Genomic DNA, 144179 nt, shown 5'->3' with positions numbered 1-144179 from the left:
CATCCCTCACCCTAGCATCCCCTCACCCTAGCATCCTAGCATCCCTCACCCTAGCATCCCTCATCCTAGCATCCCTCAACCTAGCATGCATCACCCTAGCATCCCTCACCCTAGCATCCCTCACCCTAGCACCCTAGCATCCCTCACCCTAGCATCCCTCACCCTAGCATCCCTCACCCTAGCACCCTAGCATCCCCTCACCCTAGCATCCCTCACCCAAGCATCCCTCACCCTAGCACCCTAGCATCCCTCACCCTAGCATCCCTCACCCTAGCATCCATCAGTAAACAAATTCCATATTTTCAGAGAGACGTAAATGCATTTTTCCCACTGTCCCGTGCGAGGTGTTACCACCCTTGTGTCCAGGAGACACAAGACACATTTCCCCTTACCTCCTCCAGTGATGGGTTACATTTTGTCAAGCAACCGTATTTTTTTTTTTTCCCACATAATTTTAGGACCGATGATAAGAGTCATTTTCTACCGTAGTTAAATATGATAATAGTTCATCGGGAAAGATTGGGTCGGGTGCTTGGCTCTTATATTACCTGGATATTTTTTTTTTCCACTCGAATAGTGACTTAAGTCATAATTACCTGTTTTGTTTATTCTATTTTTTTTTCCTTTTTTTGTTTTTTCCTTTTTTTTTTTTTCCTCTGGGAATTGTTTGATGACAATCAGTCGTCCTATCTGGTCTGATGGTTACTGTTATCTGACGTGAAGAGTAAGGCGTCACTTGGGGTTATGACCGGGTTGTTGCTGGTGGGGTTATGACCGGGTTCTTGCTGGTGGGGTTATGATCAGGTTAGTACTAGGGTTTTGTTGGAGTTAGTGCTGGGGTTATGATGTGGTTGGTGCTGGGGTTATGATGTGGTTGGTGCTGGGGTTTTGTTGGAGTTAGTGCTGGGGTTATGATGTGGTTGGTGCTGGGGTTATGATGTGGTTGGTGCTGGGGTTATGATGTGGTTGGTGCTGGGGTTATGATGTGGTTGGTGCTGGGGTTATGATGTGGTTGGTGCTGGGGTTATGATGTGGTTGGTGCTGGGGTTATGATGTGGTTGGTGCTGGGGTTATGATGTGGTTAGTGCTGGGGTTATGATGTGGTTGGTGCTGGGGTTATGATGTGGTGGGTGCTGGGGTTATGATGTGGTTGGTGCTGGGGTTATGATGTGGTTGGTGCTGGGGTTATGATGTGGTTGGTGCTGGGGTTATGATGTGGTGGGTGCTGGGGTTATGATGTGGTTGGTGCTGGGGTTATGATGTGGTTGGTGCTGGGGTTATGATGTGGTTGGTGCTGGGGTTATGATGTGGTTGGTGCTGGGGTTATGATGTGGTTGGTGCTGGGGTTATGATGTGGTTGGTACTGGGGTTATGATGTGGTTGGTACTGGGGTTATGATGTGGTTGGTGCTGGAGTTATGATGTGGTTGATGCTGGGGTTATGATGTGGTTGGTGCTGGGGTTATGATGTGGTTGGTGCTGGGGTTATGATGTGGTTGGGGTTATGGTTGTGAGGCGATGATGAGGATAATATGTGTTTCTTAATTGGGGTTTTACGGCGTAGCTGATGGGGAGGTTATGATGGGGTTATGAGATGAGGGCTGGGGTTCTGGTGGCCCCAGGCGTGGGGTTAGGTGTAGGTGGGGTACGTCTCTGATGTGTCATTAAGGATCAAAATCTTACCCTGGACTTCACAAGGATACGCTAATTAGCATGTCTAATTACCGTCCTAAGGGTGATTAACAAGGATGATTGACCGAAATTTACTTCTTGGATCGACATGATGTGTACGCCATTATGACGTGTGTGACCCCACACACACAACCCCTTCAAGTTGACCTTTTATTGACCTTGATTTAACCTTTGTTGACCCGTCGAGGTCACAGCATTGGAAGAGGGTCACAAAGTTGAAAACAGGTCATATATATATATATATATATATATATATATATATATATATATATATATATATATATATATATATATATATATGTATATATATATATATATATATATATATATATATATATATATATATATATATATATATATATATATATATATATATATATATATATATATATATATATATCCTCCCCTCTCGTTTATAATTTTCCAAAAGAAGGAACAGAGAAGGGGGGCAAGTGAGGATATTCCCTCAAAGGCTCAGTTCTCTGTTCTTAACGCTACCTCGCTCACGCGGGAAATGGCGAATAGTATAATATATATATATATATATATATATATATATATATATATATATATATATATATATATATATATATATATATATATATTTATCAAAATACCTCCCACCACCACCCCCACTGCCACCCAGCCACCCTCACCACCGCCCACCACCCCCACCGCCACCCAGCCACCCCCACCGCCGCCCAGCCACCCCCACCGCCGCCCAGCCACCCCCACCGCCACCCAGCCACCCCCACCGCCGCCCAGCCACCTCCACCGCCGCCCAGCCACCTCCACCGCCGCCCAGCCACCCCCACCGCCACCCAGCCACCCCCACCGCCGCCCAGCCACCTCCACCGCCACCCAGCCACCCCCACCGCCACCCAGCCACCCCCACCGCCGCCCAGCCACCTCCACCGCCGCCCAGCCACCCCCACCGCCGCCCAGCCACCCCCACCGCCCAGCCACCGCCACCCAGCCACCCCCACCGCCACCCAGCCACCCCCACCGCCGCCCAGCCACCCCTACCGCCGCCCAGCCACCCCCACCGCCGCCCAGCCACCCCCACCGCCGCCCAGCCACCCCCACCGCCACCCAGCCACCTCCACCGCCGCCCAGCCACCCTCACCACCGCCCAGCTACCCCCACCGCCACCCAGCCACCCTCACCGCCGTCCAGCCACCCCCACCGCCGTCCAGCCACCCCCACCGCCGCCCAGCCACCCCCACCGCCACCCAGCCACCTCCACCGCCGCCCAGCCACCCTCACCACCGCCCAGCTACCCCCACCGCCACCCAGCCACCCTCACCACCGCCCAGCTACCCCCACCGCCGCCCAGCCACCCTCACCACCGCCCAGCTACCCCCACCGCCGCCCAGCCACCCTCACCACCGCCCAGCTACCCCCACCGCCACCCAGCCACCCTCACCACCGCCCAGCTACCCCCACCGCCGCCCAGCCACCCTCACCACCGTTAACTTCCAACACTACCGGAGTGTGAGCCATGTCTGCCGGCCAGTGTGACTAACGAGATGTTCTTGTAGTAGTCACTTTATATATATAGTGTCCCCCCCCCCCCGGCCTCCCCTGGGCCAGGCCTCCCTCCTCCCCCGTACGTATAGCTCCCCTGGGGGAGATGGGGAGGTAAGGCTGGGCTGGGGTCGGGGAGGAGAGACACACACACACAGGAAGGCTGGAGGGAAAGTGACTGATGAAGCGATGATGTTGCCCCCTGGGGGACCCGGGGGACCAGGGCCCGGGGGGGGGGGGTGGACACTGTGGGGGTCGCTCACAACCCCGAGGGAGGAGGGGTTGTTGTTGTTGTTGTTGTTGTTGTTGTTGTTGTTGTTGTTGTTGTTATAGGGAGGTTGTGGGTTAATGTTGACCCCCCTCTCCCCTCCCCCCTCTCCCCCTCTCTCCTCCCCCAGGGGGGGGGAGGTGTTGTAAGAGGTTGTAGTTATTAAGGGCGAGGTTGTTTCTTCGTAAACAACCTTCCAGGCATTGTGGAATTATCCCCCTGGTTCTTGAGTCTTAGAACGCAGCTTACGCGGCGGATGAGCGCGTTCTAACCAGGCACTGCAGAGCTCAGGTGAGCGCGTTCTAACCAGGCACTGCAGAGCTCAGGTGAGCGCGTTCTAACCAGGCACTGCAGAGCTCAGGTGAGCGCGTTCTAACCAGGCACTGCAGAGCTCAGGTGAGCGCGTTCTAACCAGGCACTGCAGAGCTCAGGTGAGCGCGTTCTAACCAGGCACTTCAGAGCTCTGGTGAGCGCGTTCTAACCAGGCACTGCAGAGCTCACGTGAGCGCGTTCTAACCAGGCACTGCAGAGCTCAGGTGAGCGCGTTCTAACCAGGCACTGCAGAGCTCAGGTGAGCGCGTTCTAACCAGGCACTGCAGAGCTCAGGTGAGCGCGTTCTAACCAGGCACTGCAGAGCTCAGGTGAGCGCGTTCTAACCAGGCACTGCAGAGCTCTGGTGAGCGCGTTCTAACCAGGCACTGCAGAGCTCAGGTGAGCGCGTTCTAACCAGGCACTGCAGAACTCAGGTGAGCGCGTTCTAACCAGACGTAAGGCAGTGAGAACTCCCCCCCCCCCCTAGCGCGACAGGGTGGCAGACAGCGATATGTGAACCAGAGAAATGGGGAGATGAAACGTGGGGAGAGGGGGGGAGGGGAGAATGACGAAGTGCGGTGGGAGGAAACATGAAGAAGGTTGGGGAGAGGAAGGGTGAAGAATACAGGGAGGATGATACACAACGCTGGGGGAGAATGACGAAAAGTGTGGGAGGGAGAGCATTGTGGGGAGATAACCTGGGGAGAATGACGAAAAGTGTGGGAGGGAGAGCATTGTGGGGAGATAACCTGGGGAGAATGACGAAAAGTGTGGGAGGGAGAGCATTGTGGGGAGATAACCTGGGGAGAATGACGAAAAGTGTGGGAGGGAGAGCATTGTGGGGAGATAACCTGGGGTGAATGACGAAAAGTGTGGGAGGGAGAGCATTGTGGGGAGATAACCTGGGGTGAATGACGAAAAGTGTGGGAGGGAGAGCATTGTGGGGAGATAACCTGGGGAGAATGACGAAAAGTGTGGGAGGGAGAGCATTGTGGGGAGATAACCTGGGGAGAATGACTAAATGGAACAGTCGAGGATAACATGGGGGTAAAGGAGAACCCTCCCCACCTCTCTCTCTCTCTCTCTCTCTCTCTCTCTCTCTCTCTCTCTCTCTCTCTCTCTCTCTCTCTCTCCCTCCCTCTCTCTCTCCCCCCCCCCCTCTCTCTCTCTCTCTCTCTCTCTCTCTCTCTCTCTCTCTCTCTCTCTCTCTCTCTCCCTCTCTCTCTCTCTCCCTCTCCCTCTCTCTCTCTCTCTCTCTCCCACATACAGACGACATGAGCAGACACGACGGGCGTCGCTTCCTTGAATATCTTATGTGTGGTTCAGATGTCTCTGTGCCATTGATTATGACTCTCACTGCCTCCCCCTCTCACCTCCCTCTCACTGCCCTCTCCCACTCACTTTAATTACCCCCATCCCCCCTCTCACATCCCTTTCATTACCCTCCCAAGGCCCTTTAGTGCCCTCTCACTCCCCTTTGATTACCCTCTTATTGCCCTTTCGCAAACCTCTCGTTACCTTATCTCACTCCTCTCTCATTGCCCTCTCCCACCCCTCTCGCACCCCTCTCATTCCTCTCTCTCTCACCCCTCTCGTTACCTTATCTCACTCCCCTCTCATTGCCCTCTCCCGCCCCTCTCACACCCCTCTCATTCCTCACTCACCCCTCTCATTAGCCTTTCACACCCCCTCTCATTGCCCTCTCCCACCCCTCTCACCCCCCTCTCATTGCCCTCTCACACCCCTCTCAATGTTTCCTAACTCCTCTCTCAATGCCTCCTCGCTGGCTCGCTGCACCTCCCGTTTCTCTCATCTCTCAAGCTCTCTCTTTCTCCTTTCCCACATTCTCATCGTGCTCTCTCTCTCTCTCTTCTCTCTCTCTCTCTCTCTCTCTCTCTCTCTCTCTCTCTCTCTCTCTCTCTCTCTCTCTCCATGCTTCGATCTGGCTTCCAGTGTAGTATTCTTATTTTTATCAACAGACATTACTCAGTTGGTGAGAGAGAGAGAGAGAGAGAGAGAGAGAGAGAGAGAGAGAGAGAGAGAGAGAGAGAGAGAGAGAGGATGGATGAAATATCTGGTACGTAAAGAGAAAGAGAATATATATATATATATATATATATATATATATATATATATATATATATATATATATATATATATATATATATATATACCAAACGTCAGATGGAGGAGCAGACAATAGAAGATCAACACCAAACAATCCATCCGTTCGACGCTCGGGAAATATTTTTCCGGCGGTGACGTCACCGCGCCGTGTCGTGACGTCATGGAGTCACCATGGCAACGGTTGGATGCGTCTCTTGGTCGCCATGGGAATGGCTCATGTGTTCCGTGAATGAAACGATGAATAAGTACCATTCATGACCCAGCAGTGAGGATGTAGATGGGTGACTCAACGACTCATTCATGAGTTTTAAACTTAATTACCTAATGTATTGATGCGATACAGTAGGTATTCAAGTCCACCAATACGTATGCATGAATACAGTACTGATCAAGACTGCTGTATTAATGGGATACAGTAGGTTGTATTTTTGCAAGGTGTTCTTGTGTTTATAGCTTTGGGATGAGGTCTTGGCAGGAGGATGAGGCGTTTCAGAGTTTGGAAAGCCATCTTAACAACCTCGTAAGTTATTACGAGGCGTGAGAGGCCATCACCAACACCTGGGAACAACCAGGTTGTGTCCTGCTCACAACCTGCCACACCAGGTTGTGTCCTGCTCACAACCTGCCACACCAGGTTGTGTCCTGCTCACAACCTGCCATACCAGGTTGTGTCCTGCTCACAACCTGCCACACCAGGTTGTGTCCTGCTCACAACCTGCCACACCAGGTTGTGTCCTGCTCACAACCTGCCACACCAGGATGTGTCCTGCTCACAACCTGCCACACCAGGTTGTGTCCTGCTCACAACCTGCCACACCAGGTCGTGTCCTGCTCACAACCTGCCACACCAGGTTGTGGAACCCCTCCTATCTTCTCTCGTCTTTGACAACTGAACTTTTTAAAGAATATATTTAAATATATGAGATTATCATCCACCAACTGTGTATTTTATAATCGTTTTTTTTTCTTTCCTTCACTCATTAGAACACTGATTATAGTCGTATTAATCAACCAATGTCACCGGATCAGGCACGACCATTAACAGCAAGAAGGGATGACCTTTAACTGGGCCCTTCCTGACCACTCGAATGTAAGGAGACTCCGGTTAATAAAAGTTCGGGACGTCTTTTGAGGTTCCGAGGCGACTCGTCCAGACCTTATTGTCAGGGAAGGTGTGGGGGTGTGTGTGGGTGTGGGGGTTGGGTAGGGGGTTATGTGAGGTGGGAACAAAGGGGAGATGAAGGGGTTAAGGGGCGTGTCTCAGTGGACGGAAGTGGGGAAACGGAAGCGAAGGGAGTTGAAGGGAAGCGTGTCTGATGTTTGAGGAAGATTGTGGGGAGGGAAAGGCTATGTGTGTGTGTAGGTGTAGGTGTCGGTGTAAGATATACATGGAAAAGAAGACACACACACACACACACACACACACACACACACACACACACACACACACACACACGTAGCAGACATCATACATAATTTCGCTAAGTATATTGTTCGTAGCGATCGAGAGACGTGGGCAGTACAGAGTGTAAAACTCTCTCCTCATCACACACAAATAGTAACACCACCATCAAGCCATTGTCAGATCACCATCACTATTATTCTGACGCCTAGTAGTAAATAGATACATGAAATTAAACGTCATGTAACGAGCCAGTTCTCCCTAGCAGCTGTTGCCAGGCCTCTCAGAACTCAGCTGACCTTCGACTTAGCTTGACAGTTTGTTTACATTGCGTCAGCTGTGTAGCATGCCATCCCAAGGCCCCCTGGCCCATCCCAGAACACCGAATCTATACATTATGAAGATGATCTTCCCTTTTCAATTGATGTAGACCTGCTTGCCATTTTGTAAATGCTATTTAGTGCTAGTTTGAACTTTTTTTTTTAACGCCCCAGATCTTGGTATGAACCAGCATTTACAGTGGAGAGCCCCAGGTCCTGGAATGAACCACCCGGTACATTGGACAGCCCCAGTTCTTGGAATGAACCACCCGGTACATTGGACAGCCCCAGGGCCTGGAATGAACCACCCGGTACATTGGACAGCCCCAGTTCTTGGAATGAACCACCCGGTACATTGGACAGCCCCAGGGCCTGGAATGAACCACCCGGTACATTGGACAGCCCCAGTTCCTGGAATGAACCACCCGGTACATTGGACAGCCCCAGTTCTTGGAATGAACCACCCGGCACATTGGACAGCCCCAGTTCCTGGAATGAAGCAGCATTTACATTGGACAGCCCCAGTTCTTGGAATGAACCACCCGGTACATTGGACAGCCCCAGTTCTTGGAATGAACCACCCGGTACAATAGAGAGCCCCTTTCACACAGACTCCAACCTGGAACTAAGAAGCATTTGTGTTTCAGCAGCACCCGCCACGACCACGTACCTACGTATGTTTGTATTGATCTCCAGGGTTTCGTCTGAGACCTTCTCTCACTTATGGAGTCCGGTTTTACCTGCTACTGGAAGTAGCGCAGCCTTAAGAGCTCCAGGAGTTACTGGATAAAGGATCAAGGAGTATCATCAGGACCCTTTGAAGAAAGAGGTTTTAAGCCTTTATATATATATATATATATATATATATATATATATATATATAAACATCGTTGCTGAAGGCAAAAACCTGAGCTGAAAATTTCGGCCCAGAGGTTGGAAATTGGTAACCCGATATGGAATGAGGTGCCACTGATTGCCATCGATCCTCGGTGACAAAAGAACATCGAGAAAATGTTTTGGAAAAAGATTGAGCCCTAGTGTCGGCCCGGAAACCCCATCTGAGGAGGAGATGTCTGTTGACGCTTTGGTTGTAGATAGTGATAGGTAAACGCTGGTTATGGATGCCAGAAGCGATTTACGAGTGACAAATGAGAGAGAAATGGTCTCTATACGGGTAATCTGAGGAAGATGTATCCCCTTCTACTACTGTGAAACTAATGAGTTCACTCATTGGTCCGCTGATGGAGTGTTAGTAAGCCTGCACGCCATTGGCTGGGTAAAAGGACATCCAATAAGCCTGCTTACCATTGGTCCTCTGGAAGGATATAGTAAGCCTGCACGCTACTGGCTACCTAGAAGGAGATCTAGTAAGCCTGCATCTCATTGGTTTTCTAAAAGCAGATCTAGAACACGGCAACCAATGGGTTAAGGGTTTCCTCCACTATGAGGCTTCGAACACTATTATGAGGCTTCGATGCCAGACGTGCAAAAGTCATACTGAGCCTCACACCTCACTAAAGCTTCAGTGTGTGATGAGAGCAATGACTTATGTGATGACAGTGGTAACCTTATGTGATCACAATGGTAAACTTATGTGATCACAATGGTAAACTTATGTGATCACAATGGTAACCTTATGCGATTACAATGGTAACCTTATGTGATCACAATGGTAACCTTATGTGATGACGATGGTAACCTTATGTGATCACAATGGTAACCTTATGTGATCACAATGGTAACCTTATGTGATCACAGTGGTAACCTTATGTGATCACAGTGGTAAACTTATGTGATGACGATGGTAACCTTATGTGATCACAATGGTAACCTTATGTGATGACGATGGTAACCTTATGTGATCACAATGGTAACCTTATGCGATTACAATGGTAACCTTATGTGATGACGATGGTAACCTTATGTGATTACAATGGTAACCTTATGTGATCACAATGGTAACCTTATGTGATCACAATGGTAACCTTATGTGATCACAATGGTAACCTTATGTGATCACAATGGTAACCTTATGTGATCACAATGGTAACCTTATGTGATCACAATGGTAAACTTATGACAGTGGTAACCTTAAGTTGTGACAATGGTAACTCTATGTGATGACTGATAACTGTATGTGATGACTGATAGCTCTATGTGATGACTGATAGCTCTATGTGATGACTGATAGCTCTATGTGATGACAGTGATAACTCTCATGTGGTGACGGGCAAAGATGATCAACCATGATGTTAAATTCGAGTAAAACCTCCGCCTCTCTGAACTTGATAAAAGATGGCGGACCTGAAAGATAAACGTAAACAAAACATTTACCTGCTGGAGAAGGGGTCGTCCTCCGGGGCGTTTGAGTAGGAGGGAAGTGTTTGGCATCTTAGTGCCTCGTCCTCAAGGGCGTTTGAGTAGGAGGGAAAGGTTTAGCATCTTAGTGCCTCGTCCTCAGGGGCGTTTGAGTAGGAGGGAAAGGTTTAGCATCTTAGTGCCTCGTCCTCAAGGGCGTTTGAGTAGGAGGGAAAGGTTTGGCATCTTAGTGCCTCGTCCTCAGGGGCGTTTGAGTAGGAGGGAAAGGTTTGGGATCTTGTGCCTCGCTCCTTGACAACCTCACTCTGCCCCCTTCCACCCACGCCTGGCGCCCTGATGGGTAAAGTGGGGCACACCCTCGTCCAGGAACCTCCCACTCCGAAGGAGTCCAGCTTTCCCAGCTACTGATTGCAGTGCAGTCTCTTAAGACGGAGGGCCCCGCCTCCCCTCCTGTTATCAACGGGGCCCCTTGGCCCTTCGGTAACGGACGTGGCTTAAGACTTAACGGTAAACAGAAGAATCGTAACGGATGTTGCGTCATTTACAACAGATTTCTGTTTAAAGTCAAACGTTTGAATTCAAATATAACGGTCTTACGGACAGATACAACAACGGAGTCCAAGACAGTTTCAAAAGAGTTTCCAACGGATTTAACGGTTTTTTCTTCTTCTATATCGAATATATAACGTTTTTTTTTCTTGAAGATTCTGTTTCCTGTGGGTGAGGTCGGACTGAATTTCGATGAAGCAGGGAACCATAATTCAGGGTTAACGAGGCTCACGTGTCATAGTTAACCAGTGTGATGACTTACACAAAGACCCTGAGTCATCTTGTGAGAAAGAGAGAGAGAGATAGATAGATAGGGGAAAAAAAGAACATAAACTCTCTCTCTCTCTCTCTCTCTCTCTCTCTCTCTCTCTCTCTCTCTCTCTCTCTCCCTCTCCCTCTCCCTCCCTCCCTCCCTCCCTCTCTCTCTCTCTCTCTCTCTCTCTCTCTCTCTCTCTCTCTCTCTCTCTCTCTCTCGTTCCCCCCTCTCTCTCTCTCTGTCTCTCTCTCTGTCTCTCTCTCTCTCTCTCTCTCTCTCTCTCTCTCTCTCTCTCTCTCTCTCTCTCTCTCTCTCTCTCTCTCTCTCTCTCTCCCCCTCACCGTAACCAGCTCCACCGTCTCTCCGTCAACTCACTTACTGAAGCAAAATTCCATTACAGAAGTTCCCTCCACACACACACAAAAAAGAAAGATTCCTCGATTTCTCTTTAAAGTTACCCTGCCACAGTGGCTAGGGGAAGGGGAGGAGAAAGGGTAGGGGAAGGGAAGGGGAGGGAGGAAGGGGAGGAGACCCCTTTCTCCTCCTTCCTGGATGGGTTCCACCATTCTGCCACAGTGGCTAGGGGTGGGGGGGAGGGGGGACTCCTTCCCTATAGGGGACAAGTCCAGTTGACCTCCTTCCTTTCCAACGGCGAGGCACCTTTCTTAGGATGACCCAAGACATGACCTCTCCAGATTCGATGGTTGGAGATCTACCTATAATCATTCATGAACAGATAAGATTCCTTCATCAAGTTATAGCTTTAATCTTCGTCATGGCTGATGGTGGTTAGGGTATATCTTGCTGGGGGAAGTGTTAAGACATCCATTGCTGACCTACTAAGATAGTTGTTGGTGCTGCTGTCTTACTTGGGTGTTGACAGACTTTAAGTAAATCCCCTACGCTCCTCGAGTATGGTGGCTTGGCCTTGACCTGACCATAAAGGGTGAGATAAGATCTTAAGGAGTCATACTCAGGATTCGCACCGTCGTACTCAAGTGTCATATTGTCGTACTCGCTGGTCGTACCGTCGTGCTCAAGGGTCTTATTGTCGTACTCACTGGTCGCACCGTCGTGCTCAAGGGTCGTATTGTCGTACTCACTGGTCGTACCGTCGTGCTCAAGGATCATATCTTCGTACTGATCGTACCGTCGTGCTCAAGGGTCGTATCGTCGTACTCATTGGTCGTGCCGTCGTACTCATTGGTCGTGCCGTCGTACTCAAGGGTCATACCGTCGTGTTCAAGGGTCAATGAATTACGATGGTAAAATGCTCAACTTCAAAAGACTAAGTACTTCATAACCGTCAGATGCTTTTGTGTATGTAATGAAACTCCTAACCAGTTAACAGGACTGTGTGATGGAGCTGTGAGAAGTTCGAACTCACTAGAAAGGAGGGATCGAAGTCTGGAACTCTCCCACCAGAAAGTTGGGGTTGTGGACGAACCATGAATCTGTTGGCGAAAAACGCCAGGAAATTACATTTTAAGGCAGGAAGTCCGTGGATCCTCGCCCCCCGTGTGTGTCTTTGTTCCTAGGGATGGCTCACTTAGCTGTCCCCCTCCTAGCGCCTAGCAGTCTGGCTTAGCTGTCTGCCAGCGCCCACCAATCACAGACTCAACTGTTGTCTCTCTGCACCTAGCAATCTAACTCAGCTGTCACCCAGCGCATGTGTCACACTCGACTGTCTTCTCGCACCGGAGTATCTGATTTGGCTATTTCCTAGTCTCCAACCTAACCTCACCTCAACATAGACTGCAGGAGATAGACGACAGACGTGAAGGAGGAACCCCCCCTGGGGAAATATGGATCAGGCATCCTATAGAGGAAGTCCTTTGCTGCCAGGAGGCTGGAGGAGCCCCGCGGGGATCCGTGTCCCAGGAGTGACGAGAATATCTTCAATGAAAACTTGGGTAAACATGGAATCCCCATATAAGGTCCGAACATTCAGAACTGGATTTGATTATGTGGTAGACGAGACGAGTTCCTGGAAGCGTCGCGCGAGAGTGTGAAAGGCCAACAGAGAGAGAGAGAGAGAGAGAGAGAGAGAGAGAGAGAGAGAGAGAGAGAGAGAGAGAGAGAGAGAGAGAGAGAGAGAGAGAGAGAGACGTAATGATGTGAGGGGAAAAAAACGGATTCGTGGGCGTGTACTGGATAATTGCGCAGGAGACCAGCTTCCTGGAGCCTTTCGTCGAAGGCAAAAGCAAGATACTGTTGTTGGTGATGATTTGACGGAGTGTGGTGTTGTTGGGGAAGGTGGTGTGAAGACAGGCTGTTGTTGGGGAAGGTGCATCGAAGACTGGCTGTTGTTGGAGAAGATGGTTAAAAGTTAAGCTGTTGTTGGGGAAGGTGCATGGAAGGCTGGCTTTTGTTGGGGAAGGTGGTTGAAAGTTAAGCTGTTGTTGGGGAAGGAGGTGTTTTGAAAGGCCAACACTTGAAGGGTCAAGGACCTCCTTGAAGGGTCGAGGATTACCTTGAAAGATCGAGGGACCAGACCATCAGGTGTGGGTCGGACCATCGTATGCGTCAGGTGTGGTTCAGATGGGTCGTGTGTCATTCCTGAGGGGGGTCCGCTTCGGGATGTGCGAGCGGACCCCCTCACACGACGTCCGTGCGTCCGTCCGTGCGTCCGTCCGTGCGTCCGTCCGTCTGTCCGTCCGTGCGTCCGTCCGTCCGTCTGTCCGTCCGTGCGTCCGTCCGTCTGTCCGTCCGTGCGTCCGTCCGTCTGTCTCTCCGTGCGTCCGTCCGTCCTGGGTGTGTGTGGGGCTGTGGGAGGACTTGATGATTACCAACGAGGGCATAAGGGTTGTGGTACTTGCTGTTGTGGTGGCGATTGTGGTAAGTGTTGGTAGTGATGGTAGGTCAGGTCAGGTCAGGTCAGGTCAGGTCACTCTTGTCTTGGATCCTATTGGTGGAAGTCAACGTGGTGGTGGCGTTGAAGACATGAATGGTGTTGGAGGCGAGGTCCCCACCAGGCATGCCACTGCACCGTGTCGTCGGCACGCAGGGAGTGTTGGGGGAGGGATGCCTCTCTCTCTCTCCCTCACCACCTTATATACCTCTCTTGCCCTCACAATACGCCCAGCGCGTGCTGAAGGACTACATTCCTGCTCCCTTCCCACGCTGAGTAGTCCTTATGGCCCTTGAGTCTCGTAGGAGAGGACCATTTTCTTTCTCCTTCGCAGACCTCACGTACCACTCCTGGCTTCACGTTACCCACGCCACAGCAGTACGTTACCCACGCCACAGCAGTACGTTACCCACGCTACAGCAGTACGTTACCCACGCCACAGCAGTACGTTACCCACGCCACAGCAGTACGTTACCCACGCCAACTCAGGACGTTACCCACACTACATAAGGACGTCACTCACACATATCTGTATGTAGGCCACACGACATATTCTTGAGCTATTCTAATCGGCCATAAATTCTGTAAGACATAATCAGTTTTGAGGATAATGATTAGACGTTTAGTTTGCCTAGTTCGTCTGATTGGACCTATCATGGATTCTTTGATGATAGACAGGAAGAGTACGACCCCATGACCCTTGGGTCACTATGCTACGACCCCTTGGATATGATGACCTGACCTTCGATTTGAAACTTGACAGTCTAGGTCACAGATGGGACTTTAACACCTAAGGGTCGTTCCGTTGTTGCTCGATTGTCGTACCGTCGAATTCAAGTGTCGTTCGTCGTGCTTAAGAGACTGCCTTTCGTCCTCTACCTATGATTCACTTCCGCTTCCATGGTTCCATCCGCTGCCAGATCCACTCCCAGATATCTAAAACACTTTACTTCCTCCAGTTTTTCTCCATTCAAACTTACCTCCCAATTGACTTGACCCTCAACCTTAGGGTTGCCATGCAGTAGACAGAAAGCAGTAGAGATATACATGAAATCACAGAGTTCCGACATACACCCAGGAGACAAGGGCTCTTGACGTCTACTGTAAATGGGCAACTGTAAGACACACTCGTCAGGTTCTAAAACCAAACTGAAAGGCGTTCTAAAAGCTCCAAAAACTGCGGGATCTGTAAGTGAACTCTGGGGGATGCCGAGAGCTTCTAAAGAGTTCAAAAGCCATGGAGATTTTTGAAGAGTTCTAGACTGTTCTGAAATGTTCATGTCTTCAAGAAATGACTAAAGATTGTCATCAAATGATTTGCATAATGTTTGGAGCCATAAAGTTCTTGGTGTTTATATCATCTCGCTGAGTTTCATCGTGAAGGTGTTCGTCAGCAAAATGTTCCCCAGGAGGGTGTTCGTCAGCAAAATGTTCCCCAGGAGGGTGTTCGTCAGCAAAATGTTCCCCTAGGAGGGTGTTCGTCAACAGTGTTCGTTAGAAGTGAGGTCCAGAGGATATTTTTCGTTGGTTGATGTGACGGTGGCGTTTAATCTCTCTCTCTCTCTCTCTCTCTCTCTCTCTCTCTCTCTCTCTCTCTCTCTCTCTCTCTCTCTCTCTCTCTCTCTCTCTCTTTCCCTCCAGTGGCAGCACAACTTCCCTTGCCTTCCGTGAGACACGATCTTGATCACATAATTAAACACGTCTCAGCATCAAAGCCCAAAACATCAGAGTCCAAGACATAATTCCACTCCAACGAAATTTCAAAAGTTTGTTATTAAATTCTTGGCCTGGAGGTTGCTACTTAATGATGATCTCCAACCTGTGGCAGCTCCCTCCTCTCTCTCTCTCTCTCTCTCTCTCTCTCTCTCTCTCTCTCTCTCTCTCTCTCTCTCTCTCTCTCTCTCACACACACACACACACACACACACATTTATATATTATGTAAGCTTACGATCCCTTGTATGGGACTCTTATAGCTTCAAGTATGCACTCCGGGCATGAGAAGGGTAAGGAGGGCTCCTTGTGGGCGTAAAGTTGTCCTCGAAGACGCTGTACTCTTTTCCGTTCACTGACTTGGATACAGCCTCGTCGAAAGTGGCCTCTCTCTCTCTCTCTCTCTCTCTCTCTCTCTCTCTCTCTCTCTCTCTCTCTCTCTCTCTCTCTGCAGTTTTACCATCTGTAGGTGGAGTTGGGCGACACGTAAATGAGCGAGAGAGAGAGAGAGAGAGAGAGAGAGAGAGAGAGAGAGAGAGAGAGAGAGAGAGAGAGAGAGAGAGAAACCGTTTTGCTGGAACGTGTCGCGGTGTCAGGTGGACCCTGGGGGGGGGGGGTCAGCTACCTGGCCAGGGAGGACCACCTCCGGTACACAATCTCGTAGAGGTCGTGGTGCCTCCTGAAGAGGGAGGGGAAGACCTCGTTGTAGATGTTGTCCAGGAGTGACGCAAGACGTGTCGTGTGTGGTAATGCGACATCCACATCAGAAGTTCTGGATAGTGTTGTATGTAGCGAGATAGTCTCCAGCTACGCATTCGTCAGGCCAAAGGGCCGCCTTCTAGACGCATCCTGGGTTGTTTTGGGGTCAGTGACTGGCGCTGGGAGGGGCCAACAACCGTCTGCACCCAGCAACAAAGATCCAAATGAAGGGGGGGTTCTTTAAGGAGGTCATGCGAAGGAAGTCTCCCGGGATAATGAGAGGTCATTAGGTGGTAATGAACCTCCTCCTTAGATCCTCAGCACTGGAGGAATGATTAACCTTTGTTGCAAGCCTTGACTGGCCCCGCCCTCCCCCAGGTCAATGACCGTTAGCCTGTTTGTGTTGAGGAGTAGTGGTCTCTACACCTGGTGCAGCTGGTGGTCATGTACAAGCGGGGTCAAGCTGCTGGTATCTTAGCTGTGACCCAAGGGTCCTGGATGTGAACCAGAGGTCATGGCTGTGACCCAGAGTTCCTAACTGTGACCTAAGGATGTTGGCTGTGACCCAGAGGTCCTGGCTGTGACCCAGAGTTCCTAACTGTGACCCAAGGATGTTGGCTGTGACCCAGAGGTCCTGGCTGTGACCCAAGGATTCCGGTCGTGACGTATGCGTCATGGCAGCCAGGAGGAACAGCTCATGTAACAGATGTGATCGGTTACCCTCCACTGTAGTCATCTCATCTCTCCCCTTCCCTCTCCCATCTACCCTTTCTTCTCCCCACCTACCTCTCTGCCCTCCAAAACTCTCCTACCCTTTCCATTCTCCCCACACCAGATTTAGTAGATGCAAAGACACCAACACCCTCTGAATGAAAGATGGATAATTACGTCATTTCTGTTACAGTAAACACGGTCGCGAAGAGTTGATCCATTTTCGAACCCCTCCATACACTCTCTCCGTCCAGCCACAGTGGAGCTGTATGGCGAAGCTTTCTTCCGGTCCGCCATTTGCTCTGAGATGCTCATGGCAGTATACTCTCTCTCTCTCTCTCTCTCTCTCTCTCTCTCTCTCTCTCTCTCTCTCTCTCTCTCTCTCTCCGGAGGGAGAGGTGAGGTGGGTTGGGAGGAGGGAACTTCTGCTTTACCGTCCTGTGTCTACCACAAATATAGTTATGGCCTCAGATAACCTCGTTACGGACCATCGGGTCCCCAGTTATCTCTCCTCCCTAGGTACACACCACACTCCCCTCCCTCCACTCCCCACACTCCCCTCCCCAACACTCTCCCCTCTTCCCGTCCCAGGCACCTTTCCTTCCTCACTTACTATCTATCCATCCCAACCCCCTCTCCCTCTCGCCTCTCCTTTCTCCCCAAAACCTTCTATTTCCCAGGAAGTCCCTAAAACCAGAATTGTGGCTTCGTGGCCTGTGATCACAACTGTGGAGCTGAGGAACACCTGAGAGGTCTGGGTTATGATTGACCTACCTGGCTGTTGGACGGGGGTAGAGCAAGCCTTTGGTGAATCTTATGAAGAAACTGAGTTTCAACACGTGAATAGAAACGAAACTTGAAGTCGTTACTTGAAGCAGGAACCAACAAGGCTCATTATTAACTCTTACCAGTCGTAAATATCAACTGATTGTACTATCTTTGGTGTGTGGGAGTTTGGAACTTCCTGAAATAAACAAAGGGTACATTTAGATATAGGCAGAGTAGGGAATAGAGTGTAGGATACAGTTCGTCTGTATAGAATGTAGCAAGATATTGTTGGTTTGCGACGTGTTGCCAACAGTGTTCACAAAGGTAGAAGAGAGAGAGAGAGAGAGAGAGAGAGAGAGAGAGAGAGAGAGAGAGAGAGAGAGAGAGAGAGAGAGAGAGAGAGAGTCAGGCATTACACCGGTCTGTCCCACACCATTCTGGCTGTGCGTCAAGCGGGTCCTGTTCTGGCTTCAGTTCATCAAAAAATTCATGGAACTGTGAGTAATGGACTTGTCCGCCTCCCGCCACTTGTTATCAACTCCCTTTCTTCTCACCTTTATATACTTCATCACGACCACAGCGTCCTACCGACCTATCTCTATGTAATGATCGTAGTTCCTGCACCTTGATGACCGTATATATATATATATATATATATATATATATATATATATATATATATATATATATATATATATATATATATAATCACAACAAACAGTTAACTTCGTGAATGAGAAACACCATTAGGAAAGGGACACACGAGAATTCTCAGCGCTTTCCTGTATCACCACATCTTCAGAGGACTCTGTAGCCAGTCCTTTGAATATTTGGTAATACGCGAAAGCTCTCAGGCTTCTCGTGTTTAGTTCTTCTAGCGCGCGCGTGTGTGTGTGTGTGTGTGTGTGTGTGTGTGTGTGTGTGTGTGTGTGTGTACTTCATCCGCAACAGTTCTTCGTATTTTTCATGGTCGCCAAACTCTACGGTGGATTTGGTCCGCATTTGACTTACTCTAGTGAAGAGGGTCGTGGCCAAACGGGTGGTAGTGCAATAATAAACATCGGATTTATATAATCTACATCGAAATACATATCTAGCCGTGTAAAATACACATTAAGGTGCACATCTGACCATATGGAACACACACACACACACACACACACACACACACACACACACACACACACACACACACCTTACATAGACCTACACACAGACACCTGTGCGATGCATGAGAAGGAAACAGACACCGCGTCCCCCACCTCCACCATGGACCACAGGACTCCTTCCCTCATCATGCAGATGAACCTCACAACCCGACGGGAATAATGCATGACACCCGGGATGTGGATTAGCTTTGTGTTGTGCCTTTGTTACGACCGTGTTGTTTCTGTGTTATACGAGTGTTATGGTTGTGAGAAGAATGCCTGATGTAGCGCAGCTGTATATGTTGAAATATATATATATATATATATATATATATATATATATATATATATATATATATATATATATATATATATATATATACAGAGAGAGAGAGAGAGAGAGAGAGAGAGAGAGAGAGAGAGAGAGAGAGAGAGAGAGAGAGAGAGATAATAGAGATACACAGTTAGATAGATAGATAGATGGATGGATGGGAAGGAGCCAAGCTATCCACCCCCCCCCTCTCTCTCTCTCTCTCTCTCTCTCTCTCTCTCTCTCTCTCTCTCTCTCTCTCCCCTGTGTATTCATGGCCTGACGCAGATGGCTTGCTGCTCACTACGTGCGTGGTGTGTGCGGCAGAAGAGTGTTTACGTGATCACGAACTCGCGAATGCCAAGAGCATTTCTGTGTCACTGTTGACACCCCCCCCCCCAACCCCCCACCCCCCACCCCAGACTGGGGGGGGAGCATAGATTCATCGTCTCGCACCAGGTCACTGGCGGCTCTGATCATTTCACATGTATTCATTGCAGAAGACATATGTGTCTCCATATCTGGTCACTGCTATGTCACGTTTTCATTTATGAATGACTTCATCTTTTCAAGCAGAGGGTCACTGCATAGAGTTTCACTGCCTCGTATGTGTGGATCACCTCACTGCTTCTGTAGAAAACTACATGAATTCACTGCCATCACATAAAAAACGAGAACCTGTGCAGTGCATCCATCATGCTAAGATTGGCTTTTAAAACCTTTTTATAACCAGTCGTGTCTGTACGGTGAATAACATGCTTGAGAATCACTGGAGATTCGAACCCTGGTCTTTCAGTCCTCCTTGAGGCAAATAGTTTCGTCAACACGGCCGTGTCGAACCCCCTTCCCCGCGTCTCCTCACAAGCGCTTGTCCAGGAACACCAACTTTCAATAGATTTCGAACTATTTGGCGAGACTCCCGGAAACGTGAGGAAGGAACGCTAATGGGGATCGTGCCTTAGATTCCTCTTTGGACTGAGGATTTGCAGGTGTGTTCAGTGCATCTGTTACCGTCAGGAATTGGCATGGGTCTGTTCCTACCTGCTCGCGGCTGTTTTGGGGGTCCAAAAGCCTTCTGAATATGAAAAGAAATGACCATATTCTATTGGATGTTTTAGCATTAATCCGATTGAAATGATGATGATCGAAACATCTGAATCGTGAGTTAGTGATCCAAGAACTTATGTTAGTCGATCTGTGAGCCATGGTAGTAACCGAGGCTTCACTTGGAATGAATCGGCGCTTCACTTGGAATAAAAGCCGATTCATAGGATCAGAACGACTCGGGTCATCAGGCCAACGTTATCTCGTAACAGAGCGATGAACCATTGTAAACCAACGACACATCTTGGTTCGAACTCACGAAGCCTTAGATAGTAATAGAGACGTTCCACATCCCGTAGGCGATATTCGAAGCCTCGATTACTGGTCTCGAGAGGACCAGATTCCAGCAATCGCTTCACGACGTAAGACCGAAGCGGATTTACTGGGATCCGAAGCCCCATGAACAGCTCCCATGGCTTCTCGTCTACCAATATAAGGGAGAGTGTGCTGGCGCAGCAGACAGGGATATATTGATGCACAGGGCGAGAGGAGGGAACGCCGAAGCCTACCTGATGTCTCGTCTGGTCTGGCCAGAGGCTGAGACATATTGGAAGATGGAGACTTAGGACGGTGAGGGATTTTGTTCTTGGCTTTCCATAAGTAGACGGACATAAGTGTTCATCATGAGTGGGGTGTGAGGGAAGTGGTGGTGATATGAGTGTCACTACTGAGGATGAAGGTGGTGCTATTAAGACACCCCTTGTGAGGAAGTGGTGGCGAGGGAGACCTCACAATGAGGGAGTGGTGTCGTTACGCCGCCCCCCCATCTATGAGGCACTCGGTGTGGCAGGAGACCATCTGCTGGGCAGGTGGAGACCCCCCTTAGGCACCATCTGTGTGAGGCACATGAGGCTTGGTGGTTGGTTTTCACCTCCTCACAGCCGTGGGAGGCCCATGAGGATTTGGGAAAGTTAAGGTAGTGGGGAGACGTGGGTGGAAGAAGTTAATGGCACGGAAAGAGAGTGGGCGAGTGGCTGTGAGAGCCAGAGAGGAGCAGGAACAGGACTGGGAGAGGCAGAGAGAGAGAGAGAGAGAGAGAGAGAGAGAGAGAGAGAGAGAGAGAGAGAGGGAGGGAGAGAAGCCTTGGGAGGCAGGGAGATGTTGGAAGAGGTCTGGAATAGAGAGGGGGATGCTTTAGGAGAGTCCTGGAAGAGGCTGAGAAGCAGTGGGAGGCTGGAAGTGGCAGAGAGAGAGAGAGAGAGAGAGAGAGAGAGAGAGAGAGAGAGAGAGAGAGGGGGGGGGAGGGGCTGGAAGGGGAGGGAGAGGTCAGGAAGAGACCTGGGAGAGGCAGAGAGAGGTCTGTGAGAGGGGCTGGAAGAAGGCTTGGGCAGAAATCCTGGGAGAGGCTCTGTGTGAGAGAGGTGGGCACCTGTGCTTAGTGCATCTCCCGACCCCCTCCTTGCTAGTGGGCAACCCACCTCCTCTAATAGTGGGCAACCCACCTCCTCCTTGCTAGTGAGCAACCCACCTCCTCTTTGATAGTGAGCAACCCACCTCCTCTTTGATAGTGGGCAACCCACCTCCTCCTTGCTAGTGAGCAACCCACCTCCTCTTTGATAGTGGGCAACCCACCTCCTCTTTGATAGTGGGCAACCCACCTCCTCTTTGATAGTGGGCAACCCACCTTCTCCTCAGCAGCAGCGTGGAAAAAAAAAATTATTTTCGAGGGTCGGGTGTGTGGGGAGGTTGGGGCGTGTGGTGTGGGGAGGAAAAGAGGGGACTCGTCCTTTAGGGGTGCTGGGCCAGGATGGTGTGGGGAGGGAGGGAGGGAGGGGTGACAGAACTGGGAGTGACAGGGGTGTTTGGAGAGCGCGACGAGGGAATAAGGCGTTGGAGGAGGTGCTTTGGAGTGAAGAATGTCCCATATTTTTTTTATTTTTTTTTTTCGGAGGCTGGGTGAGGGTCCTCTTCGTGTGTCATTCATCGAACGACGCTCACGAACATCTTTAGTCCTGTGAAAGCAAGTGTGGTTGACTGTCGTATTGTGTCATCGATCTTAGGTTCATAATATCAACTAATTTCTTCATTATCTTCAGTTTTATTTCTTTATTTTTGACGTTGGAGGCTCCAGCCATGGACTGAGTCGAACAGCTCGCAAAAATTCAGAAACCCCAGGTGTCGAACCCTCGGTACTGGGTCGGGTGTCGAACCCTCGGTACTGGGTCGGATGTCGAACCCTCGGTACTGGGTCGGATGTCGAACCCTCGGTACTGGGTCGGGTGTCGAACCCTCGGTACTGGGTCGAGTGTCGAACCCTCGGTACTGGGTCGAGTGTCGAACCCTCGGTACTGGGTCGAGTGTCGAACCCTCAGTGCTGGGTCGAGTGTCGAACCCTCGGTACTGGGTCGAGTGTCGAACCCTCGGTACTGGGTCGAGTGTCGAACCCTCGGTACTGGGTCGAGTGTCGAACCCTCGGTACCGGGTCGAGTGTCGTGGAAACCCTTCCAAACGTTCAAAAACGTTCAAAATGTTTTTGTCTTTCTCTGTAGCGTTCTTGTGTTTACCTCCGCCATTACGTAAGTCTTAGACGCTTCATATTCTAGAACAGACGACAAAAATACTCTTAATTCAGGTCAATTTAGGATGAATAGGCATTAGTAATGTCAGATATGTACATAGGTCAAAGACGTTAGTAATGGTCAGTTCTGAGTGCTGGCTTTTATACGAACTATGGCGGACGTGATTTAAGATTAAGTAATGGGAGGGAACTATGGGAGCGACGAACCATTTGGTTCCTCCCTTAGTAAAGTGTCTGAACCAAGATGGACGACCTGTGGTTCCTCACTTCACCCCCCACTCCCTCCCTCCCTCCCTCCCTCACTCCCTCCCCCTTCCCTCCCTCGCCTTCTTCCCCTACCGCCATTTGCGAAATTCGGTTTACGCCACTTAGCTCGGGTCGAATGGGTTGGCTGGATACGAAAGTAGTTTTGACAGGTCAAATAGGGCTGTTAGGCCGTTGGAACTCTTGAGACGGGGTACACCAGATAAGGTCACTGGCCTCCCACAAGACTTGAACATAAGGTCAGACAGGGTCAGTGAGGCTATACATTCCTTCAGGTAGTGAGAGATAAGGTCGCTAAGTCCCTGGATCTCCTCAGAAAAGGTCAGGGAGGTGACAGAGGCTCAACAGAACCCAGACCTGTCGTCTCCAGGCCTTACAGGAAAGGTCAAATAGGGTCACACATCCCACAGATCTCTTCTGACGTTTGGGGAGCAGGTCAGTGTGAGGTGGGAAGACTGTGAAAGAAACCTTGGAAGATTATTCCACGGTTGTAACAAAGGCTGGTTAATTAGGTCGATGAAGACGTCTCCGTCATAAAGACGTCTCCGTCATAAAGACACCTCCGTCATAAAGACGTCTCCGTCATAAAGACACCTCCGTCATAAAGACGTCTCCGTCATAAAGACGTCTCCGTCATAAAGACACCTCCGTCATAAAGACGTCTCCGTCATAAAGACGTCTCCGTCATAAAGATGTCTCCGTCATAAAGACGTCTCCGTCATAAAGACGTCTCCGTCATAAAGACGTCTCCGTCATAAAGACACCTCCGTCATAAAGACGTCTCCGTCATAAAGACACCCCCGTCATAAAGACACCTCCGTCATAAAGACACCTCCGTCATAAAGACACCCCCGTCATAAAGACACCTCCGTCATAAAGACACCCCCGTCATAAAGACACCCCCGTTATAAAGACACCTCCGTCATAAAGACACCTCCGTCATAAAGACACCCCCGTCATAAAGACACCCCCGTCATAAAGACGTCTCCGTCATAAAGACACCTCCGTCATAAAGACGACTCCGTCATAAAGACACCCCCGTCATAAAGACACCCCCGTTATAAAGACACCTCCGTCATAAAGACACCTCCGTCATAAAGACACCCCCGTCATAAAGACACCCCCGTCATAAAGACGTCTCCGTCATAAAGACACCTCCGTCATAAAGACGTCTCCGTCATAAAGACACCCCCGTCATAAAGACACCTCCGTTATAAAGACACCCCCGTCATAAAGACACCTCCGTTATAAAGACACCCCCGTCATAAAGACACCCTCGTCATAAAGACACCCCCGTCATAAAGACATCCCCGTTATAAAGACACCTCCGTTATAAAGACACCCCCGTCATAAAGACACCTCCGTTATAAAGACACCTCCGTCATAACATTCCGGCGTTATACAAGTCATAATCCAGCCTGGAATTTCTGGAAATCTACCAGGGGATAAAATGGGATGGAAGTGGGAGACCCCCAATCCAATCATTTCTTAGTTCTAATCCTATCAGCCCCGACGAGCAACCCCCCCTTCCCCCCCTCCCCCCCTCCCCCCAATCCTTCCTTCTTGATCTGCTCCCTATAGCAATTTGGACGAATTAAGCGGTGTCCACTGTAGCCGAAGGCCGCCCCCCCCCAGCGTTAAATAACGACCCACGGTTATAAGGGTTTACCTCCCTTTCTATTTAGGATTTTCTGGGGGCTCCTGCAGCTTCGAGGTCGCGCTCCACGCAGGAGCAGGGTAAGGCGGTCTCCACTGTCGGGGGTTAGGTGGTCGTCAACGAAGCTGTTTTGACATTTTGTGATTTTACATTGGTTAACGAGGACACAGCTTTGCTATTTGTGGACCGAGAGCAACTCTCTCTCTCTCTCTCTCTCTCTCTCTCTCTCTCTCTCTCTCTCTCTCTCTCTCTCTCTCTCTCTCTCTCTCTCTCTCTCTCTCTCTCTATGTAGGAGTCGTGGTACACAGCTGCTTAACCAACCACCATTTGGAAATGTCCTTGTCATCTCCTCCAGGCCTGCATCATGGGTCTGATGGTTATTATTATTGTTGTTATTATTATTATTCTCCTCTCCAACACAACCTCTATAACATCAGAACAACACAGTGTACAGATACAACCCTTGTGAACACGATCTGTGTTTATATATATCATCCCAGACACACAGTGCAACACTAGCCTCATACATGTAACCTGCAACTCAACCTATTAGTGTTGAGTCCTCCTTAAGATTTTCTGGAACACAAGTTATCAAAACATTCAAAGATACAAAGTAGAACGTAACATTGCCCCCTGGAGCAGTATGGCACACCACAACACAGGCTGGAACACCACAACACAACCTAAAATGGGAATCAGTGACGTAAAAGTCAAAGGTTCAGGGAGTGATGGACAAGGCCAGGGGTGATTATTCTCGGCTGAAGCTCACCCTACTGTAGCCCACAGCTGTATGATGTATTATGACAGATGAATGTGATGTATTATGACAGCTGTATCATGTATGTTGTATAGTTCCTCCCAAAGCTCATGTATCCCGCATGAATCTCTCCTCCTCATGTACCCCACTTGCTTCCATGTATCCCACCTACACCCGACCCATGTAATCCACTTACAACCGACCCATGTACTCCTGCCTACCAGCCAAACCCATGTACCCCACCTACACCCGACCCATGTACCCCCACCTACATCCGACCCATGTACCCCTGCCTACTAGCCAAACCCATGTACCCCACCTACACCCGACCCATGTACCCCCACCTACATCCGACCCATGTACCCCTGCCTACTAGCCAAACCCATGTATCCCACCTACACCCGACCCATGTACCCCTGCCTACTAGCCAAACCCATGTATCCCACCTACACCCGACCCATGTACACACCCCCACCTACCCACCAAGAGTCCAGGTGTGTTAATCCAGATTAACTTTTCCTGGGGCTCCCGCAGTGGACCCCGCCAGACCGTCCTGGGAGACGTACTGGGCCGCTGATTACCTCCCCCCCTCTCCCCACTCCCCCCACAAGACCGTCTTGGGCAAGGTACGAAGGCAGCTGGACAACGAAGGTGTCATGGACTCCCTTGGATCAAGGGCCGATGGTTTTGAGCGGGTGTCTTTGGGCCGGCTTCGTCCTCCTCCTTCAGGAGACCTGATGATCGTACATGTTCGATCTCCACCACAGGGCGTCTGGATCAGGACGTCCGCTTGTTGTGTTACACGCGTTATTTCCTCGACTTGTGACGTCGCTGTGTGGAACACACTGGTGGCGTTGTGGTGGCGGAGGCAGCCACTCACAAGTGCCCTCGCTGTATCGGGTGTTGTAGTTCGAAACGAACGAACCCAGTGTCGAAGAGATGTGTGTGTGTTGGTGTTTCGCGTCACTTCAAAGGCTTCCAGGGAGACAGTGGCCCTGTATTTTTCGCGTCGCAAAAGTTCTTAGTGAAGACCTGATGCTCTTTTCACTTCTAACACTCCGAAGACGCTCAAGTCCCACTTGAAATGCGACTTGGAAGACGTTTAGGAACCTATTATTTACTAGAAGCGACCCCTCCTTGGGACGTGTACATTGAACTCGTCTGACCGTTCGTTTACATCATCATCTCCTTAAGAAACTGCGATTGATATGGGTCACCCATGACCCCCATGAGAGGCTGGGGAGGAGGTACTGGTTTCTCCCCCACTGGGGATGGGAACCCATTGTGTGGCGTTATCTCCCCGAGCCAGGAAGAACCAGACCATTGCTGGGATTAATCATTTCTCAGAGGGACAAGCGTGGGTGTGGGGCCCCATCCCCTTGGGATGGTGGGGGGATGTAGAGTGTTGGTGATGGGGGTGGTTAGAGTGTTGGTGGTGGGGAAGTAGAGCGTTGGTGATGGGGGGTAGGGTTTGTTGGTTAGAGTGTTGGCGGTAGGGAGGGTTAGAATGATTGTAATAAGTTGGGGTGTTATGTTCTTGAATTTCTGTCATCTGGAAACGCATCTGAGACTCGGTACCTTCCACCAGAACATCACAGATCCGTTAACCTCTTTCGTCATGTTCTCGATACCTTGCCACACAGAACACGCCAGAGATCCGATAACGTCTTCCCAACACAGCCCAGATCCGATCGCTTACCCCATGACGCATGGCAAATCCGATAGCTGCCCCCAGAACACATCGGGGTCTCCCATAAGTCCCTTCATACATCAGTGCGATAACATCCGAGCGAGCAGATCGCCCGAGGAGACGTCTTCACTGCCTCTGGCAAGTCTGTCTGAGAAAGTGTTGACAAACAACCTTGCAGACATGTTGTTTGTCTTGTTCGACGTTAGGTTAGGTCTCGCAGGGTCCTTAATATTTTTCTTTTATCTTTTATCTGTTTCATCTGCACTTTTTTCACTGTCTTCATCCAGCTTCTTTCATTTCATTCTTGTCTCTCCGTGTATCCCGTGTATTCTCTCCCACTCTGGGTTCTGTTTCAGTCTTCATTCTTTCCGGAACCCAGTGGGTTTACCTGAAGACTGTGACGAGTTTACTGGGCCCCAGGCGGTTTACGTGTACATTACGACGAGTCTACGGGTAGCAGACATGTTTACTTGTGGACTGTGACGACTATACAGGGGGAAGAGCGATTTACCCGTAGACTTTGACGGGTCTACGGAGCCCGACCGGTTTACCTGTAGACTAAAGAATCTGTGGGGGGTCATGCCGGTTCAGCTGTAGACTGTGGCCAGTTTACAGGGGCCACCCCCACTTCTCCCTGTTGCCTACGTAGACTCAGTCTGCTAACCCACTCCGAACCAAGAAAATTCTGGAGGTTACATAAGCTCAGTAGGAGATGTACGGGGAGGACTGGACGCAGAAACATCCAGCGTAAAATTAGAGGAAATATGGTACGAAAAAAGAGCACTTTTATCAGTGGGGGAAACTTAGCTATAAGTTGATCGGGACGGAAATGAAGGGGAAAGTTTGAATTACAGAAGTTATGGGAGATGTTTTTGGTGGAGGACTAGCAGGATTTGTCTGTAGAGAAAGATTCAAACCCACACGCTTTTGTTTTTGTGTGAAGGTGTGCTTGACTTTACGAAGCGTAGCTTTAGAGTGCTTTGGAGCTGAGATGACAACAGATAAGGTTTTAATGAAAGAGGACATCATCGTAACCTGTTAATGCTCTGTCCATAATACGACAGGCATCGGATCAGAGGCGATCAAAGCCTCGACTGGGGAGACAAAGATCAGGTGAAACGGATTCAAGACTTTATTCCACAGTCACTTTAACATCTGCTACGCGTTCAGCACAGCGCGAGGCATTCCGGTCTGCGTAGGAGTATATGTTGCACTGAAAGTCAGTACAGAAGCTACGCCGAGATGGCGTCTGGGCTCTCCCTGACTGGCAGGACAAGCGCCCGGAGGGAGGGTAGAGGGAGGACGTGTGCAGGAAGAAGTAACAAGAGATAAGACTGTGGTCAGAGAGTCCTAAAGGAGCGGAAATAGTAAATGGACATTGGGATTGGCGAGGTTCTGAGTCAAAACGAAGGAAGTTGAGTGTGATGGAGGAGTTATCATGACGATCGAGAACTCAGAGCGGTGTTTTGATATTTGTTTTGGGTGATCGTAGAGGAGGGGAAGAAAAAGAGGGAGGCTCTCGGCTCTTCTGGGATCATCCGGAGGCTAGGTATTGCTTCTGGTTGATCACTGAAATCCCCTGCATACAGAATTTCAGCAGCGCTGGATGTGAAGAGAGCGATGCTACCTTGCAGTAAGTCTGAGAGTCGTAGAGTTGTGCAGAGTGGAATGAATTTAGGAGGAAAGTGCACGAAATACAGAGCAGAGTTATAGTCATATGGCCTCAGAGTTAGAGGGGTTGGGTTATCCAGATCCACGAGACGAGCGATAGGTGCCAATGGTACGATAATATACCAGGTATGGTATGATGTTCCCAGCAGGCACCTCTCACGGTGGCCAGGCATTTATGAAAGCCTGCTATGGCTTTCCCATACAGATGTACGATTACTTCATGACAGCAACTGTCAGTGTACCTTGCTACGTGCGTAGAATACCTTTATCTGGCGTAGAACAGCGCCCCTTGCTTCAGAATAGGGTCTTACTACAAGGCTCACTTAATGAATTACGTCACATAGTACTCCATGGAGGAAGTGTTGACAGAGCTGAGGTCACTAAGAAATCTATGGCAATATATTTAAACACCTACGATTATTATGTTTACATTAATTCCCCTTCCATTTAAGTACTCCCTTTTTTAAATAGCACGATACAATACAGGTGTATCTTGTTCGTGAATTACGTTACTGGTTCATATACCTCATCTGTGTCGTAATTAAAGGTTCTTTCCTTATATCTTATTTAAGATATTAGTCGTGTACGTTAAAGTACCGGCAAATGTTGGCGGGGTTGTGAAGTCTGGCGGCACTAGGCACCTCCATTCTCCTCATCCCGCCATTCCTCAGTGTCGCTCTGGACGTCGCTGGATGAGGGGCGGCGCGCGCGCTCCCGAGAGTTTTTCTTAATGTCGTTCCTCGTGCTTCACTGTACGGGAGAAGAGTGTACAAGCAGTTCGTAGGAAGCCTTAGTTACGATGGTGGTTGAGGCTGTGATGGAGTGGCGGTGTAGCGGGCAGTAGATTCGTCTGAATATCGTAAAACGTTAAATGTCAGAAATTTGAGCTTCCGGGTCGAAATTGTACCATCAGGCCAGAGTGACACCAGAAAATATAGACAAAAATATCATTTTTTTCTTCCCACGTGATATGTGTAGTGTACCACAGTGAGTCGATACTGAAGTACCTGATTTTTTCCCCCCCAAGAAGAATACATCATCTTACAGTGCCCTGAATTTACCTCTGTAAGACATAGAAATAGATCCAGAAAGAGGATATATTTATCTATCCATCGTCTTGCGCATCTGGTCGACATAGGGAGAAAGTTAGAAGCCCACGAGAGAAGAGAAAGAGCAAGTTGACTTTCGTAAACATGTGAGGAGAGTGACGTGTGTGGCCCCGAGACTGCTCCCCTCCCCTCACAACACCCCCAGCTTTCCCCTCCCTCTCCCCTCCCCTCACAACACCCCCAGCTTTCCCCTCCCTCTCCCCTCCCCTCACAACACCCCCAGCTTTCCCCTCCCTCTCCCCTCCCTCCCACCACACAACTACACCCCACACCCCCGGCCCCATTGACCCCCCGGGACCCAGGTCGTCATGGCTCGCACCTCACGACCTGTGCTGACCTCTTGCCCTGACCTTTAGGTCGTGAGCCGCCTCATCCAACCAGCCACAACCTCGCCAACACTGCCCAGGTAGGTCCACATGTCGACCTCAGCGGTGGCAGGGTGTACCTCTGTGTACACAGAACCAGTGGCTGTACCAGAGTGTACAAGTGTACCATAGTGTACCACAGAAACAGATGGGATCACACGAGCGTCAGTACACACACACACACACACACACACACACACACACACACACACACACACACACACACACAAAGATATGGACAGTGGGACTTAAAGGTTCGTATGGAGTTAGGAAGACACAAGTGTTCAGTGTATATGGAAAGGTTTCTCTCTCACTGTCCCTGAGTATTGGAAGGGACTGATACGTCACCAGTACTTGATCATAATATTCCACTTACTAACAGGGAAATTGTGAATATGATATATGATACACTAAGATGTTCATGTAATGCTCGAGTTTGACGTGTTTAGAGCAGAGATGAATGGTGGACTCAGAGAGGGAACGTGAACGTGGATACGACACAGAATTCAACATTTTATCTGGTAACGAATATTGGAAAATGGTTTACTGAATGGACTGGAAGCAGGGCATTATGGTGGAAGGTTCTGTAAAATGAAGGAATAGGGACGTGGATACATATAGTCGTATGTGATAAAGGGAAGGTTGAGAGAGAGAGAGAGAGAGAGAGAGAGAGAGAGAGAGAGAGAGAGAGAGAGAGAGAGAGAGAGAGAGAGAGAGAGGGGGGGAATTGGTTCAAGGAAAGGTGTCAAATAGCCAAGATGCTTGGCGGAACCCCAGCCATTTAGCATATGTGTTGTACAAGAGAGTAAGGGACGAATAAAGCAAGATAAGAAATGGGGATGATCCATAGATTAATTAGGAGGAAATTATCGGCGGAAGAATAGCTAATCAAACCAAGGGATTCAGAAGGAAGAGTTGTTTGGCTTGGTGTTGTGGGGGGGGGGGACAAGTTAAGAACCGAGTTCAGAATTTTGTTCTGCGTGGAAGAGGATTTAATCCCAACACCAATGACGTGCAATAGGTAGAGAGGGTCCTGGACAGCATCGGAATAGCAAGACAAGATATAAACAATATTTGAAAGATCTTGACCCATGCAGGATCTCCTGGTCCTTATGCAATGCTTCTCCGTATTTCGCTCAAGATGCGTTCCCGATACGCGTAACTAAACCCCTGAAATGTTTTAAGATGTCGGAGGGGAAGGTAAGGTGCAAAGGAAATGAAAGAAGACAAAACGACATACCTGTCTTTGAATGCGAAGACCAGCCGGAGGCACTTGACTACACACGGTGGTCTTCGTGAGGACTGTGGTCTGTAAGGCAGTGGGAAGAAAATTACAAAACAAGTGGACGCTTTCTTGTACAGGGAAGATGAAGTAAGTGAGAGCCAACATGGGTGTCAGGGAAAGTGGGTCATGTGTAACGAGAGGAAATTCGATTCGTTTTAGTCGAAAACAAAGGCTTGGTGGATTGTCTGTATCTGAACTGCCCAGAAGGCGTTCGACACTGATGAACCAAGCTGTTGGTTGGTAAAGCTGGATCTCCAGCAGGCAAGAAAAAAAAAAGATGGAGAATCAAATGAATAGATTCTATTTGTGGAGGAGAATCAAGGACTCCTCATCCCTGTGGAACTTTTTTTTTGAAGTAGGTTCAAGTCACCAGCGGCGCGTCTGAGCGTTCATGTGTGAGACCTTTGCTCGTACTGATGTACGTGAATCGCACCTACCTGAAAAAGTTTGCAGATGATGCCGTGGTCATGACGGGGACTGAAAAGCGATGGGGATTGCTTCACCTTACAAGGGGACGTAAGACGAAGTCCATAGTGGTTCTGATGCATGGTTGGCGACATTCATTATTGAAGTGAATACCCGAATAAATCTAATGAGGGCGGGACACACCACCGCAAGGAAGGCATAGATACGATTATTATCTTGCTGGACATAAGCTTCAGGAACCTACATGTGAGAGAGACGTGAGAGTCGAGACCATCTCGTTAGAAATGTATACGAGACAGGCCTCTGGTGGTTAATTATTAGAATTGCAATCAGCTACGTGGATGAGGAACTCTGCTAACCCTCACCTGGGACTGCTAGGGAAGATGGGGACATTGGAGGGGACTCCATCATGTCCTGGGACCCATGGAGTCCCATAGGAAGGCACTGGGACTTAGATATGACCCCGGGACTTGGCCCTCTTGAGTTGGTGACCTGTCTCCTTCAGGTCGTAGTTACTTATTGCTCCACAGTGGTCTTATGAAGTGTCCCAGGACGGCTCACCTCCTGAAGTGGACAGTATCCCTGGACATTTTCCCTAGGACACCCCTGGACACAGCCCTTGGACAGTTCACCTGGACCTCTCTCTTTGGACGCACCCTGGACAAAATAGTGAGACAGTTAGGTTTCTGGACAGAACCTGTTGGACACCGCCCTTCGTCCCCATCCCAGTGAAATGATCCTTGGGACTATCCCAGCCATGCCATCCCTGTACACTAGCCCTAGATAGTCCCTGTATTCAAAACTTCTCCACAAATCTGTGTACAACAAGTTTACAGAATTGAACCGCCATTTCAACAATAGCTTTAAGTTTACAGAATTGTACCGCCATTTCAACAATAGCTTTAAGTTTACAGAATTGTACCGCCATTTCAACAATAGCTTTAAGTTTACAAAATTGTACCGCCGTTTCAACAATAGCTTCTCACAATAACCATTGTCCATGATTACAGACAATGACCCTGTACAATACATTTTGAAAAATATCATCAAATAATAGTTTGAATAATACTAAGGCAGTAATAATACAACGTTCTTTGAATTGGGGGACTTTTTTTTTCTCTCATTTTTCGGACTGAAGAAAGTTTGCTTGATGGGTGTGATTGAATCGGTTGTTTACATATTTGTTTACGAATCAGTTGTATGTAAATTAGAGAGCGTTGTGAATCAGATACATGAAGTAAACTCTCTCTTTGAATTGGAAATTAACTTTTACCCACCTGACGTTTTCATTTAGTTTTTTCTAAATCGTGTCTATTAGTCATTGTTTACACATATATATATATATATATATATATATATATATATATATATATATATATATATATATATATATATATATATATATATAAGTTTTCTCAACTTGAACCCCATGTGTATAAGAAATAAGAATAGAAATATATATTTTTGTAAGAGACGAGGAAGTGAAATTTTTGAATATATGATAATCGAAAAAGTAAAGGACAATTTAGAAATGACAACAAAGTAAATGGAAATAGGGAAGAAATGGGTAATGATCGCTTCCATGAGAGTAGGCCATAGGAAATGGTACAGCATCTGGCCAGAAACGTTCGCATGTTCCAACGACTATTAAAAAACGTTCACGTATCATGATATCTGACAAGAAACGTTCCAGTCAACAACAGTTGTCCAGAAACATTCAGATATCGCTGTTTAGCCACAAACGTTCCCTCACAATCGCATCTGGCCAGAGACGTTCGCGTGGCATAACAACAAACGTTCCGAGGCTGTACTGTTAAACACAGAACAACAAATGGAAATATACACACGAGTTTTGCTTGGCGTAGTTAATCGAAACGACGCTTTTCAGGTGGAATGGAAAACGTCTGACGGGGGAAATTGCAAAGCAAACTCATAATTGAACCCGGACATTGACTTTAATGATGGTAACACGAGTGCATGATGACGAGGTGGACCTTGAAGTCTGGGATGATTGGAAGGCTGAGAGACGGTTGTATATGTGATGGAATATTGGACCATCTCTCCCCAGAGCTCCCCACCATCACCCCGTCACTGTGTTTACCTCAGCGCCATTTTGATATCATTCTCGTCAATTCTTATCGTCTTTCGTCACGTCTCTGTATTACTCACCCGTCATTCTTCCCTTCTGTTACCCATTCCTGTCCTCCGAGTCATTGCCCATCACTCACCCACTTCATTACCCATGACAAGCCACTTCCTCACCCATCACTCACCCACTTCATTACCCATGACCAGCCACTTCCTCACCCATCACTCACCCACTTCATTACCCATGACCAGCCACTTCATCACCCATCACTCACCCACTTCATTACCCATGACCAGCCACTTCCTCACCCATCACTCACCCACTTCATTACCCATGACCAGCCACTTCCTCACCCATCACTCACCCACTTCATTACCCATGACCAGCCACTTCATCACCCATCACTCACCCACCTCATTACCCATGACCAGCCACTTCATCACCCATCACTTACCCACTTCATTACCCATGACCAGCCACTTCCTCACCCATCACTCACCCACTTCGTTGCCCATTCCCTTCCGCTGCCATTTCCTACCTCCTCCCATTCGTGTTGATTCATCCCCACCCACCGGTAACTCAGATGGCCCCTCACAGCGTAACTCACAACACTTGCCACTCAGCACGACAGGTCCTGACAGTGAGTTACGTCGCTGTATCACTGGACATGATCGGGTCCAACTTTCCACCTCGAAGGGTGTCTACTTAGGTGATTAATTACCGCTTCAGTTAATCATTCAGGGTGATGACAGGTGTGGAGGGGTAATTAAGGATTATGAAAGGTATTAGGATCATTAGGATAGGCTCATTAAGGGTCATGACAACAGTAGTGTGGCCATCAAGGTTTTTGAGAGGTGGGGTAGGGTCATTGAGCGACGTGTCAGGTGTGGTAGGGGTCATTGAGCGACGTGTCAGGTGTGGTAGGGTTATTGAGCGACGTGTCAGGTGGGGTAGGGGTCATTGAGCGACGTGTCAGGTGTGGTAGGGTTATTGAGCGACGTGTCAGGTGTGGTAGGGTCATTGAGCGACGTGTCAGGTGTGGTAGGGTCATTGAGCGACGTGTCAGGTGTGGTAGGGTCATTGAGCGACGTGTCAGGTGGGGTAGGGGTCATTGAGCGACGTGTCAGGTGTGGTAGGGGTCATTGAGCGACGTGTCAGGTGTGGTAGGGTTATTGAGCGACGTGTCAGGTGTGGTAGGGGTCATTGAGCGACGTGTCAGGTGTGGTAGGGTTATTGAGCGACGTGTCAGGTGTGGTAGGGGTCATTGAGCGACGTGTCAGGTGTGGTAGGGTTATTGAGCGACGTGTCAGGTGTGGTAGGGTCATTGAGCGACGTGTCAGGTGTGGTAGGGTTATTGAGCGACGTGTCAGGTGTGGTAGGGGTCATTGAGCGACGTGTCAGGTGTGGTAGGGTTATTGAGCGACGTGTCAGGTGTGGTAGGGTCATTGAGCGACGTGTCAGGTGTGGTAGGGTCATTGAGCGACGTGTCAGGTGTGGTAGGGTTATTGAGCGTCGTGTCAGGCGTGGTAGGGTCATTGAGCGACGTGTCAGGTGTGGTAGGGTTATTGAGCGACGTGTCAGGTGTGGTAGGGGTCATTTTAAGGTCGTGACATGTGTGGTAGGGTCATTAAGGCTCATGCCAGGTATGACACAGCTTCCGCTGTCAAGGTTGAATTCATATATTCATTTGATGGGTATTATAGTGTTATACTTTAAGTTCGTAAGAACCATTTGAACATTTAAGATGTACGTGATTTTGATTCTTGGGACTTAAGATCATAAATTGGTTGGAAATTGTATCATCGTCATTGGCTTTGGTTAGACTAAAAGTCTTGTTTTATGTCGTGGTTAAGGGGGTGCGGAAGGTTAGGCAGTTGCTATCTGCAGATGACGCGTTTCTGATGGCAGATATGAGAGAAAAAGTTGGAGGAGATGGTGTCCAAGTTTGGTAGTGTGTGTGTGTGAAAGAAGGAAGCTGAGATTTGTTGTGAGTAAAAGTAAGGGAATGAATGAAAGACTGAGTTGCCGTAGCCTGAACGTGCGCGAATACGAGAGGTGTGCGTGGGATAAGGCGATTTGGAGTGATGTGGTATACAGGGGGCGACGTGCTGTAAGTGGTTTGAACCATGGTGTATGAAACGTGTCAGAGGAAACTACGGAAAGTTGTGTGAGGTTTGATTAAGAATAAGTAGCTCTGGCTTCGGTACATTACACCTGTACATGACAGATAGATAGATAGATAGATAGACCTTTCGTCTGTTCCTTGCGTTACCTCCATAATGCGGGAAACGGCGAAAACCAGTATAAGAAGAAGTGTGTAAAGCCTGTCTATCTTTTAGTGTACTTGCTATCATCAAATCAGTTCCTGTCTCCATATGGGTGTGTGAAATACACACAGTTACACACTTTTCATGAGAAATGATGTTATCGAACTATGGTCTTCGGTCTCAGACCCGGCCAGCTGTGGAAAAAATATTTTTCACGATAGAAAGAAAAGTTATTACTTTTTGTTACATCAAGCCTGCTCATTGGTCTCAAATATTCTCAAATTAGGAACGCCTGTCAGAGAGAGAGAGAGAGTTTTTTTCTCCCCAGCGCCTCAGATCTGACGAGGAAACCGAAGTTTCCCTTCATTCCAACTTTTTGGAAAAGGGTGGAAGACGGAGTGTGTGGTACCCTGCTGGTGTCTGCTGCCCTGGTAAAAGTATGGTGGAGAGAGAGAGAGAGAGAGAGAGAGAGAGAGAGAGAGAGAGAGAGAGAGAGAGGTATCATATGGCGGCCCCCATCCGCTCAAACAACATAACACAGGAATGTTCACCCTTGTATCGACCATCCATAAAGTCGCATTTTCTCGTATGTTTCCTCTCATTAATGGTCCTGCCAGACCACGCCAACCACCAGGGAAAACAGTAATTAGTGACGTCACACTGGCAGTATACTTAATTATCTCAATATCTTACTGTATCATTTCCTTGTGTTATTTTTGGAACCGCAAGGGGAACAGGAGGAGAGTTTGAACAGCTGCACAGCATCAGCAGCACCAGGTACTTCATCAACATAGCAGTAACAGCATCAACACAGCAGTGGAAGCAGCATCAACACAGCAGGAGCAGCATCAACACAGCAGTGGAAGCAGCATCAACACAGCAGTGGAAGCAGCATCAACACAGCAGTAACATCATCAACGCAGCAGTGGAAGCAGCATCAACACAGCAGGAGCAGCATCAACACAGCAGTAACATCATCAACGCAGCAGTGGAAGCAGCATCAACACAGCAGGAGCAGCATCAACACAGCAGTAACATCATCAACGCAGCAGTGGAAGCAGCATCAACACAGCAGGAGCAGCATCAACACAGCAGTAACATCATCAACGCAGCAGTGGAAGCAGCATCAACACAGCAGGAGCAGCATCAACACAGCAGTAACATCATCAACGCAGCAGTGGAAGCAGCATCAACACAGCAGTGGAAGCAGCATCAACACAGCATTGGAAGCAGCATCAACACAGCATTGGAAGCAGCATCAAACACAGCAGTGGAAGCAGCATCAACACAGCATTGGAAGCAGCATCAACACAGCATTGGAAGCAGCATCAACACAGCATTGGAAGCAGCATCAACACAGCAGTGGAAGCAGCATCAACACAGCATTGGAAGCAGCATCAACACAGCATTGGAAGCAGCATCAACACAGCAGTGGAAGCAGCATCAACACAGCAGGAACAGCATCAACACAGCATTGGAAGCAGCATCAACAGCAGCAGTAGAAGCAGTAGCAGCGGTAGCAGGAGGAGCATCAAGGAGCAGCAGTTGCCAGGGGAAGAGAATATAATCTTTAAGAGAGAGAGGAGCGATGGGAGGCGATGCTACGGTAAAGGTGTTGAACCCCTGTGTGTTCCACTCTCATTTGACCACGTTAAGACACGCTGGGTCGACTCTAACCTTAAACCCCCCATCACCACACGCCTACCAAGAACTATTAGAATGGATCGCAACAGACTTCGTGGTGAAGGTCAGAGAGAGAGAGAGAGAGAGAGAGAGAGAGAGAGAGAGAGAGAGAGAGAGAGAGAGAGAGAGAGAGAGACGAAACAATTCGTTAATGAGACACGCTTACTTCCCCCCAATTCAATTTTTTTTTTTCAAAGTTAATTCCTCGAGTTGTGAATTAAAGTCGCTCGCTAATAGTCACATTGTACCATGTTCGTGTCCTTGTGCTCGTGTGTGGCGGGCGTCACATCATTCACCGTGTTGATGTGGGGGCTTTGTTGTGAGACTAATTCCAGGGACGGACTAATTCCAGGGCCCATTCCAGGCCCCAGTCCAGGGCCCAGTCCAGGGCCCAGTTCAGGGCCCAGTCCAGGGCCCAGTCCAGGGCCCAGTTCAGGGCCCAGTCCAGGGCCCAGTTCAGGGCCCAGTTCAAGGCCCAGTCCAGGGACCGTCTGAGATGTTAGACTCATATGTTTAACCCCATCTTCTTTTGCCAAGGCAAATCATGTCGCTATAATGAGGCTATTAATTACATATCCATTAATGAAAATTTTAATTACGCCCATCCAGTAATGAGAATATTATTTACCCAGCTTTTAATAATGAGAGGATCAATTATCAGACATTCAGTAACTGGTATTGTAAATATTCATTGTCTGCAATATTCAACATTTTATGAACTGCCTTGTTTGCCCGTCACCAGGCAAACAAAGCCTCACATATCGGGCATTTTATTTGATCCATCACTAAGCAAACAAAACCTCTTACATCCAGTATCTTGTGCAGAAAACGAGAAGCTGGCCTCCACCGTAGCAAAGATAGTCAAGGGTCACTATTCTGGAAAGCATGTAGATCATGGAACCTCACGACCAGGGACGAATGAGGTAGAGGAATGTATATATAAACATGATTTATCTAGCCAGACAACCACTTAACTGCATCGTAGACGCCTCGACATTGTGGTTATCTGTCGCTCTATTATTCTCTTGCCCACAACACTGGCAACAAGACCATAAAGAAGACAGCAGTTGTTGTTGCTGGCAGACATGGAACAGTCATTGGATGAAAAATATATTGTCCACCAAGAACACGCTGTCTTTGTTCGTCTCCAGCGGTCTGGAAGGCCAACCTTGGGGCTGGAAAGAGATCTTCAGCAGTCTGGAAAGCCATTTTGGACCTAGTAAGATATTTCCAACGGTCTGGAAGGCCAATATGGACCTGGAAGAAGGAAGGTCTCTCTCCTGGAAGATATCGTGATCTTGGAACAAGGTCTTAAATGGACAAAGAGAATAATACTTTCCAGTCATGATCAATGTCTGCCATCTCCATTTTCGTAACTTAATAAATATGTTCTTTTTTTTACTCAGTTTGAGATATTTTTGTATCTTGAGACACCAGCAACTAGACTATCTATATTTTCTCTGTTAAAGTTTCACGATTTTTTAAGAGGCGTTGCTCGCCTACATCTTGTTCCAGAACTCCTCATTCCTTTCTTTGGATGGTATTCTAGAATGTACGAAAGGTGAAGAGAAAGAAAATTCCTTCAACTCCGCTTTCATTTATTGGGCTTGTATTTTCATGCGCTAAACGAACGGCATAAACGTCTAGTAGTGTGAGGGTTAACGATAATTTACATGATTATTGGAATGAATAATTGACCGAACATAGAAAGGTCATGGAAATCCATTGATTTCACTGCTGGAAGGCCATAGAATCGTAGAAAGGTCACTGGAGTCCAGTCGTCCCAAACTTGAGTCGTTAAACGTTAAAAAGGCCAGGAAAATCCATCACTTCCGTTGGTATATAATTCTCCACACCTCACAGACCCCCAGAAAAACCATGATTCCAGGAGATGGAGACTTGCCTCCAGTCATCGATTTCTCCTGGAACCATCAGATGAACTGGGGAGACAAAAGGCGACTAGGATTCGAAGCTGTTGATTCAAGGGGGACTGTAGTGGCTCAGACCACCTGGCCACTCGTCAGCCACCAAGCCTTGCTGACTCAGGCTCCAAATCCGACCCAACGAGTGTGTGAAAAAACAGAAAATTGCTGCTGGATCTCACAAGGCAGCTTTTACCGTGTTCCAGCCTTGAAAAAAAACTTACCGACATCAAACACTCTTAAAGGCGTTTTCGCCGAAGAAAAAAAAAACTTTCATTTTATTTTTATCATCGTAGCAAAACGTTCTATATCATCGTTATGAAATAGGTTCTGTCCGTTTCCGAAACACGAAACGGTTGCCATAGAGGAAACTTAAAGAGAAGCTGTTGCCACGGAGGAAACTTAACACAGGTTTTGGCATGGAGACGGGGTTCTCCTGTCTCACAGAGGGCGTACAGCAGCACCTTGCCCTCAACCTGGATAAATAGCCCATCTGTTGGCCACTGGAAAGCTCTTCCCACATCAGCATGTAGGAGGAAGAAACTGGTTCACCAGTGCAGAGGAAGGGGGTCAAGTGCTTCACCAGTCCAGAGGAAGGGGTCAAGTGCTTCACCAGTCCAGAGGAAGGGGTCAGGTGCTTCACCAGCCCTGGAAGGTCTTAGGCCAGACGATGAAGTAACCCAAATGAATATAATCCTGGACACTTAGTCTACCAGAGACGAGATGAGTGTGACCAGGGTTATTAGGATCTCATGAAAGCCACTCTTGTCTCGTTTAACACTCTCACTAACCACTCAGAACAAGCCAACCAATCAGGACAGGTCAGAGATTCTCAGTGTACTCCATTTATGCAAGTCTGGAACACAGGTTGTAATGATATTAGTAAAACACTGGCCCATTACCCCAGCTGAGTTTGAGTTGCAAGTAATGAGTCCCTTGTCGAAGTGTTTATACTTTTATACCACTTGGATGCTGGAGGCTCTCCACTCTGTTGGCATAATTAGAGACACGAAAACGTTGAGATAAACAACTGGAGTTGGGCCAGGAATGGACCGACCCTGGGGTACACAGTGGACTAGACCTGGAGTTTATAGTGGACCATAGTGGACCACACCTGGAGTATATATGGACCAGACCTGGAGTTTATAGTGGACCGCACCTGGAGTATATAGTGGACCACACCTGGAGTATATATGGACCAGACCTGGAGTTTATAGTGGACCAGACCTGGAGTATATATGGACCAGACCTGGAGTTTATAGTGGACCAGACCTGGAATATATAGTGGACCAGACCTGGAATATATAGTGGACCAGACCTGGAATATATAGTGGACCAGACCTGGTAATGAGATTCGTCTCCCGGGTCATGATGACCATGTTATTCTGTGTAAGAAAGGGTAAGAGGATCCACTTGACCTTTGACCTATCCATGGCAGTGCCTCTCTCTCTCTCTCCATCTCGGGCACTGCTTCAGCCTTTCCACTTGCTGTGAAGGCTCCCGGCAGTGTCCAAACACCAAGGGCACTGCTACAACCTGCACTGTTGCAGTGAAGAGAAGGAAAAAAAAGAATAGGAAAGTTTAGGTTGCAATAAACAATTGAAGGACATTGTTGCGTTTGAGTCCACCACATGACCCCGTCTTGCGCTTCACTTCAGTCTTTCCTGATGTCCTAGCTGTTCATCACGTGACGATATGTCCAGCTTGTGCTGGGGTGATCCTTCCTTCCTTCCTTCCTTCCTTCCTTCCTTCCTTCCTTCCTTGACTGATACCAGAACCTCGAGGTGTTATGATGACATATTCTCACACCATTTAAGATTAAGGAAAGAAACAAACATTTTCTGGAGACATTTAAAGCCTTTCTTTTTTAAATGTCTTTCATCGTGGACACGCCTGGGAAGAAGGAGACTTTTACAGCATTTTTTTTTCGTGAAGGTAAATATTGTAATTGACGGTTCTTCACAAACTTAATGGAATTCTGGGAGAAATTCCCCATTCGTCAGGCATTTTAAGAGGTGACCTGTCGTGTGGCCACCATGGTCATGTGTTTTAAAAACCTGAATGTTTTTGATGTATTTCATCTTTTACTCAGGAATATTGTGGACAGCAGCTGGAGAGACGGTCATGTAATGGACGGGGAAATAGACGGTGAAGCTGAGGAGACAGATGACCGAATCTGGTCTGGTTGACAGTAATGGTTGACGGGGAGGGACACTGATGGTATGGATAGTGCCACCGTCACTGTGGGTCAGGACAGTGCCAGCGTCACTGTAGGTCAGGACAGTGCCAGCTTTACTGTGGGTCAGGACAGTGCCAGCGTCACTGTGGGTCAGGACAGTGCCAGCGTCACTGTGGGTCAGGACAGTGCTAGCGTCACTGTGGGTCAGAACAGTGCCAGCGTCACTGTGGGTCAGGACAGTGCCAACGTCACTGTGGGTCAGGACAGTGCTAACGTCACTGCCAGCTTGGGATAATCTAGCAGGAGGATGAAGGGCTGGGGTTGTCAGTGGCCGGCTCCAGTCCTGTTAATTTCAATAATGAAGATCAGCTCCCCACACCTGCTGTGTACCTCTCATGGGGGAGGGCTACACCCGCCCATGATGGAGTGAGGGCTACACCTGCCCATGATGGAGGGAGGGCTACACCTGCCCATGATGGAGGGAGGGCTACACCCACCCATGATGGAGGGAGGGCTACACCCACCCATGATGGAGGGGGGGCTACACCCACCCATGATGGAGGGAGGGCTACACCCGCCCATGATGGAGGGAGGGCTACACCCGCCCATGATGGAGTGAGGGCTACACCCACCCATGATGGAGGGAGGGCTACACCCGCCCATGATGGAGGGAGGGCTACACCCACCCATGATGGAGGGAGGGCTACACCCGCCCATGATGGAGGGAGGGCTACACCCGCCCATGATGGAGGGAGGGCTACACCCGCCCATGATGGAGGGAGGGCTACACCCGCCCATGATGGAGGGAGGGCTACACCCGCCCATGATGGAGGGAGGGCTACACCCGCTCATGATGGAGGGAGGGCTACACCCGCTCATGATGGAGGGAGGGCTACACCCGCCCATGATGGAGGGAGGGCTACACCCGCCCATGATGGAGGGAGGGCTACACCCGCCCATGATGGAGGGAGGGCTACACCCGCCCATGATGGAGGGAGGACTATACCCGCCCAGCAGTTAATGATATTATCCTCTGTTAATTAAACCAGCAGTTAATGATATTATCCTCTGTTAATTACCCCAGCATTTGATGATATGATCCTCTGTGTTAATTACCCCAGCGGTTAATGATATTATCCTCTGTTAATTACCCCAGCATTTGATGATATGATCCTCTGTTAATTACCCCAGCAGTTAATGATATTATCCTCTGTTAATTAAACCAGCAGTTAATGATATTATCCTCTCTGTTAATTATCCCAGCAGTTAATGATATGATCCTCTCTGTTAATTACCCCAGCGGTTAATGATATTATCCTCTCTGTTAATGTTAAAATAAAATGGTTACTATTCCTATTTTGATTATTTCCATTTACAGTTTCAGATTTTTTATCTAATTAAAGCAATTAATTTGGGCTTAATTTTCGCTAATTACAGAGGTTCATTCAAAACATTGGATGATTTTGAATCATCAAATGACTAACCACTTATAGATGTATTTTGTATCATTTATTTCAGTAAAGAATGAGTTATCAGTTATAGCGAGACGTATTCTAATTGGCTGATATTAGCCAATAGCATTACTAGTGATGTTGTGTTGTGTATTATGATTGAAGAATCTATCATATTGTATTATTGTATTAGTGTACTGTATTATGGCAAACGTTCAGTTAAACTGGCTTACCATGGTTTACTTAAAGGGTCATAGTGGCTCCCTGGATGGATGGTTCATGATTAATATCACCAAACTTCAGCCTTGTTTTGAATATAACTCCGTATCCACTCAAGTATCATATTTGTATTTATGTACGTGTTGTACAAGAGCATTATGTACGTACACTCCCCCAATAAAGTATTGGTCGTTCGGGTCTGTAGTTTCTAATAATCTATAACTGGCCGAGCGAGAATATAATTTGACTTCTCTACAACCCTGATAACAGTTGTAGACTGCATCAGTGTGGCAGCGAAGTCAAACTTTAATCTCAGTCGACCAGTTGTGGATTTTTTTAGAAAATTCAGGAAGGGGTCCCGATACTTTTTTGAGTGAGTGTACTTCCGTACGTATATGTGCATTATGTATGTACCTCTTTAACCACACGAGTATTATATGCCAGTACATGTATATTACATGTACACAGTGCATGTACAGTTTGGGTACACTAAACTTTGTTTAATATTTCTGGTACATATTTGAAATACACTCTTTTAAAAATGGACTCTGAAAGCCGGAATTTATGACTTTAGATAAACAAATTGTTTAGCTGTACCGAAAAAAAAATGTGTTTGTGTAAATACACAGTGAATGAATACAGAACGTGATGTAGGGTAAGAAGTGGCGTGAAATTTACTGTTACGAAAGCCCATCAATGGTTGATGTATGACCAATTGATGGTGCTGCCATTGGTCGACGTTGGTGATGGCCATGATCACCCCATTAGCCGTTGATGTATGACCTATTAATGCTGGCTGTAATGGTCGTTATCAGTGGCTACGTAGACAGATACATCAATGGTTGATGAAGACACGTATGGCGGACGTTCTTGGACCACCAATTGGTCGTATGTCTTGGCTTGTTTAGTTATTTTGTTCATTGGTTGGCACGGGGACCAGGGAATGTAGGGGAGTGCCAAAGTGTCAGGGAGTGTAAGGGAGTATCAGGGAGTATTAGGGAGTGTAAGGGAGTGTCAGGGAGTGTAAGGGCGTGCTAGACAGTCAGGGAGTTTAGAAGTGTGTATGATGATAATGTTCTAAGTGATAATGATCTAAGAGATAGGGCCCCACGAGTGTGGAACTCCCTCCACGTACAGTTTGAATAGGTACACACACACACACACACACACACACACACACACACACACACACACACACACACACACGAATCCCGGGGTCTCCAATCTCCCCTGTTATTGTGTTGAATCTTGAATCTTTTAACCAAGAACGTCCATTCACAGATCCGAATCTTTTTACAAGGAATACAAAAAGAGTCTTTCCTGCCTGGATGATAAGAGGAACTTCAACCAAAAATGTAAATCCCCGGGAACGAATCCGCTTTTGAGAATTTGGGCCAATATTGTGTGGTCGGGAGGTAATATGGTGGGAGATGAAGGGGAGGTTATGACGGAGATGGGGAGAGTATGAGGGGAAAGGGGGAGAGTATGAGGAAGGGCGAGGAATAAAGTGTGAGGGAGATGGGGAGAGTATGAGGGGAAAGGGGGAGAGGATGAGGAAGGGCGAGGAAGAAAGTGTGAGGGAGATGGGGAGAGTATGAGGGGAAAGGGGGAGAGGATGAGGAAGGGCGAGGAAGAAAGTGTGAGGGAGATGGGGAGAGTATGAGGGGAAAGGGGGAGAGTATGAGGAAGGGCGAGGAATAAAGTGTGAGGGAGATGGGGAGAGTATGAGGGGAAAGGGGGAGAGTATGAGGAAGGGCGAGGAAGAAAGTGTGAGGGAGATGGGGAGAGTCTATAAGGGACGGGGAGAACGTTGGGGAGCAAGGGGGGGAGATAGTGCAAGGGAGAAGGAGTTGGGGGGGGTGACAATGCTGGAAGGGAGGAAGGTGCTGAGGGGGACGAAGAGAGAGAGAGAGAGAGAGAGAGAGAGAGAGAGAGAGAGAGAGAGAGAGAGAGAGAGAGAGAGAGAGAGAGAGAGACCGACCACTTGACATGGACAAACGACAAATTTAACTCAGCCAAGAGATCCCGTCTGGGCTGAGCAAGGTGGCCCAGCTGGCTCAGTCGTGTCTCCTCCCCCATTTCCCCACCACCCAACCTGGAAGGCCAGTGTGGAATTCCAGGAAACACACCTGGGTCTGACCTTCCCCAGTAAGGGGGGGGGGGGGGGGCGGGCCACCCTGACCTGTGCTGACCTGCCTGACGTGGGGGGAGGGCCACCTTGACCTGTGATGACCTGCCTGACGTGTGGGGGGAGGGCCACCCTGACCTGTGATGATGACCCTTGCTTGACCCCAGTTCTTCATGGAAGTGGTGGGAATCCTCCTTTCTGGACTGAGTGTTGCAGATGAAGAACCCTTAGGCTTTGACCAGAGGAGCCTTTGACCAGAGAAGCCTTTGACCAGAGGAGCCTTTGACCAGAGGAGCCTTTGACCAGAGAAGCCTTTGACTCGATGAGCCTTTGACTCGACGAGCCTTTGACCAGAGGAGCCTTTGACTTGACGAGCCTTTGACCAGAGGAGCCTTTGACTCGACGAGCCTTTGACCAGAGGAGCCTTTGACTCGACGAGCGTTTGACCAGAGGAGCCTTTGACTTGACGAGGCTTTGACCAGAGTAGCCCTTGACCCCGAGGGGGGTGGGATGTGGGGGGACCTTTAAGCAAAACAGCCCTTAACCCGAGCCAGCCTTCGACCCGCCACAGTGTCTCTCGACCCGGGGTCTCGTGTTCCACCATCTCTCCAGACCTGGTATTGTATGTCCTCGTCTCTCCAGTCTCCATCTTGGGCCCGAATCATAAATGAACACATTATTCTTCTTCGAATGGAAGCGTCGCTCAGCTTCCCCAGGCCCCCAGCCAGCCAGTCAAACAGACCCCTCGATCCCTCCCATTGTTCACTCCTTTACTCCGGGACGCCGGATGCAAACAAAATGCATTCAAACAATGTAAACAAGGACGCCTACCATACATTCACTGTAAACGAAGACAGTGTAAACAAAGGGAGAGGTTCTTTGTGTTCTCGTACCAGTTCAGAAATTCATACCATCACTAGTAGTGCAAACATTTCGCACCATCATCTCTAGTACAAACAGTTTTCATACCATGTCAGCTGATGCAAACAATTATACCTTTTTTTTTCAACTCGTGCAAACAAATTGTACGAGTTACAACGCATATTCGATACTTCAAAATTTGTAGTAACTTTTTCATACTTTTCTTGCGTACTTTTCTTAACCCTAACTACTTTTCATACCTTCATACTTACTTTTCCTCACCCTAACTACTTTTTGTACCTACCTAACTACTTTTCCTCAACCTAACTACCTTTTGTACCTACCTAACTCCTTTTTCTTACCCTAACTACTTTTCATACCTACATCCTTACTTTCCCCTCCTCTTGGCTACTTTTAAAACTTGCCTTACATCATTTCTATCACTCGTTAATACTTTTCATCCCTAACTCACCATTCTCCTTACCTGACCTGTTTACTAGGAGGGGTTCTACATGTCCTAGTGAGGCTATCCTACAGTTTGCCTCCAGTCCTTCACTCTCTCTTCGTCATGTGAGACAGTCTTAGGTTCCCCCGAGTCATACCCACGTCCTCCATAACTCATTTATTTTCTTAAAGTTCTCAAAAAATGAGAAGATTCAATTGTATCGTTTCTTTCGGTATGGTGAAAAAAAAAAAACCTATGGGAATATCAGACATTAGGCTGTGTGGTCGCTCAAGTATGGTAATGTGTCCTCCCAACTTTCATGTCCTGCTTTCTCTCTGCCCAGCTACAGTGTCAGTATCCCTCATGATATATTGTACACTATTTTCTCATGACTGTTCCTGGATAACTTCATGGCTGTGTTACCTTCCCATGATGTAAATTCCTGTCACTGTAAGTTACCTTAGAGAGTTTCCTCCCTCCGTACCCCACCACATACAGGGGGGGTCAGTCTTGACGTGTGTGTCCTCCTCTCTGTTGAACTGATCTTCGTTTCTCCCCATTATCTCCCCCTCATATCACCCCAGGTTGACTCCCATTCATCCGTTTCTCACACTCGGGTCATCCATGAGCTTGTGAACACGTTCAACCTTGAAGCGTCCGGTAACACAAGCGTTAACCAGTTCTTGTAAACAAAGCATTTTTTTTTATCCCCCTGGCGACTTTTCATCTAGATCAGCATTGCCATTGTGCGTTCCATGACAACAGTATTCTCGGACCGTCCCTAAGACGAGTCTCTCCTGGAATTAAAACATTTCCGACCAAAGCTGGAAATGCGTAAAGACACGTGTATATTTTCCAGGACGCTTCTGCTGGCCTGGACTCTAGACTGGAGCAGGTTGCTCTTCACATGGAATGCTTCCAGGAAGCTCCATCCAGGACTCTTCCATATCTGAACAAAATCTAATTTAAAAGTACGTCTTAGAATCTTTTTTTGTCGTTTTAGATTCTGTTTTTGTCGTCTTAGATTCTGTTTTTGTCGTCTTAGATTCTGTTTTTGTCGTCTTAGATTCTCTTTTTGTCGTCTTAGATTCTCTTTTTGTCGTCTTAGATTCTCTTTTTGTCGTCTTAGATTCTCTTGTTGTCGTCTTTGATTCTCTTTTTTGTCGTCTTAGATTCTCTTTTTGTCGTCTTAGATTCTCTTGTTGTCGTCTTAGATTCTCTTTTTGTCATCTTAGATTCTCTTCTTGTAGTCTTAGATTCTCTTTTTGTCGTCTTAGATTCTCTTTTTGTCGTCTTAGATTCTCTTTTTGTCGTCTTAGATTCTCTTTTTGTCGTCTTAGATTGTCTTTCTGTCGTCTTAGATTGTCTTTCTGTCGTCTTAGATTCTCTTGTTGTCGTCTTTGATTCTCTTTTTTGTCGTCTTAGATTCTCTTTCTGTCGTCTTAGATTCTCTTCTTGTAGTCTTAGATTCTCTTCTTGTAGTCTTAGATTCTCTTTTTGTCGTCTTAGATGGGGTACTTAATGCTCTACTGTCATACTCAGGAATGCCCCTTCTGTCATATACCTTCCCTCGTAACTTTTATATTTGTGTGTGTGTGTGTGTGTGTGTGTGTGTGTGTGTGTGTGAGAGAGTGAGAGAGAGAGAGAGAGAGAGAGAGAGAGAGAGAGAGAGAGAGAGAGAGAGAGAGAGAGAGAGAGGTTACACAACCTGACTTGCATGTTGTTACACACACACACACACAGGGATTGGGACACTTGACTTGCAAGATTGACGAGCGCTTATATTTTGCGTTCAGTCATATATTATGAGTGAAATTTACGGCGAAATAATTTTTGCGTGTAGACTAGGATGAAATTTACGAATTATGGTGCCTGATTTTGACACTTGGGTGCTTTAATGGACACGCTGAGGGGAAGAAGATGATATACGCTGGAGAGGAAAACATAAAACTTTGTTGTTAAGTTGCCAGGTTTAGTGTGTGTGTGTGTGTGTATGTGTGTGTGTGTGTGTATGTGTGTGTGTGTGAACGAGTCTGGTTTATCATATTCATATTCTGAATCACTGAAATACATTTTGGACCTTTAGTCCACTAAATCCTAATGACAGCTTCACGTAACATTGACACGTAGGGGTTAATATTCAATGACACTGACCCTGCCGGCCCTCTCTGATGAGGGCTGACCCCCTTTGACCTTTGACCCAGGGGGTTGTTGAGAAGCAGGACGGAGGTCATGACCTGTAATGACGATTCCTTCTTCTTTTTTTTTTTTTTACAATTGTACTGAGGACTTGACCTGACGCCAGGTGGGGGTCCTTGCTTTTCGAGCAACCCTGTCTCTCTCTCTCTCTCTCTCTCTCTCTCTCTCTCTCTCTCTCTCTCTCTCTCTCTCTCTCTCTCTCTCTCCTCCCTCCCTCCCTCCCTCCCTCCCTCTCTCTCTCTCTCTCTCTCTCTCTCTCTCTCTCTCTCTCTCTCTCTCTCTCTCTCTCTCTCTCTCTCTCTCTCTCTCTCTCTCTCCCCATTATTTATGCAGGTGACCTTGCCGTGTTCTCCCGTGGAGAACATCTGTTCTTCTCCCCGCCTCCTCCCTCCTCCCCCCCCCCCGTAAGGTCGTTCCATGACCTCTGTGTCCAGGGTGTTGGAGGTCGTACCTCACAACCACCCGCAGTGGTCGCTCCATAACTTGTGGGGGGGTTGTACCCCCCTCACAACCACTTGCTATAGTCCTTCTATAACTTGAAACGTCAATATGATGAGTAATATCCCATATATATATATATGGTGTGATTATTACACGAAAGTGCACTTGGGAACTTTTCGTGTTTCATTTTCACCGTGGACTCATAGGAATATATATATATATATATATATATATATATATATATATATATATATATATATATATATATATATATATATATATATTTTTTTTTTTTATTTTTTTATACTATTCGCCATTTCCCGCATTTGCGAGGTAGCGTTAAGAACAGAGGACTGGGCCTTAGAGGGAAAATCCTCACCTGGCCCCCTTCTCTGTTCCTTCTTTTGGAAAATTAAAAAAAAACGAGAGGGGAGGATTTCCAGCCACCCACTCCCTCCCCTTTCAGTCGCCTTCTACGACACGCAGGGAATACGTGGGAAGTATTCTTTCTCCCCTATCCCCAGGGATATATATATATATATATATATAATATATATATATATATATATATATATATATATATATATATATATATATATATATATATATATGTATGTATATATATATATATATATAAGGTTGGAATAATATTTTCCCAGCGATATTCATGGCTGCGACTCGGGACAAAGGTCCTTTTCTGTGACCATTTTTATGTAAATCCTCAGAGCAAAAGGCCTTTTTAGAGAAGACTTTTATACCCAATTGAACAAGAGCATTTTTGGCCACGATCGTTGTGCATAAAACTCCCTACAATGGCCTGCTTCATCAAAGGCCAACAAAAGGCTCAGGGTTTTGTGTGTCTCTCTTTTCTAAGCGTCATCTCTTGGTGGTGGTCCTGGTGGTCCTGGAGTGAGGTATGGTCTTCTTTCGTCTTCCGTTGACGTCGATTGATCATGTCTCCTTCTTCTGAGGCCAAGGATTGATCATCGATGTACTGGAGGTGCCTTCTGTATTAATCTATCTCTGGCCAAGGATTGATCATCGATGTACTGGAGGTGCCTTCTGTATTGATCTATCTCTGGCCAAGGATTGATCATCGATGTACTGGAGGTGCCTTCTGTATTACTCTATCTCTGGCCAAGGATTGATCATCGATGTACTGGAGGTGCCTTCTGTATTAATCTATCTCTGGCCAAGGATTGATCATCGATGTACTGGAGGTGCCTTCTGTATTAATCTATCTCTGGCCAAGGATTGATCATCGATGTACTGGAGGTGCCTTCTGTATTAATCTATCTCTGGCCAAGGATTCGTGATGTGCTTTCCCATTGTACAGTGCTTCCCTCGTGCCCTGGCAACACAAAGCTGAGCTGGCTATGGTTGGGTCGCCCCTGCCACCACACGACGAACCCTGGCAACACAAAGCTTACCTGACAATGGTTGGGTCGCCCCTGCCACCACACGACGAACCCTGGCAACACAAAGCTGAGCTGACAATGGTTGGGTCGCCCCTGCCACTACACGACGAACCCTGGCAACACAAAGTTTAGCTGACAATGGTTAGGTCGCCCCTGCCACCACACGACGAACCCTGGCAACACAAAGCTGAGCTGGCTATGGTTGGGTTGCCCCTGCCACCACACGACGAACCCTGGCAACACAAAGCTTACCTGACAATGGTTGGGTCGCCCCTGCCACCACACGACGAACCCTGGCAACACAAAGCTTACCTGACAATGGTTGGGTCGCCCCTGCCACCATACGAACCCTGGCAACACAAAGCTTACCTGACAATGGTTGGGTCGCCCCTGCCACCACACGACGAACCCTGGCAACACAAAGCTTACCTGACAATGGTTGGGTCGCCCCTGCCACCACACGACGAACCCTGGCAACACAAAGCTTACCTGACAATGGTTGGGTTGCCCCTGCCACTACACGACGAACCCTGGCAACACAAAGCTGAGCTGGCTATGGTTGGGTCGCCCCTGCCACCATACGACGAACCCTGGCAACACAAAGCTGAGCTGGCTATGGTTGGGTCGCCCCTGCCACCACACGACGAACCCTGGCAACACAAAGTTTAGCTGACAATGGTTAGGTCGCCCCTGCCACCACACGACGAACCCTGGCAACACAAAGCTTACCTGACAATGGTTGGGTCGCCCCTGCCACCACACGACGAACCCTGGCAACACAAAGCTGAGCTGGCTATGGCTGGGTCGCCCCTGCCACCACACGACGAACCCTGGCAACACAAAGCTTGGGTAACTAAGGTTAGGGGGGCGGGCGGGTCCTTCACTTCCACCACTTTGTTGACACTGATGACGTCACAGATGGAAGATGGCTGATCCCGGATGTAGGTGAACAAGGCCGGATCCCCATAGACATTTAATGGAGTTTTGGCTCATATATCATTGTGTATATGTGTTTGCATTAAGATCCGTAGCTCCACAGATGTTTGTATTTCTTACATTCAAATAATACCTGTAAATGTATTCCAATCCCATTATCTGTTATTTTATATGGTTTCTTTTGTATTTATAACTTTTATGATTATTGTAGAGTAAGTTTTGTGCTGTTTGTGGTGTGTTTATTTTTTTTTTTTTTGCTTATGTCCAAAACATTTCCGAAGAAAACTGGATGTGGTTCAACTTTGTTTCCTAGTATGGTATAATGTGCCATGAGCAGGATGAACGAAAACAATGGTATATATCTCTAGTGTATATATATAAAAAACTCTCTCTCTCTCTCTCTCTCTCTCTCTCTCTCTCTCTCTCTCTCTCTCTCTCTCTCTCTCTCTCTCTAGCATAATCCTCAGCTCACATCATTAAAAAAAAAAGGACTCAAAATATTGCTCTTGTTTGATACAAATATTGTTACTTCTCCACACAGAGTCAGAGAAAGTAATATTTCCTACGAGCTGTGGGCTGCTGAGCCACTGCTTATAGCTCAGCACCACCCAGAGGTCAACTGGGGTCAGGAGGAATATATATGAGTTATTAAAGGTCACTAAGGATCGCCAGGGTTGTCAAAGGTCATTAGGATTCACCCTGGTTGGTGATATTGAACACGAGGCAGTGAGGGTCATTAAGAAGCAGTATGAAGCTGCTATAAGTCATTAGGGGTCAGAATAGGTCAGTGGGTTGGAAGCAGAGAGCAGCAGGGGTCAGCCACGGTCATGAAGGTACAGAAGGTTGACCGGGGTCACCTGAGGTCAGTGGGAGAGAGGATAGGGATGGCATTCACTACAGGGGTCAACATTGATAATATAAGGTCAAGAAAACACCAATAAGGGTAAACCCAAGTCAGTACAGGTCAGCGGTAGTTAAGAGGAATGAAAAGGTCAAGCAGGGTTATATCATGATTCATCAGAGGTCATAAGAATCGGTAGATGTCATCAGGAGTTAGTTAGGTCAACGAAAGGTGAGAACAGGTCATCTTAGGTCAGACGCTGTGTCATTAAGGCATGTTCTTGGGAGAGACAGTTGATGGGCAACTGTGTCAATTGGTCGTTGGGTGAGATTGACTCATGAATGATTCATATACGACTGTTCCACTTGTCTGTCCATGGCTGTGTGACACGAGAGACCAGGTGTTGTGCATTATCTCTGGTCTTGCCCTACACCCACACCCAGGCCAGAGTGGTCCATAGCCCCGGCATTAGTCTTGCCCTACACCCACACCCAGGCCAGAGTGGTCCATAGCCCCAGCATTAGTCTTGCCCTACACCCACACCCAGGCCAGAGTGGTCCATAGCCCCAGCATTAGTCTTGCCCTACACCCACACCCAGGCCAGAGTGGTCCATAGCCCCGGCATTAGTCTTGCCCTACAACCACAGCCAGGCCAGAGTGCTCCATAGCCCCGGCATTAGTCTTGCCCTACACCCACAGCCAGGCCAGAGTGGTCCATAGCCCCAGCATTAGTCTTGCCCTACACCCACAGCCAGGCCAGAGTGGTCCATAGCCCCGGCATTAGTCTTGCCCTACACCCACAGCCAGGCCAGAGTGGTCCATAGCCCCGGCATTAGTCTTGCCCTACAACCACAGCCAGGCCAGAGTGGTCCATAGCCCCAGCATTAGTCTTGCCCTACACCCACACCCAGGCCAGAGTGGTCCATAGCCCCAGCATTAGTCTTGCCCTACACCCACAGCCAGGCCAGAGTGGTCCATAGCCCCGGCATTAGTCTTGCCCTACACCCACACCCAGGCCAGAGTGGTCCATAGCCCCGGCATTAGTCTTGCCCTACAACCACAGCCAGGCCAGAGTGGTCCATAGCCCCAGCATTAGTCTTGCCCTACACCCACACCCAGGCCAGAGTGGTCGATAAACAGGGAGGTGGGTTGGGAGAGTGTGTGAGTGGGGGATGGGGGAGGGGATAGTGGGGGTGGGTGAGCGTGTAGGTGGGGGACAGAACCTGGCCTGAGTGATGTACCCCATCTTCTTAGCACAGTTGTTTGTTTGTTTGTTTGTGTGTTGCAGGTTTGGCTGAGGGTGTTGTTGATTGACAGGTAGTGGTCTGGTTGGTTGATGTGTTGTCTATGTTGTGTTGCTTGCTGTGGTGATGGTGGTGTTTCTCTGTTGGGAGAAGTGTGGTTTAGGTGACGTGTTTCCCTAGTGTTTCATATTCTCTCTCTCTCTCTCTCTCTCTCTCTCTCTCTCTCTCTCTCTCTCTCTCTCTCTCTCTCTCTCTCTCTCTCTCTTGTTAACCTGAAGATTAATGCTCCATTTAAGTGATCTGGTGTCAGGTAATCAAACTGGATGGTGTCCATAATTCCATTGTTACAACCTGGGTTAGAGTTTTAGGGGTTTGTTCTAACCGAAAATTATAATTCAGTTGATCTCAAGAAGAAAGAGAATTAGTATATATTATTGAAGGATTGAGGTTATGAAGAAAGCATTTGTGTCTTCATGATTTTATGGGTGATGGTTTTAGATTGGTCACTTCAAGATAGTGTTCTGTTTCCCCTGATGTTTCGAAATTGTCCCCTTAAGATAGATGGATTGATTGCTTCTAAGATAGATATACTCCTTATGATAATTAGGAATAAGGTTTAAAATAAGATATTCAAAAGGGGCTCCCCTAAGATAGTTGAATAGTGCCCTAATACAGTTAGTGGGGTTACTCTACGATATTCAGATGACCCCCCTAAAGAAAGGCAGCTTTCGGCCCCCCCCCCTAAGATAGACGGTTCTCCAAACCCCCTAAGATAGGTAGGTGTTTACCCCAGACCTCCTATTATAGAGAGATGGTCTTCTGGACCCCCTAAGATAGTTAAATGGTTCCCCTGAGATAGTTAAATGGTTCCTAGGACCCCCTTAGATAGTTAAATGGTTCCTAGGACCCCCTGAGATAGTTAAATGGTTCCTAGGACCCCCTGAGATAGTTAAATGGTTCCTAGGACCCCCTGAGATAGTTAAATGGTTCCTAGGACCCCCTGAGATAGTTAAATGGTTCCTAGGACCCCCTGAGATAGTTAAATGGTTCCTAGGACCCCCTGAGATATAGTTAGATGGTTCCTAGGACCCCCTGAGATAGTTAAATGGTTCCTAGGACCCCCTGAGATATAGTTAGATGGTTCCTAGGACCCCCTGAGATAGTTAGACAGTTCCTAGGACCCCCTGAGATAGTTAGATGGTTCCCAGGACCCCCTTAGATAGTTAGATGGTTCCTAGGACCCCCTGAGGTAGTTAGATGGTTCCTAGGACCCCCTGAGATAGTTAGATGGTTCCTAGGAGACCCTAAGATAATTAAATGGTTCCTAGGACCCCCTGAGGTAGTTAGATGGTTCCTAGGACCCCCTGAGATAGTTAGATGGTTCCCAGGACCCCCTGAGATAGTTAAATGGTTCCTAGGACCCCCTGAGATATAGTTAGATGGTTCCTAGGACCCCCTGAGATAGTTAGACAGTTCCTAGGACCCCCTGAGATAGTTAGATGGTTCCTAGGACCCCCTGAGATAGTTAGATGGTTCCTAGGACCCCCTTAGATAGTTAGATGGTTCCCAGGACCCCCTTAGATAGTTAAATGGTTCCTAGGAGACCCTAAGATAATGTGATGGTTCCTAGGACCCCCTGAGATAGTTAGATGGTTCCTAGGACCCCCTGAGATAGTTAGATGGTTTCCAGGATCCCCTGAGATAGTTAGATGGTTCCTAGGAGCCCCTGAGAGAGTTAGATGGTTCCTAGGACCCCCTGAGATAGTTAGATGGTTCCCAGGACCCCCTGAGATAGTTAGATGGTTCCTAGGACCCCCTGAGATAGTTAAATGGTTCCTAGGACCCCCTGAGATATAGTTAGATGGTTCCTAGGACCCCCTGAGATATAGTTAAATGGTTCCTAGGACCCCCTGAGATAGTTAGATGGTTCCTAGGACCCCCTGAGGTAGTTAGATGGTTCCTAGGACCCCCTGAGGTAGTTAGATGGTTCCTAGGACCCCCTGAGATATAGTTAGATGGTTCCTAGGACCCCCTGAGATAGTTAGACAGTTCCTAGGACCCCCTGAGATAGTTAGATGGTTCCTAGGACCCCCTGAGATAGTTAGATGGTTCCTAGGACCCCCTTAGATAGTTAGATGGTTCCCAGGACCCCCTTAGATAGTTAAATGGTTCCTAGGAGACCCTAAGATAATGTGATGGTTCCTAGGACCCCCTGAGATAGTTAGATGGTTCCTAGGACCCCCTGAGATAGTTAGATGGTTTCCAGGATCCCCTGAGATAGTTAGATGGTTCCTAGGAGCCCCTGAGAGAGTTAGATGGTTCCTAGGACCCCCTGAGATAGTTAGATGGTTCCCAGGACCCCCTGAGATAGTTAGATGGTTCCTAGGACCCCCTGAGATAGTTAAATGGTTCCTAGGACCCCCTGAGATATAGTTAGATGGTTCCTAGGACCCCCTGAGATATAGTTAAATGGTTCCTAGGACCCCCTGAGATAGTTAGATGGTTCCTAGGACCCCCTGAGGTAGTTAGATGGTTCCTAGGACCCCCTGAGGTAGTTAGATGGTTCCTAGGAGGCCCTAAGATAATGTGATGGTTCCCCATATATTTACCTTTCTCCCCTGAGGTTAGGTTAGGTAGGGTTCCCTCCCTCCCTCCCTCCTTCCCCCACATGAGAAAGTTAGATTGGTCCCTCCTGCTCATATAGGTTAGTGGAAGGAAAACTTTGGAATGCGTCTTGGCTCTCTATCAGCTGGAAAGCGGAAACACTTCATAAAACTCCCTCCCAAAAGAGACAGATTCATGCAAGTTGTGAGACAGTTTTTGGATCGTTTTTACCGCGATAACTCGCTGTTTTCTGACCCTTTCTGTTTGGGGATGGTGATTATTTCATATATATTTTTTTGATCGTTAGTGTCATGTGTCTACAAACGTTTCCCTGGCAGCAGTGGTAACGTTTTCTGAACGTTGGCTATCCACCTTTATTGTAAACGTTCATAATCCACCGGTTTTGTTCATTTTGAAAAATTATTTCGACCATTTTTTTTTTAATTCTCGAAACTTCACCTTAGACATATTCATCTTTCACGTTTTATATTTTTCTAATGATATCATTACTTTTAACAATTATCTTGTGATAATCTCTGTTCCTCTTTATTTTAAGAATATTTATAAAATGAGTTTGTGGTTACATGTTTAAAGGTAACATTTTTACATTTGAATTCTTCCTTTTGTGTGGCGGGTATGTAAATTGATTTTCATAATTTACATGAAATATATTTGTATAGTCAGTAAATTCACAAAAGAAATTCATGAGGTTATAATTTTTAAAACGAGAAGTAATGTCTCAGAAAGTTGAATATATTATTCATAAACTGTGCCAGATGCCTAAAGCCATCTGCTTTGTTTATCATTTTGATTTTTTTTTCTCCATTACGAGAGTCGAACAAGGACTGGATTCCATCCTGCTTTGAGTTGTTTGTGAATATTAATATCTTCACGTTACTGGTTCGCGTAAGCAACTCTGTTTTACGGTGATTGGAAACCCCTTTATTCAATTACTTTGATGAGTTTTGCTCCAAATTTCATTTAATTATACATTCTACGTTGAGTTTGAGGTTACCTAAGGCTGTAGTATTGCCAGCTCAGACAATGTGGCCATCTGTATAAATGAAGTTGATAGGGATAACGAATGTGACGTAGTCTATTGTGATTGGTTCGGTGTACAACGTTTCAATGGATTCATTCGCTTCTGTTATTCCAGAATGGAGATGACTACTGTTTATTTAGATATATAGATATCTATCTTCTATAATGGTCATCTCGCCAAATGTGAACTATTGGTCAGAGATAAACAGTAAGGTACATATAGCCACTCCTTGTGTCTTTATGAACTACTATGTACTTATAGTACATGTACTCCTCATGTGCCTCATGGAAGTAATCTTGTTTTTCTGTCTTTGATATATTTTGTGTTATATCTTTTCACACATGGCAGCTTGTCTTAATGATTATCGTCTTGGTAATTGCTTTGGTCTACTTCTCTCCATAGTTTGAATTTAGTGTCCGCCTCTCTTGCTTTTATCACACTTATCAGCAGCTGTCGTACGCTTGGCAGATGGCCGGCAGCGGCCGAATGGTGTCCTGCTGCCAGACGTCTTGTTGAAACTCTCGTACGGTGCGACGTAGACACACTGGCTGTTCATCTTGTTTCAACGTGTATCTAAAGGCGACATCAGTCAACACATTCTTCCTTTGAGGGCGTGAGAAGCACTTACACTCACAGCTGAGGACACTGTGTATAGCTGCCATGGTCGCAAGTGTACTTGGGTTTGCCTTCTTATCTTTCTCTCATCAGAACTGTCATTTTCGTCCACTTTAAGAGTCCAACCCTTTTGTGTCCCTGATCTTGTAAGTCGGACAATTAACTAAGAAGGTAATCCTGTGAAAGATTAGCTGGGATTAGGTATACCACAGACAGAGATGAGCTGTGGAAAATATTCCCAGTCGCGTGATCACAAGAGATCATTTTGTCTACATAAGAGGAAAAGATGTTGACTGTACTGAAGTTGAATGATCAAGTGAATGATGAATGATGAAGAGGTGAGCTAGTGAATATGACAGGTAATTAATGAATAATGTATAATGAAAGTTATTTATTTTCGTCTTGGTATGAAGATGGTACCGAAGTCTTTCGATCTATCTTTACATCCTCGTACTTACTTGGACTGAATCTCTGCCTCTATTTATCTGGCCAACTTTGGAGTCAGTTCAGGTCCTCCCGTAAGCACTGATGCAATCATTCTAATCCCTTACTTCCCCTCATCGTCTGGCTGTCATCCGCAAACACGTTTGTTTGGAGTCCAGTCCATCAGGCAAGTTATCTGCTACACTAAGAATGCACTGGGCCCAAGACCGGGCCTTGCGGCACACCTCTTGTGTCCCCAGCCCACGCTGAGGATCCACCCCTTGCCTGGGTTCCTCTGGTCTCCATTTACCATAGACGGGTACAGTGTCAAAGGCTTTCAGTCACTGCTCTCCATTTACCATAGACGGGTACAGTGTCAAAGGCTTTCAGTCACTGCAAGAGCGCACACACTCTACCTGGTCGTCTCTTTGATCTGAGACGGACCCCATCCCGTCAAGGGGGTTGGTAACGCATGTCCTCCTCTCCCTCAAACCACGTCGTTCGCCAGTTGGAGTTGTTTCTTTGCTTTCTGATTATCTTTTCCATTTGTTTACAAACTACGCTTATTAATGAGACTGATCCAAAGTCCCTCATCTTCGGAACTAGTCCGTCACTAACAACTAAATGAACAAGATTTGTTTGTAGTGATCTAACGAGGTCTTCTGAAGATGTGGTGTGACGTCATCCTGCCCGTAATCCTTTGCATGGGTTCCGGTTGTGACGACAGCCCGCGAGGAGAGAGAGAGAGAGAGAGAGAGAGAGAGAGAGAGAGAGAGAGAGAGAGAGAGAGAGAGAGTACTTTGTCTCCCTCCTGCGCCCCCCTCACTCTCTAGAGCCAATCACCTCAACTCTGGGATGATTGAGGTAATTGTTGCCGGTAGATGATGACCCACGACAACAACAACAACAACAACAACAACAACAACAACCCCACAACCCCCACTAGACCATCTCGGGGGTGTGGGGGGGGGGGAGGTGAAGCAATCACTCGAACGATCAGTTGTGTAAGTAGACAAGGAGGTTCTTCTGTCCCATCCATCCATTCCAGGGGTCTGTAATGATGACACGTACTAGCAGTTGTCGGTCATATTGGCCAGGGGACTTCACTTTGGAAAGGTGGACTAGCTGTTCAGTGATTAATCTTGGAGGTGAAGGGGGAGGAAGGAAGGGAAGTGGGGTGATGGTGAGTGTTGGAGGACGGATGGGGGTGTATATTGACTGGGGGAGATGGAGGTTTGGTTGGGGTTGTTGGTGGAGATTGGTTGATCTGGTGATGTAATATGAATATTTGCTGAGGGGGTGATAATGAATATTGCCGAGGGGGTGATAATGAATATTGCCGAGAGGGTATTAATGAATATTGCAGAGAGGGTAATAATGAATATTGCAGAGAGGGTAATAATGAATATTGCAGAGAGGGTAATAATGAATATTGCTGAGGGGGTAATATTCTCTCACACCTCGCACTAGACCAAGGCAGTCATCTCTGTTATATGCAAATTAGGATGTAGATAACTGGATATCTATTCATGTTAGAGATTCGTATGAGTATACATCCTCCATTATTAATACATGTGTACGCATCCCTCATACATAACACTCATTCTCTTCCCTCATAACTCTACGCTTTTTAAGAATACTAACTCACTAATTTGAGATGTGAGAGATTTGAGGAAAACAAGGAAGAGTAATTCTGGATCGCATTCAGGGTCGCCCAGGGTCGAGTGTATGGGTTCGAATTCCTGGTTGTGGCAGTCGGTCCACAGTCAACTCAGCTGTTCATCATTCCCAAAGGGTTAGCTAGGGCCAGGGTGTGTGTGTATATATATATATATATATATATATATATATATATATATATATATATATAATAATGACATTATATGGCCTTAATTAGGGCATCCTGTTGTACTCGTCGTGTCAGAATACATAAAAAATCAGAATATGTCATTAAATCTCGTCTAGAGTTACCTCTGAAAACAACTTCCTAAAGTAATCCTAAAGTAATCCCTTAAAACACTTAGATACAGTTACTTTATTACTTTGATTACTTATTCGTGATCCTTAAGTGTAGTGACTGATAAGTTTTGCCTTAGTGTAAAATGACACATGTCCATTCATTGTGTTTTCGTGACTCGTATTTAATGGCATTGTACACCTTGATACATGACTGACAGAGTCTGTCATTGTTTGCGTTGATTATCTCTTGTGTTTCGTGCTTGTGTACCGCACTCTACCCTCCACTGACTGCCTACCCACGCACTCGAAGTTCTCATGGTCCTCCAGAAGTGTACTGCATCGTATTTGTTATCTAAGACACACACACACACACACACACACACGCACTTTCTTTTGTGCATCCTCACTCCCCCCGCCATTGTCCTTGCTTCAGTACACTTTCCTTCCACGTCTTCCTTTGTTCCTCCTCTCACTCACTCTCCCTTTGACCCTCCTCACTCTCTCCTCACACTCTCTCTCACACACACACACACGTTGGAAAATTCTTCCAAGTCTTCGCTTGGGTTCTTCTCCTCCTCCAGTGTCGTCTCGCTGCTTCGAACGTCCCCGGATCCTGTTTCAGTCTTTTGTTTCCCTCAAACGAACGTCTCTTGTGAGCAACCGAGTCCTCAGCTCACACGGGTCCTCAGCTCACACGGGTCCTCATCTCACACGGGTCCTCAGCTCACACGGATCCTCAGCTCACACGGATCCTTAGCTCACACGGGTCCTTAGCTCACACGGGTCCTCATCTCACACGGGTCCTCAGCTCACACGGGTCCTCAGCTCACACGGGTCCTCAGCTCACACGGATCCTCAGCTCACACGGATCCTCAGCTCACACGGATCCTCAGCTCACACGGGTCCTCAGCTCACTCGGCTCCTCAGCTCACACGGGTCCTCAGCTCACACGGGTCCTCAGCTCACTCGGCTCCTCAGCTCACACGGGTCCTCATCTCACACGGATCCTCAGCTCACACGGGTTCTCATCTCACACGGGTTCTCATCTCACACGGGTCCTCATCTCACACGGGTCCTCATCTCACACGGATCCTCAGCTCACTCGGGTCCTCATCTCACACGGATCCTCAGCTCACACGGGTTCTCATCTCACACGGGTCCTCATCTCACACGGGTCCTCAGCTCACTCGGGTCCTCATCTCACACGGATCCTCAGCTCACACGGGTTCTCAGCTCACTCGGGTCCTCATCTCACACGGGTTCTCATCTCACACGGATCCTCAGCTCACACGGGTCCTCATCTCACACGGGTCCTCATCTCACACGGGTCCTCAGCTCACACGGATCCGCAGCTCACACGGGGTTGGAGGACAAAGGTTGTAGGTTCTCGTGGTGTCTCATCACAGAAGTGACTCCTCCTTATCTTAATAAGAAAGAGCTTTGATTATTGTTATTACAACAACACTCCATTAACACAATTATTGTTATTACAACACACTCCATTAACACAATTATTATTACAACACACTCCATTAACACAATTATTGTTATTACAACAACACTCCATTAACACAATTATTGTTATTACAACACATTCCATTAACACAATTATTGTTATTACAACAACACTCCATTAACACAATTATTGTTATTACAACACACTCCATTAACACAATTATTGTTATTACAACAACACTCCATTAACACAATTATTGTTATTACAAACACACTCACCTAACACCATATGCCACACTTTCCCAAGACCTTAATAACACTCTACCAGCACTTAGGAAGAGAACATACTCACATAAGACCTTGCAACACACTCTCCAAAGACACAACACACTTTCCCACGACCACACATCAGAAATGAAACACACGGTGCCTCACCGGGTTGTTATATACCGTGGCGTGGTGGGAAGTAGGGAATCATCGCACCACAGTTGTAAAATCCACACAAGTTTATTTAACTAAGCGATAGGACCCGCCTACTGTATAAGGCTTTGATCCCCTTTAAAACTCGGGCTGGATCCCCTTTAAGTAGGGTTGGATCCCACAGTCAAAAGGACTCTCAGACCTTCTTCTGTCATGGCTAACCCACCCACCCACTTCCACTGTATATTGGAGGAGTTTGTACGTCTTTAATGTTGTGTTTTTGATATTAAAGATTTGTGTTTACAAACGTTGGTTAACGTAATCTGGGGGATACAACCTTCGCTTTGCTTTTGTTGCTTCAAAATTGTAATAGGTTCACAGAAATGCAGTTGACGTTATGAAAAAACATATTATTAAAACACACAGACACACACAGACACACACACACACACACCAGCCTAAGTCAGGTACTCTTCTTTCGGCCAGCTCGAGGGTGGAAAGAGAGATAGAGAGAGAGAGAGAGAGAGAGAGAGAGAGAGAGAGAGAGAGAGAGAGAGAGAGAGAGAGAGAGAGAGAGAGAGAGAGAATCTCTACGAGGATACGTTCCTTACAAACACCAAAATTTACACTTAAACATTACTACATCATGGGACTCTCGTTCGTAAAGTCGACCAATCAGATCCGTTCAGTCATTGACCCTCAACAGCCAATCAGAACGGAGCCACAAACGAGCCAATTACAACTCCAGTATAAAACTTGCTCCCGCTCGTTCCCTGAGCGCTGCTCAGCACAGCCGGGCTGGAGCCGAGGGCAATATGGCCTCTGTGATTGGATAATCTTTTCTTTCTAATCAGAATATTGGGTCGAGGGTAATTATGGCTTGCACGTGCAACGAGGCGATACCCATGCAGGCAATACGTCTCCCATTTTCTATACCACATCACACTGCGGACCTCCGTGGTGTAGTGGTTAGCGTTCCTGAACATGACACATTCACGGGCCGCCCGCCAGGGTCGAGAGCGTGGGTTCGAATCTTAGTTGAGGCAGTCGGTCCACAGTCAACCCAGCTGTTCATCCACTCCTAGAGATTGGATCGGTAGAAGAGGTTACTTTTTTGGTCTTTCGGTTGCCACGTACCGTCTCTGGCACGTAAATAAGAAATATATCGTGTGGGATATATGGATGAGGACGACCCATGAAACATTTGTGGGTTGTGGTGGTGGCCTGTTCAGCACAAGAGTGGGTGTAACGAATACGTAATGTGGGTTGTGAACTGACCCATGGGTTACAGGACATGGGAAAGGGAAGGCTGTAAGCAAAACCATGAATAAATGTTTAACAGACAGAAGGAATGAGGTGGAAAAAACTTCATAAAGAAATTTGTTTTGTAATATATATGGCTGAGAGACTGTAATTTATCTCGCCAGCAACTCTTGGCAACTAGGAGTGATGGATGATCTCATGTTAATCATGTAAAGAGCTGTGAGGTAATGGACGTGTGACTAATATATGGGAAGGGGGCTGTGATGGTGATGGGTACAACCATTATATATGGGAAGGGGGCTGTGATGGTGATGGGTACAACCATTATATATGGGAATGGGGCTGTGATGGTGAGATGGTGATGGGTAAAACCATTATATATGGGAAGGGGGCTGTGATGGTGATGGGTAAAACCATAATATATATCATCTTGGGGAAATATGTTTAAGGGGTTACCTCCTTGCCAACATCGTATGAGACTCGTCTCCAGTGCTTGAACTCACAGAAGGTCTCGAGGTTAGGTCCTCGTCCTCAGGGCCTCGAGATAAGGTCCTCGTCCTCAGGGCCTCGAGATAAGGTCCTCGTCCTCAGGGCCTCGAGATAAGGTCCTCGTCCTCAGGGCCTCGAGATCAGGTCCTCGTCCTAAGGGCTCAGGTGGCCGGCTGACTTTCATCTGGGATATATTGTAGGTCGTAATGGAAGCCTTCGTCCAACACAGGTCCATAGGGACGACCTGTGTGTGTGTGTGTGTGTGTGTGTGTGTGTGTGTGTGTGTGTGTGTGTGTGTCTCCCACTCCACCAGTAACCCCCTCCAGGCCACCCACTCCACCACTACCAACCCCTCCAGGCCACCCACTCCACCAATAACCCCCTCTAGGCCACCCACTCCACCAGTGCCACCCCTCCAGGCCGCCCACTCCACCACAACCCCCCCTCCAGGCCACACACTCCACCACTACCCTCCCCCTCCAGGCCACCCACTCCACCAGCCTGCAGCAGAGATAAACACCCCACCTGATAACTCCCCACCCCTCCCCTTCCCCAGACCCCCCCCCCCAGTAGGAGTACGTTGGTGGCAAGCAACACCCGCAGTGGGGGGGGGGGTAAGTGGCCACCACTAACCCTACAGTAGGAGTAGGTGGGTGGCCACAACCACTACCCCTACAGCATGGGTAGTGGCTGTGGCCACCAGCCCTGCAGTAGGGGTAGGTTGGAGGTGGCCACAAGCCCTGCAGTAGGGGTAGGTGGGGGTGGCCACCAGCCCTGCAGTAGGTGTAGGTTGGAGGTGGCCACCAGCCCTGCAGTAGGGGTAGGTGGGGGTGGCCACCAGCCCTGCAGTAGGGGTAGGTAGGGTGGCCACCAGCCCTGCAGTAGGGGTAGGTTGGGGTGGCCACCAGCCCTGCAGTAGGGGTAGGTTGAGGGTGGCCACAGAGCAGCAGGCCACAGTAAGACTGGAGGCGTCAATGTGGCCCGAGCCGGCATGTTCTACCCTGTGTGTGCCACCATCGATATTGATCAACACTGATGCCTTCCCATCTTCCCGCCCCAGGATTTCTTCCCCATTAGGGAGGTGGGGTTGGTGGAGGTGGTGGTTGTAGAGGGGAATGAAGGGGTTAGTGAGGGGGTGGTGTTGAGGTTAATACATGGGTGGGTTGGAGGTTGTAATTAGCGAGGACGTAAAGTACAGGAAATATTGGTACGAGGGCTGGTTGGCGTCCCTTCCTTGGTGCAGTATTGATGGACAAATCCATATTGATTTCCAGTGAGGCGTTCCTGATTGGCATGTCAGGTGGGTGGGGGGGTGAGAGGGGTGGTTGTAGGTTGTGGGGGAAGGTTGTGAGAGGGGTGGTTGTAGGTTGTGGTGGATGGTGGTGGGGTGAGAGGGGTGGTTGTAGGTTGTGGTGGATGGTGGTGGGGTGAGAGGGGTGGTTGTAGGTTGTGATGGATGGTGGGGGGGTGAGAGGGGTGGTTGTAGGTTGTGGGGGAAGGTTGTGAGAGAGGTGGTTGTAGGTTGTGGTGGATGGTGGGGGGCTTTGTGAGAGAGGTGGTTGTAGGTTCTGGTGGATGGTGGGGGGGTTGTGAGAGAGGTGGTTGTAGGTTCTGGTGAGTGGTGGGGGGGGTTGTGAGAGGTGGTTGTAGGTTCTGGTGAGTGGTGGGGGGGGTTGTGAGAGGGGTGGTTGTAGGTTGTGGTGGATGGTGGGGGGGGTTGTGAGAGGGGTGGTTGTAGGTTGTGGTGGGAGATATTCCTCAGGTCTCGTGGGATGGGTTGTGTAAGCAAGCGGAAAGGGTGATCAGAGAGGGTAGAACTGTTCATTAAGAGTTGTGGGGGAGGAGTTGTTAGGAGCGGAGGGAGAGGTTGTAGCGGAGGAGGTACCTGGGAAGGACAGATAACAGGAGATGGCCGATAACGAGGTCATCCTGGAGGTCAGTGGTAACAGCAGCAAAGAAAAAGAAAACGTGATAAGGACCGCCATATGATATGGAGATGGTATACTGCCGTGGAAATTTCGTAGGAATGTGTGACTGCGAGAAGTTGTCAACCCTGGTTATGGCGGATATCTCGTGTGGGGTCTTCACCCTCACATCCCGGGCTGGGTCCAGACTGCTGGGTTGGGTCGTTGGTCGACCAAACTGTTGGAAGTCGCATCAACCATGAAACCCACATACCACCTCACAACCTGGCTGGTGTGGCACACTTTGTAGGTACTTGTCCCGTGCACTCTTGACCATGTCTACCGTGCATCCCAGGCTGTTTCTAGCGGTAGATGGCAGGGTGGTTCCTACTTCGGGGTTGTGTTAAGGAGGAAGAGGCTACGATCTAAAGCGGAAAAAATACAGTTGAATATCATACGATAAATCTAGATGCCTGTTTTTACTTCTTGTAAAAGACAGGTGTATCAACTTAGAGAATATTGAAGTCTTTGATCTTGATTTGAAGAATTTCATCGTCTTTCCAGGTTTATTCCAGTGTTCTACTACAACAATCCAGACATGTTTTTCTAAGATGTTGTCACGTCCTCTCTGTTTCACAGCATCGTTTCTGGTCGGTGGATCTGTACAAATGTGAGGAAATGTTACAAAAATCATATATATCGTGTGTTCAAAACCCCATCAGATCTCCTTTACTAACTAGATAATACATAAGTTTATTCCTGAGTGACGGAATTACTCTGGTTGTTGTTTTTCGAGGTAGTTTAAGTTTTTAATTGTCTCTGATCAAGCGTGAGGACAGGACGTGAAAACTGCATATTCCAAATGACGTCTGACTAGGGCCCTGTAAATAGCCAGTATTGTATCGTCCATTTCAGTGCTATTTCTAGCTGTTTCAGTTAGCATCCTGCTAACTTTATTTCGCACAGTTAACCATCGTTTTCTTCTTTATTGAAATCCTGATTATTATAACCCCAAGGTAATTATTTCCTCAGCCATGGTCAGAAATAGGATTACCTTACCCAGTCAGAGTTAACATGAGGCATTTGTTTACCTTCTCCAGCCATAGTTAGCAAAGTAATTTTTTTTATAGATTACATGCCACTTAATACAATGTATAATGTTATTTCTCGCACACATTATTTTCATTTTGCTTTTGCCTTGATAAATCCTTTGACGTCCTTCGGTAATCTCTTCTTATCTGATGGCCCTAGAAGGAATCAGTCGTAAAAATCAGCAAACTGCCAATATTTTCGTACGTGTGGAAGCCGTTCGATAATATTTACATGTTTGACCTTGACCCTGGTCGTGTGCCCGAGGTACGATAACGTTCATGACACCCCCGCCACCTCAAGACCGTCTGCTCGGAGGACACATTGATACGATAATGTCACTCTTGAAACTTTATGGTCTGGGAAAATCACTTCCAGTCTCCTAATATTTTAATCGGAGCCGAGCTACCCTCAGGCACGGCTATAAACACCGCCTCATAATATTATTAAACCGTAAAGGTGTCGAGAAGTGGTTTTGTACGATGGCAGGTGATGTAGGGTACGATAACGTCAGAGACTGAAGTGTGAACATCGCCATCGTACAATAGAGCAGTATTGACTGACTCTTTGCGTAGACAGTCGTGCAAAATGGTTCATGCAACTTTAATGATGCAACGTTTTTATTTTTATAATCAGTAATCATTCCACTTACCAAAGCCAATCATCAGTGGAATAAGATGCGCAAATATCAAGAGAACCAAACAGCAGCTTTTCTCCAACTATTGTTGGAGGAAACGCGATTGTTGGAGACGAGACGAAGTTTAAAAGGTTTTGCGAGGGAGGATGAATGAAGGAGGAACCCCTTCCTCCAGGCGAGGTCCCTCGGGGAGATTAGGATCCTGGTGTCCTTCGAGTCGCGTTTATTGGCGTCTTAGTGAAATTAAGCAATAGATCGCGATGAAAGGGAATCCCTTGGAGGTCGGGAGGAGGTGGGGGGGAGCTGCTCCTCGAAGCTTACGGTGAGGTGATCCTCCATGGTAGGAGAGAGAGAGAGAGAGAGAGAGAGAGAGAGAGAGAGAGGTGGTGGCCGGGGCTGCTGAGGTGAGGCGGAGCGAGGGTCGACGTAGATTTTACAACCTAAGTTTTGATGTCCAGTGGTAGAACGTGTGGGGGGGATGACGTCAGCGGGGTGGTGTGTGCTGGCTGGCTGGTGTCAGGTGTGGGGTGTGTGGGGTGTTTAGGTCGAGGTGTTCATAGAAGGAGCGATGGAAGGATGCATCTGGGAAGGTCCTCCCAAAAGGATATGAGGAATAGTGAACATCCTCTGGTCTGAGACGACCCCCTTCGAGTGTCACATTTGAGGACCAGGAACGAACTGGGGCTCGCTCAAGTCGGACTTGAGGTGTGACGGAAGGAGGAAACTCGCTCCCGACGTAGACAAGTGTTTCGAGCGAGAACTGGACAGCCTATTTAAAAGAGGCAGCAGACCAGACTGCATCTAATAACTTGATGGATCAAGACCTTGTGCTGGGGCCAGCTCGATGGTGTGGACAGAGCTACGGGGATGGAGTAAAGCCCCTGAAACCGATGCCTGGTCAAGTAAACTTTGGTATTGTTGGGGCAGACTGCCTATGTATATACTCTCTCTCTCTCTCTCTCTCTCTCTCTCTCTCTCTCTCTCTCTCTCTCTCTCTCTCTCTCTCTCTCTCTCTCTCTTTTTGGGGGACAGACCGCTGAAGCAATGAAGCACATGACTGAAGGGCCAGTGTTCATAGCCCCGCAACCAACCACAGACAGACCACAGACAGACCACAGACTGACTGAGTGTCTCGCCTCATTGTGCCAGTGTGAACACGACGGGCGAGAGACACAGCCACGTCAGGGTGTTCACACAGCGACACCGTACTGTGAACACGTCTGGGTGTATTCGTTCCCTTGTTCTGTGTTAAGGTACACAGACAAGCCTTCCCCCTGGTGACACTGGCGTGGCGTTTTCTCCACTATTACCATTTCTGTCCCTGGAAATAACCACCTCGCTGTCTCGAAATATGGAAATTAGTGATTATATTCCACAGTGGCCATGAAAAATAATGACTGTATAATCATCATCGAGTGATTTTAGGTATATATGTAGGAAGAGTAAACATTTCGTCATCTGTATTGTAGACCGTGTCCTTCTCGCAGTGTGTAGAGCCGTGTTTGTCTAAGTTACGAACAGACAGTGTCCTGTTTGCTCATCTTGGTATGTGTTTGTATATGGCAACGAGGAAGGCCATAGTTTGGTAGTTTGGTTCGTATTGGAGGAAATATGAGGAAGATCTCCTGATGCTAGTGTACACGTCTTCCTCCACCTCGATATTCAGGAAATTGATAAACAGATCTGTGGAGGTTAGGTGCTCTGGTCTGTGTCATGGAAACGTTACTTTAAGGTAATGGTGTGGACACACACACACACACACACACACACACACACACACCATTATGGAGCAGCACGCAACCCAGGTCAACTTAGTAATTGATTATAACTGTGTCAAGTTATTTTTTATTCTTTCGATTAATAATCTGGTTTTTAATTTTTTTTCTGAGAAGGACGTGTGGAGTATTATATGTAGTTTTAATATTCCTGTTTTTTTTTCTATATATCTGTATTTCTATATATATCTATATCTATTGGTTCATTGTACGTGACACCTGTCTCTCTCTCTCTCTCTCTCTCTCTCTCTCTCTCTCTCTCTCTCTCTCTCTCTCTCTCTCTCTCTCTCTCTCTCCTCTACACTTCACCTTGCTCGTCTAGCCAGCATATGATCGTATTATCCCCCCCAAAATAGATAACTTTCCTCAAGATATGGCTTTTGTGTCCTTATACTATAAGAGCCATTTTCCCCTAGCACATGAGCGAGGGGGGTTTGCTGCTGTGTTCCTGGTAGGTCAAGTACGTGGAGGGAGTTGTACACTGGTGGGGCCCCATCTCTTGTACTGTACGTGGAGAGAGTTGTACACTGGTGGGCCCCCATCTCTTGTACTGTACGGGGAGGGAGTTGTACAATGGTGGGCCCCCATCTCTTGTACTGTACGGGGAGGGGGTTGTACAATGGTGGGCCCCCATCTCTTGTACTGTACGTGGAGGGAGTTGTACAATGGTGGGCCCCCATCTCTTGTACTGTACGTGGAGAGAGTTGTACACTGGTGGGGGCCCCATCTCTTGTACTGTACGGGGAGGGGGTTGTACAATGGTGGGGCCCCATCTCTTGTACTGTACGGGGAGGGAGTTGTACACTGGTGGGGCCCCATCTCTTGTACTGTACGGGGAGGGGGTTGTACAATGGTGGGGCCCCATCTCTTGTACTGTACGGGGAGGGAGTTGTACACTGGTGGGGCCCCGTCTCTTGTACTGTACGGGGAGGGGGTTGTACAATGGTGGGGCCCCATCTCTTGTACTGTACGGGGAGGGAGTTGTACACTGGTGGGGGCCCCATCTCTTGTACTGTACGGGGAGGGAGTTCTACACTCCCTTACTCTTCTCTCTTCCATTGCCTTTAATCTTTTGATATATTTCTGCTTTTTCTTTGTTGCTCTTCTCTGGACTTTCTCCATGAGTCTTGTGTACTTTAAGTGTTTTGGCAAAATTTGAGAAAGATATTCTATTTTTTGGCCTTACGTAGGATATGAACAGTTTGCCAAATATTTTCTCATCCACGTAACAGCGATATTCGAATATTTATCAGCAGACAGTTGGTGTCAGAGTTAACCATTGTCGTGAGATAAGACTTTGTGGAGAGGTTACAGGCCATGTCAACTCCCCAGGTCTCTTTTTCACATAAGGTCTTGCTGCTTATTATGTACCCTGTGTGTGTGTGTGTGTGTGTGTGTGTGTGTGTGTGTGTCTGTGTGGTGTGTGGTGTGTGTGTGTGTGTGTGTGTGTGTGTGTGTGTGTGTGTGTGTGTGTGTTTGTGATTACACAAGAAAGATAAAATCACACATATACATAGCTAAGATAAAACACTGGGTGAGGAAAGGACTGGGTATCTCATTAAAGAAATACAAGACAGAGATAAGGTCATGTAAGATAGCAGAGAGTTAAGATACTAAGATAATGTAAAATGTCTTACAGGTGTGCAAGTTTGAGTTTTGAGAAAGGGACTTCCTGGCAAGGCAAACAAGATGAGGAAGGTCACTTATTGAAAGTTAGATGAAGAAAGTTTGAGGTACGAGTTTTGGGGGGCAGAGAAAATGTGCAGCGAGGGAAGTTAAGATAGAAGAGGTAACATACACTATTAAGATAACTGGATGATTAGTATGAGTGAGCTAATTAGACAGAGAGATAAGATAAGATAAGGGAATTTGTAAGTGATGCTCGTAGTTCTAAAGGATCTTGCCTGTGTTTTAAGAGACATTAGATCAACTCCCTGGCAAGACCTTATCTTATGGTAGAGTTTGGAGTTGTAAGAACTAAACCATTAATGAATGGTGAAACAGGCAGTGTTTCGTGGCTTCAGAAGCAACTGAAACAGTCCACGTGAAACAGGCACTGTTTCATGGCTTCAGAAGCAGCTGAAACACAATCCACGTGAAACAGGCACTGTTTTATGGCTTCAGAAGCAACTGAAACAGTCCACGTGAAACAGGCACTGTTTCATGGCTTCAGAAGCAGCTGAAACACAATCCACGTGAAACAGGTACTGTTTTATGGCTTCAGAAGCAGCTGAAACACAGCCCACGTGAAACAGGCACTGTTTTATGGCTTCAGAAGCAACTGAAACACTGTCCACGTGAAACAGGCGCTGTTTCATGGCTTCAGAAGCAGCTGAAACTACCCCTGTGGCTCGTTTTTGAAACTGACGGAGGAGAATCAAGTGGTTGTCTTTACCGCCGTAGGCTTCTACCCCAGGGGAGTGTGTGGCAGTCCCTGCTACCCCAGGGGAGTGTGTAGCAGTCCCTGCTACCCCAGGGGAGTGTGTAGCAGTCCCTGCTACCCCAGGGGAGTGTGTAGCAGTCCCTGCTACCCCAGGGGAGTGTGTGGCAGTCCCTGCTACCCCAGGGGAGTGTGTGGCAGTCCCTGCTACCCCAGGGGAGTGTGTGGCAGTCCCTGCTACCCCAGGGGAGTGTGTGGCAGTCCCTGCTACCCCAGGGGAGTGTGTGGCAGTCCCTGTTACAGCCGAATGTGAGAGTGGGGAGATGGACATGGGGAGAATATAAAGGGGTGATGAAAGTAGATAAAGGGGGTGAGAGTACAGTTAAGCGGGGTGGAAGAAAAGTAACCATGGTCATGTGTGGAGAGAGAGAGAGAGAGAGAGAGAGAGAGAGAGAGAGAGAGAGAGAGAGAGAGAGAGAGAGAGAGAGAGAGAGAGAGAGAATGGTTGAGGTGAGGGATAGAAAATACAGTGGCAGGAGTGAGTTAGAGGTCTGGGAGATAGTGAGAGGTCTGGGAGATAGTGAGAGGTCTGGGAGATAGTGAGAGGACTGGTAGATAGTGAGAGGACTGGTAGATAGTGAGAGGACTGGTAGATAGTGAGAGGACTGAGAGAGAGTGAGAGGAGTGGGAGATAGTGAGAGGTCTGGTAGATAGTGTGAGGACTGGTAGATAGTGAGAGGACTAAGAGAGAGTGGGGAGAGTTGTGTGAGATAGTGAGAGGACTGGTAGATAGTGAGAGGACTGGTAGATAGTGAGAGGACTAAGAGAGAGTGGGGAGAGTTGTGTGAGATAGTGAGAGGACTGGTAGATAGTGAGAGGACTAAGAGAGAGTGGGGAGAGTTGTGTGAGATAGTGAGAGGACTGGGAGATAGTGAGAGGACTGGGAGGTAGTGAGAGGTCTGGGAGATAGTGAGAGGACTTGGAGATAGTGAGAGGACTGGGAGAGAGTGGGGAGAGTTGTGTGAGATAGTGAGAGGACTGGCAGATAGTGAGAGGACTGGGAGATAGGGAGAGGACTGGGAGATAGGGAGAGGACTGGGAGAGAGTGGGGAGAGTTGTGTGAGATAGTGAGAGTATAGGAGGGCCTGCAGCCAGCCATGAACACCTACATTTTTCAGTTTGTTAAAGACGATGGTAAGGTGCGGCGCTGACCCTGTGCCACCACTACCACACTCTACCACCACTACCACACTCTACCACCACTACCATCACTACCACCACCACTATCACACTCTACCATCACTACCACCACCACTACCACACTCTACCACCACTACCACATTCTACCACCACTACCACACTCTACCACCACCACGACCACCACTACCACCACTACCACACTCTACCATCACTACCACCACCACTACCACCCTCTGCCACCACTACCACACTCTACCACCACTACCACACTCTATCACAATTATCACGCTCTACCATCGCTACCACCACCAGGACCACCACTACCACACTTACCACCACTACCACACTCTGCCACCCTGTACCATCATCGCTGCCACCTCTTACCATCGTAACAATGAAACCAGATCACTTGATGTAGATTTACTTTGAAGATTAATCTGTAAAAGTGGAGTAGTTGTCGGTATAATTAGATTTACATAAAAATTTATATAAACAGAGAGAATCGTCATATTGAAAGTACAAAGGAACGGTACAGAGGAACGGTACAAAGGGACGGTACAGAGTACGGTACAAAGGAACGGTACAGAGGGACGGTACAAAGGAACGGTACAAAGGGACGGTACAAAGGAACGGTACAGAGGGACGGTACAAAGGAACGGTACAAAGGGACGGTACAAAGGAACGGCACAGAGGGACGGTACAAAGGAACGGTACAAAGGGACGGTACAGAAGGGTGTGGACGGTATAGAGGAACGGTACAAAGGAACGATACAAAGGGACAGTACAAAGGGACGGTACAGAAGGGTGTGGACGGTACAAAGGGACGGTACAGAAGGGTGTGGACGGTATAAAGGGACGGTACAGAAGGGTGTGGACGGTACAAAGGGACGGTACAGAAGGGTGTGGACGGTACAAAGGGACGGTACAGAAGGGTGTGGACGGTACAAAGGGACGGTACAAAGGGACGGTACAAAGGGGCTTGGCTTTTCCCTTGAAATTAGAGCGGTTGTCTCCATCAGCTTTAGAAGGCTTGGGAAATACCTGAAATAAAATTCCCACTAGAATATATGAATAGGAGGAGGCCAGCCATGAGAGGGGTACAGGAGGAGGCCAGCCATGAGAGGGGTACAGGAGGAGGCTAGCCATGAAAGGGCTACAGGAGGAGGCCAGCCATGAGAGGGCTACAGGAGGAGGCCAGCCATGAGAGGGGTACAGGAGGAGGCCAGCCATGAAAGGGCTACAGGAGGAGGCCAGCCATGAGAGGGCTACAGGAGGAGGCTAGCCATGAAAGGGCTACAGGAGGAGGCCAGCCATGAGAGGGCTACAGGAGGAGGCCAGCCATGAGAGGGGTACAGGAGGAGGCCAGCCATGAGAGGGGTACAGGTGGAGGCCAGCCATGAGAGGGGTACAGGAGGAGGCCAGCCATGAGAGGGGTACAGGAGGAGGCCAGCCATGAGAGGGGTACAGGAGGGGGCCAGCCATGAGAGGGCTACAGGAGGAGGCCAGCCATGAGAGGGGTACAGGAGGAGGCCAGCCATGAGAGGGCTATAGGAGGAGGCCAGCCATGAGAGGGGTACAGGAGGAGGCCAGCCATGAGAGGGGTACAGGAGGGGGCCAGCCATGAGAGGGCTACAGGAGGAGGCCAGCCATGAGAGGGCTATAGGAGGAGGCCAGCCATGAGAGGGCTATAGGAGGAGGCCAGCCATGAGAGGGCTATAGGAGGAGGCCAGCCATGAGAGGGGTACAGGAGGAGGTCAGCCATGAGAGGGGTACAGGAGGAGGCCAGCCATGAGGGTTATAACAACCAGGTCACGAGGGCAAATGTTGCTGTAGTGGTTATACTAACAGGTCGTTAACTACTGGGGGTAATTAATGATAATAAACGATAATTACCCGAGTCTCTCGGTAATTACCACGGCACTCATTAATTCTACAGCATCTCTACGTAGACAATCAGGTCATTAGGTGTGATAAAGGCGTGTCACTGCCACACATCTCAAGGTATTTAGGTCTTGCTGTTAACTCGTGAAATGATACGATCCTTCTCTCTTCCATTCCAGAGGTAGTTAGAGTTTTCCAGGACTCTAACGTTCCAGAGGTGGAAAGATTTTCCAGTAGTCTAAGATCCCTCAACACCATTTTCATGTAAGGGCTTTATTTTTTTTACCCAATTCGTCAGAAATATGTTTTTGATCGTAAGGGCGAATAACTGACCAATAGGAGAGTTGGTGGTGTTTGACGTCACGTACATGGCTGGCTGTTATTGGTCGGTGACGTAGACTAACTCCGGGTTAAGGCAGGGAGTAAAACAGGGTTACACAGGGTGTAAACCTGAGAGGGATGCTGAAGACGCGCGCGTCCCTCGCTAGCGGAAAGGTATCTGATAGACTCCCAACACGTTTGAGAGAGAGAGAGAGAGAGAGAGAGAGAGAGAGAGAGAGAGAGAGAGAGAGAGAGAGAGAGAGAGAGAGAGAGAGAGACAAGCTTGTTCCCCGGACTGGCGATAGATAGATAATCTTCTTCGTCAGGGTCGTGAAGGGTTGGCAGGAGTAGACTTCATGCATCTTACCCTCATATCGTGAGCTGGAGACATCACCACCACACACCCCCAGGGTCTTGGCCAACCTGTGGTTGTGTTTTGCCCCAGTGGTTGTGTTTAGCCCCAGTGGTTGTGTTTTGCCCCAGTGGTTGTGTTTTGCCCCAGTGGTTGTGTTTTGCCCCAGTGGTTGTGTTTTGCCCCAGTGGTTGTGTTTTGCCCCTGTGGTTGTGTTTTGCCCCAGTGGTTGTGTTTAGCACGGGTTGTGAACCAGATGGCGAGAGTTGTGGACTGGGAAGTGGACGATGCCTTCATGTTATTGTGGTATTTTATTTATTGTTGACTTGATAAAGTGTTGATAATGATGTTATTACTGTTGTTATGATCAGATGTTTACATCCGTTAAACACCCCTGGAGGCTGGACCGATCATTGCCTCCCCACACTGGCTTATCACCCCCGACCTTCTTCTCCCCATTGATGCTCACATGAGCCTTCTCGTTGCCACCCAGAGCGACCCAGCCAGGGGAGGAGAGCTCCTCCCCCCTGAAACACATAACTAGCTCCCCAGTCTGGCCTGGGGAGCCTGACGTAGTTGAGGTTTTAATCTCCCCAGCGACGAGACACGTGGGATCGATGGCCCTGGGGAGGAGCGAGCACAGGTCGCTCCCACGCCAGACTGGGGTGATGGATGGCTTCTGCTGGGGAGCGAACACCTCATCCTCCACTACCCTTCCCTCCACTACTATCCTTCCCTCCACTTCATCATCCCCTTCACTCCTGGACCAGCCCTCCACCAGGCTCTACCAGTGGACCAACCCTCCAGCAGTGGTCCACTAGTGGACCAGCCCTCCAGCAGTGGTCCACTAGTGAACCAGCCTTCCAGCAGTGGTCCACGAGTGGTCCAGCCCTCCAGCAGTGGTCCACTAGTGGTCCAGCCCTCCAGCAGTGGTCCACCAGCCCTCCAGCAGTGGTTTACTAGTGGTCCAGCCCTCCAGCAGTGGTCCACCAGCCCTCCAGCAGTGGTCCACTAGTGGCCTCACACTAGACAACTTTCCAGGAACTGGAAGAAAGTATTGGAAGACACTGAAAGGGGGGCCCCAGTAACCTCCCCATCCCCAGCTGATGTGAGGGGGGCCCCAGTAACCCCCCCAATCCCCAGCTGATGTGAGGGGGACCCCAGTAACCCCCCCATCCCCAGGTGATGGGAGGGGGCCCCAGTAAACCCCCATCCCCAGGTGATGGGAGGGGGGCCCCAGTAACCCCCCCAATCCCCAGCTGATGTGAGGGGGACCCCAGTAACCCCCCCATCCCCAGGTGATGGTAGGGGGCCCCAGTAACCCCCCATCCCCAGCTGATGGGAGGGGGCCCCAGTAACCCCCCCATCCCCAGGTGATGGGAGGGGGGCCCCAGTAACCCCTCCATCCCCAGGTGATGGGAGGGGGGCCCCCAGTAACCCCCCCATCCCCAGGTGATGGGAGGGGGGCCCCAGTACGCCCCCCCATCCCCCCAGGTGATGGGAGGGAAGCTCCCACATCAGTTTCTGACACATTCCCATTCCAGACATCTCTCCTGTTCCAGATCCATTATCATTCCAGTCCCGCGTTCATACCTGACATTCCCGTTTCTGTTCCCGATACATTCCCATTCCAACCCTTGACATCCCGGTTCCTATTCCCGACATATAACCATTCCCTGCTCCCGGGACTCTCCCATTCCGGGTCCATTCCGACACAAGGGACGTATCCATTTTCGTACATTCCCATTCACAGTGTATTCCCGTTCCCACACCTGAGGTATTCCTCTCCCCATTCCCACCCCCCCCTGCCCCAGGTTAGCACCCCTGGGGCATTCCCACCCTCACCCTGCCCCAGGTTAGCACCCCTGGGGCATTCCCACCCTCACCCTGCCCCAGGTTAGCACCCCTGGGGCATTCCCACCCTCACCCTGCCCCAGGTTAGCACCCCTGGGGCATTCCCACCCTCACCCTGCCCCAGGTTAGCACCCCTGGGGCATTCCCACCCTCACCCTGCCCCAGGTTAGCACCCCTGGGGCATTCCCACCCCCACCCTGCCCCAGGTTAGCACCCCTGGGGCATTCCCACCCTCACCCTGCCCCAGGTTAGCACCCCTGGGGCATTTCCCGTTGGCCTGGACAACAGTTCCCGTTGGCCTGGACAACAGTTCCCGTTGGCCTGGACAACAGTTCCCGTTGACCTGGACAACAGTTCCCGTTGGCCTGGACAACAGTTCCCGTTGACCTGGACAACAACAGTTCCCGTTGACCTGGACAACAACAGTTCCCGTTGGCCTGGACAACAGTTCCCGTTGGCCTGGACAACAGTTCCCGTTGGCCTGGACAACAGTTCCCGTTGGCCTGGACAACAGTTCCCGTTGACCTGGACAACAACAGTTCCCGTTGACCTGGACAACAGTTCCCGTTGACCTGGACAACAACAGTTCCCGTTGACCTGGACAACAGTTCCCGTTGGCCTGGGCAACAGTTCCCGTTGGCCTGGACAACAGTTCCCGTTGGCCTGGACAACAGTTCCCGTTGGCCTGGACAACAGTTCCCGTTGGCCTGGACAACAACAGTTCCCGTTGGCCTGGACAACAGGTCCCGTTGACCTGGACAAAAACAGTCGTCTTCATCCTTCATTAAGACCCGGATGACATCCCCCCAGAACACGGGCCGAGGCTCCGCCAGTCTCAAGGGTCATTATCCCCTGACCCGCCAAGGGAAGGACCTCCTTCCCGGCCCTAGTGGCTCGGCATCTTCATCCCCCCTTCACACTGTTCTCATCTCCGCGACCTTCCTGTCGGTGATTGGACGTGACTTTTGGAGGGTCTCTGGCTTTTTGGAGGGTCTCTGGCTCGTTAGATGGTCTCTGGTTGGTTGGAGGTTCTCTGGCTTTTTGGAGGGTCACTGGCTTGTTGGAGGGCCGTTGGGTGGTTGGAGGGTCTCTTGCTTTTTGGAGGGTCTCTGGCTCGTTGGAGGGTCTCTGGCTTTTTGGAGGGTCTCTGGCTTTTTGGAGGGTCTCTGGCTTTTTGGAGGGTCTCTGGCTCGTTGGAGGGTCTCTGGCTCTTTGGAGGGTCTCTGGCTCGTTGGAGGGTCTCTGGCTTGTTGGAGGGCCTTTGGGTGGTTGGAGGGTCTCTTGCTTTTTGGAGGGTCTCTGGCTTGTTGGAAGGTCTCTGGCTTTTTGGAGGGTTCTCTGGCTTTTTGGAGGGTCTCTGGCTCGTTGGAGGGTCTCTGGCTCGTTGGAGGGTCTCTGGCTTTTTGGAGGGTCTCTGGCTCTTTGGAGGGTCTCTGGCTCGTTGGAGGGTCTCTGGCTTTTTGGAGGGTCTCTGGCTTTTTGGAGGGTCTCTGGCTCGTTGGAGGGACTCTGGCTTGTTGGAGGGTCTCTGGCTTTTTGGAGGGTTCTCTGGCTTTTTGGAGGGTCTCTGGCTCGTTGGAGGGTCTCTGGCTCTTTGGAGGGTCTCTGGCTTGTTGGAGGGTCTCTTGCTTTTTGGAGAGTCTCTGACTTTTTGGAGGGTCTCTGGCTTGTTGGAGTGTCTTTTGCTTGTTGGAGGGTCTTGGGCTCTTTAGAGGGTCTCTTGCTTGTTGGAGGACCTCCGACTCGTTAGAGGGTCTCTGGCTTTTTGGAGGGTCTCTGGCTTATTGTCTTGGTGGCTTTTTGGAGGGTCTCTGGCTTATTGTCTTTGTGGCTTTTGGAGGGTCTCTGGCTTGTTAGAGGTGCCATGGAAGCTTTTAGAAAGTTATGGGGAGGTAATTGGCACCTCTCCCGGGGAGAGGCTAGTGGCAATTCTTCTCATAGAGAGGTGAGTAATATATCTTCCTGTGGGGAGGGTAGTGGCGCTTCCTATGGGGAGGGTAGTGGCGCTTCCTGTGGGGAGGGTAGTGGCACTTCCTGTGGGGAGGGTAGTGGCACTTCCTGTGGGGAGGGTAGTGGCACTTCCTACGGGGAGGGTAGTGGCACTTCCTACGGGGAGGTTAGTGGCACTTTCTGTGCGGAGGTAAGTGGCACTTCCTATGGGGAGGTTAGTGGCACTTCCTATGGGGAGGGTAGTGGCACTTCCTACGGGGAAGTTAGTGGCACTTTCTGTGCGGAGGTAAGTGGCGCTTCCTACGGGGATGTTAGTGGCACTTACCGTCTCGCTCTGGGAGTGAGCAAACCACTTACCTTGTCCTGACTAACGAGGCAGTCATCTGGACGTGTTAACGACTGTTAGGTTAATTGGTGAGAGAGAGAGAGAGAGAGAGAGAGAGAGAGAGAGAGAGAGAGAGAGAGAGAGAGAGAGCGAGAGAGAGAGAGAGAGAGAGAGAGAGAGAGAGAGAGAGAGAGAGAGAGAGAGAGAAATGTGTGATGGATTGGGGGGGGGGGAAAGAAGACGCTAATTGGTCATTAGGTTGACGACCGTTAACGAGAGCCTCTCATGAAATGTTAGTCATTTGCTTTTCATTTCTTTGTTCGCTTGTTTTCCTCTAGTGTTGATGTGTTTGTTTACAAACATTTGTCGGCAAAATAACAGCCAGATTGGCCTTTTGAAATGCTGTCACAGTGACATTCAGAACACACGGACATGCTGACGAGGTCAAACTAATTCGCGATTTTGACACCGTGTCGTAGCCAATCTGGGTCTGACTTCGCTTTCGCGGATAGCGAAGCGCGAATAACCTGACCGCGAATAGATGGGACGCGAATAGCGTCAGAGGTGTGGTTTCCGACGTCGATAGATAATGTTAAGGCAGAAGGCTAGACGTCGATAGATAATGTAAAGGCAGAAGGCTAGACGTCGATAGATAATGTTAAGGCAGAAGGCTTGGACGTCGATAGATAATGTTAAGGCAGAAGGTTAAGTTAACAGTTAATAAGACTTAACTCTTCAGAAGGCTGAGCTAACGCGCAGCGCTCACCGCAGGGGAAGAGAGAGATGTATAAGAGAACGGCTCGTGTGTGGGTGTAAGAGAGAGAGAGAGAGAGAGAGAGAGAGAGAGAGAGAGAGAGAGAGAGAGAGAGAGAGAGAGAGAGAGAGAGAGAGAGAGAGTGGAGGTCATATGGAAGACGTGGAGGGAATTCATCATAACAGGCTTTGCCTTCCCTCCCTCCCTCCCTCCCTGAAGGAGGGAGGGAGGGTGATGAGGGAGGGACTGGCTAGGGGAGAGAAATGAGGGGAGGAATATTGATTTATGAGATGATTAGAATGAGGGGGAGAGGACTAATGAGGCTGGGATGTGTGGGCATGTCTCCTCACTGTACTTCCCTCATATCTCACCGTGATGTTCGTTGCATTTGAATTATGAGGGAGTAGTGAGGGAGTAGTGAGGGAGTAGTGAGGGAGTAGTGAGGGAGGAGAGGAGAGGCCTCCCAACACCCCCTGCCAACACAGACTGGAAAGACGGGCACAGACACATCCCAAAACAACGACATGATATATTTGTTCATTCAGGACGAAGAAACAAACTCAAGAATATCATAACAATGAAAGTGATGGTTTGCATCAACGCCCAACGCTTGTGTCTTTGTTGGTGTCATATATCTTCATGTGACACCAGGAAAGAGAGGCTAGTGTGCCTGTGTCATAGATTCTCATGTGACACCAGGAAGAGGGGCTAGTGTGCCTGTGTCATAGATTCTCACGTGACACCAGGAAGAGAGGCTAGTGTGCCTGTGTCATAGATTCTCACGTGACACCAGGAAGAGAGGCTAGTGTGCCTGTGTCATAGATTCTCATGTGACACCAGGAAGAGAGGCTAGTGTGCCTGTGTCATAGATTCTCATGTGACACCAGGAAGAGAGGCTAGTGTGCCTGTGTCATAGATTCTCATGTGACACGAAACTTCAGACATGTCATATTGACATTTCCAAGAAGTTCCGATGCCTCTTGAAAGTTGGAGTTAGGCTGACACTCAGCTGACGAGTGGTGTCTGGCTGACACTCAGATGATGATAAGTGGTGTCAGCTCGTGTATTCTCTCCTCCAGTCCTTCTGTGTCTTGTTGACACTAGTCTGTGTCACAGACCTGGTGCCACAGACACTCTTTTTTTTTTTTTCATTTCACAGTAACACAGATGGTAGCAGCTGGTCTCAGTCATGGCCATCTCGGCTGAAAAAGCGAGGTGAGGGAAATGGAATGGAATTAATCATGGCTGTGCAGGTGTTTGTAGACCTGGGTCTTCTCAAAAGCTTAAAGAGATTATGGGTCGAGCGAAGATCGAAAAGGAGGAAGAGAATTCGCCAGCTTAGCTGATAAGCGTTGGTGGAGGTGGGAGAGAGGAGAGAAAGGAGGGAGTGGGAGGTGAAGGATGAGAGAGAGGGGAAGGGAGGGCGAAGGATCAGGTGAGGGGCAACAGACTAAGACACCACGGATGTCTAAGACCCTCCCTCACTCCCGGCCCCTGTCTGGCCAGGCCAGATGTTCCCCTGGTTGAGGGCTGGCCCACCTGTCTGGCCAGGCCAGAGGTTCCCCTGCTGGGGGCTTATCCACCTGTCTGGCCAGGCCAGATGTTCCCCTGGTTGGGGGCTGGCCCACCTGTCTGGCCAGGTCAGAGGTTCCCCTGGTTGGGGGCTGGCCCACCTGTCTGGCCAGGCCAGAGGTTCCCCTGCTGGGGGCTTATCCACCTGTCTGGCCAGGCCAGAGGTTCCCCTGCTGGGGGCTTATCCACCTTTCTGGCCAGGCCAGATGTTCCCCTGCTGGGGGCTTATCCACCTGTCTGGCCAGGCCAGATGTTCCCCTGCTGGGGGCTTATCCACCTGTCTGGCCAGGCCAGAAGTTCCCCTGCTGGGGGCTTATCCACCTGTCTGGGCAGGCCAGAGGTTCCCCTGCTGGGGGCTTATCCACCTTTCTGGCCAGGCCAGAGAGGCCCACCTGCCTCCACTTCCTTTCATGCTCTCGTACTCCTTCGTAGTTCTTGTGCACAATGTAAAATCCGTCTTCGTATCCAACTTATCCACGTCACGTTCTTCTTGGCTGTGAGGGCAGACGTGTGCACTGATCATATGTAAACACGATGTACACTCGCTGCTCTGGACTGTCAATCAAAACATCTACGGTCCTTCGGGAAATATTTTTTCCTCACTTCTGGTATTGGATGATGGAGAAGAGACTCACCCCCACCCCAACCCTCGTCTGTGAGTCGCGGGCCTCACAAAGGTAGAACACGGGGGAAATAAAATATATTTGAACTGTGTAACCGAGAACAGAGACGTGTTTTTGATGGCGTGTCGACCTTTTGTGTGTCCATTCGTCCAAGACTTAAAAATCAATGCGTAGCCTTTCCGTCCCACTTGATCTTACAGTCACTTGGCTTTCTTCTGATGTGTCACTCCTTTTACTCGAAAAAAAACTCAAACGTTTTCGTTCTGAGAGCTGTTCAGAGGCTGGGGACAGTACCTGTGTACCCTCTGGCCCCGGACCTGGGGACAGTGGCTGTCCAGGTACCGTCTCTCACAAGGGCTTCATCGTAACATCCTCCAGGAAGTTCCTGCTATTATCTCCCAGTCAACATCTAAGGCATTTCCTCTCAGGACTCAACACGATGCGGGTCGTCTGGCTCACTTGAGGAACATCTGTGCCTTCCTCCTGGTGTTCGAAAGTGAGGCTGTTACTAACGTTACTGTTACTGATTTACCGTTACTGAATTAGTTACTGACTTCTCTCTCAGTGACTGACGCAATGGAAGACAAGGTTTCAGATAAGTACAGAATACAGACGTAAATTATTGAGAGATGGGACCAATTTAAGGGTGAGAGTTTATGGTGAGATGCGTGGAAGAACGACAGTCAGTCAGCTGAAGTTGTGGACTGAACGCGAGAGGAATTGTCCATGTGACAGTCTTGCTCTCACTCACTCACCCCTCCTCCTCCTCCTCCTCCACCTCGTCCTTCTCAGAGGACGTGGATGACGTGACCTCTGACCTCCTGTGACATCCTGGACGGCTCTGACTGTCACCCCGTCCGTCTGTGATGGTCTGTGTCTCCCGCTTCACACGCCGGTGAATCTGAAAATAGAATTCAAGAACACGATTTTTGAAGTTCCTGTCATTATCTTGTGGACCAGGAGCGAGCCCTGCTGGCGACAAGATAGTGTCACTGTCGAGGACTGGTTTACAGTGAACTGCTGCTCTTGTAACAGTGAACAGGACGTTTCACTGCTTTTCTCCTTAAGTACGACGGTGCATGACGGTACGACCCCGTAGCGCGATGGGTCGACCCCTTAGGATGTGATGTCAAAGCTTAACTCTCAAAGGTTAGGTCAAAGGTCAGGTTGTAATACTTAAGGGTCGCGTCGTAGTGTTCGAAATTTCCTTCAGATGTGATCAAGGGATTTGGTCAGGTGGATGACGTGTTGTGGAAGTGTTGCTACAACCCCCCCCACACGACGACCCCCTCCCTCCCTCCTTCGCACTGGACGAGGTCACTCGTGATGGGGTCGTCGCCGAAGGGGGAGAGACACCTGAAGCAGAGAGGTGTACGACTGTCAAGGTCTGACACCAGGAGAGTTTGAGAGTGACACCTGGGGAAGCTGGAGGTTGAGTGGAGGATGCTCGTGCAAGCCGGTGTGGAGACGACGGAAAATGATGACCGTCTGAGTAAGGAGTGACGTGATGCATTCGAGAGGAAGGCGAACGCAGGTGGGCGACGGAGGCAAGACTTGGTGTGTGTGAGGGGAGAGAGAGAGAGAGAGAGAGAGAGAGAGAGAGAGAGAGAGAGAGAGAGAGAGAGAGAGAGAGAGAGAGAGAGAGGACCCCCTCAGTGGGGTAACTACCATCCGATGATACACACAGGGACACCTTCGTTCTGTACGGTATGCGTCCATGCGCGGGATTCGAACCCTGTCTCTTCAGCACCCAGCACGAAACACCGGCTGGTTGTAGGCCTATCCTCTTTAACAAGCCACATGTGTCTGTGTGTGTGTATAGGACAGAATGTTTCAGAGGTTCAAGAAAAGTTGACATTTCATATTCTAACCAATCCACCGAGTCAGGAGGCAAATATTTGACCATAATTGCTTTACGACATGGCGAGTCCTTCCTCACGTACAACGTCTTGATGGAGTACTTTACTGTACATTAGGTCTCGACGAGATTTTGCCACATCTCGTGATAGTGGCGAGACAAGTGTGGTGGTGGCCGGCAGTATGGTCCGTCCGTCCTCGAGGTAGGATAAAGACCAGTGTATCTCTATTGCTACATTGATTCTCCTGAACCCTCGACCTTCCAGGAAAAGTCATGTGTGTGTTTCTCCGTCCTGGAACGTGCGCAGGGTTCGCCCCGTCCTGGAACGTGCGCAGGGTTCGCCCCGTCCTGGAAGGTGCTCAGGGTTCGCCCCGTCCTGGGACGTGCTTAGGGTTCGCCCCGTCCTGGAAGGTGCTCAGGGTTCGCCCCGTCCTGGAACGTGCTCAGGGTTCGCCCCGTCCTGGAAGGTGCTCAGGGTTCGCCCCGTCCTGGAACGTGACCAGGGTTCGCCCCGTCCTGGAAGGTGCTCAGGGTTCGCCCCGTCCTGGGACGTGCTCAGGGTTCGCCCCGTCCTGGGACGTGCTCAGGGTTCGCCCCGTCCTGGGACGTGCTCAGGGTTCGCCCCGTCCTGGGACGTGCTTAGGGTTCGCCCCGTCCTGGAAGGTGCTCAGGGTTCGCCCCGTCCTGGAAGGTGCTCAGGGTTCGCCCCGTCCTGGAACGTGCATAGGGTTCGCTCTATCCTAGAACGTGCATAGGGTTCGACCCTTCCTGGGACGAGTGGCTGGGACGTACTTAGGGTTAGCCTCTAGAGTATAATGTAAACACAACAAAGCCTAGCGTGTGTGCTACCTTCTTGACTGTGTGTGGAGGGAACCGTCAGCCCTCCCCTACCACAGCTGGCCAGAGGGACGGTGTGGAGGGAACTACTGGCCCTACCCTACCACAGTTGGCCAGAGGGACGGTGTGGAGGGAACTACTGGCCCTCCCCTACCACAGCTGGCCAGAGGGACGGTGTGGAGGGAACTACTGACCCTCCCCTACCACAGTTGGCCAGAGGGACGGTGTGGAGGGAACTACTGGCCCTCCCCTACCACAGCTGGCCAGAGGGACGGTGTGGAGGGAACTACTGGCCCTCCCCTACCACAGCTGGCCAGAGGGACGGTGTGGAGGGAACTACTGGCCCTCCCCTACCACAGTTGGCCAGAGGGACGGTGTGGAGGGAACTACTGGCCCTCCCCTACCACAGCTGGCCAGAGGGACGGTGTGGAGGGATCTACTGGCCCTCCCCTACCACACTTGGCCAGAGGGACGGTGTGGAGGGAACTACTGGCCCTCCCCTACCACACTTGGCCAGAGGGACGGTGTGGAGGGAACTACTGGCCCTCCCCTACCACACTTGGCCAGAGGGACGGTGTGGAGGGAACTACTGGCCCTCCCCTATCACAGCTGGCCAGAGGGACGGTGTGGAGGGAACTACTGACCCTTCCCTACCACACTTGGCCAGAGGGACGGTGTGGAGGGAACTACTGGCCCTCCCCTACCACACTTGGCCAGAGGGACGGTGTGGAGGGAAGAGGCTGTGGCCCTTCCGTCTCAAAAGACGACAAGAGGGACGGTGTGGAGGGAAGAGGCTGCGGCCCTTCCGTCTCAAAAGACGACAAGAGGGACGGGTTCAGCTCCCGGAAGAGAACGTGTTGAGGCAGAAGTTGTCGTAAAGAGGGAAGTATTTTTCCTCGAGTGGGTGGAGGGGTTGAGTCGTCGTGATCCATCTACTGTGGTCGTTTGTGTCGTGTGCGGCAGCTGGCCAGTCTACCCCCCTTTCCAGGGGAGTAGGTCGTGCCTAGCGAGGTACATTTGGCTTCACGTCCTCTGGTGTAATTGATCCCCGTTGATTACACCGAGGAATGATGATTACGCCAACACAATCTTGGCCTGCAACATTGATGCAAAGTAGAATAGTTGCCCCAATGGCTGTTCTTAAGGGCGCCTCCCTCGCTGCTACTAAAGGGCCACAATCGCCTTAGGATGGAGTACTACTCAAAGATCTTGGGTGGAGCCTTCTCCTCCTCCTCCGTCTCTCTGTGCCTCCTCCTCCTCCTCCGTCTCTCTGTGCCTCCTCCTCCTCCATCTCTCTGTGCCTCGTCCTCCTCCATCTCTCTGTGCCTCGTCCTCCTCCATCTCTCTGTGCCTCGTCCTCCTCCATCTCTCTGTGCCTCGTCCCCCTCCATCTCTCTGTGCCTCGTCCTCCTCCATCTCTCTGTGCCTCGTCCCCCTCCATCTCTCTGTGCCTCGTCCTCCAATGATGACCACGTACAGTGATGTAGTCAAGTATTGGGTCTTGATCCTGTAACTTTCGTATTTGTGCTGTAAAAGATGGGGTCGTCATACATTCGTGTGGTCCCAACTCCGGTGCACCGTCATGCTCCAGGATCGTACCGTTGTGCTTCAGGGTCGGTCGTAGCGTCGTGCTCCAGGGTCGTACCGTCGTGCTCAAGGATCCTACCGTCGTGCTCAAGGATCCTACCGTCGTGCTCAAGGATCGTACCGTCGTGCCCCAAGGGCGTACCGTCGTGTTCCAGGATCGTGCCATCGTGTCCAGAGTCGGTCCAGCAACAGGTTGAAGAGGTAATTAAGGATGCCACAGAAGCCGTGAAGACAAAGGTAAACAAATTATGCAAGAGAGTTCCTTCCATCCACTCCCGCCGCCCGCCTCCCTCCTCCACGCCGCACTTGGAGGAGGACGCATTTGACGTGGAGTGGAGGGCTCCTCCTTGCTCTCTCCCTCCCACACACTGGTGGTTGTACCTGGCGACGACACCCGTGATGAGAGGCTCGGATCTTGTCGTTTTCAAGGTGTCGTGTTGACGGACGACCCTCCCTCACTCCAGCGACGCGTGTCGTGTTGACGCACGACCCCCTCACTCCTGCGACGTGTCGTGTTGACGGACGACCCCCTCACTCCTGCGACGCGTGTCGTGTTGACGGTCGACCCTCACTCCTGCGACGCGTGTCGTGTAGACGGATGACCCCCTCGTACGACGTGTCGTGCTGACGGACGACCCTCACCCCACCTCCCCCCCCCTTCTGGTCGTGGCACCGACAGCCCCTCCTGGGGGGACTTAGCGACAAGATATGCAAATTTCGGAGCGAAATTCCCCTCATACGAAATTTAGATCGTACGAAACTTTTCAGTGGGACCTGGGGGAGACCTTGGGGACGTAATGGAATCTTAAGTTTACCGTAACTTAGAGTACATTAAACCCGTAGAGTTTACTTTAACTTAGAGTACATTAAACCCGTAGAGTTTACTTTAACTTAGAGTACATTAAACCCGTAGAGTTTACTTTAACTTAGAGTACATTAAACCCGTAGAGTTTACTTTAACTTAGAGTACATTAAACCCGTAGAGTTTACTTTAACTTAGAGTACATTAAACCCGTAGAGAAGTCCCAAGAAGTCCCCTTCCTCCCCAAGAAGTCCCCTTCCTCCCCAAGAAGTCTCCTCCCTCCCGAAGAAGTCCCCTCCCTCCCCAAGAAGTCCCCTCCCTCCCCAAGAAGTCCCCTCCCTCCCCAAGAAGTCCCCTCCCTCCCCAAGAAGTCCCCTCCCTCCCAGAAAGTCCCTTCCCTCCCCAAGAAGTCCCTTCCCTCCCCTAGAAGTCCCTTCTCTCTCCAAGAAGACCCCTTCCTCCTCAAGAAGTCCCCTTCCCTCCCCAAGAAGTCCCCTTCCTCCTCAAGAAGTCCCCTCCCTCCCCAAGAAGTCCCCTTCCCTCCCCAAGAAGTCCCCTTCCTTCCCCAAGAAGTCCCCTTCCCTCCCCAAGAAGTCCCCTTCCCTTGTCAAGAGTACCCCTTCCTCCCCAGGAAGCACCATGTCTCCCAAACGCCACCTTCCTCCAGGAAGCGCCGTAACTCCCCAGGAAGTCCCCTGTCTCCCCAGCTCAGGGTAAGGGCGGGAGCTGGTGACTGGTGTTGCCAACAGGAGGGGAGACCCACAACACACAACACAACACAACACAACACAACACTTTCTGTTGATACGAAGACGTTCCCACAACACACAACACAACACAACACAACACAACACAACACTTTCTGTTGATAGGAAGACGTTCCCACAACCCACAACACACAACACACAACACACACACAACACAACACAGTACAACACCTGCTGTTGATAGCAAGACGTTCCCGCAACACACAACCCACAACACAACACCTGCTGTTGATAGGAAGACGTTCCCACAACACACAACACACAACCCACAACACAACACCTGCTGTTGACACACACTCTCGTCGTCTGACGCGTCAAGGATGCTGAGTCCTTAAGGGTCACACTTGTATATTCCACTTGCTCTCACTGGGTCCATTTTACTGTCGGATTCTTCAGAGAGTTTCGACTCTATTGTCCTCCTCATTGACGCCATTTTTTTGCCTTATTCCACCTTGTCAAAGTTGTTGTTATTCCCATGAGGTTGTGAGGAGACAGTTTACTCACAACCACGAAAATTATTATTTTGAAATGTTGTGTAACATGACCTTGATGTAGAATGGAACTGGGAGATGAATATAATTAAAGCTTTGGGATATATATATATATATATATATATATATATATATATATATATATATATATATATATATATATATATATATATATATATACCTATGAGTCCACGGGGAAAATGAAACACGAAAAGTTCCCAAGTGCACTTTCGTGTAATAATCACATCATCAGGGGAGACACAAGAGAGAAATATAACAGTGTATATATATATATATATATATATATATATATATATATATATATATATATATATATATAGAGAGAGAGAGAGAGAGAGAGAGAGAGAGAGAGAGAGAGGCAGCTTCACGGTTCCTGACACAATATTTCTAAATCAAATGACTGGAACGAAATATTGGATTTTTACTCTGCGATTTCTGTGAGGCTTCAACGTGGAGATGGAAGATGACAACTGCTTGAAATGGAATCATGATATTCTCTCAAGTGATTGTCAACATCATTTCCCCCCCACCAAACTGTTTCTCAAGCAGGAGATCCTCAAGTGTTTTCAACCAATAAACTGATGCTTAGAGTTAATATTCAGACGAATTAGTGTCCTCTCCTGCTCATAGTGGAAACACATCATCTCTCGCTACATCTTATGGATAGTACATATGAGTACATGTGCAGTACATGGGTGTACATGAGAAGGACAGATAACAGGAGATATGATGAGCCAGGAAGAAGTTATCAGCTGTTATATTTCTCGTTGTGGTAGGAGTCAGGACTTCTATGTTTACAGGGTTGATTGTATCTGTAAATATGTAAGTCTAGTGTTGTTTACAAGACTTTCTCTTACATGTCACGTGTCTATCATTTATTTTCAGTCGTTTATGGTCGATAGTTCGTGACGCTAGTTACAGGAATAGTTCAAATTGCGTTATTGATCAATTACGTCTTACGTGAGCTAGATTTGTTACACGGAGGATGATAGCAGCAGGTCAGGTCAGGTCACGACCCACCACCAAGGTAGATTGGGTCAGAGGTCATGCAGCAGAGGCCTGGGTGTCACACCACAAGTCGTACACGTCGTGGTCTTGTGGGCCATGGGTGAACGACCCTTCGTGTACACCATGGGTGAACGACCCTTCGTGTACACCATGGGTGAACGACCCTTCGTGTACACCATGGGTGAACGACCCTTCGTGTACACGATGGGTGCACGACCCATCGTGTACACCATGGGTGCACGACCCTTCGTGTACACCATGGGTGAACGACTTTCGTGTACACCATGGGTGAACGACCCTTCGTGTACTCCATGGGTGAACGACCCTTCGTGTACACCATGGGTGAACGACTTTCGTGTACACCATGGGTGAACGACCCTTCGTGTACACCATGGGTGAACGACTTTCGTGTACACCATGGGTGAACGACCCTTCGTGTACACCGTGGGTGAACGACCCTTCGTGTACACCATGGGTGAACGACTTTCGTGTACACCATGGGTGAACGACTTTCGTGTAACCATGGGTGAACGATCCTTCGTGTATACCATGGATGCACGACCCTTCGTGTACACCATGGTTCACGACCCTTCGTCTGTCCGGATAATGATAGTCTCTTGTTGTTTCCTTTTCAAAAACAAAAGAAAATCAAATGACTGTCAATGAACCCTTACATACGACCTTCATTTGTTCAATAATGAGACTGATTATAAAACTTATGTTACCTGTATTTTCCCTTTCCTGTTTATGATTTACAGAGTTCACAACGGTTTAATTAATTAGAGATCTAATCAACCTGTAATTGAATATTTCGCTCAGTATTTGCATCTTTGTATTGAGACATTTCTTCAATCGTCTAAATTCACGTGAAAGGAATAGTTCAGTATTATGAAACACCTCATATGGCAACATCTTGAAAGATCATGTTTACGTCATCTTAACAAACATGGAAAACACTTTTATGGACATCTGACTTACGAAGCATGTGTGTATGAACTTACTAACATCTGACTTACGAAGCATGTGTGTATGAACTTACTAACATGTGACTTACGAAGCATGTGTGTATTAACTTACTAACATCTGACTTACGAGGCATGTGTGTATTAACTTACTAACATCTGACTTACGAGGCATGTGTGTATTAACTTACTAACATGTGACTTACGAGGCATGTGTGTATTAACTTACTAACATCTGACTTACGAAGCATGTGTGTATTAACTTACTAACATCTGACTTACGAAGCATGTGTGTATTAACTTACTAACATCTGACTTACGAGGCATGTGTGTATTAACTTACTAACATCTGACTTACGAAGCATGTGTGTATGAAGTTACTAACATCTGACTTACGAGGCATTTGTGTATTAACTTACTAACATGTGACTTACGAGGCATGTGTGTATTAACTTACTAACATGTGACTTACGAGGCATGTGTGTATGAACTTACTAACATCTGACTTACGAAGCATGTGTGTATTAACTTACTAACATCTGACTTACGAGGCATTTGTGTATTAACTTACTAACATGTGACTTACGAGGCATGTGTGTATTAACTTACTAACATCTGACGTACGAGGCATGTGTGTATTAACTTACTAACATGTGACTTACGAGGCATGTGTGTATGAACTTACTAACATGTGACTTACGAGGCATGTGTGTATTAACTTACTAACATGTGACTTACGAGGCATGTGTGTATTAACTTACTAACATGTGACTTACGAGGCATGTGTGTATGAACTTACTAACATGTGACTTACGAGGCATGTGTGTATTAACTTACTAACATCTGACGTACGAGGCATGTGTGTATTAACTTACTAACATGTGACTTACGAGGCATGTGTGTATGAACTTACTAACATGTGACTTACGAGGCATGTGTGTATTAACTTACTAACATCTGACGTACGAGGCATGTGTGTAATAACTTACTAACATCTGACCTACTGTGTTACAGGTGTTAGCGAATGTTCTCAGGTCATGTGTTAAAATTATGCAGTGTTCTGTGGTGGCCGCGTTCACATTGACCAGCACGTACAGTGGTGGCCGCGTTCACTTTGACCCGCACGTACAGTGGTGGCGTTCACACTGACCAGCACGTACAGTGGTGGCGTTCACATTGACCAGCACGTACAGTGGTGGCCGCGTTCACTTTGACCCGCACGTACAGTGGTGGCGTTCACACTGACCAGCACGTACAGTGGTGGCGTTCACATTGACCAGCACGTACAGTGGTGGCCGCGTTCACTTTGACCCGCACGTACAGTGGTGGCGTTCACTTTGACCCGCACGCACAGTGGTGGCGTTCACATTGACCAGGCTATACAGTGGTGGCGTTCACATCGACCAGGACATACACAGTTTGTGGCGTTCATGATAACCAAGACGTTCTTTAGTTGCGTTCACAGTGACCCAAAAAAACACTGGATTATAGTCCATAGCGTCTCTTCTATTACCTTAATGGCGCCTTTTCGGTCTGCCCATTAGTGTCAACTTTTCTCTCATTAGACCGCATTTTAAGCAGTTCAGCCACACCTCTTCCCGACCTCACACCAACCCACCATCCCCTCACGAAAAGGAAATGCAAATGAGTTGGATGTCGTCGGATTTCTTCACGAACGAAAGCGCGTCGTTGCTTTGTTTACATCCGCGTGTGACGTCTTACGTATACGACAGAATTTACAGTGTTGTTTGTACGTGCGTAGTAAGCAGTTCGCACTCGTGTGACACCGTGTTAACAGAAAGATTTACCCAAATAATGGGTAACTGGTACGAATTATACACTCGAATTTCCCTTACCTTTTTCGAGGTAGCGTCAAGGACCGTCAAACCGTAGCCTTATTTGTACTCAACCAGCCTCAGACTTTCATGTACAGTGTACTGCAACCGTAGTCCAACATTCATGGCAAGACTCCTGTACTCTGATATGGTTAACTTTAACCTCTTCATATGCCCAGGTTCAGCTTGGTGAAAACAGGTCGTCCCACATATACCACATAGATACAATGTATTCTATCCAAAGCACACGTATCACCCTAGTGAATGTTCAGGCCCCGATACCCCAAAGCCTCCATTTAACTATCCTTCTCTCTATACCTTTAGACAGATGGATAGCTCTACATAGATGTAGACATGACTATATCTATTTATTTCGTAGGTTTTAATTCATTCTCCCATGTTACCATCAACGTTTGCCAAGGTAAACCAATGTTTTCAATTAGATATTAATCCACCTACAGGATTATATGTGGATCCCCAAGATCGTAGGATCAACCACACTGGGCCTCGGTAATTTGGGTACAAATTCCCACCAATAACCAGGGGTCTGGTAATGGCCCAATTATTGGAATATGTTGCAGGGGACGTCACTTCAGAACAATGCCGGGTCATAATGGTTAAGTTCCCCCCTTCAGCTCCATCCTCTGGTATAGAAAATGGGAATGATTGGGTCGGAGAAAAAACTCTCTCTCTCTCTCTCTCTCTCTCTCTCTCTCTCTCTCTCTCTCTCTCTCTCTCTCAGGGTGATGACAGTGCCATGCGGAAGAGTCCATAAGCGAGAGGGTCGTCCGCTATCCATCATGCCAGCCGACCATCTAGCCTGACAGATTAAGTCTTATTTGTTTACTCGCTCCGCGTAGCGCCCTTCCTCCTGACTCCGTCAGAGAGAGAGAGAGAGAGAGAGAGAGAGAGAGAGAGAGAGAGAGAGAGAGAGAGAGAGAGAGACTAGGAACTTGGCCAAGATTGCACCATTCGTCTGTGGTGGAAGTGTAGTATTGTCGAAGGCCCTCTCGGTGCACGGGCGTCCATCATTTCCCTGCTCCTGCTTGGAGCGCAGGCTCTGAGCGGGGTCCATGTGATGTATGATTAACAATGAACTATTCAATGATATTTTGTTAGACCGTTTGGATAACTGGCACCAGAGGGCCTTTGACCTCACAGGTACAGAAGAACCTCTAACTAATTAAGAGGTCATTATACACCTTAATTAGGGAATTAATGATGATTAATCTCCCAGATGTAATTGCCTGGGTATCAAGATTATTTCATAAGGAGGTGTTCATCTTGTAACTAGATACAGCGGTCGAGTTTCGACATCTACCTCCTTAAGAAACTTTCGTGAAAGCAGTTGGAAAGAAGTGGTCGTTTCATCATATTTTTGTGGGTAACTCCAGGTCGTGAGGAAGGAAAGTTTCGGACATGTTTTGCATTTTTCAGAGAGAGTCAAAGTCCTGTATCGTGGACCCCCGCTGCTGTCTTGACTCTCCCTTCTCCTCCTCTTCTCACACCCTCTCTCTCTCTCCCCAGCCTCTCTCACTTGTACACACTCTCCTCTGCCTCTCCCCCAGCTCCACTGTTGTCTGTCCCATGCCTCACGTCCCGCCTTCTTCCTCCCTCCTATCCCCTTAAGATTTCTTTGTTTCCTCCTTTGTATATAGCACCCTTGACCCCACTAAGGGTGTATAGACTCCCTCCCTAAATACCCCCTATTTGCCCCAGGCTCCCCCTGAGTGTGGGGATCGTGTTTCTCACAGGGGGACGAACCCCTGCCCTTCTAAGTCACTAAGTTGACCCTGGGGTCAGCATTTTATGACCTCCCTGGGAGTCAGTACCCAGCCTCACGGGTGTCTAGCATCGGTAAACAAAGGGACATAATTTCCTAGTGTTGCAAGGGGTCGGCGTGTGTACGTGTCTAGACTTAGTAAAGTTCACCACGGGACTCCCTCCACGCCTGGTCTGCTACGCTCTCGTCTGCCGCGCCTCGCCTGCCACGCCTTCGTCTGACCACGCCTCGTGTGCTCTGCCCTGATGTACGATCTTACCAGACACAGTACCAGCTTTCCCAAGTCAGTGTATCGCACACCGTTCATCTCATTCGTTCAACTGAGTCGTTTGTGTGTGTCGCTACGTATAGCGGGGTTAGCATCAGTCGAGGGAGAACAGAGAACAGAAGCTTTCGTGTCCATATATATATTATCATCATATCAAGAAAATATAATGATGTAAATGATTTGACAAAAGAATAATCTGGCAACTTTGTTACCCTCCCCTCCTCCTCAGTCTGGTGTTTTTCTTAACGTAACTTCCGCGCTGTGTTACTTGTGTTGCATGTTTGGCTATAGTGTGTTGAAGGTGTGTTGGGGAGAGAGGGAAGTGTGGGTGTGGGTGTGTGTGGGAGGTGGTTCTTGTAGAGTGAGAACAGACGTCAGTTGCCAGGATGAGAGTGGAATGGAAATTAGAGGAAGAAGAAACACTGTGCCAACACTGTATTCCCCGGGGTCGAGTGTTGCAACACAACTTCCGCTGTTGCTGGTGTGTGTGTGTGTGTGTGTGTGTGTGTGTGTGTGTGTGTGTGTGTGTGTGTGGATAGTCTTTTCTTACCAAGAATAGCAGTGTGAGAGCTGGGGGATTATCAAGAGTACATTCTCTCTCTCATTCTCTCTCTCTCTCTCTCTCTCTCTCTCTCTCTCTCTCTCTCTCTCTCTCTCTCTCTCTCTCTCTCTCTCTCTCTCTCTCTCTCTCTCTCTCGTAAGTAGTTATGTAGCCTACTGAGTAGACCGGACCTCCTCCATCAGAATCAGTTTGTCTTATGTTTACAATTAGTCTTGGATTGCGTCTCATACGCCCCCCCTTACGCCTCCAGGCCTACGCCTTCCTTTACGCCTCCAGGCCTACGCCCTCCCTTATGCCTCCAGGCCTACGCCCCCTCTTACGCCTCCAGGCCTACGCCTCCAGGCCTACGCCCTCCCTTATGCCTCCAGGCCTACGCCCTCCCTTACGCCTCCAGGCCTACGCCCTCCCTTATGCCTCCAGGCCTACGCCCTCCCTTACGCCTCCAGGCCTACGCCCTCCCTTATGCCTCCAGGCCTACGCCCTCCCTTACGCCTCCAGGCTTACGCCCTCCCTTAAGCCTCGGCGCCAACACCCCCATCAGACCGATGCAGTGGGAGGAGACCCGCCATATGGTCTCTGTTTATATAGATTATACTGGGAAGATGGTCAGTAATGACCTGAGGTATGCAAATCAGTGCTAAGCTACATCTCATCAACATACAGACTATTACGTTGCGGGTCTCATGAATTATAGACCGACTGCTTACATTAACAGACCACGGCGCTATAAACCACCTCAGGCCACCACAGACTTTAACACAAGTTACCACAAGCCACCCGTAGCTACCACAAGCCACCCGTAGCTACCACAAGCCACCTCACTCCATTATTTCGCCTCACTCACCCCCTCCACTCCGCCACCCTCATCATCTCTCCCCCACCTCACCCCCACACACACACCCAGACAAGAAATGGGTCACGCACCCCCAACCCCCGTCTGCGAGACGCCGGTCCACAGTTTCCCCAGATCCACAGAGTCTGGGGGGTGTATCCGGGGGAGGAGGAGGAGACCATAGAACTTTGTATAGCCAGAGTTATGAAGGCGTGTGGCAGTCATGAAATTATAAGGGAGTTGTGAGGGAGTTATGAGGGTCTGAGAGTTGTAAGGAAGTTTGGAGGAAGTTATGAGGCTGAGAGAGTTGTAAGGAAGTTATGAGGCTGAGTTGTAACGAAGTTATGAGGCTGAGTTGTGAGGAGGGAGATATGAGGCTGAGTTGTGAGGAGGGAGATATGAGGCTGAGTTGTGAGGAGGGAGATATGAGGCTCTGAAAGTTGTAAGGAAGTTGTGAGGCTAAGTTGTGAGGAAGTTGTGAGGCTGAGAGAGTTGTGAGGAAGTTATGAGGCTGAGTTGTGAGAAAGTTATGAGTGAGAGAGTTGTAAAGGAGTTATGAGGAAGTTATGAGGCCAATGGAGTTCTAAGGGAGTTATGAAGCTAGAGAGTATCAAGGCTGTGCGACACCTGTATGAGGCCATGAGGGAGTTATGAGGTTGTGAGGGTTATGAGTCTCTGAGGGATCTGTGAGACTGTGAGTGAGCTTTGAAAGAGCTGTGGGTGTTTCTTTGAGATTATGAAACTGTGAGGGAGCCTTGTGAGTCTTTATGAGGCTTTGAGACACTGAGGGAACTCTGTGAGTCTCTCTGATGCTGTCAGACTTATGAGAGGCGAGTGAACTGGTGTGAGGTTGTGAGACTAAGGGACTTGTGTGAGTCTAATGACGTTATGAGACTGTGGAGTAGCTGTATGAGTGAGTTTGTATGAGATTATGAGAACTGTGAGGGAACTCTGTGAGTATATATGAGATTCTTGTCTCACAGAGCTCAGACAAGGTTCAGGAAGGTTGTTAGAATGTAGAAAAGGTTGTGATTTAGTCTGTGTCATCAGGCTTACAACCTTATAGTCCTCCGGTTGTATTTCTGTTCTGTGTATTGATAAAGGAGGTTGTAAGGTCCCTCTGAAGTTGTGAGTTTGTTCCGCCTACCGATCAGAAGGGTTGTGAATTCACAACAAGTGGGGAACCCGGTATGTTCTCGTCTGGCTCGGGAGGGCATGTGAGGTACGGGTTGTGAGTACAGGAGTATGGGTTGTGGGATATTACCGTTCATCATGGTAGTGGTTGTGGATTCATAAGTTTATATACTTTGAATTTGCATCCGTGAGGTTGTGAAGTTATAGGGGTGGGGTATAGTTGTACATCAAAATCAGATGTTATAGAAGCAGAGGGAATTTTAAGGGTTGTATGAAAGGGGTTCTTGGGTTGTATCAGGGGTTGTGTCTTTAACGGTGGAGGTTATAAAGAAGGATTGTGAAATTGTAGTTCAAGCTTCACTATTTTCTGATGCAGGGGTTGTAAGGGTCATAAAATTGTTAATATGTTTTCTTGGAATCTTGGTCAGCTTTTGAACAGATTTAAGATGTCATAGTGGTATGTTTACTGGGTTCACCTAATAGTTTTATGAGGTTTTATGAGTTGATATGAGAGTAAGCCATAAGTTATGAGTCTTACCAGAAGTGTTATGAGTTCATATGAGGAGAGTGTGTAGCTGTGGGTTCCCCCCTTCTGCGGGGTTATGAGATTCGGTGAAGGTTTATGAGTTTGTTGTGAGATATGTGAGGGTACATCGCAAGGAACCTTGAATCCTATGAGGTAATAGATGACCTCATAATGAGAGCTTCATTAACCTGGTTTACTAATTACCGCTAGGCGTGACCTCTTCATCAATGACTTATCTCCCTAGGTCAATACATGTACTCCCCGCGCCCCTGTCTACTCCCCAGGTCATTTATCTACTCCCCAGGCCCCGACCAGAGTTCACTCTCACCCTCCTGTTTGCGTCAACAGATGTCTCCCCAACAGAAGATGGTTTTCCCAACAGTATGACTCGATACAAATTGAACATGTTCAACAGAAGGAGATAGAAATGACCCCGTATTCCAAGCCTCTCTTTTATTTATTTTGTCTACCACTATGGTAGTTATTTTTGGGCCAGAAACAAATCTTTTTTTTTGTCTTTCACACCTGTGGCGTTAACGGTGTGTGTGTGTGTGTGTGTGTGTGTGTGTGTGTGTGTGTGTGTGTGTGTGTGTGTTAGCAACCTCCACTGACAGAAACAGTCAAGGGGAACACGTTCTATACCTATCGCTATCGCCCTTATCATCTTATCATATCTTCCTTGCATCGCCGAGATTATCATGGCGAATTGCCACGTATGATGAGATTTTAATTATTAAAATCTCTCACAAGGTTTACAGGTAGCTGGTAATTAAAACGTGTAATTACCTGGACTGATTGCTTCAAGGGACGGTCAAACATCCTCCCAGACTTCTCAAGGGTCGTACCGTCGTGCTCAAGGGTCGTACCGTCGTGCTCAAGGGTCGTACCGTCGTGCTCAAGGATCGTACCGTCGTGCTCAAGGGTCGTACCGTCGTGCTTAAGAGTCGTACCGTCGTGCTCAAGGATCGTACCGTCGTGCTCAAGGGTCGTGCCGTCGTGCTCAAGGATCGTACCGTCGTGCTCAAGGGTCGTGCCGTCGTGCTCAAGGATCGTACCGTCGTGCTCAAGGGTCGTACCGTCGTGCTCAAGGGTCGTGCCGTCGTGCTCAAGGGTCGTACCGTCGTGCTCAAGGGTCGTACCGTCGTGCTCAAGGATCGTACCGTCGTGCTCAAGGGGTCGTGCCGTCGTGCTCAGGTGTCGTACCGTCGTGCTCAAGGGTCGTACCGTCATGTTCAAGGGGCCGATATATAACAAAGATATCTTTCCTTAATATAAAGACAAAGTCAGTATATTTTTCTTATAGAACATGTATATATATAAAATAACTGTAATAATTTCTTATGATGATTGTAAACGTTTAAATTGGGTCGTCTTCGTTGTAAGAACGGCCACAGAAAACGACGTAAGGTCAGCGTCAACACAGACCCTCAACCTTGATCAAATTCCCTGAACAAAACATCGTATTTAAAGTTACTAATTAGTGCCAGTTTTGGGAAGGGAGGCGAGGCATTAATTAGAATATTATTCTAATAGGAAAACGAGGCTTAGAAACTTTCACTTCATCGGGGAAAATTGTATTTGTTAATGATGGTTTAAAAAACGAGGCCATACGACGAACGTTGACGGATGTAAACAAACGTTTCGGTGGCGGGATGGGACAACGTTTTGGCAGGAAGTGAGCGTGTGTTATGCAGCTGTCGCTGGTGTGTGTGGCTTAAGCCGGACACACGGTTAATCAAACACAACAAACATTCACACTGGACTGGTGAGGAGAGGAGGGAACATACAGCTTGGTCCAGACCATTCAAAAAACCATCAATATTTTAAGAAGAAAAACGTATTTTAGATCACCCGCCATTGTTAAGGTTCGAGGCCAAATCCAGTGTGAATTTTCCTGTAGTTATTCGTAAGATCACATGCAAGAATAACGTTCTTTTAGGCTAAAATTCCAGGGAAAACAAGATCTGTTTATCATTAAAACCAGTTGCTGACCATGGACGCTATCGTCTCTAGAGATACATGGCAACCCATCGTCTGAAGGGGCATTACGGTGTGTGTGTGGTAACACAGACTGACGTTCATGTCCTAGTTGCTCATCTCTGGGTCCTCCACGCCCCAGTGGACGAACCCATCCCTGCAGACGCCGTCTTTGTTTACCTCCCTCTCTCCCTCCTGTAGCCACCAGACCCTCGCCTTTGTGCCTTCTGAGAGACATCATCAAAGTCACTACCATTTGACCTGTAATGAATTATTTTTATCATCCATCGTCAGTTTTGAGGGTATAAAGTCCCTTGTGTTTTTTTCCCCCCTCTTCCATCTTATGTTTACATCCGTCGAACCCACTGTCGAAATTTCTCGTCATTATCCTCCATTGTGCTTCATCCTCACGTCCTTTGCCGCTTCTCTCCCCAGTTACCACTTCCTTCCTCTCCTCCGTCATGATCACCCCCCCTTCCTCTTAAACTTAATTACCTTGCTATTGTTACATGAAGTAGTATCACTCAGGGCTAGTGCAGGTGACCTGTTTGCCACGGACCAAGGGGTGGATGGTCCTGTATAGTGTGGTCTTCCTCGAGTTAAGGAGCCAGTGACCTTGTTTGACCTCGTCCTATGTTGTCCTAGACAGTGACCTTATTTCATGAAAGGTCTCTGAAGATCCAGTACCTTGTTTCTCCCTATGTGAATGGCCATGTCGGGTCAATGACCTTCTTTTTCAAGCCTTTGACTGTAGCGGGGTTATGTGGGGTTCATGACTCACACTTGTCGTATAGGAACAAAGAGATCCTTTGTCTGATCTCGTGTGGTTTTTATAGCATTACGAGACTACTGACCCCACCTGACCTCATTCAGATAGAGTTATGGACCCAGTGGCCTAGTTAGGTCTAGTTTATAATACTTGTAGGGTTGAAATGTCTCATTCAACCGCGTCTGAAAAGGCCGTACGAGGCAATTGACTTTGCGTGCTCTCGTTCAAAAGGCTTTTAAGAGATTTTTTACACCGCGGAACACAGGGATGATCATCCTAGAGGAGCGTGTGTTCATCCTTCACCTCACACACCAGGGGCTTGAAGGACTGGCCTGCAGGATTCCCAGGAAACGTTGACCCTATCTGACCCTGTCTGTAGGATCTGGGTAGGTCAACACACACGTGTAGGGCGTGTGTCGTGGGTCAACTTGTTTAGAATCCACAGAGTTCTGGCTATCTATCTATCTATATATATATATATATATATATATATATATATATATATATATATATATATATATATATATATATATATATATATATATTGATGGATGTCATGGTGACGTCCCCTGGGGATGTCGAGGGAGGACGTCATGTAGAGCACGAGTAAGATGACGTCGTTGATGAAGTCACAACCGGGAAAGGGGGGAGGGTTGTTGTTGTTGTTGTTGTTGTTGTTGTTGTTGTTGTTGTTGTTGCCCATTACGTGAGCAGTCAAGGGATAACGAAGGAATGATTTATATGAATGATTTACATGATTTATATGAATGTTTAACTTGGACTAAGAGAGAGAGAGAGAGAGAGAGAGAAAGAGAGAGAGAGAGAGAGAGAGAGAGAGAGAGAGAGAGAGAGAGAGAGAGAGAGAGAGAGAGAGAGAGAGATTGTCTCTGTCTCTCTCTCTCTCTCTCTCTCTCTCTCTCTCTCTCTCTCTCTCTCTCCTTCCTCGTGTTCGCGAGCTATCTCTCTCTCTCTCTCTCTCTCTCTCTCTCTCTCTCTCTCTCTCTCTCTCTCTCTCTCTCTCTCTCTCCTTCCCTCGTGTTCGCGAGCTATCTCTCTCTCTCTCTCTTTAAGTATTGACCCCCCGTTGTGTTTGTGTGTTATCCCCAGGACGACATGGACTACATACGTGAGTTCGACATCCGGCTGGAGAAGGAGATGTACTATGCCGGGGAGCTGCTTCAGGGACAGGTCGTCCTCAACACCGTCGAGAACTTCAAACTTAGAGGTGAGGTGGGGGCTGGAGGGTGAGGTTTGGAGGCTGGAGAGTGAGGGCTGGAGGATTGGAGGTGGTGAATGCTGGGGGCTAGAGGGTAAGGGCTTGGGGTTGGAGGGTGAGGGTTGGGGGCTGGAGGGTGAGTAGTGAGGGCTGGGAGCTGGAGGGTGAGTGGTAAGGGCTGGGAGCTGGAGGATGAGTGGTAAGGGCTGGGGGCTGGAGGGTGAGGGGTAACGGCTGGGGTCTGGAGGGTGAGGAGTTAGGGCTGGGGGCTGGAGGGTGAGGGTTGGGGGCTGGAGGATGAGTGGTAAGGGCTGGGGGCTGGAGGGTGAGGGGTAACGGCTGGGGGCTGGAGGGTGAGGAGCGAGGGCTGGGGGGGCGGGCCTCTGGCCTAGTTAGGAAGGTGTTTATGACACATTCAACTTGTGTGTCAGAGTTACAGTTGAAGTAGTACCTTGGTATACAAGTCCTCGCGCAGGAGTGCTTCAAGTGTCAGGTAGCGCTTGAGTGGAAACTCAGAACCAACTGGAGTGTGAGTTAAACACCCAGAGGCACACTGGCTGGGACGAATCATTGGATGGACGAAAATCATCCCGGACGATTTCATTGCAAAGACGACTCGTGTTTTGGGACGACTTTGTGGTTCATACGACCATGGTTCTTGCGATGGCTTGTGTCGCAAGTCGTCCATGATGACCCCCTCGTAGATATGAGGGGCCATTATAAGGAAGAAATGTGCTAGTGGTTCCCCAACATTACGTATGGTATTGTAGGTCGTGATGAGAGAAGAATGAACATTGATATTTCTCATATTACCCATATTCTTCGTGGCCATAATGGGGGAAGAAGATGACATATACTTGATTATTTTGAATTTATACATCGGAAACAGTCATCTTTATCAAGCTAGGGAAACGATAAAGGTTTTTTTTTTATCAATTAGTAGACATTTGATTGGCAAAATTGTAGCTTGATCGACGCCATCCTGTGATTATAATAAGGGGTTTGTCCACTGTTAAAATTGCCTTTTTGCTGTGTTAGATTTCACCAGCCTCCTGCTTTATCCCCAGATGATACACAAGTACGAGTTACAGCAGCAGACATGTTCAGTGCGAGAGGGAAAAAGAACGGAGCTTGGTGTCAGTAGGCGATAGAAAATGGGTTGAAGTATATAGGGTGGGACTATAACGCAGATTTCTAAGTGTTGACTGAAGCCTTCATAAGCATGGTAGGAGGAAAAAAAGGGGGGTGGGTGGGGTGGCTTTTGTTTTCCAGTATTAACAACAGAATCGGTTGCCATGGTAGGGGAAGGTTAATTAATTCAGTTAATTAGGCATTTCCTTTCATTAAGTTGTTTATAACGCCTCGTTGGTAGGTTCTCCTCCCTCGCCTTGTTAACGATGGATCGATTTCTTGAGACGCAAGGCTATTTTGGAGGGATGAGACGACCGTTGGAGGTCTTGGAGACACAAACCTTGAGTTTGGAGGGGCAGCAAGAGGCTTTGGAGGATGAACAACAACTGTGTTTGGAGGAGGAGGAGGTAGAATCCCTGAGAACTAAAAGCTGGGTTTTTGGAGGGAGGGAGACAGGCTTGTAAAGTACAAGCCAGACATGCTACACTTAACTCACTTACAATACACTTATAAACTAATGATCTTTGTAGACACTTATATCTGGTCCCGAGCTGTAAACTTATCATAAGTGGTATTGTATGGCTGATTTATCAATATTGTATGACTTATATCATGCAGTGTGTGCTGCATAATGTATGAAGTTATTGTATGATTTATTAAGTGTGTCTCCTCAGCCCATTTTCTATATGGGTTTTTGATGAATAAGTCTTGAACTGATTTATTTTTTACACCAATAACATTACACCTTGTGTGAAAGTCACTCGTACATTATAATAATAGTCATAGATTACATATTGACCAAGAAAGTCACTCATACATTATAGTAATAGATTACATATTGACCAAGAAATTATCTAAGAAAAGTTTAATACGGCTTATTCGAAATATGCAAATATGATCATTACAATCAGAACCCGCGGATGAAAATTGTTGACCCATCATGGTCCGGCTGGCGTAAACTCACTCGGGGAAAAGATATAACACAGAAAACCCCTTCCATTCATAGGTTCCAAGATGGCATCCCATGTACGCGACAATGGTTCCCTCTTTTTTTTGCCGTACAAAATGTCTGGTTATTTATGAGCGACGGCGGCAAGATCGCTGGGGCGGAGTTCGTATTTTATTACTCCATCTCAACAGCTTTTACCACAGTGTTCCCTCTATATTGTCCACCACTGTGGTTACCGTTGGCCAGTGGGGTCTGTGGTGGATTTTCTGGTCGATTGCTGCCTCACTTGCAGATATTCCACGTAGATGTGGTCACTACAACATTTGTGGCTTATACACAACATGAATTTACAATATACAAGTTACATTAGTTTTTTGAGGGGTGTTCAAAGTAACTTTTCATCAGTTTTCGAAAGTATTTCGTATTAGAATAATAGACAGAAAAAGGGGACCTAATGGACGGAAGTCTAATATGTTTCCTCTATAATTCCCTACCATTTTTCGGATCCAAAGTTTACAAACTTTGGAACTGAAAGTTTGGCTCAACGAGAAATCTATGAGATAGTTTCTCTTAGAAAGCAATGAGTTAAATCGCGAGGCTTGGACGCTGAATAATCGTATTTAGGCAGAATGTATATATATATATATATATATATATATATATATATATATATATATATATATATATATATATATATATATATATATATATATATGGAGGCTTGTATGTTCTATGAAGGTTAGCGTTCATATGCACTTTATTTGTATATATATATATATATATATATATATATATATATATATATATATATATATTTTTTTTTTTATCATAGTTTTCTTCCGGTGGATGTAAATGTAATATGATAGATTCGATTCTGTAAATAAGTTTGCTGCAGTTAAATTTAGTTTCAAAGACTTGAGTGAGAGTTCTCAATACGAAGACTTTGACCTGTAGGGAATGTACGCGAAACTTCGGTGTTTGTTTCTTACCGACCTCGTGATTGGCTATCTTCGCGATCTCTTGACCAATGAGCGACACGAGCAGTAACTGCTTCACAGAAAGGTCATATATTCGAGGCATTGTCTTAAACTAGTGTTACATGGCCGAGATTACCTCCGCTAAGTCCTCAGTCGCTTTCTTAATCCCAGACAGACACGAATCCAACTCATCCCCTCCAGTCACTTTGAATAGGCATAGCATAAGATAGACACAAGCACATTTAATCCCTCCATATCAGAAACATCAGCACAGAACCAAACGTAAGTTAACTACCCTTAGAACGCTAACTGCCTTGGGCAAGGTGAAGACTCCCATACCATCCTGTAGAGACGAATCATAGTTTCGCTTCCTCCTAAAACTTCACATCACTTCCCTGGACCTCCAGCCTCCCAGAACCAAATGTATCAGAGCTGCGCACCGCACCAGTGAGAGCACCCAGAATAATCACAGGCAGCCTGGCAACCACACACACACACACACTCGACATCTACACAAGTAAACAGTGATCCTCTCTCTTAATTGTCCCACTCCAGTGTGCTTGTCACCTATGGTTCCGCCCTGTGGACGTGGCTGGCTTCCTGAGTGCTGTACCAGGGGCAGGAAGTAGGCAATATGTACCACCCTAAGTGCGTTGATTATGTATCTCACTCCACGTGTTCGACCAAAGCTTGCAAACCACCTCGATCTTCAGCTGTTTTATCATTCGTCTACCCAGTGACAATCATGTCCTCCAAGTTAGGTGATATCTGTCGTGCCTCAGCCAACTATATCCAGCCGGATGGCTGCATAAATTCACTATTTATTTGGTTATTATGTATTAGAAAACTGACCCGTTACCAGCCTTATACATCACTTCTGTCCCAGTTATGTTGTACCATCACTGCACACTAAGATGATAAGGAACTGATAAAATCGTTGATAAGCACAGAGGGAAACACATCCCTTTACTGAAGAAGAAATGGAAGTAAATCTCAGACAGGAATGAAAAGGGAAGTCATTTCTTCTTTCAAAGAAATAAGAGGAAATGAGAATTTATTGTACATATCCCCTGACTTCACAGGACGAGAAGAAAAAGATATCTTTCTTCAGTAAGAGGAAGTAAGGTGGGAGAGTAAAGCAGGAATCAAGATAACGAGTGAGAGGAAGTAAAGAAAGGAGAATAAGGTCGGAACCAGAAGATATCGTGAAGGAAGTAAATTTGTCCCTCCAGATAAGAGGCCGGGGAGGGAAGCCCCTGGGGAAGGGGGGGAGGGGTCCTGGGGGGTGGCCCTGGGGGGGGGGGGGGGGGGGGGGGGGGGGGGGGGGCAGGAACTCTGGTCACGTAGCCCCGACCTCCCAGGAGGCCCACCGCCAAATGCCCTCTGCTGCGGTGGAGGTCGGGGGGGCCTGAGGCAAGGACCTCGGGGTGTGGTCTTCCAGACCCTGGTCGTGTGGCCTGTCAGGACCTGGAGGTGTGGCCTGTCAGGACCTGGTAGTGTGGTCTGTCAGGACCTGGTCGTGTGGCCTGTCAGGGCCTGGTCGTATGGCCTGTCAGGACCTGGTCGTATGGCCTGGCAGGCCCTGGTCGTATGGCCTGGCAGGATCTTGTCGTATGGCCTGTCAGGACCTGGTAGTGTGGCCTGTCAGGACCTGGTAGTGTGGCCTGTCAGGACCTGGTAGTGTGGTCTGTCGGGACCTGGTAGTGTGGTCTGTCAGGACCTGGTGGTTTGGCCTCTGAGGACCTGGTCGTATGGCCTGTCAGGACCTGGTCAACATTTTCGTACCTTCCTTGCTCACCATGGACCATTTTCTGACCACAGTAGCTGTGGGGGTGTGGGGGGTGTGGGGTGGGAGAGAAAGCTTTGCTGTTGCTGAGCAGCACGAGACGATAAGCTGGCAAGATTACCTTAACAAAGCTTGGATAAGTTTCCCAATATCGGCCACGCTGGTGGAGAAATGATGCGACGCCCTGACCTATGGTTGACCTTGACCTGTCCCGTGACCCCGGGTCAGAACGGCCGTGCGTCTGTCTGCTGCTTGAGGGGTCGTATTGACCATGACGTACAGCAAGACAGAGTAATGTAGACAGTGACATACCACTGAGTATTTTCCCCAGTGGGGGACGTCAGGGGGAAGGCAAGACCAGTGTGGGGGACGTCAGGGGGAAGGCAAGACCAGTGTGGGGGACGTCATGGGAAGGGAGGACCAGTGTGGGGGACGTCAGGGAAAGGAAGGACCAGTGTGGGGGACGTCAGGGAAAGGAAGGACCAGTGTGGGGGACGTCAGGGAAAGGAAGGACCAGTGTGGGGGACGTCAGGGAAAGGAAGGACCAGTGTGGGGGACGTCAGGGAAAGGAAGGACCAGTGTGGGGGACGTCAGGGGAAGGGAGGACCAGTGTGGGGGACGTCAGGGGGAAGGCAAGACCAGTGTGGGGGACGTCATGGGAAGGGAGGACCAGTGTGGGGGACGTCAGGGGAAGGAAGGACCAGGGTGGGGGACGTCAGGGGGAAGGCAAGACCAGTGTGGGGGACGTCAGGGGGAAGGCAAGACCAGTGTGGGGGACGTCAGGGAAAGGAAGGACCAGTGTGGGGGACGTCAGGGAAAGGAAGGACCAGTGTGGGGGACGTCAGGGGAAGGAAGGACCAGTGTGGGGGACGTCAGGGAAAGGAAGGACCAGTGTGGGGGACGTCAGGGGAAGGGAGGACCAGTGTGGGGGACGTCAGGGGGAAGGCAAGACCAGTGTGGGGGACGTCATGGGAAGGGAGGACCAGTGTGGGGGACGTCAGGGGAAGGAAGGACCAGTGTGGGGGACGTCAGGGGGAAGGCAAGACCAGTGTGGGGGACGTCAGGGGGAAGGCAAGACCAGTGTGGGGGACGTCAGGGGGAAGGCAAGACCAGTGTGGGGGACGTCAGGGAAAGGAAGGACCAGTGTGGGGGACGTCAGGGGGAAGGCAAGACCAGTGTGGGGGACGTCAGGGGGAAGGCAAGACCAGTGTGGGGGACGTCAGGGGAAGGGAGGACCAGTGTGGGGGACGTCATGGGAAGGGAGGACCAGTGTGGGGGACGTCAGGGGAAGGAAGGACCAGTGTGGGGGACGTCAGGGGGAAGGCAAGACCAGTGTGGGGGACGTCAGGGGAAGGGAGGACCAGTGTGGGGGACGTCAGGGGAAGGGAGGACCAGTGTGGGGGACGTCAGGGAAAGGAAGGACCAGTGTGGGGGACGTCAGGGAAAGGAAGGACCAGTGTGGGGGACGTCAGGGAAAGGAAGGACCAGTGTGGGGGACGTCAGGGAAAGGAAGGACCAGTGTGGGGGACGTCAGGGAAAGGAAGGACCAGTGTGGGGGACGTCAGGGAAAGGAAGGACCAGTGTGGGGGACGTCAGGGAAAGGAAGGACCAGTGTGGGGGACGTCAGGGAAAGGAAGTCTGAGGGTCAGTGTTGCCACAACAACCCCACCATGGTAGTCTGAGGGTCAGTGTTGCCACAACAACCCCACCATGGTAGTCTGAGGGCCAGTGTTGCCACAACAACCCCATCATGGTAGTCTGAGGGCCAGTGTTGCCACAACAACCCCATCATGGTAGTCTGAGGGCCAGTGTTGCCACAACAACCCCACCATGGTAGTCTGAGGGCCAGTGTTGCCACAACAACCCCATCATGGTAGTCTGAGGGTCAGTGTTGCCACAACAACCCCACCATGGTAGTCTGAGGGTCAGTGTTGCCACAACAACCCCATCATGGTAGTCTGAGGGCCAGTGTTGCCACAACAACCCCACCATGGTAGTCTGAGGGTCAGTGTTGCCACAACAACCCCATCATGGTAGTCTGAGGGCCAGTGTTGCCACAACAACCCCACCATGGTAGTCTGAGGGCCAGTGTTGCCACAACAACCCCACCATGGTAGTCTGAGGGTCAGTGTTGCCACAACAACCCCATCATGGTAGTCTGAGGGCCAGTGTTGCCACAACAACCCCATCATGGTAGTCTGAGGGCCAGTGTTGCCACATCAAAGCCACCGTAATATAACCCAGCACAAAAGCACGTCAGCCATGAATGTGTTAACATTGATCAAACAACACAACATGAAAGGTTTCACAATATAGTGTACAAACACTTCTCTAACCATTAATGATTTTTAACTGTTAAATTGGCCAATTAAGGCTAGATATTTAACCCCCCCTCCCTGTCGACACTGCCCAGGTTAAAAATGTTAAATGGTTATTATCCCAGTCCCCTTCCCTCCTCCTTGTCTCATATGTGTTCAGAATTTAACCTGAAAATTCATTTTTTTTCATTTTTTTATATTTTTTCTTTTGTTTTGTCAAAAATAAATTAATACTTTTTCTTTGTCAGTTATACCTATATTCTATCTCTGTGTCTGTCTCTTCGTCTATACACCTTCCCAATTATGTAGATATGTATCTATTTAGCTATATATTCTTACCCATTTAAATCGTTCTATTTTTCTATCATTCTATGTAGCCATTTAAGTTGTAATGTGGCCAGCGAGCAGTCTGTCTATATTTGTGACAGAAGCTTTCTGTATAGCTATATATATATATATTTTTTTTTTTTTTTTTTTTTTTTTTTTTTTATACTTTGTCGCTGTCTCCCGCGTTTGCGAGGTAGCGCAAGGAAACAGACGAAAGAAATGGCCCAACCCCCCCCCCCCCATACACATGTACATACACACGTCCACACACGCAAATATACATACCTACACAGCTTTCCATGGTTTACCCCAGACGCTTCACATGCCTTGATTCAATCCACTGACAGCACGTCAAACCCTGTATACCACATCGCTCCAATTCACTCTATTCCTTGCCCTCCTTTCACCCTCCTGCATGTTCAGGCCCCGATCACACAAAATCTTTTTCACTCCATCTTTCCACCTCCAATATGTGTGTGTGTGTGTGTTAAGAGGTGTGGGAACTTACTTTTGAATGGTTTCTAAGTTACTCTCAGTGGTTTCTGATAATACTTTGTATGTTTTTTTTAATATTATTCGTAGTGATTTCTAATGTAACTTTGAATGGTTTCTAATATATCTTTGAATGGTTTCTAATATAACCCTGAACGGTTTCTAATATAACCCTGAACGGTTTCTAATATAACCCTGAACGGTTTCTAATATAACCCTGAACGGTTTCTAATATAACTTTGGTTTCTAATATAACTTTGGTTTCTAATATAACCGTGAACGGTTTCTAATATAACTTTGGTTTCTAATATAACTTTGGTTTCTAATATAACCGTGAACGGTTTCTAATATAAGTTTTGGTATGTGCGTATGTCGCAGCCATCCGGGTGGTGCTGCGTGGCAAGGTGCATGCCGAGTGGAAGGTGGTCGTCTCCGGCGATCGTCGTACAGTGAAGGACGACCAGTACTTCATAGACGACAGAACGACCATATGGGGCAAAGGTAAGGTCCTGGAGGGGCGAGGGCTGGCCCGTGAAGATAAAGATTAGAAGAGAGAAAAGAGAAGGGATGAAAGATAAGGAAAATGCACACACACACACACACACACACACACACATATATATATATATATATATATATATATATATATATATATATATATATATATATATATATATATATATATATATATTGGGAATGAAATGTTTGAGGACAATATGTGGTGTGAGGTGGTTTGATCGTGTAAGTGATAGAAGGGTAAAAGAGAGGTGTGGTGATGGTGAGAGTGTGGTTGAGACAGCAGAAGAGGGTGTGGTTAAGTGGTCGGATAATATGGAGAGGATGAGTGAGGAGAGGTTGACATAGAGGATATGTGTGTTTGAGGTGGAGGGAAGGAGAAGAAGGGAGAGGAATATTGGGGATGGAGGGATGGAGTGGAAAAGATTTTTGAGCGATTGGGGCCTGAACATGCAGGAGGGTGGAAGGCAAGCACGGGATAAATTGAATTAAAGTGATGTGGTATACTGGTATACAGAGATGGCTCCAGAGATGAGACCCCACGAATGTAGAACACCTTCCCCATACAGTAGAAATAGGAAATTAGAAGAGATTATACCCCCATGTGCTATGTATTGTGTTCTTATATACTAACAGGATAAACCATATATATATATATATATATATATATATATATATATATATATATATATATATATATATATATATATATATATATATATATATATATATATATATATATATATATATATATATATATATATTTGAAAGGATCACAATTTTGCGCCTGATCAAGATATTCCTATGAGTCCACGGGGAAAATGAAACACGAAAAGTTCCCACATGCACTTTCGTGTAATAATCACATCATCAGGGGAGACACAAGAGAGAAATATGACAGTGATGTGATTATTACACGAAAGTGCACTTGAGAACTTTTCGTGTTTCATTTTCCCCGTGGACTCATAGGAATATATATATATATATATATATATATATATATATATATATATATATATATATATATATATCTGGGATAGGGGATTAAGAGTACTTCCCACGTATTCCCTGCGTGTCGTAGAAGGCGACTAAAAGGGGAGGGAGCGGGGGGCTGGAAATCCTCCCCTCTCGGTTTTTTTTTAATTTTCCAAAAGAAGGAACAGAGAATTGGGCCAGGTGAGGGTATTCCCTCAAAGGCCCAGTCCTCTGTTCTTAACGCTACCTCGCTAATGCGGGAAATGGCGAATAGTTTGAAAGAAAAAAGAAAAAGAATATATATATATATATATATATATATATATATATATATATATAAAACATCCAACGTTACCCAACTATTGTATTAAACCCTATTGTGTTCGTCTGTATAGATCATATTCCTTTCATGTAACCAAAACCAGTTCTCATCATTTATATAGTTTCGTATAAAAAAAAATTCTTCATATAAACAAACGTATATACCTATATCTGGCCATGTAGTTAAGCCTTAGGCTAATATATATATTGGGTCGTCAGATTAATGTATTGAAAACACTGTCAGGAAATAATTGTTTTGAGATGTGTTGATATAGTGATATTGTACCCCAGGCCGGGTACACTGTGTTGCTGGTAACATAACCGGGATCGACTGAGACCATTTCCTCTTATATAAAGATTTAGAAAGGAAGCAGAAGCCTTCTCTCTCTCTCTCTCTCTCTCTCTCTCTCTCTCTCTCTCTCTCTCTCTCTCTCTCTCTCTCTCTCTCTCTCTCTCTCTCATTCTCTCATTTTTCTCTCATTCTCTCTCTCTCTCTCTCTCTCTCTCTCTCTCTCTCTCTCTCTCTCTCTCTCTCATTCTCTCATTTTCTCTCATTCTCTCTCTCTCTCTCTCTCTCTCTCTCTCTCTCTCTCTCTCTCTCTCTCTCTCTCTCTCTCTCTCTCTCTCTCTCTCTCTCATTCTCTCTCTCTCTCTCTCTCTCTCTCTCTCTCTCTCTCTCTCTCTCTCTCATTCTCTCATTTTCTCTCATTTTCTCTCATTCTCTCTCTCTCTCTCTCTCTCTCTCTCTCTCTCTCTCTCTCTCTCTCTCTCTCTCTCATTCTCTCTCTCTCTCTCTCTCTCTCTCTCATTCTCTCATTTCTCTCTCTCATTTTCTCTCATTCTCTCTCTCTCTCTCTCTCTCTCTCTCTCTCTCTCTCTCTCTCTCTCTCTCTCTCTCTCTCTCTCTCTCATCCTCATTTTCTCTCTCATTTTCTCTCATTCTCTCTCTCTCTCTCTCTCTCTCTCATTCTCATTTTCTCTCTCTCATTTCTCTCTCTCTCTCTCTCTCTCTCTCTCTCTCTCTCTCTCTCTCTCTCTCTCTCTCTCTCTCTCATTCTCTCTCTCTCTCTCTCTCTCTCTCTCTCTCTCTCTCTCTCTCTCTCTCTCTCATTTTCTCTCTCTCTCTCTCTCATCATCACCAGTGTCCCTAACACCTCGTGTTCTCCCTCTCCCCCCCCAACAGATAAGCCAGAGGGAAATGTGCCCATCTTGCCCCGGGGCTACCACTCGTTTCCCTTCAAATTCCAGCTGCCCGAGAGCTCTTTGCCCTGCTCCTTTGAGAGCAAGAGTGGCACAATACGTTACTACATCAAGGTAAGACCCAAAAGAATTACATCAGCAATACAATTATGAAGTTGTATTGCCCCCGATGAAGGAGGGGAAGTACTGTAGAGTTCAAAGTCCCGTTCCTAATGTAATACAAAGAACGCTTATTGTTTTCCAGACTCTTGTGTTGCCGCTGAACTACAAATAGATGTGTTTTTCTCCGCTTCGTAAAACAGAAGGGTTGAGAACGCTGGTTGAACTTACAAAAGTTTATGTTGGCGTGACGATGAAGAGCGTGTTTTTTTACACACAGAGAAATGGTTACTTCTCCCTCCACACTGGGTGACTCTGTGTGTCACAACTATATTTGTTTTTATTGTTGTTCATGGTTAAGACACAGTGTGGGTCTTACACCCCGTGTGTTCCAGGTACGCCCTGTGTGTTTCCAGGTAACACCCTGTGTGTTCCAGGTACACCCGGTGTGTTTCCAGGTACACCCTGTGTGTTCCAGGTACACCCTGTGCGTTCCAGGTACGCCCTGTGTGTTTCCAGGTACACCCCGTGTGTTCCAGGTACACCCCGTGTGTTCCAGGTACACCCTGTGCGTTCCAGGTACGCCCTGTGTGTTTCAGGTACACCCCGTGTGTTCCAGGTACACCCCGTGTGTTCCAGGTACACCCCGTGTGTTCCAGATACACCCCGTGTGTTCCAGGTACACCCCGTGTGTTCCAGGTACACCCTGTGTATTCCAGGTACACCCTGTGTATTCCAGGTACACCCCGTGTGTTCCAGGTACACCCCGTGTGTTCCAGGTACACCCGGTGTGTTTCCAGGTAACACCCCGTGTGTTCCAGGTACACCCCGTGTGTTCCAGATACACCCCGTGTGTTCCAGGTACACCGCGTGTGTTCCAGGTACACCCCGTGTGTTCCAGGTACACCCCGTGTGTTCCAGGTACACCCCCTGTCTTCCAGCCCTATACTTTCTGTGTGTAGGCCAAGTACTCTAGGATTGACCGTTATCATACCTACGTCTTCCCTTGTTCAAGGAAGCTGTGGAATTCTCATCTCTCTCTCTCTCTCTCTCTCTCTCTCTCTCTCTCTCTCTCTCTCTCTCTCTCTCTCTCTCTCTCTCTCTCTCTCTCTCTCGTCTCCTCATAGCCTTTTTCCCTTTTAAAATTCGGGTCAACAAACACCTGTTGAGAAGACCCCCTTGGTTGATATCTTATTTATTCTCACAATGTGGTTTTTCCCCCACACCTCGCCCAAGTTGGCTGTACTGGTTAGCATGGATGGCCCCGGGCGAGGTCGAGGTCATCCTCACACAGGAACATTGACCTCGTATGTACACAGGGAAGCCTTACTAGATGGTCAATATCGTGTCTTAAAAACTAAATGTACCATTTTCACGCCAGTGTCAAAAGATTACTAGTTTGTCTGTCTCTTTGTCTCTCTATCTTCCTCTCTGTCTGTCTGTCTATCTATTTATATTTTATAGCTATTTATCTGTTTGTCTAGTTATCTGTCTATCTATCTGTCTACTTATTATCCTCGTTCCACCGACAGTTAAATGGACAGGAAGAGATATACGAGACCACATTCTCGTACATCACGAGTCCTGTCTATTTTACGAGATCTGTCTATCTCCAACTTTTCCAATTGATCCTGAAGTGATTTATGAACTCCTTACATACGTTTATTAAGACAACTTCAGGTTTTGAATTTTTCACATCTATTTTAAAAGAAATATAGAAAATCCATGAATTTTTACACTGTATTCATATATCTCTACATGACCTGTATAATGTATACCTTTATGACCAACAGATATATAAAATTTCATAAATTTATATGTTAAGATATTCATATGATCATGTATGATAACAAATTATATAATTTCATAAATTTGTATAATAATGTATTCATAATAACACAGTCCTTGTGTAAGGCTGAAGACTTTTGACAGCGAACGGGGTCGTATCATGTTGTGTGACCTTGAACCCTGGGAGAGGCTTTGACCTTGTACCGGAGGCTGTGACCTCAAGACTATATGACGAGTTCCCTTATAGCTGTAGGGAGTAGAGGGAATGGTTGTGTTGTCAGGGATGGATGATCCGTGCAGTATATGATACATATATTCAGTATTAAACTCAAGCAACGGTCTGGTTCAACCCTGGACGTAAACATTCTGAGATTTCTATTTTGTCTCTCTGTTGTGTCGTCCACGTCCCCCCCTAGCGTGGAAGACGCCAATCTTCCATCGCTAGAAGATCCGTAAGAGGCCTCGGGAGACCGTCTCTGATCCTGTGTTCCGCTGAATAAGCAATTACGGAAGCTCTTTGGAGATTTTCGAGTCCCACCGAAGCCGCTTCGGTCTTAGCCCGTGAAGCAGTTGCCGGGATTCGAACCCCTTGAGACCAGCGATTGAGGCAGTCTGTCTCCTCAGCGAGAATACGGGAGGTTGGGGGCTTACATGGACGAGAGGCAACTGGCATATTTTTGTTATTATTTACGGATCTGGGAGTGGGTGGTTACTGCGCATGGAGATTGCGTCGCTGCACAAGCCTTGAAATGCTTCGAGTCTGGTGAGAAACCTTTGACCTCGCGGGATGACGACGTCATTGGAGGACATTATCGCTAACCGAAGCTTCGAACTGTCTTGTGTCCCCAGCTTCATACTGACTCAGTCAGGAAGGAAGACTTATCCTCACAGCCATTGTGTAACACTGTGAACCTAAGTTGCATCTCTTGATGCTTCGATCTTCTCAAGAAATCTTAGAAAAAGGAGACTAAAGATAATGTCTTTCAGAGAATATGTTTGGACATTGAGGGATAGATGAACTTCCGTGTATTCCCGGCTAGGGAGGGTGAGAATAGCTCTCCCGGGATATACTTTATCCCAGTCCACATCCGAAGAATAGATCCCAGCTTCAATCCCTATTAGTTATGTCTTGTCACGTCCCCTGGGAGCTCAGGGTATGGTTAGGAATCCGTTTAAAGTGTCTCTGAGCGACGAGGAGTTGTCTAGGGAGGACACACACGAGTTGTGGTAATATTTATATAATTAATCTTATTCACAAATGCCTCAGAAAACCTCTTGAGAGGTTGTTGCTTTTACTGAAGGACACATCTTCCTGGAACACCCAAGGCTGCGCTATTTCCAGTAGCAGGGAAGTGATAATAGACTCCTTTGGTGATGATGTTGTACGAGTCTGTCCTCCCTTATGTCAACGGATGATGGTACACCCTAATAGGCGGAGTCCGGTAACACCTAACATCTATATAGGTATATACGATATGTAATCCTGCCATTTGAACTTCTTGTTTACATCTATGTTGCTAAGTGTAGCATATTTGCCTCTTAATGAGTGCTAACAATCAGAAGTTTTAGATTCTTCGTAATCCATGATCCAGTAAGTTGTGACAGCTGTACGACGCTCGTCTTGACCCAAGCTGAACACAGCTATACGGGCGAAGCTTAATTAAAAGTTATGAAAGGAAAAGACATTTTTAACAGACGAGCTGAACCCTACAACACCAAGTGTAAACAATGAAGTGAACCTACACCACAATATGTGAACACAAATTGTCTGAGACCCGAAAGGTAATTGCAACTGCAAATTACATGGCGTCCAACTGGGGTAGATTAATAACCACAAAGTCATTAGATAAAACAAACGCGAAACTCCAGTTCCAGACGATCTGTGTACTGCCCTTTTAGAAGGGATAGCGAAGGCTCAAACATGGCAGTTAAGTATTCATATCACTTTACTTAATCACAACCACAACTCACTGTAAATACACACAGATCAACACCACGTTGGAGAAGGTCGAAAATGTCGAGATCACTGGGTCGTGCAGCGTGTCCACACTTCCCTAAATCCTGTCTTAATTTGGGAGTTCATTGGCCTAGTCAGGATCACACACACCTTCTCAATCAGTCAGTGATACGTTCATCAGTGGGCGTGGAAAGAATACGTAAGGTCTACATGGATGTGTGTATATCATAGGTGAAGGTATGGGCACTTGTGATCTTGTCCTTATACTTGAGTATACAACCTATATGAAAATAATGTTATGAAGCACCACGACAAATATTTTTTTTTAGACATTTATTTATTTATTTATTTATTTTTCGTCACAACACGCATGGCTGCGTCACGCTTTGAACCGCGTCTGTGAAGTAATATAGCCAAGAGTGTCAACGTGTGATATTTCCCCTCCGTTCATATTGGTTTTGCTTCATTCCCTTTCGCAGTCTGACTTCCGTTGAGTCTCCACGGGTCTATTTCGACAAGATTTATCGCGTTTTTTTGATCGGTGCTTCTCCATTGTCGTTGATTTCCACGCCTTTAAGGTACCATGTAGGGAGTTCGCTTTAGTATCCCCCTCTTCCCTTATGATGAGGAAGCCATATTGTATCACCAGCGGACGAAGAAATCGGCATTGAAGTCGGTAATGAACTCTAGGGGGAATTTCACGGGTATGGGAGCTCTGTATGGCTTCAAAGGCTTTCTAGCTTATAGATCCGTGGACTGTCGAACCCTGCAACTGGACCTCCTGACCTGGATGGAGGACCTGTAAACTAATGGAGTTATAGATCCGTGGACTGTCGAACCCTGCAACTGGACCTCCTGACCTGGATGGAGGACCTGTAAACCAATGGACTTATTGATCCGTGGACTGTCGAACCCTGCAACTGGACCTCCTGACCTGGATGGAGGACCTGTAAACTAATGGAGTTATAGATCCGTGGACTGTCGAACCCTGCAACTGGACCTCCTGACCTGGAGGACCTGTAAACTAATGAAGTTATAGATCCGTGGACTGTCGAACCGTGCAACTGGACCTCCTGACCTGGATGGAGGACCTGTAAACTAATGGAGTTATAGATCCGTGGACTGTCGAACCGTGCAACTGGACCTCCTGACCTGGATGGAGGACCTGTAAACTAATGGACTTATTGATCCGTGGACTGTCGAACCCTGCAACTGGACCTCCTGACCTGGAGGACCTGTAAACCAATGGACTTAAAGACCTGGAAGACTGTGTATATAGACCGACCGGGACTATAACAGATACACGAACCATATATTGACTCGCCAAACTCCAGGGTTGTGGACAAGAGATAGGGCCCGCACGATTGTAAAATTCCTTCCCCGTACAAGTACAGATTGGAGATTGGTACGAGGGGATTCACGGATCTCTTCATTATCGAATCTGTTGGTGGACAAACTAGCAATATTACTGCCCAGGACTTCAGACTGACGGACAAAGGACTTCTTCTGAACGGACCAAGAGACCATCAGAACAAAGAACTTAAGAGACCTTCACATCACGAGAGAGCCAAAAAAACTTACAGACCTTCAGATCATGAGAGACTTTATAGACCGGCAAAAATATCTTCTACCGGAGCTTCAGAAGAGAGGAAATAACACTGATTTAACACACACACAAGTTCCCGAGCAGCGTATGAAAGGTATTATTTTCCATCACGAACCTTTGAAGGTTAAATGATAACTCTTTCAGGGCAACAGGGGCTCCCTAAGTACCGGCCGTTGTCTCGCGTTTGCCAACAACTCTACGGTGTCGCCATGCCCGAGTTCACTAGCCTGATATCTTTTTTTTTTTTGACCAATACTTTTTTCCTTTTTTTACGACTACCGCTCCGTTTTCACATCATTTCACTCAAAACCACTTTTAGCGCAGCTGTAAGGTCCTTGAGCACGACGTTACGACCCTTGGGTACGACGCTACGACCCTTGAACACGACGCTACGACTCTTGAACACGACGGCGCGACCCTTGAACACGACGCTGCGACCCTTGAGTACAACGCTACGACCCTTGAACACGGCGTTACGATCCTTGAACACGACGCCTTGACCCTTGAGTACGTCGATACTACCCTTGAGCACGACATTCAACCCTTTAGTACGACGGTACGACCCTTGAACACGACGCTACGACCCTTGAACACGACGATACGACCCCTGAGCACGACATAACGACCCTTGGTTACGATTGCCCTGCATGTGTTTCCATGCTCAAAAAGTCGTTACTGCTTTTCATATATCCAATATTATACTGTCTTCCGTTCCCATATATCTGTATCTTGTCACATCTCTTCCCTGATCGCTTTCAACCATCGATGTAAATGATTTCTCTTAACATATTCTGTGCCTCATTAACTTCATCTCTTTGTTTCCAGAGACCTTCCAGACTTTGATATACTCTCACTCCTTACGTGTACCTATCTACTACCTCTACTACTCGTATACCTTTCTGCTACTACTACTACTACTACTACTACTGCTACTATGTGTGATACGCGACCTGCCACTCCACACTAGCCAGTAACATAGCCCCATTGTCTCCCCAGGTGACGGTCGACATACCATACGCGTCGCCTCCCCAGGGCATGAAGTACTTCACCATCATCGGTCCCCATATTGACTGTATGGACGACCAGTACCTGGTGAGTCTGCTGGTGAGGAGGAGGGAAGACATGGAGGAAGAGGAGGAGGAGGAGGGAAGACACGGAAGAGGAGGAGGAGGAGGAAGAAGAGGAGGAGGAGGAGGAGGAGGGGAAATACATGGGGATAGATAGCAGACGACCTGATGGTCTCTGACGAGGTCATCCACGATAGTATAATAGTATAATAGACAGGAGACATGTTAGCAAAGGTGAGATCAGTCGGCAGGAAAAGTACGTGTAGAGGAGCGCCGGGCAACATGGAGGGAGTATACTGCCGTGGAAAGTGTGTAGGAATGTGTGACGTGAAAACAGAATCTAATGCCGGGAGAAAAAAAAAGGCCTTTCCAGACGCCTTTGAATAGTTTAGAAAATTTTGAGAATGTTAGATCTCCTCAGTGTCTCTAGTTTTTTTTTTTTGGAGAGAATTATTTTAGATCTACGAGTCTGCTGTCTTCAAATGGTTTATTTTTGAGTGAAGGAATTAGTTTGTCTGCTTCTCTCTGTATTTAGTTTAGGTTTTCACTCATGTTTGATCACGTTTGATATGGCCAGGGCTGCAGGGCGATATCCCCATTGAGAACTTTCTAGAACGTTATAAATTGTCTTCCCTCACAGCCCTTACCTCAGCCCTCACAGCCCTTTACCTCAGCCCTCACAGCCCTTTACCTCAGCCCTCACAGCCCTTTATCTCAGCCCTCACAGCCCTTTACCTCAGCCCTCACAGCCCTTTATCTCAGCCCTCACAGCCCTTACCGCAGCCCTCACAGCCCTTACCTCAGCCCTCTCAGCCATTACCTCAGCCCTCACAGCCCTTTACCTCAGCCCTCACAGCCCTTACCTCAGCCCTCACAGCCCTTACCGCAGCCCTCACAGCCCTTACCTCAGCCCTCTCAGCCATTTACCTCAGGGCTCACAGCCGTTACCTCAGCCCTCACAGCCGTATACCTCAGCCCTCACAGCCCTTACCTCAGCCCTCACAGCCCTTATCTCAGCCCTCACAGCCCTTACCTCAGCCCTCACAGCCCTTTACCTCAGCCCTCACAGCCCTTACCTCAGCCCTCACAACTCTTACCTCAGCCCTCACAGCCCTTACCTCAGCCCTCACAGCCCTTACCTCAGCCCTCACAACTCTTACCTCAGCCCTCACAGCCCTTACCTCAGCCCTCACAGCCCTTACCTCAGCCCTCACAGCCCTTACCTCAGCCCTCAGCCCTTACCTCACCCCTAACAGCCCTTACCTCAGCCTTCACAGCCCTTACCTCAGCCCTCACAGCCCTTACCTCAGCCTTCACAGCCCTTACCTCAGCCCTCACAGCCCTTTACCTCAGCCCTCAAAGCCCTTACCTCAGCCTTCACAGCCCTTACCTCAGCCCTCACAGCACTTACCTCAGCCCTCACAGCCCTTTACCTCAGCCCTCACAGCCCTTACCTCAGCCCTCACAGCCCTTACCTCAGCCCTCACAGCCCTTACCTCAGCCCTCAGCCCTTACCTCAGCCCTCACAGCCCTTACCTCAGCCCTCACAGCCCTTTACCTCAGCCCTCACAGCCCTTACCTCAGCCCTAACAGCCCTTACCTCAGCCCTCACAGCCCTTTACCTCAGCCCTCACAGCCCTAACCTCAGCCCTCACAGCCCATACCTCAGCCCTCACAGCCCTTACCCCAGCCCTTACCTCAGCCCTCAAAGCCCTTACCTCAGCCCTCACAAAGGCCCTTACCTCAGCCCTCACAGCCCATACCTCAGCCCTCACAGCCCATACCTCAGCCCTCACAGCCCTTACCCCAGCCCTTACCTCAGCCCTCACAGCCCTTACCTCAGCCCTCACAAAGGCCCTTACGAAGGCCCTTATCTGCCTTGCAGAAACCCATGGTTGGTCAGGACAAGCGGGCCCTCTGTTGCCTCTGCTGTAAACGGGGACCTGTTTCACTGAGGACCCAGCTTGAGCGGTCAGCTTACGTCTGCGGGGAAAGCATCAAGCTGAAGGCTGATATCGACAACCAGAGTGAGGAGGAGATCAGACTCAAGCTTAAGCTGATGCAGGTGAGATGACTCAAGCTTAAGCTGATGCAGGTGAGGTGACTCAAGCTTAAGCTGATGCAGGTGAGATGACTCAAGCTTAAGCTGATGCAGGTGAGATGACTCAAGCTTAAGCTGATGCAGGTGAGGTGACTCAAGCTTAAGCTGATGCAGGTGAGATGACTCAAGCTTAAGCTGATGCAGGTGAGGTGACTCAAGCTTAAGCTGATGCAGGTGAGATGACTCAAGCTTAAGCTGATGCAGGTGAGATGACTCAAGCTTAAGCTGATGCAGGTGAGGTGACTCAAGCTTAAGCTGATGCAGGTGAGATGACTCAAGCTTAAGCTGATGCAGGTGAGATGACTCAAGCTTAAGCTGATGCAGGTGAGGTGACTCAAGCTTAAGCTGATGCAGGTGAGATGACTCAAGCTTAAGCTGATGCAGGTGAGATGACTCAAGCTTAAGCTGATGCAGGTGAGATGACTCAAGCTTAAGCTGATGCAGGTGAGGTGACTCAAGCTTAAGCTGATGCAGGTGAGGTGACTCAAGCTTAAGCTGATGCAGGTGAGGTGACTCAAGCTTAAGCTGATGCAGGTGAGGTGACTCAAGCTTAAGCTGGTCAGATGGCTTGAAAACTGTACACATCTAGGATGAGAATTATGTACATAGAGCTATATACATTTGTGATTAGAACGATATACATCTAAAGTTAGTATTTGATACATATAGATTTTGTATGATCTATCTATCTATCTATCTATCTATCTATCTATCTATCTATCTATCTATCTATCTATCTATATATATATATATATATATATATATATATATATATATATATATATATATATATATATATAGTGTATTCTTAACTTAGTATTATATGCATATAGACTTAGTACGGTACATATATATGGTGTACATTTTCCTCTCTCTCTCTCTCTCTCTCTCTCTCTCTCTCTCTCTCTCTCTCTCTCTCTCTCTCTCTCTCTCTCTCTCTCTCTCTCTCTCTCTCTCTCTCTCCCTCTCTCTCTCTGGGAGTAGGCAATCATTGCCAAGGGAGGTACTGCCCTAACGACAGAACTTCGTTATAGATAACGATAAGTGATAAGTAGGTATTCCCTCTCTCGTTTTTCTTGTCTCCTCGTTCGTAAAATACGTAGTTAAAACTCCTACATATTTTGGTAGGAAGATAGAGAGGACATGGTAGTGCAGGACAGAGCAACTCATGTTTGACCTCCTGTCTGGCAGTATGTGGAGTACTTCATCGACCGGGGTGTCCTAGGAGTGACGAAGGACATCCAGCACCCAGTCCTGGAATACACGGGGGATCCTGTGGCTCCAGGAACCCGCTGGAAGTTCGATTCCTCCCAAAGCTTGGTCGTTCCAGTAATGCCACCGACTCTCATTGGCGTGTGTCGTCTCCTACAGATCTATTATGTCCTTAAGGTGAGGTCATTTTGCCTCACTGTCTTATCTCCCTTTCCTCTGCCGTGACCCTCGATTGACCTGTCTGGAAATTAACGATGACCTCGATCTTCCAGGTCAACATCTTGATGAGCAAGTCTGGGGAGGACCTCCACATGCACTTCCCCATCACCATCGCCACAGTCCCGTTTCGCATCCCCAACTCCAACCAACAACCCAACATCACCTACAGTAAGTCCCCCCCACTTCCTCTGGCGCCCCCCGAGCCCAGGGCACCTCCACCACGCTGTAGTGTCCCCCCTTCCAGGTCACCTGAGCCTAACCCTTCTTTCGTAGCTATGCTAGAACATTATCCAGGGCACTTAAGAAGAATCATATATAGATCCAGGACATTTCTAGGTCACTCCACCACACATCTGGTGACTTGAGTTACTTCCAGGTCAGCCCTGAGGGGTCCCAGGTCACCTTAGGTTACCCACAGGACACAGTAACTCACTCCGAGGTCGGGGCCAGATTATTTCCAGGTCATATGACGATATTTGACCCCATGTTGACCTTTATCCATACAACAGTGGGTTGCCATGACCTGCCAGCACGTACCTGCTGACCACTGCTTACCCCGCCACTGCTCCCCACGCCCTTACTAACTACGCCTTGCTAACAGTGTCTCGACCCACCACAGCCTCATTAACCACGCCCTGCTAGCTACTTCTCACTAACCATAGCCTACTAGCCACGCCCCACTAACCACGCCCTACTAGCTACTCCTCTAACCACGACCTGCTAGCCACACCCCACTAACCATAGCCTACTAGCCACGCCCCAGTAACCACGCCCTACTAGCTAATCCTCTAACCACAGCCTGCTAGCCACACCCCACTAACCATAGCCTACTAGCCACGCCCCACTAACCACGCCCTACTAGCTACTCCTCTAACCACAGCCTGCCAGCCATGCCCCACTAACCACCCCCTACTAGCTATTTCTCACTAACCCCACCCCACGAACCACACCCAACTAGCCGCGCCCCACTAACCACTCCCCTTTTAGCCGCGCCCCACTAACCACTCCCTACTAACCACCAGGCGTGTGTTGTGACCACGTAGAAGGAGGAATGTACATCGGTCCAGAGTTCCAGTTGGGTCAGGTGTACGACGGCGGTCTGGAGTCCAGTCCAGAGTCGGTGTTGCTGTACCGTCCTGTATACGCCTGCATCCCGAACCCCAAGTTGAACAACACCCCTGCCGCACGCGCCCGCATGCTGGTGGAGCAGCACGAAGGGGGAAGCGTAAGGGCAGCAAGCATCAGTGGAGGAACCTCGCTGAAGAAGAGCAGCAAACGGGCTGTCTCCCAAGATCCAGCTGACAAGACCTCCACCATGTGATCCAGGGCGAGGTACTGAGGCCCCCGGAGGCACTCTGATGGTGGAGATGGTGTTGGAGATGGTGTTGGTGATGAGGGCCCACTGTCGGTGGCGAAGGCCGAGAGGTACAACGCCACCAAAAACGTCGGTGTGTGGAACCAGGAGCAAGATGGCCTCCTTCGCTTCTGTGGGCAAGACTGTTTTTCGTCTCTGGAAGAATTTCTTGCACTAGGGGTCTGGAAATCCCAGGCTGGAGGCTCTGGAAGGAGGAAATCATGTGAGACACACGGAGTCCCGGCCCAGAACTGGTGTTCGGTGGGTAATTTTGGCCCTCGAAGCCTCTTTAACCAACATGGCTCTCAAGGCTCTCATGTGTCGAGTTAGAATTCATTGATGAACGAGCTTGGGTGGACGTATCTCCTTCTAGTCTCCCAAGATAATCCTCAGAATATATACTATATATACCTTATATACGGTATATACGATCCTTGAAGGCTGCTGTCTGATTTTCGGGCGTGGAAAATTGTATGTACGTATATGTGACGCGTGTATAGTAGAATTTTTGTAAAATGAAAATTTGATGTGTATATGCAAGTTACAGAATATAAAGGTTTATTTTTTCGCCATGATAGTGAAAGAAGAAACTGTATTTATAACGTTAGAAAATCATGTATTGAATACGTAAGATATCGGTTGTTATGGCAAAACAGAAAAATAACGTTGTGATGAAAAGGTAACAGGTGAACTTAAATGTAACGCTGTCTGTAAGTTCATATATTGTGATGTTTGAATAGTTTATTAATCTTAACTCATGCTAATTTAATTGTACTGTAGTGTAGGGAGTTCCTTTATCTTCGTCTATTAACTGAAGCAGAAAGATACACTTCATTTATCTTTCTTTATTTTCTCAATAATCAGAATAATTAAGAGAACATTGGAATAAATGCTGTGTTTATATCACCGAATCAGACATTAGAAATACGGGATGTTGAATGACTCGTTTATACCTGTGGAAGAATCCATTTTTATTTATATATTATCAGAATATGAGCTTTAAATGTTAAAAAGTATATTACATGTTATAAAGCATATATAGAAAACCAAAGCCTGAGATACAAAGAAGAGGGTAGTGGGTAGTACATAAAGAGGATGGAGAACATGGAATGTACCATGTTTGTGGACAGTGTTAATTGTAACGAAGTAGTCACACCTCAGTCATTATGGGTCATTTCCTTTGTGTATAACTTTTCGAAAGTTTTGAATAGCCCCCGAAATACAAAGTAACACCATAGTTGTATTTTTATTACACGTAGGCGACTGTATTTTGTATCAGTGTCGTGTGGAAAAAAAGCGACTTTAATGGAGTGTTTTGTACTGGGAAGTCTCATTTGCATTACATGCGACATACACGAGAAATCTACCTTTATTTTTTGGGGGGGTAGATTCTTCCAGACTCTATCACAACAGCTCATTTGCTCAACCTTATCACGACAGGAGGGCTGTAGGAGTTTATACTAACGTTTAAACATAGTCATAAAAAGTTCCTTAACCAGTTTAAGGTCGCTACTTGCCCTAGTAGGGAAGGTAGGGTGTCACATGTAAGGTCAAATTGGCCTTAGTGTTCTCATGTAATTTGACCTGTAGTTCCACACCGATCTTTGTATCCGATAGGCCTGAGACAGCGCAGTTTTGACCCTTTCACTTCAAGTTCTTTTTATTGAACTTTAGCTGCAACTTGACGGTGCTTAGCTGCAGCTAATTACTTAATAGCTCTTACTTTCGGTTTATCTAGCTTTCTGAAGCACACAGATGTATAGCTCAGCATTTAAGAGAGATGTTTATTATTTTTGGTCTGAAATTTGGCGACTCCAAAACCATACTTTTGACATGTGTATTACTATTAGTAGCAGTAGTAATTGTAGTAGTAAGTAGTAAGTAGTATTAGTAGTAGTGATAGCAGTAGTACTTATTATTATTATTATTATTATTATTATTATTATTATTATTATTATTATTATTATTGTTGTGTGATTTGCCTGATGATACTCATCTACATTAAGCTACCTTGATATGTTCCATCTGTCACATGATATTGAATACATGATTATTAATTATACCATATGGATTATCTTCACAAAGCAGGGAATTACCCTAACTACCCGTGGTGGCCCAGGATTCGAACCCTGATCCTCACACAATGTGGACATTTCTTGTCATGAGTGATTTATACAACACCGATAATGAACTATTTTGTAAATAATCAAAACCAGTTAAAGTAATTAAACACAGACACCATTTTTCATTGTAATGACATTTCGTCATGAGCAAATACTTGTGCACAGTTTCATTATATAGTTCATTAAGTTGATGAAGTAATTAACCAGGCCAAATTAATTATGAATGTACTGCTATATAGCCGGATATGATAATTCTGATTAATTAAAAACCACAGTAAAGTTTTTTTTCTCTCGCTCTGGACCAAATGTCTGGATTTTGTAAACAAAAAATCCTCTTTCATCCACCTACCGTTTGTGAGGTGACGACTGCTAGATCATCATGTGTTCCTTTAAGAATTTCTCTTAAATTCTGCGTAAAATTTTCCTTTAGGATCATTTTTATATTCGACCGACGATTTTATTTTTTTTCTCGTAATATTTTCAAGATTTTTTTCTCCTAAATTGAAGGAAATTCTTGGTTGCTGGTTTTACATCTGACCCGACGAACGTAATTTAATGTCTTTGATACGGACTGCATGACGTTCTCTTAAGATAATCCAATTCCGGTTCATGGAAAATCTTTTTAGGTATATTTCCAGTGTTGACAGAAGTTTAATTTTATGTTAATATATTTCAAGTTAGCTGACCAGAAAGGTTTGGTAGGTCCTCGTTTTGCTGGGCAAATACAGTTAATGTCTCCTGAAAGAACGATTAAGATACTCAGTTTCATCAGTGTTTTCAGAATAAACTTCAGAAAGTTTCATTTATTGTATCCATGCATAGTCATCTCGGACCCCATGGAGACTTTCTGGGTCATACATCGTTTCAATTTGATATTGATACAATTATTTTCCATCATGACCCCTACAGTGACCTGTCAAAGGTTTCCTGCCATGACCTTTATAATGACCTCTTAGATGTTGTCTATATCCCCCAGCTTCCAGAGTAGAACAACTTTTTTTTAAAACGACCAAAGCACCGCGCTCGACCCTCACTACTTACCACGACCTCTGATAACTCCTCCTCCTAAACATACCCAGCACACTGACCACGTCTCAGGCCAACCACAAGACCCATTCAGGTCAGAAACAACTGGTCAGTGTGGCCTGAGAATGACGTCAGAACACACTTAAATGTCATGAGAGATTTACGTAAACACAAAGACTTGCAAAATGTGTTTGTTACCAAGATAAATGTTAGATTGATTGCAAGTGATGTAATCCAGAGAAATGATAGCAGAATGTAGGCATTGTGTTGCTATACTGGTGCTATTGCATGAACACATGCAGAGACTTGGTATATATATATATATATATATATATATATATATATATATATATATATATATATATATATATATATATATATATATATATATATACACTTAACTAGTCTTGGACTTAACTTTTGTTATCACGTCCCCATTTGCCACATGAGTTGCTCGATCTGTGCCAGCAACTGTAGATAAAACTGTGGGCTTTAAACTGTTGGAGGTCACGAAGGAATGGGAACTTGCCTCCAACTCAGGCACAGAGAGCCCCCCGGGGAGATACCAGAGTGAAATTAAGCCCTGGGGAGACAACAAGTGATGACAGAGCCCCAGGGAGATACCAAAAGATACTGTAACCCTGGGGAGACAGTAAGAGATAACAGAGGGCCCCGGGGAGACAATAAGAGATAACAAAGCCCCCGGGGAGACAATAAGAGATAATAGAGCCCCCGAGGAGACAATAAGAGATAACAGAGGCCCGGGGAGACAGTAAGAGACATACACTATATTAGAATTGACTGTAATGTAACTATTCGTTACAAAAGACAGACTGTGTTATGTGAATGAAGCCTCGTCACCTTCCTGTGTTAAGTGAAGATTCATCACCTTCCTATGTTAAGTGAAGATTCATCACCTTCCTATGTTAAGTGAAGCCTCATCACCTTGCTATGTTACGTTATGCCTCAACACCTGCCAGTGTGAGTGATATAAAGCCTCCATACCTGCCTAGATTGACGTAAAACCCTCGATATGTGACTGAATCAACTTCTGATCAGAAGCCTCCACACCTGACTCAGGTGAACCTCCACACCTGACCCAGGTGAACCTCCACACCTGACCCAGGTGAACCTCTACACCTGACTCAGGTGAACCTCCACACCTGACCCAGGTGAACCTCTACACCTGACTCAGGTGAACCTCCACACCTGACCCAGGTGAACCTCCACACCTGACCCAGGTGAACCTCTACACCTGACCCAGGTGTGTTTGTGACATGATCTCTGGCTTCAGTCATCTCTCTGAGGTTCATATGGATCTAACGACCACTCGTACTCTGACTAGACCTTGACCCTTATGACCTAAGTTCTTAAGGGTGTTAACAACCGATGTTTTTTTTCCCCCCACTGTACGTTTTAGGGATATTTGTCTCAACGCTTAAACTGAATAAATAAATCATTGAATAATGAATTATTGAATAGACAAAGTTACCAAATGAATAAATAAATTCATATATATATATATATATATATATATATATATATATATATATATATATATATATATATATACACGTATGTGTGTGTGTGTGTGTGTGTGTGTGTGTGTGTGTGTGTGTGTGTGTGTGTGTGTGTGTGTGTGAAACAGCATATTTGCAGCATTGTGTGTGGCAGCAGTGCAATGGTGACCTTAGTCTAGGTATGAAGTCTGGAGGTTCAGAAACGGTCTTATGGTGTCTGGACCACTTAGGAAGGATCTAGTGGTCCCTAGACCACACTGGAACGTTCCGGTGGTCCCTGGACCACAGTGGAACGTTCTGGTGGTCCCTGGACCACACTGGAACGTTCCGGTGGTCCCTGGACCACACTGGAACGTTCCGGTGGTCCCTGGACCACACTGGAACGTTCCAGTGGTCCCTGGACCACACTGGAACGTTCCGGTGGTCCCTGGACCACAGTGGAACGTTCCGGTGGTCCCTGGACCACAATGGGACGTTCCGGTGGTCCCTGGACCACAGTGGAACGTTCCGGTGGTCCCTGGACCACAGTGGAACGTTCCGGTGGTCCCTGGACCACAATGGAACGTTCCGGTGGTCCCTGGACCACAGTGGAACGTTCCGGTGGTCCCTGGGCCACAATGGAACGTTCCGGTGGTCCCTGGACCACAGTGGAACGTTCCAGTGGTCCCTGGACCACAATGGAACGTTCCGGTGGTCCCTGGACCACAGTGGAACGTTCTGGTGGTCCCTGGACCACAATGGAACGTTCCAGTGGTCCCTGGACCACAATGGAACGTACCGGTGGTCCCTGGACCACAATGGAACGTCCACTGAACACATGCAAGAGATAAACATTACCTTCATGAACATTTTGTAACATTTCCAGAAAGCTTTTGATACAGTGGTTGGCCAGTGGTCTGCGTTAAGCTTAGGCCTGGTGTGGACTGGGTGGATGTAGGTCCGTGTCTGCCTTCCATATGAAGACCTTGTGATGATGGCAGGAGTGACCTCTGTCACACAGGTCAAAGGTTACGTGTGTCGTTATGGTATATTCGAAAGCTGTGCGGATTCAGTGAAATGTTAATATTGGAAAGAATATGCATCATTGACAGTGACTTCAGAGAGTGAGAAATGGTCAATGTTTCAGTGGACAAGACATACCTTGAAAAGATGAGACGAAAGAAAGAGAAAATTTTCCAGAAATCCAATTTAGAAAAAAAAAAAGGAATATATAAGTTACCTGTGACTTACTGTTATCTAGAAAAACCACTGAAGATAAAGGTCAGAGTGCAGGAGAGAATGACCATTTTGACCTTGAAGAATTAAGGTCAAATTGCTACTGGCCAGATGAATGTGTGTGTCTGTGTGATATCCTCGTTGCCCTCAGTGATCCGTAGCTTCGTAGATATTTTATACAGTATTCAAGTGAACAAGTTTTTGTGTTCAAGTGAACAATTTTTTTTTCTACTGGAAACTGGGCGCACAATATTCTCTATACTATACAAATCGTCTTATTTGTATGTTAGTGACCCAAATGTATATTATAAGAGAGCAGACGATTCAATATTCCCTCTCCCTGTGAACATATGTTCTTATGTTCTACAAAGAGACAGGTGTTCAATGACGCTTCAGTCGGAGTTCACATGTTCAATACCTCTCCCATCTTACTCACAGATGACCCCCTCACTACAGATGTACCCACATTGATACCCCTCTCATATTTCACCTCATTCACTCATTACCCTCTCATGCGCCTTGGAGTGCCGCCAGCTTCGACAGATGTCCAATTTGGGTCGATCATCATTGGCCTACGTTGGCAACACGATTGTGTGTATTGATGTCTGACCTGCTCTGAGGGAGCGACATGTGTTGATGGCAGACCTCTACACGTTACTAAGCTGTATTGATGACTTTATTGACGACGTGTCTGTGTATACAGTCCTTCTGATGATGTGTATATTGACAATCTCTCTCTTGACGTGTATATTGATGTCCAACTGCGTGGCTGGAGGAACTATACTTGACCCAGATATGTTGATGATTGGTTCCTAACTAGCAGTGGAGACGGTGATTGATAAATTACTGCATTGATAATTGACACGACCCCGTCGGACCTGCTTGTTTTGATAATTGACATGACCCCGTTGGACCTACTTGTTTTGATAATTGAGGTGACCTGTATGATCTGACCTGCTGAGAGACTTGCAGGTCACTGACCTGACGACCAGTGACCTGCAGCGATGATTGACGGATGTCTATATCTATTTTTTATACCATTTCTGTTTGTTTATGGGTCAGACATGCCCCACTCCTACCCATCTCAGATGAGAGGAAGAGGAAACGAATGAGGAAATGATACAGAAGAATACAGGTTTGGGCAAGCAGATTTTGTAGTGTTCATTGCATAGGATTTTTAAGTTAGAGTGAGGGATATGGTTACAACAGACACATGTATGTTATCTCAGGGTGGAATTGTAGTGATGATAGATTTACTGATAAGAAACGATTAAGATTTTAGAAAGAGATATAAGTAAAAGCATTGTTTTTGCACCATTGAATCTAAGCAGATTATTGTATCGCCATTCTGAGATGCTGCAGTTCAAAGGTCCAAATTGATTGAATAGATCATGTTCAGTGCGAGAAAAAGAAGAGGAATCGAACCGAATAGGGGTAGGTAGGACCCATGACCTGACCCTAAGATTAGATGACTTCCGCTATACAGCCAGCACAGCTGGAGCAATCCTCGCCAGCGGAGCAGCACAGCCTTACCCTGGGAGAAGCCAGCGTAACACTTGTGTGGCGAAGACCCTCGACCTACCTATCGTACCGAAATGAGAGGTTTCAGAAGCGGATGGTAGTGTGAGCAAAAGACCCCAGAAGGAGGTGGTGTGGGTGGGGGAACATAATGCATTTAGTCAGTTGATTCTGAGGTAAACAGGAGGTCTGGTGTATTGGATTGGTCATGGGGATCGTTAGCTGACATTGGGTAGTTTAATTAGTTTTTTTTAAGATTAATCTGCTATAGTTATTGATATTTATTGACTGCTGGTGTACGCTACCCTATTTGTCTGATGCTGCTAACAGTTGATATGAAGGGGTGACAGATCCACCATTCATGACTGATGTAACATATTGTACTTAATTACATTCGTTAATTACATTGTTAATTACCAGTTCACACGTGTTAGCGACGTTCAATGATGACTGATTTGCATACTGTCTTATATTGACTTGTTTACATAGCTACGTAGCTTACGTATATTACATTGATATTTGCTTTGCATTGATTAGTTTACATACATCTCTGTTACAGTGATGGCTGGCTAAAAGTGATGAATTAGTTTGCCTATGTTACCGTCTTATATTGATGATTGGTTAACAAGTTGAGAGTTATTACTGTCGTATACCAATAGTTTACATTGATGAACTAATTAACTGCTGACTTCCATTGATGATCACCTTCCGTTGATCAACCTACGTCTATGACTTGACCACTAGTGTGCGTTCATGCATTTCACTATTTATCATTGACTTGGGAGTGTTAGAATTCTGTCTTGTACTTATGAGATGATTGACCTAACGTATGATATGATTGACCTGACGTATGATATGATTGACCTGACGTATGATATGATTGACCTGACGTATGATTGACCTGAGTATGATTGACCTGTGTTGAAGGTACTGAGTGTGTTGTAGCGCTGCCTCTCCGAAAGCATAAAGTGTATGTGAAAGACATTACTTAAGTGTGTTGAAATACTGTTCAGTGTGTCTTCATATATTGACTTCAGTGAATTATACCACTGACCTCGGTGTGTTAGCCTACCGAGCTGAGTGTCTTACCATGCTGGTCTGAGTGCGTTACAATATTGCTTCGAGAGCTGAAGGTCAGAGTGTGTGAGTGTATGTGAGAGAGAGAGAGAGAGAGAGAGAGAGAGAGAGAGAGAGAGAGAGAGAGAGAGAGAGAGAGAGAGAGAGTGAGAGAGAGAGAGAGAGAGATCTATGCTTGAGTGCGTCACAGTACGTAGAATGTGCTAGATTATTACCACAGTGTCTTAGAAATACTTATATAAGTATTTTGGAGTACTGAGTGCGTTAAGTTGTCGTGTTAAGTGTGTTAGGCCCATAACATGAACTCACTCATAACATGGACTTTGTCAGAAAATGCGCTCGTCCTACTGTGGACATCATGTACATTTCTCTACGTCACAATGTGCATTTATAAGTACATCTCTGTGTACATGTACTGCAAGCCACATATTGCCCATGTAACAATAGACATTTTTAATAAAACGTGTCACTATGTGAGGGTTTTATCTTTCCCTTTTCGTGTTTTATGAAATTGAACAGAATGTCGGGGTATATGGCACTGTTATCTGTTTCTGTTGACTCGTAAGCTAGAATGAATTGGTCAGGTCAGAGGTCACCTCAATATGCTCAAGGATTGTACCGTCGTGCTCAAGGGTCGTACCGTCGTGCTCAAGGGTCGTACCGTCGTGCTCAAGGGTCGTACCGTCGTGCTCAAGGGTCGGACCATCTTGCTCAAGGGTCGTACCGTCGTGCTCAAGGGTCGTACCGTCGTGCTCAAGGGTCGTACCGTCGTGCTCAAGGGTTGTACCGTCGTGCTCAAGGGTTGTACCGTCGTGCTCAAGGGTCGTACCGTCGTGCTCAAGGGTTGTACCGTCGTGCTCAAGGGTCTTACCGTCGTGCTCAAGGGTCGCGCCGTCGTGCTCAAGGGTCGTACAGTCGTGCTCAAGGGTCGTACCGTCGTGCTCAAGGGTCGCACCGTCGTGCTCAAGGGTCGTACCGTCGTGCTCAAGGGTTGTACCGTCGTGCTCAAGGGTCGTACAGTCGTGCTCAAGGGTCGTACCGTCGTGCTCAAGGGTCGGACCATCTTGCTCAAGGGTTGTACCGTCGTGCTCAAGGGTCGTACCGTCGTGCTCAAGGGTCGTACCGTCGTGCTCAAGGGTCGGACCATCTTGCTCAAGGGTCGTACAGTCGTGCTCAAGGGTCGTACCGTCGTGCTCAAGGGTCGTAACGTCGTGCTCAAGGGTCGGACCATCTTGCTCAAGGGTTGTACCGTCTTGCTCAAGCAAGGGTCGTACCATTTTGCTCAGGGGTCGTACTGTTGTCCTCAAGAAGTCGAGGAGAATTGGGTCGTTGTGGTAAATAACTGTTCAGGGATTTTCAGTCTGTGATTCAAGATATCCACAATATTGACCCCCTGAAGAAAACTTGAAACACCAGAGCAAGACAAAAGAAAACCTGGCCAGAGCGTAAATATTTTCACGTCTTGGAGTCTCTCAAAGCTTCCTTAACCATGACCCATCTGTTCGCATGGTTCTCATTTACTCACTTTGAGGAGCCTCACCGTTAGTCTTTGACGAGAAACAATCCCAGGAGAAAATAATATATTCACGGTGAATAAATGCTATATATCATAGTCATGGATGGGGTTGTTATTGAACGAGATATTTTCAAGTCAACACATCCTTTCCGCCATGTCCAAAGCCTTTGTACTTAGGCTCCCACCAAGGCTTCGATTTTCAGCCAGCCACGCATTTATTCATACCCGTCTGACATTTCCAACAACACATCCGATTTTCCAGGAGTTGGAACACTCAGTGTGGCTTCCTTTCGTTCGCCGTCAAAGGCAAGAATGACTGCAGGGAACAGACGACATCTTTTGATGATTTTAAATTCATCTTCCGCTTCACTGGTCGAAGACCAGGAGTTGCCTATTTGTAAGATATACCCTTGTAGGATCCTAAGGAGAGTGGGATCAAGACGGAGACAAAATAAGAATTGAAGTCCTTTGCTTTTATGAATTTTATGACTTTCGCTTCTTGGATTTCACTTATTTTTTTTTTGCTTTTACGAGGACGAAAGAGGTTCAGATCCCACTGATGCTTCTTCCACCAGACGTTCCACGAACCACAGCCCACCACCACACACGTTATGACGTTACCACGGTAGCTTTCCTGGGCTCTCTTGTTGTTACAGATCCACCAGGCTCGCGTTAATGAATTATAATATAATTCTAGATATCGTACGAGAGTCTCTCTGACTTCCATAAAACAATGGACGTTTGCAAAATGTTATCATCATTGGCGCACAGTCGGGGGATCGTCACGTCCGAGCAGAGAAAAATTGCTCTAATGTACATGACAGCTACGGCTCAATTTACCTCATGTTTTTCTCTTGCTAATACGCAGGTAGAGTAAATGCGTCCTTATCCTCAGAGAGCATAAGTTTCACATAAATATATCCAAGCTTCGTGTATATTAGTCTAAGGTTTGATATTTTAAAGGCTCATTTTCTTGTACACAAGAAAATATTAAAGGAATAGAAAGTTGGCTTGATATAAATTGATGGTAAACAGTCTTGTACACAAGAAAATATTAAAGGAATAGAAAGTTGGGTTGGTACAAATTGATGGTAAACAGTCATGTACTACATGAAAATATTAAAGGAATAGAAAGTTGGTTTGATACAAATTGATGGTAAACAGTCTTGTACACAACATATATCTCTAATCCTGGATATTCACTGCCGTCATCTGCTGGAAATAAGTCTATCTTGGCTATTATCCTCTACAGGCATTTTATTTACTCCATACTAGGCCACGCCTCACCTTCCTAGTTATCCCCTCCTACCAAAAGCAACTATGACCAGGCTGTGAATCGCTCAAAACAAAGCACTCGGGAGCAATCACAAGGTTTCTTAACAAGCGCAGACAATTAACCGATTGTACATTGAAACAAAAGATACTTCCTGGTACAATCTCACTTCCATGGGTTTTATGCTCAGTAATTGGAACATCATTAGACCCGCTTCCCATCCAAAACCTCTCTATCACCATCGCCCAGGTAGGTTGAAAAAATGCGCTTAACCCTTCCTCAGACTTCCACAGCCTTTCCATTCATAAATATCTCTTCTCCAACAAACACATTGACCAAGTAAAGACTGAAATGATCTGACAAGCTGGGAACAACTACACTCTCATCCCATCGGCCACCAGACATACACACACCTGAAACAACAACACCTAGGCAGGTACGAGACACACTTTCTCCTCTGCCTTCTGGTGGAAACATCTTCAACTGATTCAACTCCACAACACCCCATGCTGTCCGAGGTTCATCCTTCGTGCTGAAGACATAGAATACTTTCTCCCAAGTTTTCTTGTACTTAACCCACAAAGGCGGACATAGAAAACATCACTGCACTTTTCGACCTGTTGTTCTGTCTGATGGACGTGGCCGACTCCCTGGTCGCTGCGGGAACCCATATAAAAGATCCTGTTGCTGCTGTGGTAAGAGAAAGGTACCCTTATATTGATACCCCATCAGTATCTAGATGTCTTATCCTAAGCTTAGCCAAATCTCTCTCAAGTTCGTATGAGACAGACTTAAACCACTGTATTTAGTGAAGGTATACTCAAATGTGTGTGTGTGTGTGTGTGTGTGTGTGTCACTAAGCGCCCACTCAGAATTACGAGAATTTCGTGTGTTGTGTGTTAAGGTCAAGCGAATATCGGTGATGGTGGGTGGAGATCAGGTCTGTGACCCCTAACTGCGACAAGGTCAGCTGAGCAATGTTATCTGAAATGACCTTTTATAACCAGCAAACATTACCTGCACAAATAGAAAGTTCGGGTTAAAGATGAACACACATTATAACGACTCACAGACGGGTGAGCGAGGCTCACAATCAAGTTAGCTGGACTCACAGAAGACCCGCTGGGCTTACAGACACGTAGGTTGGGCTCACAGAAAGCCTAGCTGGTCATTACAGACAAGTTATATGGGGTTATCACATCCCCTCACGACATCTGGTGTGGGTGTTGAGGACTGTAACAGACGCCCATTGAGCAGTAGGTATGGGTAGTGAAGATGAGGCTCAGGCAGCGATCAGGAACCCAGCCACGTCCACAGGTCAAAAAGTGCGGTTATATATACATTGTGTGTGTGTGTGTGTGTGTGTTACAGGGCAATTCAGGATTAAAATTACAGTATCTGCAGTACTGAAGTTACAGCTTGGGCGTGAAGGGTCTTTGTAATAAGCTGAAACTGTGTTTGTAATGATGGGAAGGTGTGTCATGACCAGAATGCACTCGAGAAAGCATAACTCGACTATGTCTGGGAAGTGTAGTTTCAGGCGTGTGTGTGTGTGTGTGTGTGTGTATACGTAATGGGATGGTGTTTAAAGAGTGGATTAGAAGGCAGGGATCAGCTTCTTATTTCAACTTAAGTGGTTATCTATGGAGTGGTTTAGATGTGCGGTTTATAGAGAATTGAGTACCATAATAATTGAGGTTGGATTGTATTGTGAGGATCAATGAGTCTTAGAGACAGAAATCTTCCTTTGGCTTCCTTCTCTGTTCCTGCTTTTTCGAAAGTGATACATTAGGGGAGGATTTCCACCTTCCCTTTTCCTACCCTTCGCATATATATATATATATATATATATATATATATATATATATATATATATATATATATATATATATATATATATATATATATATATTACGTTCGAGGCTCCAGCCACGCAAAAAAGAGACAATGGAAAAGTGTTTGCGAATTTTGGAGGAAGTGAAAAAGCTGTCTTTTAAAATGTGCCAGGTGGGGGGTTGTTGGGAAAGACATGAAAGGCTAAAGACTTCCAAAGCTTCGAGGTTTAAGGCAAGAAACGAACATAATTGCATGTATAACCATCCTTGGTGATAGCCAGGAACTCATTCTAAAGACTCCTGCAGCTGAACGCTGCGCCACTTCCAGTAGCGGGTAAATGTGGACTCCTCTGGATTGATGAGAAGTTATCTGACGCGACTGAACTTTCTATAATACAGCTCCACCAATGGTGACTTTTCTCTTGCGGTGCAACCTCGAGCAGGCTGACTACACACACACACACACACACACACACAGAGCCTAAGCTAGGTACCTATTTATCATTTAATCTCCGAGGGATGAATATTTTTTGTTTTTGATTGTGAATGGACATTATTGTAATATTATTGATTATATTTATTATTATTATTATTATTATTATTATTATTATTATTTTTATTATTATTATTATTATTAAAGCCTAAAATTGTACCACCATTGTCCTCAATTACCTTGTATTCCATCTATTGTTACACATGACAGAGCCATATAAGGTTTAAATAAATTACAGTCAAATGAAGAAAACATTTAGCCATTAGATATGTCTCGAAAATTCCATAAAAAAAAAAAGCTATGTATATCGCAGGTATATAACATCAGAAAGTAAGGAGATACGCATATTTCTTCTTTTCTCAGAAATATTAGCGTCTTTATATGTAAACATGAGCCATATTGTCTCTTTATGGGGGAAATAAAGATGCTCCATGAATAAATTCTTGGCACAATTAGTATTTCTCTAACCTGCCTTGACATTCTTCTTTCATGATTCATATGCCCATTACCAACACCTTCCAATACAATTACGTAACATTTTCCTGCTGAATATAAAATCAATAAGCAAGCTCATTCCTAACAGGACTTAGTCTTGTTGAAATAAGTACGGAATACTGTATTATAAGTATCTAAAGTAATAATTTATTATGAATATCTTGATTTATGATGATGATGATGATGATGATGTGGTAAGGCAAACGCTGTTGCTCGAGAAATGTCTGGCTGTATTTTTTTAAAAAATATTTCGCCTAATCTAAGACAAACACTGACCTTAGCTTGCTATTGTGTATGATTCACATTAATTCATATCACGGAAGATATGTTACTAAATTCTCGTATTAGATAGAGGAAGACATAGGATATCATAGATAATGAGAAGGGTAGCCAGAAACATCAGCTGTTTGCCTTTGGCAACTTCTCACGCTTCGTTTAATTGTCTTCTCCTTTTGTTCCCAGATTTAATTGGAATCAATTAGAAGCAGTTATTAATAAATTACATCACGTAGTCATGCATGTATTGTGCATTATCATTCATGTTTGGTATAATTATTTAATACTGCAAAGCGCGATAGGCTTTAGGGGAAGTATTTGCGAATCTTTTAAAAGACTTTACTCAGTACACATACTCATTTATTAAGAAAATACGCGTATTTAATCAAATTTATTATAAATTACTTATATCCATTACCATATTCAGGTGATGCGTAGACATGAATAGAGGATTCTTCAAGGCTGTGCTATTTCAGGCAATGTTATGATCCGAGCAAGCCATTACTGGAACATCTCCCATCCGCTTAAGAGGCTACGTGAATCGTGAGTATTATTTTCCTCTATAAAACCATTATTACTCCCTAGTGTAACGGATAATCACTTCCGATCCGTAGAAGTAACTAGTATAATGAATATCAGAGCGTCCTCAACGTTCTAAGTACGTTACTTTCTTCAGTAATAGTAAAACAAAACTGCCCTATCGAATAACGAAGGCCAGGTGCATGCTACCGATTTGATATTGTTAATCCGCTTCCTAAAATATGTATTTCATTTTCGGGTCATTGATGACTAGTTAGGTCATATCATGTCATGACCGTCATTTACATCATTGTGATAATATTATGTTTTAATGAGTTGCAACCTTTGTATATTAATGAGTATTAATGGCTATGAAATTGTTGTAGGTGGGAGGATTTGGCAATGAGGTTAAAGGTGCCAAATATTGTGGTTTGTTGGTCATGTATTTATTTTAGGTTTATTATGTATATCATGTATTCTACAGTTGTAGTTTATGCATGCCATAAGGTTTCTCATTTTATTTGAACTGCTGTAGTGCATTTCGAACATTTAGAGATAAGATTAATTGTTTTATAATCTATTACGTGCAAGTGGTCAATTTCTGGTAGAGAAAACCACACACACATACCACATTTAAACATGGCATACTTACCACACATATAACCCATTATATGATCACCACATAGGTTTATAGGTTAGGTTAAGGGGTCTGGAGAATACATTTGTTGTGTATTATAGGTCATTACAGAATGGCTACCCACCACAACTCATGTTCTGTGAACATTCTTGACCAGAAAGGTCATTGCCATTCACACGACGTATATATATTGATGTCGTGATTCACTTACCCTCTTTTTTTTTATTACCTAGTTACGTAGATATCTTTAATTGATCCACATGAGTTTTATGAACACCTGAGTGTCCTTTTATTATAAATGATTGTAGTTATATTTAAATGCAATCGTCTCAAGACTATATTGGTACGGTACCATTTTGGTCGGTGTGTGTCTGTATGTATTATTAGACCTCATTTGGTGGCATATTGATATATTATCTACCCCAAACTAGGTTTTCATGCATGTGGGATGATATGACTGATTATAAATGAGCATATTCCTATTTTTTTTACTTATAGAAGGTATCGATTAATTCATTTACTAGCTCCCGTACTGGTATTGATCAGTACATGTCAATAGGTTATGTGGACTGTGTCTCATACATTATTCATCTGTGATTAAATGTCTGTCTGTCTATCATTATTTAACTCATTTTATAGGATTAGGTCAGGTAATTATTAAATCAAATTAAGTATTAGTCTCTGATTACTCCAAAATGGCTCGCATCTTTATACAGGACTTACTGAAAGATTGTATATATATTTCATATAATGGCTGATTGAATAAAAAAGATTATGTAATTACAGTAAGATCAGCAAAGACAAGGTAATGTAATTTCCCCCTTGCAATTATTTTTTGTCCAATCAGTGAGGGGGTAGAAACTAACATTTGTTAACATTCACTTATTCTTCCCAAGCAGACTATGTTCTACTATTATAATGTGTAGAATATTTTTGCACTTTGAAAGATTTAGATCATAATTATGAAAGTATGACATGTTTCTTTTATCTTTTTAAGAGATAATATGTATACCAAACCAGAAAGATTCATTTTTCATAGTTCCTGAAGGTGAGCTGTGGATCATAATTGTAAGTTTTTGCACATCAAATGCATTCCCAAATTATTTATGATTTCCACAAATTGCTGATATAATACTACTGTATTGCTTTTCAGATACTTGCTGTAAATTGAATTTAGCAGGAAAAGGTTATGCTTTAGATAGTTAACTACATACATCACCCATGTAATTTACACATATCTGATGTTTACTGTGTGTCATTTATGAGGATAGCTTAGTATGTCTGTTTCTTTTGAGCTATAGAAAAGAAGTTCAAATAGCATCCATAAATCAGTGGTACTTTAAGACACTTATTTGCAGTGGCCAAGTTGGCACTATGACAACAGGTGCAGCAGGAACAAGCAATGACAATTCCCCCAAGAAGAAGGGATGGCCTAAGGGTCGGAAGCGAAGGCTCCTCCCTAAGGATTCCAATGCACCAAAAGGACCACTGTCAGGTTGGTTAGATTAAGGCTCTGTGGTATTTATTGGAAGACTTTTTTTTACAGTTTCAAGGTTGACTGAAAACCTTTTGTCTTTCATATTTCAAGTCCCAGTTTGGAGAAGTTAATTGTCATAGAGTGCTAGTAATCCAGTAATGGAGATGTTTCATGAGATACACAGATTAAAGTGTTGATTGATCAGATAAAAGCAGTATTTTGATATTTAAAGTGTAAATTCCATTTTTGATTAACCATTGGTTACTTTATTCACCTACATCCACAGTATGATCATTACAAATTGTCAGATACATCTGCATATTTTAATTTTACAGTTATTCTACCCCCCCCCCCCCCCCCCAGTAGATGGTACTTACTTAGGCATCAGAACTTTAAAAGGAACCCTGTTCTTTCTCTGTTTATATTGCAATCCAGGTATCTCAGTTAAGCCAGAAAGGGAATAACCTGTTGTGGGTGATATCTAGACGATTATGTTTCATTCAGTAGATGATGTTTCAGATGTCATTAACACTTTAATGTTTGAAACAATGGCCCTGTTTTCTGAAAATGGTTATCTCCAGGACCATTCTGCTTTAGGTGTGTAACAGCAGTATATCAGGTACTGAGGCTGAATTAAAGAAATACAGCACGGTAAGATCTGCCATGAGGAGAATAAGGGAATTTATGAAATGGGTCAACAGATTTGTTTTGTTCTTTGTATGTAGACAAAAGAAGGATTGAAAGGAGAAAAGTATTTACGAATTTTGAATACAGATATGACTTATTTAATGTCGTTAAATGATGTTTTAAGGGATGTGGTGGTTGAGAGAGGAAATAGAATACAGAGGAAAGGGACATGATAAAGTGTGTAATAGCTGATGATCTACACTAATCAAGCAATAGGAATTAAGGTATCTAATGTACTTTGATGATGTGAAAATTTCCACCATTCTTTTACAATGAAAGAGGAGACCCTCCTGACCATCTTTCTGAAGGATTTATGATAGGATTTTTCTAGACTAGAAAGCATTTCAATGCACCATCTTCTGCTATCTCAGCCACACTTTTTTTTATTTCCACACATCTCATACCTTTTCATTACTTACTTGATCAAACCACCTCACACAACGTATTGTCCCCAAACATTTCATTTCCAACAACCCTATCTGTAGCCCATATACTATTGTTATAACTACTATTTCTTCAAACATACCCTTTTTTTCTGTTCGAGATAATGTTCTTTCTTTCCGCACACTCTTCATGGCTCCCAGAACCTTCACCCCTCCCCCACCTTGTGATTTACTTCTGATTCCATGGTTCCATTCGCTGCTAAGTCCTCTCCCAGATGTCTAAAACATGTATATGTATGTGTATATGAGTGGATGGACTGTTCTTCTGTTTCCTGGCACTACCTCGCTGACATGAGAAACGACAATCGAGTATAGATAAATAAATATAGATAGAAATTCATACTTGAACACCATTTCATGCAGTAGTGAGGTAGCGCCAGGAAACAGATGAAGAAAAGCACATCATCTCTCACACACACACACACACACACACACACGCGTATTATATATATTATACTTGATAGCCGTTTTCTGCGTCAGTGAGGGAGGGCCTGGAAACAGACGAAGAATGACCCATCCACTCATATACATCCTTCCACATCCAGTTTAGTCTTCTGCTTCTCCTTGTTTTCTCCACCTCTGACACATATATCCTCATTGTCAACCTTTCCTCACTCATTCTCTCCATATGTCCAAACCATTTCAACACACCCTCTTCTGCTCTCTCAGCCATGCTCTTTTTATTACCACACATCTCTCTTACCGTTTCATTACTTAATCAAATCACCTCACACCACATGTTGTCCTCAGACATATCATTGCCAAAAGTTGTTAATGCTGAAACTTGTATCTTTCTCTTTGTTTCCAGGCACTTGAGCCTAAATTTTTCAATACATTTGTTATCTTATGTGAAGAAGTTAAGGAAGGTTGCATGAGATTCACACCTTCTATTATGTAATAGTAATTAGTGTCAGTCATACAAAATGATTGAATATACTGATGAGAACCTGTAGTAATCATATTTTTTTGTGATGTAAACACTTCTAGATATATCACACATCTCACTATGTATGACTTCATTTGCACACATCCAGTCTCTATTTGCATACACAAAATAGTAAAAGTAGAACCTGTTATGTCCCACAGCATACTCTATGGCTTACTGAAAGTTTGGAAAGTTTTAAGTTACTAAAGGAATGTTAAGAGATAGTTGCCATAGGTTTAGTAACCCTCCATATTGTAGAGGTAAGCAGTAAATAGAAATGAACAAGAAAAAAAGATTAATGTATTGTTGGAAAATCATCAAGAAAATTGTTGTGGAAGCATGCCTTATATTAGGCATTTTCATCATTGCCTTCAGTGGATAGACAGCAAAATATATGAGTTACATCGGATAAAAGCTGGAATATGCTTCAGTATCTTGGTTTGCTAACTTGAGTAAACATATAGAAA

At 47.1% G+C, this 144179-nt stretch overlaps 2 protein-coding genes across 5 annotated transcripts in view; both read left to right on the top strand.

The window, feature by feature from the left end:
• Positions 1–29318: 29318 nt before the first annotated feature.
• On the top strand, positions 29319–126505 carry LOC139764832 (arrestin domain-containing protein 2-like). 2 transcript variants are annotated; one of them, XM_071691810.1, is made up of 10 exons: positions 29319–30147; positions 47921–48032; positions 102154–102271; positions 110621–110743; positions 113238–113368; positions 119701–119796; positions 121657–121836; positions 123064–123261; positions 123357–123471; positions 124326–126505. In XM_071691810.1, exons 3-10 carry the CDS (start codon positions 102160–102162, stop codon positions 124622–124624), a joined length of 1254 nt encoding a protein of 417 aa, XP_071547911.1. In that variant the 5' UTR covers positions 29319–30147; positions 47921–48032; positions 102154–102159; the 3' UTR covers positions 124625–126505. The 2 variants fall into 2 exon arrangements, with proteins under 2 accessions (XP_071547911.1, XP_071547910.1); XM_071691809.1 differs by lacking the exon at positions 47921–48032.
• A 12973-nt stretch (positions 126506–139478) lies between these two features.
• The window catches only part of LOC139764831 (high mobility group protein 20A-like), a 21630-nt gene continuing 16929 nt past the window's right edge, over positions 139479–144179 (top strand). For 2 of the 3 annotated variants that reach the window (XM_071691807.1, XM_071691806.1), the window contains exons 1-2: positions 139479–139567; positions 141539–141675. In XM_071691807.1, coding sequence (XP_071547908.1) covers positions 139509–139567; positions 141539–141675 — 196 coding nt within the window. In that variant the 5' untranslated portion in view covers positions 139479–139508. Of the gene's footprint in view, positions 139568–139594; positions 139683–141538; positions 141676–144179 lie in introns of those variants that run through there. The other variant, XM_071691808.1, reaches the window with a different exon arrangement.

The sequence above is a fragment of the Panulirus ornatus genome, chromosome 51, assembly GCF_036320965.1.
Source record: "Panulirus ornatus isolate Po-2019 chromosome 51, ASM3632096v1, whole genome shotgun sequence".
Taxonomy (NCBI): Eukaryota; Metazoa; Arthropoda; class Malacostraca; order Decapoda; family Palinuridae; genus Panulirus; species Panulirus ornatus.
The sequence above is the reverse complement of the archived record's forward strand: the minus strand, read 5'-3'. Positions and strand labels throughout refer to the sequence as shown.

Excerpts from the sequence above, each read along its gene's own strand:
- LOC139764832 (XM_071691809.1), top strand. The coding sequence starts at position 102,160 with ATGGACTACATACGTGAGTTCGACATCCGGCTGGAGAAGGAGATGTAC. Across the intron at positions 113,369-119,700 it reads CAATACGTTACTACATCAAG|GTGACGGTCGACATACCATA; the intron begins GTAAGACCCAAA and ends TTGTCTCCCCAG. Across the intron at positions 119,797-121,656 it reads GTATGGACGACCAGTACCTG|AAACCCATGGTTGGTCAGGA; the intron begins GTGAGTCTGCTG and ends TCTGCCTTGCAG.